General features: G+C 39.2%; 5 protein-coding genes and 2 pseudogenes across 5 annotated transcripts; 5 read left to right on the top strand and 2 right to left on the bottom strand.

Annotated features, from left to right (window-relative positions):
- The first annotated feature begins 5,376 nt into the window (after positions 1 to 5,376).
- LOC146469827 (uncharacterized) lies at positions 5,377 to 6,497 on the top strand (annotated as a pseudogene).
- Positions 6,498 to 6,515: 18 nt separating this feature from the next.
- LOC146469826 (uncharacterized) lies at positions 6,516 to 7,608 on the top strand. Its single transcript, XM_085122811.1, has one exon. It carries the CDS (start codon positions 6,516 to 6,518, stop codon positions 7,161 to 7,163), a length of 648 nt encoding a protein of 215 aa, XP_084978937.1. The 3' UTR covers positions 7,164 to 7,608.
- An 11,500-nt stretch (positions 7,609 to 19,108) lies between these two features.
- On the bottom strand, positions 19,109 to 44,025 carry LOC146469825 (uncharacterized). The gene is made up of 11 exons (XM_085122806.1): positions 43,882 to 44,025; positions 34,643 to 34,874; positions 34,332 to 34,514; positions 30,652 to 30,814; positions 29,900 to 30,105; positions 28,591 to 28,810; positions 27,604 to 27,857; positions 25,447 to 25,600; positions 21,711 to 23,983; positions 20,095 to 21,331; positions 19,109 to 19,679 (listed from the first exon to the last, which is right to left on the bottom strand). Exons 2-11 carry the CDS (start codon positions 34,835 to 34,837, stop codon positions 19,663 to 19,665), a joined length of 4,902 nt encoding a protein of 1,633 aa, XP_084978932.1. The 5' UTR covers positions 34,838 to 34,874; positions 43,882 to 44,025; the 3' UTR covers positions 19,109 to 19,662.
- LOC146469823 (uncharacterized) lies at positions 42,782 to 55,877 on the top strand. The gene is made up of 5 exons (XM_085122808.1): positions 42,782 to 42,904; positions 44,945 to 45,032; positions 45,175 to 45,635; positions 47,376 to 47,717; positions 54,449 to 55,877. Coding segments are annotated over exons 2-5 (984 nt in total). The 5' UTR covers positions 42,782 to 42,904; positions 44,945 to 45,030; the 3' UTR covers positions 54,628 to 55,877.
- On the bottom strand, positions 52,816 to 54,282 carry LOC146469824 (uncharacterized protein KIAA1958-like; annotated as a pseudogene).
- A 15,952-nt stretch (positions 55,878 to 71,829) lies between the features above and the next one.
- Positions 71,830 to 84,777, top strand: LOC146469822 (uncharacterized). The gene is made up of 8 exons (XM_085122791.1): positions 71,830 to 71,946; positions 74,422 to 74,479; positions 74,934 to 75,554; positions 76,307 to 76,538; positions 76,863 to 77,251; positions 79,584 to 79,817; positions 82,336 to 82,569; positions 84,440 to 84,777. Exons 1-8 carry the CDS (start codon positions 71,920 to 71,922, stop codon positions 84,775 to 84,777), a joined length of 2,133 nt encoding a protein of 710 aa, XP_084978917.1. The 5' UTR covers positions 71,830 to 71,919.
- A 3,865-nt stretch (positions 84,778 to 88,642) lies between these two features.
- On the top strand, positions 88,643 to 143,780 carry LOC146469821 (uncharacterized). Its single transcript, XM_085122796.1, has 39 exons — positions 88,643 to 88,870; positions 90,932 to 91,064; positions 91,880 to 92,178; positions 94,190 to 94,331; positions 95,591 to 96,022; positions 97,878 to 97,985; positions 99,993 to 100,261; positions 100,710 to 100,827; positions 101,700 to 101,933; positions 107,338 to 107,637; positions 108,556 to 108,660; positions 109,322 to 109,668; positions 111,233 to 111,371; positions 112,598 to 112,929; positions 113,328 to 113,469; positions 114,902 to 115,269; positions 116,927 to 117,251; positions 118,149 to 118,267; positions 118,398 to 118,447; positions 119,891 to 120,024; positions 120,392 to 120,691; positions 120,937 to 121,245; positions 122,503 to 122,796; positions 123,406 to 123,726; positions 124,231 to 124,524; positions 124,979 to 125,317; positions 126,491 to 126,793; positions 128,000 to 128,299; positions 129,487 to 129,789; positions 130,463 to 130,759; positions 131,402 to 131,701; positions 133,541 to 133,772; positions 135,294 to 135,534; positions 136,294 to 136,388; positions 137,992 to 138,148; positions 139,849 to 139,915; positions 140,399 to 140,670; positions 141,150 to 141,324; positions 142,271 to 143,780. Exons 1-39 carry the CDS (start codon positions 88,658 to 88,660, stop codon positions 142,600 to 142,602), a joined length of 9,240 nt encoding a protein of 3,079 aa, XP_084978922.1. The 5' UTR covers positions 88,643 to 88,657; the 3' UTR covers positions 142,603 to 143,780.
- Positions 143,781 to 144,179: the final 399 nt, after the last annotated feature.

Here is a 144,179-nt window from a genome sequence, read left to right as displayed (position 1 = left end):
AGAATGATCACTTGCCGGCATGAACATTTCCCCGAAGACTGGAGGGCAGAACTTGGCACGCGCAAGGTCATCGGAGCGGTAGCAATTAATCTCATCAAGGCTTTTGACTGCCTTCCACATGAGCTGCTTCTCGAGAAGTTAAAGTCCTATGGTGTTAATGACATGCAATTCAGTGGCACCCTTACGAAGTTACTTATCATGCCGATATCAACGAGTTAAGTTGGGCCATACTTTCTCCATCTGGATGGGTGTGTCGGCAGGAGTGCCACAGGGATCCTCACTTGGACCATTATTGTTTAATATTTTCATGAACGATCTTGCATTTGCTATTAGAGATTGTAGGCTGATAAGCTACGCAGATGACACTAAACTCCATCTATCGCACCAAGATCCCCAAGCTGTTGAAGACGGTATAAATCTAGACCTGACTAACACTATACAGTGGTTTCAACAAAATGGCATGATAGCAAATCCGGATAAATATCAGGCTCTGGTGCTGGGAAACACGGCTTACGATTTCAATTTAAAATGCGAAGAAAATCCCTTACCGGTTTCCAATGAGATACAGCTACTATGCGTAACATTAGATGATAAGTTGAAATTCGATTCTCATATCGCATCTATCTGCCGAAAGGTCGGAGGACAAGTTAATGCCTTAAATAGGCTTAAGAATGCTCTACCTTGCATAACCAAGGAGGCACTATATCGTGCCTTTATTTTACCGCATTTCGATTATATATATTGTAGCCAGATTTGGCACCATTGTGGAGTCAGGAACACCAAAAAATTGGAGAGAGTAAACGAACGCGCACTTAGACTTGTATATAAGGATAAGAGTAACTCTTACGATAGATTGCTAAATTGGATTGGTTTGCAAAGCACACTAGAGGGACGTCGTATCCATGACAGTGTTGACCACAATAAATAGTTGCTTCCAGGAGAGGGCACCGACCCCAATTGCAAACCTACTCAAAGTTAAGGATGCAAAATATAACTTCAGGGGCACAAACATGCTCCTTTTGCCCAAAGTAAGAAGCACCAAGCATGGTCTTAGGTCTTTTCGGTACTTCGCTGCAAAGACATGGAATGCGCTGCCGGACTCGATTCGGGCCATGGCCGGCACAAGGAAATTTTTAAGAAGTATTCGTCATGCAGCATTTTAAAATTGTTATTATGGTAGTTAACTTTTAAAATTATAAATTTTAATTTGTAATTACACGTGTATTATTATTATTATTATTATTATTATTATTATTATTATTATTATTGTTATTATTATTATTATTATAATTATTATAATTATTATTATTATTATTATTATTATTATTATTATTATTATTATTATTATTATTATTATTATTATTATTATTATGAGAGAGAAGGGGAAGTGGTGAAGGAAGGAATTCGATGTGAAGTGAAGTGAAGTGAAGTGAACTTTATTTAGACAGGGTGGCCCAATCAGCTACGGGGCTGTTATCCTGAGGGGCCCTGTATACACCTAAAATAATTATTATTATGGTATGAGAAAAAAATTACAATATGTATGACTGAAACACTTTTGGGTTAAAATATCACAGGATAGAAAAAATAAATAAAAACATTTGCACACTAAGAAAAAAAAAATCTATGCAAAATCGTGTTTCATCATTAGTCGCTTAAAAGACTCCAAGGACGCTGCCCGTTTGTATGTTTCAGGTAACGAATTAAATAAAATCGCTCCGGAGTATCTGAAAAGTTCTCTTCCCGAGGCTAAGTTTGGGTCTTGAAGGATGAATGTCTTCACGCCGACGTGTATTGCAACTATGGAAACTGTGGTTTCTATTAAAATAATCAGAAAGATACAGGGGCACTAAATCATTAAGAAATTTGAAGACTAAGATAGATTTGTTCCCTTTCCTGATAATTTCTAAGTTACGCCATCCTAGTGTCTTGAGAGCTTCGCTGGTGCTATCTCGTCTGACAATTATACGTGCAGCTCGATTTTGTAGGCGCTGTAATCTACTCTTGCACTCAACAGACAATTCACCCCAGGCCGTGTCGGTGTAGCACAGGACTGGTAACAGGAGACATTTGTATACGCATTTCGCTGCCTTAAGAGCCATTGTCAGTAACTTTCAAGAATCCGGCGACAGAAGCGAAAATTCGAATTTTTTTTATTTGCCTCAAAAGACCCTTTTGGTGAACTATTTTCAAAAATAATATTCAAAAGTTCCAGCGAATTTTTATTTTGGCAAAAGTTGGGAAAGTTCGAAATCGGCCAAAACGTGCCCGATGGCCCGATTGAAATTATGCAAATTAGTACATTTTCAAAACTCTCGTTCAAGACAAGGCAACGTTTTCTCGAGTTGATACTTTCACAATCCTTTTTACATCCCTTGTGCTTGCTTCCAAACTATATTTTATCTCGACCTGAACATTCTTTCATTTGAAGTTGCCCACGTAAAGAATACAATGTTTGCTATTCCTTAGATAGAGTGATTTTTGCCATATTTCAGATGACCATATCATCGGGGGTATACCAATATACTGGTAATGAAATCACTTTTTTGAACGGGCAATTGTTCTTATTTATCATGTTAAAATATTTAGTTTGGCCCGTGAAAAGTGAGCGCGCTAGGTCGAGATGTGTGGAATGCACTTTAACACAATTCGCCATTTCAGTACCTCATGTTCCTCCTGTTACTTTGCACGTGTCAATACAGTTCACGAAAGCTTTTAGATAAAAGCCAAGGTCTCTGGTTTCATTTCATGCTTTTATACACGTAAATAACTAGCTTTAAACTTGAGTGCTCCCCATATTAGCATCAAGTTATCAAATGATTCTTTTTCAGGTGAAATTTTCGAGTTTATATTGAGCCGTTCAAGCGAGATGAAAGAGCCTTTCCCAGGAAATAACTTGAAATCAGTGAAATTAATACCCTGTCTCTCATACCATGCTACACTTCCAAACTACCGTTATTTTTAAGCTAGAAAGTGTAAATGCTTCTTTTTTACGTGGCCTAAAACAGAATTTGCCTAAAATATTACGAATGAAGTCCACCGCAAGAAAAACCTGAAAAAATAGCGCACCTACGTAAATGTAAACATCAGCCGTTTCTCGACTTGCCACATGGATGAAACGCGTCCGTTGTTTTGCCTTTGTATACATTTATGACCAGAAAGTAAAAACAAAAAATCTTCTCTATGCCCATTTATATATAAATACACTTGCCAACCAAGCTTTGCATTTCTGTGTGTTTGTCTAAAATACTGAAGAATCGTGCAACATTGTTACTTACTACTTGACTCATTCCATCACAACCGGTTAACACGACTAAAAACTAGATATAAAGAAATGCTCTTACTTGATTGCAAGCGTTACTCACACTATATCTGGCGATATCACATGCCTGAGGCAAGGCTGAAAATCATTGTCTCAAATTCCGCATATTAGAGATTCTGAAGTTTTGAACAACGCGAATAACTTTCATTGCGTGACAAGTGAAATGCGATAAACAAGCGCGCGAAAAGCACAGGAATAAACAATGTCAATATTCGCGCTTGCGATGACAGTACAAAAATAATTTTTGAAATTACAAGAAGAAATTGAGGCAAGTGAAGGTCTGCAAGGTATATTTGATTGCCGGATTAAAACGAAAATCATGTCCACCCCCCCCCCCCCCCCCTTCCCTCTTCCGGGAACTGTACCGGATTCTCATCAACAACAACAACAACACCCTTTATTTTCCCTCAAAGTAAAACTGAAATTAACTGAAATGAAAAGTAAACAAATCAAGAGCTTTGAAAACCTCAATGCGGTATTTCAATACTATCCTCAAAAAAAAATCCTGCAAAAAGCTAATCTATTTAGGAGAGTGAAGTTTTTCTTTCGCCATGGCACCTCTCCGTGCGGATGAAGCTCAAAAACTGCGCAAGATCTGCAATGTGTTACATATATCAATGCAAAAAGGACGTCCGCTCGCACCCAAGGGACCGAACGTTTATTACGTCCTGGGCCGGGGGGGGGGGGGAGGGGGCGGTGGTTTTCTAAAAAATCGAATGTAAGAAAATTTTACCCCCCAAAAAAATTTTCAAACAAAAGTTTTACCCCCCACTGCAATTGTAGTTTGAAAATTTCTCCCCCCCCCCCCCCCTCGCCCCCCGCGCCCCCCATGGTGGCGTGGTGGTTGAATTGTTGGGAAGTTCCTGGGCACAACGCTTGGTTACTTGCGGAAATCGCTAGCTCAGTCTGAATCTGAACTGGCAAGAAAAACAATCAGAAGTTAGGCGAAATTCAAGTAAGGGAACGTACCTTAGATCATCTTTTCAGTGTCTTGATAATAACGATGTTTTGTCATTGCTGGAGTCTATTCTTCAGTCGTTAAAAGAAGGTACACAGAAGTTCGAACAGCTTGGGATTTGGGAGCAGTACAGGAGCATTTGATGTATGGATGTGAATATATAGATTTTGAAGAACCCTACCATCTCTATTTGTCTTTTAGTCAATTTTTTTGCCCAGATAAACAAGCCTTCAGAGATACACTGCTTGATGGAATACACGGTTTGCCGTCTATGTCATTATTCAACCTATTGCGTGCAAGATCTTTGTCGCTCTGAAGAATAGTAGCGATGTGGAGAAGCTTCTAGTCGATTTTACCAACTCTATGATTGATGACAAGAATAATTGCTAAATACATTTAGTTGGTACCTTTTGTATGTCTTAAAATTTTACCCCCCTCATTTTTCGTATTTTCGTACAAGATAAAAAATTACCACCTTCCCCCCTTCCCTCTAAAAGAGCTCGTTTAAAAAAATTACTTAAGTTTAAACAAGACAAAGGAAATATCTCAGTTACGGTGGTTTTGTTCAGGATTTTTATCCTTCTAATTTTGGAATTTTATTCCTACTTCATTTTTTTCTTTTCATGGGCAAATGTTGGGACTTGTCCAACTGGTGTAACGCCGATAATACTTGTCACACGACCTGAGTCGAGTGACAACTGGCTTAGACTAGTTGACAACGATTGAGGAAGGAGAGGACAAAAATTTTTGCTTGATTAACAAAGAATCTAACGCCTTCGCATGTGATCTATTGCAAATATCTGGACCGCATTGAGGTTTCGAAAGTTCTTAATTTGTTGACTTGATTTAAATTTAATAATTTCGGTTTTACTTTTCCTGTAACGTTATTGATGAGAATCCGTCACAGACAACACAGAGTGAATCTCCGAGGAGGAAAACTACATGATTATCGTTTCAGTCCACTAAATATACCTTGCAGACCTTCACTTGCCTCAATTTCTTCTTGTTGTAATTTAAAAAATTATTTTCGCACTGTCATCACAAGCTCAAATGTTGACATGGTTATTCCTGTGCTTTTCCTGTGCTTTTCGACCAGAATTTTTCCAGGATGTGGCTTTCGGGACGAAAACTTTGAAGCTTGCCTCGGGAGAGAAGATCATCATACCAGCTATAATTAGGACTGTCATCCCCTCACGCATAATCAAGCATTATTTAGACTATTGTGAAGAACAAGAGTTCGAGCCAGCGAGCGAGCGTTCTCTCTACCGGATGATTGAAGTGTGTTCGGCCTCCATGCAGAAATCTCTTCAGAGTCTTGAAAACACCACAGCGGAGGGTATGGAGGCGTTTGATCAAGCCTTTTCTATGTTAGAGGGCTTAGCAGATCAGCGTATCAACGTAACAGCCACTCAGAAGCTACTTAAAGATGGGAAAAGGTAGCTGAAGAATCATTTCAAGACACACATCGGACGAGATGAACAATGCAGTGATCACTCCACATTTTATGCATTAAGTGATACAAATGCCGGGGAGTTCCGAGGGGAATGTGATCACCAACACAGCTACGGATGTGAGCGCTGGGAAAGTCTAAAGGGAGTACTGGAAGAGATGGCGGAGATGCTAAATAACGTAAACATGGCAGAAGAGGAGAGGGTTAGGCTGAGGTTCGAGTACATTGAGAGTTTGCGCAACATAAAGGCGTGGAAAGCGCACTTGCTAAGATCTAAGCCACACAACATGCCCTCCAGAAACTAGACGAAAACTCGTGTCTTGTTATAATTAACTGGGCAATGAAGTTTCTGCCTGTGCAATACAGAGAGCAGATGAGTGATTTTTTTTGGAAAGATGGGAAGAAGCTGGCACATCAGCGCTGTAATCAGTAGAGCAAATGTAGAGAGCAACCATGAAGTAGAGTGCTTTGTGCACATTTTCAACAACTGCACCCAAAATAGCTTCGCCGTTCTGTCAATCTCAAACTTACTGCACAAGGTTAAAGAAGAGCATCCAGTTGTGACAATAGTTTACCTCCGATCGGATAATGCTGGATGCTACCACAATGGGCCTCTGTTGCCAAGTCTTAAAGATGTGGGCGAGAGAACTGGTGTCAGGCCAGTGCGATATGATTTCTCAGAGCCCCAGGCCGGGAAGGATATCTGCGATAGGAAGACTGCTCCGATGAAGGCACACATGAAGCGCTGTGTCAACGAGAGGCATTAAGTCGTCGCAGCTGAGGACATGAAGGCGGCACTAGAATCGCATGGTGGTATCAAGGGATGCAGAGCTGCAGTAGTTGAGGTGGACACGACAAGGGAGACAAACAAAGATAGCAAGATACCAGGCATTAGTGTGTTGAACAACTTCCAGTTTGAGGAGTTTGGCATACGAGTATCGAACGCGTACAACATCGGCTCTGGGCGCTTTATCCCCTACAGTGTTCTCACAGTTGCATCACAAGGAGATACTGGGCTAAGCGTGATTCAGCCTTTTGGCCCAGCTACACAGAAGGGAAGCGTGGGTGAGAGCAGCAGGCACAAGTCCGATATCTACTCTTGCCAGGAGACTGGTTGCGTCCTGACATTCAAGACTCAGGCAGGTGCAGAGAACCATATGGACGCGGGAAAGCACCGTCTTGAGGTGGAATGCGAGTCCACGTATGACCGAGTTAGAAGAAAATGGGCGGCAATGGTGACAGGGGTGATGTTCGCTCCGAATGTGCCGTCTACCTTTTTGCATGGTGAGGATAGTAGCCGCGCTGCCAGAGCACCTGCTCTTAGACCATTGGGATGGGCTCTGAAGGTAGCAAAACGACCCACTAGGATGACAGATAAAGTCAAGACATTCTTTGTTGGTGTCTTGTCTGAAAAGCAGAAAACAGGCAATTAAGATAGGATCTACTTTATTTATCAGGATTGGTTAATCACCAAAAATAGAAAATAAAATCAGAAATGATGGAGTGATATTAAAATCCAAAAATGGCCATAGCCTTAGAGAAAGTAAAATGAGGGAAAATTTTAATTTTGACTGACATGAAAATGGAATTATCAAAAGCTACAAATTCAGCATGAACTAGAGTTTTTTAGGACCAAAGAGATTTTTTCTTAGTGCAAATACATAACAACCTTTAAAACCTTTAATGGCCTTTTAAACTACTTGTGTCTGGTTTATTAAAAACAATGGACTAGAACTACAGCTTATTATTATTATGAGCTTTGTCATAGGGACACTGTTATAGATATTTACACAACTGAAATCAAGGCTTCAAAAAGCAAATAAAAGACATGAACTTGGAAAGAAAGAAAGACTATGTCAGTGAATAGCAAATTTTGGTGGCCACTAGCTAATTGGCCAAAAGGTAGAGGTGGCCCACATACAACACTCTGTTCTTACAACTCGATTGCTTACATCACGGTTCTTGCTTCTCATATCCAAACATATACATACACCGTAATTTTAACCTGATCTTTAAGAGAGTACAAAGGTAGGCAATGGATTATTTTTCGACAGTCCCATGGCCATAAGTACACTTTTCTTGGAAAAATCAGGTGATTATTCAGTAACTCATTCTTTGTTTTTTTTGTTTTTCGTCCAATCTGAGGAATATTTACCAAAATAATTCATAAAGTTTGACGAATAATGACACTGAAAAACAGAGAGGCGTTTCGATTCTTAAAGTTAATTTTCTTTTATATCGTCATCATATTATATCAAAATAGTGGACCAAGACACAAAACCCAATTACATTAATTGCAATGATAACATAAACCTACTTGTTCACTTAGGATTTTATGATGTGAATTGCATTACGTTAATTACAGTCAAGGTTGCGTGCATTTTGACGTCCATCTTTCGACATGTCATGTAACTAGGCCTAAGTCTTAAATGTAAACACAACTGATTTATTTACGGTTGAACTCGACTTTGGGCAATGAAGATGGGTTTATTTGTCTTTAGACTGACGACAGAGAATATCAAAGAGTCAATCCGAGATCGATAAATCGACAGCTTCGAAACAGAGCCGATCGAAAACCTCCAAATTGTTTGAATTTTCCTAGGAGCCGTGCAAAATTAACAGGTTAACATGTTATCAACCATTTTATGTCAGTCAATCTTAATAGGTTTGTCGTTTCTTTTGCCAATAAGTGAAAAATGTCTTTCTAGCATGTCAAGGGATAGTTGCTATTGAGTCTGCTATGCACGTAACACTGAAAGTTAAATTAAGTGGCTATATTAACTGGCATTTTTTTCCTCCTTTGTGCGTTACGTGACTTTCGTGATCAAATAGCGTGACTTTAGACTGGTTGCTCGTTGGCATAAGTTTTTGTGTACTTACAACTGAAATTATTACAGCTTACGGTAACATTTCAAGTAAAATTTATCTGCTTTTTAAAAAATGAAAACGGCATTTAAAATCAGTATGACTAGTTCTAGCTCGTTTCGTTGCTGAACAGTATTTTGTAGTGTGAACAGACATATGCCAAACAAACAGTAAGCTCTTAAATTGAAAGCGAACCCCTGCAGACGGGAAATTTGCAAGCGGTTTTTAATTAACTATAAACAAAGCCATTTGGAATACATTTGCACACATGTATCAAGTCCGCGGTGTATAAACAACTTGATTCGAACACGGTCGAACAAAAAAAACTTAGTTCAAGTTTATCTTATCTAATCTAGAGTTTCCTTGCTTAAAAAGATATCGTGAAATCAAATGACGTTTACGTTTATCCGCCAGTGTTGTCTTCCATTGAATGCGGAGGTCGATGAAAGTTTCCGGTTATTTAAAGTTATTTTGGGCAATGATGCATTGTCATAATCTGGAGACTCTTGATTATATTGGTAAGAATGGGTTACCTGACTGGTGGATGTCTTAATCAAATTATTTCTAGCAATAGATATTAAATGAAGAGAACGATCACGGCTGACAAGATCTCAATATGAGGGTTTGTTTCCGGATCAAAGAAAATAAAATAAAACTTACCGCTTTTGCGGTGAGGGTAAAAGGAGGAATGAGTTTGCGGAATGGAATGTGGAATGACGTGCGGAATGGCATAATTGTGCAAAATACGAATTGCGGAATGTCATAATTATGCGAGATACGATTTATGCATAATGACTCACAGGAATACATTAAACTGAAAAAGCGCGCCTTTTTGTAACCATTCAACCGAAGAATGCATCACAAAAACCCAAACGATGGTATCTTCGAATTCAAACTTTTTTCCTTTGATTCTCATCGCATGGCCGTTGATGCAACATAGCAGCTCGTGGACTTTTATCGTCCGCGAGTGAACACAAGATTTGTAATACCTTTGCATTAAAGAGGCTTGTTTATTTACGTAACCTGGTTTCCATTCCACACGAGTCGTCCGCCATTACGGGAGATGTATACAACTCAATCGAAGGCTGGTTAAACTTGACATGTTTCAAGCTTTCACAGCGCCTCGCAGGAAAAAGACGCGAGCAAAGAACCGCCTCTGTTTATTTTTGAAACGATTTATGTCACTTGTCAAGGATTTATCTGGTTATGACGAATGTGTTGTGGTTCGGTCATGCTCACAGCCAAACACACACACACGCAAAAAAGAAATAAATAAATGAAAACGAAAATTAAAATTTAACCGCAATCTATACCGCAAAACTCTTTCCCCGTATTTTGACGTGTAGATTTCGGTTTTTTATTTTCGAAGGAAGGATCTTGATGTAACAAATTTTCAACTCCAACATTTTATAAGAAACTATATCTAAGCAATTCGGGAAACATTTCCGCACAGCCCCATACATTATTTATCCATGCACAACTGTCACACTAACCCACTTCCAAAAACGACGAGCGTGAAAACAGAGTGTGAGTCGCAAAATGTATGGGGCTGTGCAGATATCTTGACGCAACTCGTACTAAAAATACTGTACGAGACTAATGTCACTGGAAGTTATGGTAACTAATACCATATACCGTAATTCTTATCTACTTTCTTTTCTTTTTCTTTTTTTTTTATTTTATTTTAAAGAATCGATATAAGCTTGTATTGTACTGGTTATCCCATACCATGAAATCCCGGTTTTAAGTCCCCCTCCCCTGCTAATAAATCGCCTCGATTTTTGGGCCATCTATTTGTAAACGAAAATTTTATTCCGTGACAAACCCCTACCACTCTTCCACTTATAGGCCCATCTTTGTTCTTTATATGAACACGTAACACCCCTTGCCCCCTTGCCCCTAAAAAAGCCGGTGACATTTCCTTTTTACGTATCCCCACCCGTAACCGGAATTTTACGGTATTATGGTCTGTGCCTCATTACAAGAGCCTGTGAAGTTTTCCTAGACTCAACCTATTTTTGACTTTTTTGGTTTTCCTTGTTTTATCTGATTGGTGAGTAACACAGGTCTCGCAGAGGTAAACCCATAAATGGTTGGATTGCTCAGTAGCTCAACAACAGTAACTCAAGTAGCTCTACAAACATGTAATGTAACCACCCTTACACCCCAGGGGAAGGGGGACTCTTACATAAAACTGAAGGGACAAGCCGTCAAAAATGTTGAACAGAATGTTCCAAATTGTAGCCAGACTCTCTTGAAATAGGTGTGGCCCCAATGTAGTTTCCTTAAGGGTTACCAAAACAAAATATTGAAATAATCAAGCAGTTTCCTCATTGCACACAAAAAAGCTTTCCTTTGAGGTTTGGAAAACAGAGATTTAGATTTCCACCGCAATGGTACAAAACTGCACATTTTCAACCCCTGTCAGGGAAAAGCATTTTTACATCGCCCTAAAATTGACCTTCCATTTCCCCTTGGGATGTAGAGCAATAATAACTAACTGTTCACATGGAGTTAACGTTTGGCAACAACAACAACAAGCAAGACAGGATCAAAAGTATGAATTCTCCATACATGTTCTCATACATACCCAGCTGTTCACTATTTATGACTTTTTTTTAGGTCAACCATACAACCAGCGTTTTTTGTTTTTGTTTACGTACACAGAATTTTTTAAAAATTAATTTTTATGATTCTTGATGACTGACCTAAAAATAAACCAAGGGGAATCGTCATCATTCCAAAAAGTCATGTATGACCATTAGAGGATTAACCCCACACAAATACTTGATCTTCTCTTATGACAACCAAAACTATATCCACCATAACTTTAGCTGGTAATTCTAGTTGTCATAGCAGTTTCCATGTCCACATATATAACGCTTGTAATATGAAAACTCTACAAACAGTATCTTCATTTAACATAAAGTTTGAAGATACTTAAGCATAATAAAAACAAGGCTGTTTTCACGCCAAAAAATGAGTTGTTCATTACATAATTAGTTATGTAATGTAATTTGAAAACAACTCAACAAACTTATCGTTTTCAAAGTGATGTTGTAATGTTCTTGCTTACAGTTTGTAAAATGTCAAAAGAAAAAAAAGGATTTAATGTGGAACCTAGCCACTTGTGCATGGATAAATAATGTACGGGGCTGTGCGGAAATCTTTCCCGAATTGCTTAGATATAGTTTCTTATAAAATGTTGGAGTTGAAAATTTGTTACATCAAGATCCTTCCTTCGAAAATAAAAAACCGAAATCTACACGTCAAAATACGGCGAAAGAGTTTTGCGGTATAGATTGCGGTTAAATTTTAATTTTCGTTTTCATTTATTTATTTCTTTTTTGCGTGTGTGTGTGTTTGGCTGTGTATGATTAATTGATTAATTGATTAATATAAAACGTAAAACAACGGAAATGAGCATGACCGAACCACAACACATTCGTCATAACCAGATAAATCCTCGACAAGTGACATAAATCGTTTCAAAAAAAAACAGAGGCGGTTCTTTACTCACGTCTTTTTCCTGCGAGGCGCTGTGAAAGCTTGAAACATGTCAAGTTTAACCAGCCTTCGATTGAGTTGTATACATCTCCCGTAATGGCGGACGACTCGTGAGGAATGGACACCAGGTCACGTAAATAAACGAGCCTCTTTAATGCAAATGTATTACAAATCTTGTGTTCACTCGCGAACGATAAAAGTCCACGAGCTGCTATGTTGCATCAACGGCCATGCGATGAGAATCGAAGGAAAAAAGTTTGAATTCGAAGATACCATCGTTTGGGTTTTTGTGATGCATTCTTCGGTTGAATGGTTGCAAAAAGGCTGTATTTGCAAATTGGTGCCCAAAAAAAGGCGCGCTTTTTCAGTTTAATGTATTTCTGTGAGTCGTTATGCATAAATCGTATCTCGCATAATTATGTCATTCCGCAATTCGTATTTTGCATAACTATGCCATTCCGCACGTCATTCCACATTCCATTCCGCAAACTCATTCCTCCTTTTACCCTCACCGCACCGAATGTCCAAGGTGTTGCCGGTAAGATCTTGAAAATTCAAGATCTTGCCGGCGAGATTTGGAAAATTCAAGATCCTGCCGGCAAGATCTTGCCGGCAAGATCTTGAATTTTCCAAATCTTGCCGACAAGATCTTGAAAATTCAAGATCTTGCTGTCTATGTTCTGGTCGCTTCGACATGTTTTTTCTGCTTGTACACAGTTTAAAATAATAGTAACGATAGATGATAACCAACGCGACATGCAAACGGAGACAACTCGCTCGTGATGTAGTAGCCATGCAGTGACATGTTGCTGTAACAAGACAATGTAAGATATCGCTATAGAGTAGAAACCAAGGCAAACGGATACCACTTAGTTGTATTCTTGGGTAAGCCCGTAAAAGAAATGGTAGAGACGGTCATATAAGAAAGTATAACTCCGGTCCGGCTAGCTAACAACCGAATGTCCAAGGTGTTGCCGGTAAGATCTTGAAAATTCAAGATCTTGCCGGCAAGATCTTGAAAATTCAAGATCTTGTCGACAAGATTTGGAAAATTCAAGATCTTGCCAGCAAGATCTTAAAAAATACAAGATCTTGCCGGCAAGATCTTGAATTTTCAAGATCTTGCCGGCAGGATCTTGAATTTTTAAGATCTTGCCGGCAGGATCTTGAATTTTCAAGATCTTGCAACTCACAGGCCTTAACTCACCACTGCTAACTCACCGTTTCTAACTTACTGCCTTGTCTATTAAACCCATTAATAATGTTTAGCGGGACAGACTAATTTGCATAAAAATTCCCCGCAAAGTATCTAAAAATCGGGACCGAACAAGTCTTAGGCATTTTAAAACTATTAAGACCGTTTATGCGTATTATTGTGTGATTTTCGGTGTAGTTAATTTAGAATGTTGAAGTTTAGCGATTAAGAATGTTTTGATTCGTAACTGAATGGAATCATTTAGAGAAAATTAGGAAGTAAACTGAGAAGTTTAAAAGACCTTGACCTACGACCTACTTCAGTGCGGGAGTTATGTAGTTAAAATGCCATATCCGGCAAAACAAAACTTTCTTCATCAAATCATTCTGTACGTTGGTCGTAGATCAGGGAAAAATAAGATGGTCTTGTTAGTATTGTCGTTTTAGTAGCCATTTACCAAATAAAAAAACAATCAAGAAATAACCAAGAGTATAACACAACATTGATTAAAAAAAAAAGTCAAGTGTTGTAGATTTCAATGTCACAGTGTGTGCTCATCCATTTAAAGCTGAATTATTTCTTCAAGTTTTTGATACTAAAAACTTGTACAAATTTTCAATAGAACTTTTCAAAAACATGAAAATCGACAGTAGAAAACAGCGAGAAGAAAGATTTCTTCATATAGGACTAAGTGCCCACACAACGCAATTAGCATATTCAATGTTTACAATTTTCTTACATAACATTCAGAGATCAGGACTAAATAATTCATCAGGTTTTAGGCATTTTTAAACGGGTAAAACCGTTTTTTGCTTTTATATTTGTGTGCTTTTTGGTGTAGTGAATTTAGAATGGTGAAATTTAGCGATTAAGAATGTTTTGATTTACAACAATTTGAATTGATCGACAACCTCATTTGCATAATGAGGGTTTCACATTTGAAAAAGCACCAAAAGTGCGAAGTCGCTGTGGTCAAGGAAGATAAAAAGCGCAACGTATTTTTATATTTCTATGCTTCCTAACATCTGTTTAGCAAAGTTCAGTTGGAATTTAGAATGGGTCGGTCTGGACTTGTGAAATAAATGCCGGCAAAGACAGGGTACTTTCACCGGTTTTCAGAAAGCGTTCTAAGGAGTGTTAATAATATTAGTTTTTGTGACCCTAAAGATTAAAACAAATCAAAATAAACATGCATTTCATACCTTTGAAGGAACACTTGACTTAAGAATTATAATGAATTTTTGTGGCGTTTCCTGGTTTTCGAGCAGCGAGCTCTTCAATTTTATGCAACTTCCTACTTTCGCCACGCTCAAATTTAGGTCCTCGAACGCTCTGACTGTTGTGGCCTGTAAAAAATATATTTTAACGTATTTCCGAAAACTAAAGTCAGTTCATTTACTTATGACCCAAGATGATTTAGTGGGCAAAGTTTGAGGCCAAACTTTTTTTCGACCCGAAACGCAGTGGACCGTTCTTAGGGAAAGTGCCACTTAAGCGGCCACCTATTAAGGGGCCACTCTCCATTAAGCGGCCACTTTCTAAAGTCCCGAATAATTATTTTGTCAGTAAAGTGCTGTATTCGATACCTCTATTCAACGGCCAACCTCTATTAAGCGGCCAGTTTTCAAAGTCCGAGGGTGGCCGCTTAATAGAGGTCCGACTGTATTATTAGTCTGCTGTGAGTCCCCTTATCCTTAGCTAATTTAGGCCAGACTAAGTTTTGTTTCCCTGTATAGCGCTTGTGACCAATGACTGTCTGGGTCCACAACCTCATTTTTGTCCTCCATAGTTTTAGTGAACACAAACGTGTCGTGTTTACCGATGCATTTATCATCAGTGAAAGGAAGAGACAACGCTGAAAGGTGAAAATTACGGTGCTGTCAAATGCCAACGGGGAAGACTAATGCCCGATCCCGCGAAAGACAATCTGAGAAATGTCTAAACAATGGACTGGGAAATGGGCACTGTTGGAATTGACTCATAGTCTTACGTTGATAGACAGAAAAAGTGTTTTGGTAATAAGATATTTTGGGGAAGTATTACCGTCCGAGTGAGATTTGCGTCATAAGCTTTTTTTATTCTGCCGAGAGTCCCCTTATCCTTAGTTGGATCCTCTTACAAGCCACGTGGAAGTATCATCATGTACGTATTCATATCAATACAACAGCTTAGACAAGAGCTTAAGAAAACCCTTGCGAAAGTCACCAAACTCCTTATCAGGGTGCTGTACCTCGGGAATTAGGATTTTAATTTATTAAAAAAAGCCAGCAAATGCACCAGGGCGGGGACAAAAAAGCTGTTCAAATTCTCCGCGGTGAAGAGAACAAAGCAAAACGATTGGATTTGTTCGTTCCTGGGCTTTAATTTCATTCTGAACAAAGCTTATTCAGGCCAGGCTAAGTCTTGCTTCTCTGTATTGCGCTTGTGACCAATGACTGTCTGGATCCACCATCTCATTTTTGTCCTTCATAGTTTTAGTGAACTCAAACGTGTCGTGTTTACCGATGCACTTATCATCAATGAAAGGAAGAGAGAGCGACAGCGCTGAAAGGTTAAAATTACGAGGCTGTCAAATGCTCCGGGGAAGAATGGTGCGCGATCCAACGACAGACAGACAATCTAGAAAACTGTCCCAGCAATGAACGGGGGGGGGGGGGGGGGGGTGGGGGTGGGTACTGTTGGAATTGATTCATGCATAAGACTTCTTCCCACTTGAAAACAGAAAACAGAAGTATTTAGTAACAAGCCTCGGTTTTAATTTGAATTAGAAGGGAAAATACGTTTTTGTCTTAAGACTGCAAGTAACTGACTTCCAAAACTAAACTGGTTAGCAATTCAACGACAATTAGGCTAGAAAATATAGGTACCCGTTCAGTGACAGCTCGGAAATACATACTAGTAAGGAAGAGAAACCATAGGCCCCGTCTCACGGGACAGCCAATTCTGTGAGTTGTCTTTCGTGAGTTACAGCAGTGAGTTATCATATGGTGAGTTGCAAGATCTTGAAAATTCAAGATCTTGCCGGCAAGATCTTGAAAATTCAAGATCGTGCCGGCAAGATCTTGAAAATTCAAGATCTGGCAACTCACAGTCCTTAACTCACCACAGCTAACTCACCTTTGCTAACTTACTGCCTTGTCTAACCCCCGTCTCACAGTGCTTTCACTTAATCTGACTCTGTGGGACGTAAACGAACCACTAGGGACGCAACAAACCTCTGGTAGTGACCACCCGCAACGTCTATCTCATTCACGTGATCGTGAATGCTTACCTTGGCTTCGTTGTTGGCTGAACCAGTCTGCTAAAATTTGATCCAGCTCGGGATCCTTCGGGCGGTAGCGTCCCATTGACGCTCGTTTCGCTGTCATCTTCAGCTCGCCGGAGAACAAAACATCCTGCTGTTTACGCCATTTCCTGACCATGGATTCAGAGATGCCGTATTCACGTGCAATTTCCCGGTTGTTATTGACGGCTACGGCCTCCGCGACGATTTCAACTTCAGAAGTTGAGATCGTAAGGAAAACGTCGAGTGCTAGGCATGTTGACTAGGTACGTAATCTTAGTTTTACAACTGTTTCTCAAAAGTTTTTTAACTGAGATACATTCGATCAGCTGAGCGTCACTTTTAAACAAAACATCGGATCATTGAATATTTATGAACATTAAAAAAAGCGTGTTTCCCGTGAGGTCAGGTTGACACAATGTGCATTTTCAAGTAGATATTGTTTAGTTTGTTCTCTTCATTATTTGTTCTCTTCATTATTGAGTGACTTTTCGCTTTACTTTATGTGCGTTAACATAATTTCCTCCCTTGTTGAACAAGCGTGAATCATTAAAATATATAACGCGTCTTATAACCGAGTAATTTCCTGAAACTTTTCATCTGAGAACTTGACATAGTCATTTTCTTAAGTTCTGGGTGCGTCTTATAACCAAGTGCGCCTTGTAACCGAAAAACTACGGTACATCATGTGGCATTCACAACTTATTACTTCGTTGGTTATGAAATGCGCCAAACGAAGGCTTGGAAAAGTCGATCCCCCATACAGTGTTGTAAATTATTTCTGACAAGCGTCGAGGGGAGGTGATAATAAGATGTTTGATATTTGAAATTGACAATAGGACCGAATAGCCCTTGACAAAACAAGGGCTTATTTAGTACTCTCCGTACAGAGGAAGTTTTCGTCTTGAGTGTGCCTTAAATTTGCTTCTCAGATTGTAGACTGCAGAGTAAAACTAGTAATAGAGCGGGATAGTTTCTTGGGCCTGCATTAACATTGTAGTTGGTTAAACTTAATTGGATGTCGATTAATCTTTATTTAGGCACGTCTGCCCTAAATTGGACTTAATCCTATAACTAGGTAAGGTAGTTTGCTCTCTGCGTTTTAAACCGATTGATGGACATCTGAAAAACCATGAGTGAAAAAGAATAACTCAGATTCTTGCCAGTAAGAGTAAATCAATAAATAATGGGAGAATAATTGTTCAAGAAGGTTGGGCTTGTATGCATTAGAGCAAGAAGGTTGGGCTTGTATGCATTAGAGCGAACTGTCTCCAAGACGGACAGCATTGGCACCGGTCCTAATTGTCCGTCTTAAAAAGGTCCTTATGGCACTCTGCACGTATAGCTAAAGACAGACAACTGCGGAAACTAGCTAACCAAACGGTGCCCACCTCAAAGAGGAGTGGGGCTTAAAGTGTTGTCCGTTTTGAGAAAATCTACTGCATGAATGTAAGACACTGTTACTGTATGACCACTGTATCCAATGTATGAAAAGAAAAAACACATTGCTCAGAACTAACAATTTTATTCCTAATACAAATCTTCATATGTTCTCGTATGAAAAAAAAATCCTTTTTCAATTTTTGGTCCCCGTGTTCGAGGCTATTATAGTGTCATATTTCACTTCCGTTTGGATACAATATCAGACATGTCGATCAAAAGTGGAATCCTTCTGGACCGGCCCTATTTTGGAATTATCTCTCTCAAACACTTTTATAATTATCAAGAGAAAACAAAGAAATCACTACTATGACAGTGGTTTAGGTCTGTGTTTCTAATTACCATACAATATTGCCAAGTTTAGCTTAGAATTTCTGCAAGAATAATTGATCATTTGAGAAGCCATATCAAACACTTGAAAGTGTTTCATCAGATATCCAAACACCTCGAAGTCGTTTAAAAAACAACATGGGACAAAAATGTGGTCCCTGCGACCTGAGACATTTTTTTTAATGTTTTTACGCAAATGGGTAGCTCACAAAATTTCAGAAACTAGTCCTCTCGTCTTTACCGACCTTATAAAGCATAGAAGCTTCCCAATGAACAGAAGCGAACCTGAACCGTTTTTGTACTATGGCACACTGCACTTCAATTTCATGTTATATACGCTATCTGAAACCTTAGCCCAGCGTTGTAGCAAGGCTGTAGGATTCTTTTTTGGTAATAATTCTACGCTTATACCAAATTTGTATCGTAAAATAGAAAATAATCAAACGTGCGGTAGCCGTTACTGAGTTAACTTGTGGGATACAATAAACTATCAATCGAGGATTTGCCTTGGGACTGAGGTTCTAGGTATTTAAAAAGAAAAATAGCTACATTATTAGTATACATCGGTCGCACTCATTCTCTACAAAAAAGAGCAACATAAGAAAAAGGGGCTAGTTAAGATCTATCCTGTGTATTGTTTCTAAGCAATAGGTTGTTGTTGGACTGAAGGATAAGCTATATATTGTTTACAAAAGATACATAAGATACATCTTAACCTAGGAAGCCTTTGTGAATCCGGCCGCTAGGAGAAGAAATGAAAAAGAACAAAAAATATGTTCAAAATTTGTTATATACACGAAGCTCCCGCACGGTGTCCGCTATGACGAAAATGTAAACAGTAGTTTTCCCGGCGTGGGTCCGTAATAGCGGGATATTTTAGTCGTTGCAACTTTTCCCCAGGCTTTAGCTCCCGTCTGTGTAGTAGTAACAAGGCATCCGTAACACTGGGATGTCCTCAACAAAACGATAGTTGACTGTATCTGCAGACAGCCGATCACACGCACAGGTAAGGTTATGGGTAATAACAGTTATTTCGCATGATAGCGAAAATTATGAAGGCCACGGGTTTTTTTTTTTATCCACTTCAGACTTCGGTTTTCAGGCGATAACACAAACTCCGACCTTACCGATTCTCTCTATCCAGAGAACACCGTATCCGACAATTGTATTTAACTGAACGATGACTCTTACTGGTCTGCAGTGTTTTGTGGTTTGTAGTCTATCAAACACGATTTGTGGCTGGCAATTCTCTGTCTGTGGACTTGAAGGAACCATGCCCGTCATTTATGTTCCACGGGAAACAACTATGCTCTCAGTTGCTTGAGTCCTCTAAAGGAAAAAATCAAGTATTTCAAAGACCACCAAGTGACATTTAAAAGGGTCGTCACAAACAACTTTCAGTTCAATACGAAAATAAAGCAAAAGCAGACCTCGAATAGACGAAATTGGATATCCTACGAAGGTATTAAGAAATCTGTTATAAAGCTTAAAACCTAGTTTAATAGGCTTATCTTCCACGAGTCTCCTGTAGCTCAGTGGCTGAGCATCAGCTAGTAATCGGAAGGCCTCAGGATCGACTCCTGATAGGAGCACTTTGGTTTCCTTTTTTTCTGAGGATGCCTGTGTCACTCGCTGAAAAAATACATCATTATCAACGACTGAAAGGTACGGAACTTCACCAGGCAAATTCAGCGTGCCTTCTATAGTTCCATACCTTATGTGTTCATACTTTACCATTTCTTACCATAAACTATTCTTAACATCATCTCAGCAAGAGCTTCACACTGATCTTCCCAGCTGTACTTCTTCCCATAGTTTGCTCGCAGAGTTTCCATTTCTTGAAGGCGCTTTGGTCTGCCTTTCGCACGGACAAATGCAATTGCCTCAGCCCATTCCTTGGGGTCTTCGGATTCCACAACAACTGACTTACCCAATGGCAGATCTCGAAGTACCTCCCCGAATCCTGAATTACTGCTGACAAGGATGGGAAGGCCTGCAGATAACGCTTCAAGGGCAGTTAACCCAAACCCTTCTGTTCTGGAAGGCATGATTGCAAGATCAACCTCACAAAGCAGCTTTTTCAATCTTTCTTCACCTTGGGCAAATCCTCTTACATTCAGCTGAGCTTTGGAAATCCCACACCGGTTGACAAAGTGTGCCTCAACCTCTTCCTGTTTACCATCAGGGGCTCCCACAAAAACCAGACGACAAGAGCTGTCTTTAAGTTCTGCTACTGCTTTTGCAGCAATGTCATAACCCTTGAGATAAAAGTCCTCAGAATCACTGCGGCCAAAGACTAAAACTTTAAATTTCGCACAGTCTTCTGTTGCTTGTTTTGTAGTTGAAAGTTCATGGAATATACCAGGAGTCAGCTGAATGATATTTTCATGCTTCTTGCACGAACGCAGGTAAGATGAAAACTCCCCCTTTAACTTTGGGCCAACTGTCACAACACAATCTGCTAATTCGCATAAGGCTACTTCAGTTTCCGTCTTCTCTTCACCTTTAGCAATAGCTTTAGAATATTCCTTGTACTTTCCGAGTTCTTCAGGTGCAGTGTGCACTACCTGCACCCACTTGCAATTGTGGGATTCTTTAATGATTTGGGCTTGTTTACCTAGTTTCGCACCATGTCCCAATACGATGTCAATGGCAAGGTCTTTCGGTGGGAAGGTCAACCAGAAAAGAGGATCATCAAAGCCTGGACGCCTCTCTGCTTCCCGAATAGCAATGTTGTGTCTTTCTGCGTCTCTGATGTCTTTTTCAGAACAAAAAGATTGTGGAACTAGGAAAGTGACGTTGAGTCGTTTGTTTTTTGCCAGAAAAATGGCAAGTGTTCTGTTTATGGTTGATAAGCCACCCATTGATGAGCCCCACTCACTTGCCAGAAGCGTAACTTTCAGTGTTTTGTCAGAAGGTCTCGCATCCGTTTGAGCAGCTGCGGCTTGTGATGTACTAGGATAGGTGGAAGGACGCGATTGCTGTAGAAATAACCATTGTGACAGGATTTTATTTAAATGAACTAGTAATTATAGCAACTATTCATGTACATCAAACATATTTATCCAGTGCATTCACCTCTTCCGTGATTAGTTGTTATAATTAAAATTGAATGTTAAGAAAGTATGAGTACAGTCCGTGCCACTTTTTGCAGCATACTTGTGGTTAATCCACTATTTCTTTCTATAAATTTCTAACAGAAATGTTTTGCGATAAAGACGACCGTATTTGAAGGTTTGTTATTATGCCTCTGTTTTTTACCTCACTTCCTGAAATTCCTCTTGGCATGAACAGTGGTGGCAAGCCCGGAAAGTTGACGCAAAAGCAAGTGGATTTTATGATAAGTTTAATAATAATTACCTGATGTCCTCGAGGGGAAATCCAAGACGCAAACTTGTCAATGTGAACCCTACTTTCTGGAATGCAGGCAGCCCAGGTGCAAATGACGGGTCGTTCAACACTGCGTAACTCAGACAAGGACCAGAAGTGAAGGCATTGCTCTTCTTGGCATTTTTTTCCACCATGTGAAACGCAGCAATCAATTACACCTGAAGGACAGCAAACTGGGCAGAGAACACTCATTTCATATTTCATGTTTCTCAGCCACGAAAAACCTTTGCGCATGCCCTCAAGGATTTCCTCCACTTGTGCAAGAACAACACGAGGATAGGTAAACCCAGCGGTGTCAAGGTCATCTTCCAAACGGACAGCAACTTCAACAGTCGAAGTGTGGCAATTAAAGACTACAGAACAGACTCTTCCTTCAGAAGAGGTTACGAAGAACCTGGAAAAATTGTGAAACAGTTGTGGTGCTCTAGCTTTCACTGGTGTCAAAAATGTATCTTTGCCCCACTGAAAGAACTGCAAGACAAACCGGGGAAACAAACCAGGCGGAACGTGACCGCTTTCGAATTTGACAAACAAAGATGGAATCTGTGCAGACGCAACAAGTTTCCTAATTCTGTCTGATGGCTGTGACTTCAACATGGACGGCACTAGGTAGCTCTTGCTTTCATCGTCTGATGGCCATGGGCACAGCAAGGTGAATTTCTCCATAATTGCAATCAGAACATCAAACGTTGCCCCGTCCTCAAACAAAGGCTCCCACATATGCACTAACAGTCTCTCATCCAGGATTCCTTCGTTTTCAAGCTTTTCCCATAGTTTAAGAATTTTTTTGTTTTTGCATTGATCGGCCGGCTGCACGGTTATGACTTTCTTAAACACGTCAATCAGCCACTGAGGATCTAAGACCACCATTTCATTCAATTCTGGTGAGTCATCGAAATGAATCAAAATTCGCAAGTCATGCAAATAGTCCATTAGTGTCTTAAAAATTTCGAGGTCCTCATTAATGCCGCAATGTGACGCAATATCCTTTGCCCGCTTTAAGGAAATGTATTTGTTGCCATTTTCCCTGTATGTTTGAAGAGCCTTAACAAAAGCTAACCACTTGATAGGAATGACGTTTTTTGTATGAGGTAGCTCATGAGCAATATCAAGCACTTCCTGTCGCAATCGGATAACCTCAGAACACTCAGACTCAGAACCCGATTTTGTGTTATCCACAAAGAACACATCTACCAAATGGGCTTTATATGGCTTGTTCTTTAGACGGCCAAGGAGTTTGTATGCTAGCCTTTTGGGATTGATACCGTTGCACGGTTTATCAGCATGAGTACACACCAAGAAAACCGGAGGAAGCTTATCCGGGAGAAACTCGGATGTTGGAAAAACATCAATGCGTTCATCTTGACACCTAGCTAAAGTAGCCACAGACCGCATCCAGAAATCAAGATAATCGAAGTACGTTTTCAGGTTAAGACTTTCTTCGTTGTCGTCGTACACACCTTGTTTTACAACTTGGGGGATGGCTTGGTCATCTGGATTTAGGCTGAGATCATAAACCAAACAGTAGATTGCTCTTGCCGTGAGAAAGAGAGGATGTGTTTCATAGTAAACTGACTGTCCAGCGAAATCCCATATGGTTGAATAAATGCCTTCTGTGTTGTCTTCCAACTCAGTCTGAAGAAGTGTTTCAGTTACAGCTGCTACCTCATCTGGCACAACCGAAATGGGACGATTCACGTGTTTTTGTTTCCGTTCTCTTGAATCAGGTGATTCAAGGTGCACATCATTACTTGAGGTAGAGGTGGATGGGGAATCCTCGCCTTCAGATGTGGGCATACCTTCTTCATTTCCGATTGGAATGCTGGTACTTAGTGCTTGAGGCCTTTCAGGGACTACAGATTCGGGGATAACTTCTTTTCCATCACTACTCATCAAAGCCTTTGTGTTTTTGCCTTCTTTGTTCAAACTATCCGCGACACATTTGGCAGCGTGGTAATCAAAGGAAATGGCTTCATCTGAATTCTCATCGCTCTCCTTTGTTCCTGTTCTCCAAGTCTCAGTCGTCACCTTGCAAAGAGAAAGATCAACATCTATTCCCACAGTGCTATCTTCCTCTGGGTCAAAAGAGATCCCTTTCAGCGACTTCTTTAAACTTGTCTTTCCGGCCTGGTCTTGCCCAATAAGCATCAATGGAAATGCCCTGAATAACGTTTCTCCATCAGCAAGCGCATTTCTATAGGCTTTCAAGGCTGAATGTCCCCTCGCAAGAATCTCTGGAGGAACTACAGAAAATAATCAGAGAAAAACACATTAAAATTCGTGTTTATGCTGCCACGCAGAGGAGTAGGGGGCTTGTACAAAACTTGAAAACAACGTTTGTCGTTTGTATGGTAAGGATTTTGGTTGTTAATGTGCCCACCGGATTGTACACGCTTAAATAATGAGGAATACACATGGTGCTTATCGTGACTTTGTTCCGTTCTTGTATGTTTGTTGTTTGTGCCTTGAGAGCGGTTTATGACATTATCTGGCGGTGTTTTCATTCTGTGTTTGGTAGATAATCTTGACTCTCATTGCAGACACTCAAAGAATAATGAAAATATGCATGTATAGCTTGCTTGGTTTGGTAGTGTTGTTGGCTGTAGTTAATTGTATTTGCTGAAATTCTTGCTGTTTGGAAGGTTTATTTCTCCTCTTGAGAACTGGTGCCTTTGTTTGTGCCTATTCTGTTCAGACCGTACGGATAGTAAACGTATGACTGGCCCTGATGATTAAAGAGATGCATGTCATTAACGAGCCGTATACGGACCGACTACTCCTTTCCCTGTCTCTACAGACCGTAAAGTTCTTTTATCAGACTGTACTAGTTTGTGTATATTGGACATGCCTAAATCATGGGTCTTATAAAAGTGCAGTGGAAACAGAGAAGCTGTGTCTACTGATATGTATGATAAGCGAGATAATGCTATCGATAATGATGATCATGGCCTGCTGCTTTTATCATCGAACGACGATCTGTTGAGACGACAGAGTTGCGTACCGCTTTCAGCTGGTCTAATCTACAGGTACTTCTAGATCACCTTAAATTAGTACCTACTAGTTTCCTCCTCTTAATGCATTTCACTGTATTATTGCGTTATTGTTATTAGAATTTGCCATACGTACATACATACATACATACATACATACATACATACATACATACATACATACATACATACATACATACATACATACATACATACATATACTTTACTTTAGTTTATACTTCAAACTAGCTTAGCTAACTGTAACTGAATTAACATCCTTTTACTAATAATGACCACGAAGAGGATGATGATGATGACGATGATGATGATGATAATAATTATGATGATGAAAAAAGAAAGAAAGAAAGAAAGAAAGACAAAATGGGAGAAAGGAAGAGGGAGAGAAAGGAAGAGGGAGGGGGAGAGAGAGAGGGACGGAAGCAAAGATGAACAAAATGAAACTGACGAACAAAAGAATGTTTAGAAACACAAGTTCAATCTGAAACCAAAGGATGGGTTTTCCAAAGTAAGATAACAAGATTAAGGAATTAAGCCTTGCATGTAAAAAGAAGTCGGTTGAAAGAAAGACCTTAGTCAAATTTCCTACGCTTCAAGGAGGGGCTAACCGTTTTACCCCTCTTTATGCACTATTAAGGTGAACATGATGATCAAGCCCAGATCACAATAATATATCATTTTTGAGAGCTTTTTCTTACCTGTTTCGGTATCTTTCATTTCACGAGCAACAATACTTTGCACTTTCCTAACAAACCGGAAGAACTCAGGAAGCTTCTCCACTATCACTTCCGGTTCCCATTCTTGACTATTCAGTAAATCATCCCACTCTTTGCAGTGTAGGTGAAAATCTGTCTGTCAGAAATAAAAAAATTAAACAAAATTAAATTTTTCTCGTTAAAACGGAAGCAAGCATTGTAGAAATAACACTCCTTACTCACATATTCATACTCTTTTGAGTCAACCATTACGCCGTATTCTGGTTTGGTGGATGAGTGAGGAAACCCCACGAAAACTGCGTGGAAAGCCACACGTGCTTGTCAGTATATTAGCAAGCGGTTTAAAACTGCATGTGCATAAACCACCACAACAAATACTAGCATTTTTTCCATTCTTGTTCTTAATACTTGGTAGTGTTGAACCTGTCACAAGGACAATTACTGCGTAGTGTTTAAAAGGAATTCAATCTCTTAGAAAATTGTTAACCTTTACATGTGAATTACTCGTCAAAGTGACTGTTACTTTATTCAGCCGTGCTCGTAAGGTGTTTTGGAACATTAGATCGAGGACAACCCGTTGGAGTAGAGCAAAAGTACACTGGTCGTTGTTAATTATGACCGAAAGCTGTTTAAATTCAGGTTCTTAGATTTTCCCGTTCTTATCGACTTTCGGTGAATATCCAGGAAACAGTAATAATTGCACCGTTCCAGCGCAATATTTCTATAAGCAACTCTAAGTGTTATCAGCTGTCTCATTTCCAGTTTCAATATCCTTTCTAAGGCTAAATTTTTAATAAGGACGCGTTTAGCTATTTGCTCTACTATAAAACTAATTTTAGTTGAAAGGCTCACCGAACTCAATTAATATTCTCTAAACATATAAAAGCAGCTCGTACGTTGTACAACTTTGAATTACCAGAGGGAGTTATCATAAGACGCAGAAGTGTACTGGTGCGATAGTTTACGAACAGTTCTGTTGAAGATTTATTTCTACTTCGACTCCGCGGACGAGTTACAACGACCCTGTACCGTGGCGTCCGTAACAAGTGCCAGGCTGCATAGTTTAGTGCTCTCCGAAGCTTTATTCCCACCGTTTCTCCGTTCAACAACGCCCGAGTTGTATCATTTTCCCCCGCGCATCGTCCGCGCATAAGAACCGTTTAGTCAACCGAAAACTTCTTGTTACAAACCTTTTCCAGGAGTTCTGAACTGTAGCTTGATTTAAATACTAAATTGACCAATTAGCATTTGCCTCTTCAGATCAATTTTACCTAGTTCTCTGTAACTTTGCAACAACCAGCACCCATAGCTTACAATGGATAAATGAATGCACACAACAAGTTGTAAAAGCAGTGTGGAATTCATTGTGTTTTCCTAATAAGTTGAACAAATAACACCAATGGTGCACTATTAAGTAAGAAAAAAGAAAAGAGACCTTGATGAGAAAAGCAGGTAACATAACTACATTCTACAGGCTGAATGAAGCAGTGAAGCTTCTGAATGAAGCAGTGAAAGGCTATTTCCAGTTACATTTGTTAGAGAAATAATTTCTACCACTCATCCTTCGTTGTTCATCGGGTTTCCAAACACTCGAAAACAACGAAAGCGCTTGGCCCGATAGCTGGCTTATTAAATGCGACTTACGGCAGAAGGGACAGCGTTCTCCATTCTGACCTGCACCCAGTGGTACTGCCAGTAGAAACTCATGTCCATTAGGATATATCAAGATGGTCGTGTAAGGCGCCGCTTTGGACAACACTTGTTTCCAGTGCTTTTCGGATGAACTCACATTTTCTCGTAGCAAGTTTCTCGTTTTGCTCAGTTGTTATCCGTGGTACACAACTTACATAATACATAATTATCGTCCAAACGTTTACTCGCAGTCGATTACAGCATCTAGTGAAAACGCCTGCTGATAATCTTTGTCATATCTGGTTGTTTGGCTGGAAAATGCGTGACTGACCGGCTACACTACTTCCCACCCCCTCCCACCCCCACTCCCTCGCTGCCCTGATAGAAGCCTTCCAGTCGTTAAGCCCACCGCAAACCCCCTTAAGAATTTGTGTAAGATTTAGACTTAGAACTGGGATTTTTAAGATAATACAAAAGTGTAAAGTGATTCTGATATAAGGTCCATACCGATGTCCTAGACTCGTTCGTTGTGACGTCACTTTGGGACGAGCTCTCCTTTGAAAGAATAATAGTAAACCCTTCCTTGATTACATACACCGCTCTTTTAGAACATCGCATATAGGACAGCTGAAAGCCATCAGGTACATTCCCCACTGGAAGACGAAGTCCAAAGTCATCTTCAAAAGTCACCTCTGATAGGTATCTTGACAAGGTATTAACTGTGTCTTCTTTTGGCGCAAAGTCGGTGTCAAAAGCATTGTCTATAAAACATCAATAAATTAAAATAACACATTTGTATTATTTAATCACATTCAAATTAAATTACTTTGCAGAAGACATTCCAATGAATCTGAGGTAAGCTTAACACACAGAATACGAAATTTCTTTGAATAAACCCGGCCTAATATATTATAAATAGTCTCATTAATAACTGGTTACATATACACAAAAATAAATCCTAATAAATTGCATAAATGTATGATGAAAGAAGACAATCAAGTTCGCACGAAACACTAACAAGGTGTTCAACTCCTTAATATTATTAGGTAATCCATTCCATTGGCTGCAAACCCGAACAAAAAAGAAATTCTTAAAAGCTCCTGTCCTAATGAAAGGAATCGACATTAAGCGTTGGATAATCAACACTTCTCAGCGGCGTTTAGCAAGGGCGAAATGATACATGATCCAATTAGTTAGCCTCTAAGTTGCATCTCTGACTATAACAGAGACGGAAGTCTTTTTTTTTTATTTTTAGTGTTGTTGTCATTTACCATTCTTGTCATAAACAGATCCTTGCCTAATGTCTATCTGCATTATTATTTTTATTCATTGTACTACTGTAGTAGAATAAAATGTATACTCACAATTCAAGCGCAAAAATTAAACGATAACAGTTAAAGGGTCATAAATATTGTCAATTGCATTGTTGGGACAAAAAGGTTTCATGGTTTACACCATGATATAAATAGCACGGGTGCTCATGCCTTAAAATACCTGATCGTTCACGAATAGTGAGTCTGCAATCAAACTCGCAACCAGGAAACAAAATGTCCGCCTGAAGATATCTTCGAGATGGCATAACCAGCCATCCACGGCATCGGGAACGCGTCCATTCATTTTCAAAGTGTACCTCATCCAATAAGTTCATTACGTCACTGAAAGGGATTGGTATATCCTCCAACTTTTTGCCAAGGTCCTTCTTTGTTACCCACACCTGCGTAAAAAGAAGAAGAGCCCCGCGTTGCTGTCCCTGTTTATTACATAAATGCTCACTACAATATACCTGTTTCTATGAATTTAAAAAAAAAGGTATCAGTTACATTTCTAAAAGTTTGCGATGTGCAATGACTCAAAAAGTCGAATTGTAAGAAGACTAGCCCTTCGAAAAAGCAAAATTGTACAAAGAGCCAGAGGTGAAAACTTGGTCAGGTGGAAATGTGGATGTTTTTGTTGTTGTTGTTGTTGTTTTGGTTTTGTTTTCTTTCTTTTCGCCCTCGGACGCCCGAGTGAATTCACCAACATTGTCGTGGAGGTTTTGGGTTTGAACGACGGTAGCCGGGAGAGACTACTTCCCCCGCCCTACCCCTGCCCCGTTAAGGATTTCCCTATGTTGCGATATGTTAACCTCGTTCTCGTATCAAGTGATAGCTCATTGTCCCGTCTTCACAAGGTAAGGTGGTCACGTGTCAATGATTACGTCCAATGACGTCATATATTTGTATACCCGCCGCCCGCCACCACCTGAGGCAAAATTTATTGAAATCGACCAGAAAAGTAAAGACGCCAAGGAAAACCAACAAAACTGAGAATTTGATGAGAGAAATGTCAAATGTTTGATTGAAAGGGCAGTTTGATTTAGAAATTCGTCAGCATTTATGTAAATGTTGCCAAAATTACAGGCTAGATTTAGAACAATATATAAACGTGATTTCAAACCGCTTTTGAGTATTCTAGATAATCATAGGACATAGGAAACCATTCCAAGAAAGACGAGTTTCCATATACAGTCGAACCTCCCGTAAGCGACCACCCATAATGTCAAGGATATGTGGTCGCTTACGGGAGGCGGTCGCTTACCAGAGGTCAGACCACAGGGGGTCTAAATTTCGGGTAATTTACATATCGTAATTGCGGAGACCTAACCCTTTTGCCAGTGCTTATCGAAACCCATAGTAATAACTTTTTTTAGCTACAAGTATATTAAGACTGGTCCAAAATCATTCTAGGCAAATCTCTAAAAGTGGTCGCTTACAAGAGGTGGTCGCAAAGGGAAGTTCGACTGTATATCATATGCGAACCTTACCTTGAATCTTATTTGACGACCACATGGCGCCATGAACGCTAAATCGTATCTTGATGAATATTCTTCATATTCTTCAGGGGTCCTGTGGCCAATATTTTCTTCGAAGTTTTTCTCGTCTAGGTTGACCCCTCCATTAAATGTACCTCTCCAGCGATTTTCCAGAAACTTTTTTGCGGCCTCTTCAAAAGTCCATTCTACTTTAGCATCTACATGTACACCCCAACGTAAGATATGATAATGATAATTAGTATAATGATTAAGTTAAATTTTAAGAAAGGTTCTGGACAGGGGCACATGGAAAGCAGATAGTCGTTGGAGATCTTAGGCCACTGGAAGCACTTTGCGTGACAGGTAAAAGGAATAGAGTTTGATAGCCTAATTTTATTGATGCGATTCAGACTATTTTATCTTTTTAGTAACGAAATGATAATAGTAGTGTCTGCTTCCTTCTACTACAAGCTCTTAGCCCTAAATTTAGGCATACAATAATCAATCGCAAAAGGCTTCTTCTAACAGTTCACTACAGGTATACTGTGCAAAACCAAGAACAGACTAATCATAAGCTCTTGGCAAAATTAATAAAATGGTTGGTTGTTTCAAGACAGTACAGCGCGAAAGTTTACTGGACCATACGGATTCATCGATCTGAATAAAATTTTAACGGTAGATCGACAAATGAGGCAATTTTTTTTTTCAGTGTCTGAAAGCCTTTGGCAAAGCATTTTAACAGTAAGGAAAACTTGCAGTGATACCTTCGTCAGGTCGGCGGATGAGTACCGTCCCAAAGTGGCACCACATGTCAGCCTTCAGGTACTTTTTGGTTGTCATTTCAGTTTTAATTTTATGGAGAGATTCCAAAGCGTCACCTGTCAGTTTTGTAAGATAGCTTGAGTCATCAATTGGAGGGCAGAGTTTCTACAACAAAACACGCATTCTCGGTCATAATGTATACAACTTGGACATCGTCGAACATAGGATTAGCTAGACAATGATGCCTAAACATCATGAACATAACAACGGACCAACTCAGGGAACCATTAAGTACCACCCGTAATGGGAACACCCCGCAACAACGGAAGCGTCGTCAACAACTGAACGCAATCATTGAGAAAAGTAGAAATTTAAGGACAGAGGTATTTTGCCCAGTTTATAAGTACGCGCGAAAAGCAGAACTTAGAAAAGGCTGATGAAAAGGACGAAGAAAATTGAGAGATTAATTAAGCCTGGTTTACACGTACGACGCAAGTATAAGCATAAGCACAAGCATAGGCACAAGGATGTTCACACGTGCGATGAGCATAAGCATAAGGTGACATACGCAAGCACAGAAGCCTGAAAATGTGGCAGAATCGCGCGGCTGGACTACCTTTTGGCGCAAGATTTGATTTCAACATGGCGGACTAGAATGTACGCTGACAACTTGTCATTGTTTTTCAGTTTCCTTTCATTGTGCTTGTGCTTATGCTTGTGTCAGTCCCGGTTTACACGCAACGACGCTAGCACAAGCACAAGAGAATGGAAATCGTTCCATTCTCTTGTGCTTGTGCTTGTGCTTGCGTCGTTGTGTCGTACGTGTAAACTGGGACGACGCAAGCATAAGCACAAGCGCTAACACAAGGCGCTTATGCTTCCGTCGCACCGGTTTACAAGTAGGTTTCTTGTGTTTCTGCTTGTGCTTATGCTTATGCTTGCGTCTTACGTGTAAACCAGACTTTATGCAACAATAGTTCGAGTGTTAAAAGACATAAGAATGACAAAACGCTGGTCTGGAATAGGACATAAGCATAAGTAAAAACTAAGGTAAGCAAGTAAGAACACTAGTTACATAAGCATAGGGAGGGACACATGCACAGAAAAGCATTTCTTCATGGAATTCTCGATACCAGTTCCCTCTCGTTGTTAAGAAAACTGGTGGACAAAAAGGTGGACTTCCTTTTGCTACTGCTTCTGCTTGTCGTCCCCGTTCTCATCAGTGAAAACTATGACATAAGCATAAGCACAAGAAGAACTAACGTTATAACAAAGGTAGTAAACTCGTATAATCAAATCCAGTAGCGCGCGCGTGCTTCATATTCCCATTGTGCACGCTGATGTCGTCAGCAAACAAATGCCTCGAGAAGAAAAATTTCTCCGTGAGTGACTTCGGTATTTTGCATTTAAAAAACGGGGGAAAACCTCAGCAAAAAGTTTAACAGATGGCGACAACCGAACCAGCTAATGAAGGAGATCTTCCTACTTTTTGTTTGGGATTAAAGTTTTTAACTCCCGAGAAAAAAAACCAAAGAAAAGGAAAAAAAAGAGAACAAGTAAGGTCCATGTCATCCTACGCGTGCCGCACTAAACCGGCTATTAATTTTCAAACGCCAATTTCGCCTTCTGAGAGGAACACACACCTTTTCAAAAAGATAAACTGAAAGAAAAACTTCTAAGGAATACTCGGCAGTTTCAACAGCAGAAATCCGATAATAAACGTCGAAGAAATTGTGTTTCAAGAACAAATTGTCGTTTTATCCAGCTGACGAACAAGCGGACATCTCAGATCATTACTTAATCCACGGATTTTCTCGGTAATGTTCGAGTACTTGTGGGAATTCAATTCACACGAAATTACAGCTTTGATTGGGAATTTGAACTTAAATAATTTTCTAATTGACTGATTCTTCGTATTAATACCAGTTTTTTGCGAAAGTTTTGAAAACCGTGCTCCGCACAGTTCGATAAATTTACTTCAAAATGGACTTGCAGTTCCTTCAAATCGCTTGCGCGTTTATCGTCTCGGATTAAAAATTGTACGCCTTTGCTTCTTCGAACAAAGACTTATCTGAATAAATTTTAAATTTAGGAAAGCTTCAGTTGTATATTTCCTCCTATTTCCATTGATGAAACATGACAACTGCGTAAATCTTGCGTAAACAAGCACATGTCCTTGCGAGCGGAAAGAACTCTCCCATGTAACGCGAAATTGTTTTTTGGCAACCAGTTAACAACTGGTTCATGCGTCAGCGTGCGTTCATCGCGATATGAACCACGCGGGAAGTTTGGAGTGCACGAAAGATGCGTACAAGGGTGCTCTCCAAACTTCCCAAGTGCTTCATATCTCAATGAACGTACAGCTGACTCATGAACCAATTGTTTTATAACATTTTCAACACGGTAGTGAAACCCTTTGATTCTAGGTTGCCCATAGGTTTTCCAAGCATTCACCCAATGTACAAAGTGGTAATAAACAACCCCATTTTCATGAAAAAAAATCCACAACTTTCAGGGTAATAGATAAAGTTTCTAACTATCGAATAAAATATTTTGGTTGCCAATTAAAAATTTTCCAAAAAAACAAGCTTGAAAATTTGACTCTCGCGTTACATGGGAGAATTCTATCCGTGAGGACAAGTGTTTGTTTATGCAAGATTTACGCAGTTGTCACGTTTCATCAATGAAAACAGAAAGAAAATAGAGTAATAAAGCTTTCCTAAATGAAAAATTTATTCAGATAAGTCTTTCTTCTAAAAAGCAAACGCGTACAAATTTTAATCCGAGACGATAAACGCGCAAGCAATCTAAAGGAACTGCAAGTCCTTTTTTCAAGTGAATTTATCTAACCGTGCAGAGCTCGGTTTTCAAAAATTTCGCAAAACAAACTGTTCGGGAATATGACGAATCGGTCAATTAGAAAAGTATTTAAGTATAAATCCACAATATCACCTGTAATTTCTTGTGAACTGGATTCCCACAAATACTCGAACATAACCAAGAAAATCCGTGACTTAAATAATGACCTGAGATGGATAAAACGACAATTTAGTGTCCTTGAAACACAATTTCTCCGCCGTTAGTTATCGGATTTCTGCTGTTCAAACTGTCGAGTATTCCTTAAAAGTTTTTTCTTACAGTTTATTGTTTCGAAAAGGTGTGTTTTCCCCCTGAGAAAGTGAAATTGGGGTCTGAAAATTAATAGTTTTGCGAGACACGATGACACGGACCTTGCTTGTTGGCTTTTTTCCTTTTCTTTAGGTTTTTTTTTTTCGGGAGTTAAAAACTCCGATCCCAAAGAAAAAGTAAGCAAATCTTCTTCATCAGCTGGTTTGCTGGTTGCCATCTGTAGTTAGACGTTTTGCTGAATAAAGTTTTCCCCTGGTTTTGAATGCAAAATACCGAAGTCACTCACGGAGAAATTTTTCTCCTCGAGGCATTTATTTGCTGACGTCATCAGCGTGCACCATGGAAATATGAAGCACGCGCGCGCAATTGAATTTGATTACACGAATTTACTAGCTATGTTTTGACGTTGGCATTCGTCATCAAAGATTACCTTCACGATTCTTGATGTTTCAGGGTTTTTTTTGATTTCGCAGGTCACTTTCGTAGTCATCGCGTACAAACCTCTACTACAGGACCCTTCAGTAAAACAGAAAAAATAAATATGATTGTATACCTGCGGTTCATAACCTTCGGCTGGTTTCAGTCGATACTGCGCTTGTGATCCTTGAGAAACCATATCGGTATTTAGTACCACTTGGCCCAGTTCAAGTTTGCAGTCGGCAGGCAGATTCCACCCATCAATGTAATAACAGACTTTGTTGAATTTGTTTTCCATGCGCTTTATTCTTCCTCCAGCCTGTAAACGAAGTCAAACGATATTTTCTGTCAAGCAAGGGGGACATCATTTCTACCTTTATTGGCTGAAAGCTTCGTGATCTACCCCTGTATTATCACGTAGATATTATTTTAGCTAAATTAACTTACCACTTTTTCTAATATGAGCCTCTTCGCGCTTGCTCTTTGCTCCTCATCACCACTGACTCTGAACCCTTCCAATTCCCTTGGCGTAGAATAAACTTTTGCTCCAGATTTCTGTTCAATTGTTTTTATCACACTGCCACCCTTACCGATAACATAACCTTTCAGCTCTTTTGGCACAGGTACAAACTCAAGCTCCATTTTCTCTCTGATTCTTCATTAACTGCTGTAAATTAATCTGGAAAGCATTAAGATAAAAAAAGATATGATTGGCAATAATTCCTTTAAGTCTAATTTGAAAAACAAAATTCATATATATTTAAAAAAGCAGGAAGATGCCACAAGTCGTCTGCCATCAACTCTAACTGTGAAACTCCAGATTTAGCAGGAATATAGGTATCAATATAAGTAGTTCGTACACAGGTTTTTAATACTGGCCTATTTATCCCACAGAACACATACCGTCACAATTATAGAAGTTTATTAACTCGGAAGAAGCTCTTGTACAGGGATGGATTGATATTGAATTTGAAGGGAAAAGAGTTTTGCAACAAGTAAGGTGGCCGCTCTTGATAAGGGATGGAAATATGAAACAAGGCAAATTTCTTTATAATTTGGTGAGGTGTTAATAGTTCGTTCATGTGAAATATGCCGATGCAAAATCAAGTTTCGACAATTCCATTCAAGAAGGCCTGCAGCTTAAAAAATGAGAATTATTCCTAATGCTGTTCAATAATATTTCCCTATGGTTTCCTCTCTTAGAGAGTTTCATAAACAACCTTGAAAATAATGGTGGAAATTAGACTACATGTAGGCTCGATTTCCAGTTGCGCTCAGGGAATTTGAGCCTGGGTTCATACCTATTCCCCCCTCCTCTCCCTCTGGATCCAGGAGAAGACGATGGAAACGGCCAGAAATAAGACCTCATTGCTTTATCTTATAAGTTGCAAACGAAGCAGCTACATAAACTTTTTCTGAAGAGCCTATTGAGGCGTACCTGCCGCCCTGATTGAAATACCTTCCCAACATCAGGGTTTGGAACGTTACCCACCATGGCATGAACCACCGTGGCATGAACCACCATGGCATGAACCACCATGGCATGAACCACCATGGCATGAACCACCATGACGTGAACCACCATGGCATGAACCACCATGGGATGAACCACCGTGGCATGAACCACCATGGCATGAACCACCGTGGCATGAACCACCATGGCATGAACCACCGTGGTATGAACCACCATGGCATGAACCACCGTGGGGCGAGCCACCATGGCATGAACCACCATGACGTGAACCACCATGGCATGAACCACCGTGGCATGAACCACCATGGCATGAACCACCATGGGATGAACCACCGTGGCATGAACCACCATGGCATGAACCACCGTGGGATGAACCACCGTGGCATGAACCACCATGGCATGAACCACCGTGGGATGAGCCACCGTGGCATGAACCACCGTGGCATGAACCACCATGGCATGAACCACCGTGGGATGAACCACCATGGCATGAACCACCATGGCATGAACCAGCGTGACACGAACAACAATGAGCTCATGTCACGCTGGTTCATCTTATATGAGAGGAACCAGCGTGACATGAACCACCGTGGGATTAAATACCGTGACATAAATTACTGTGGGATTAAATACCGTGACATGAACTAGCGTGGTATTAAATACCATTACGTGAACTAGCGTGGGATTAAGAACTACCGTGGTATACCCTACTGTGACATGAACCGTGGGACGCAAACTACTCAAACTTTGATTTCAACTTTTATTTCTCTTAGTTAACCGCTTCGCTAAGAACCCTTACTATAGATAAATACTTCCCCATATTTTCATTAAGCCATCAAAATAGCCGAGTCTTAACTCTACATGAAATGAACTCAACCATTTATTTACTAGCCTGCGAGAGCAGATGCCTTTCTGGTTTTTGTTTCACCCTACGCGAAATCCGGAAATGCCGTAGCAAGCTATTAATTCAGTTCCAATCTCAGTAAACGTTTAATTAATCATTTTAGTCATTTTATTTTAATCATTTTCTCTCATTTTAATGTATTAATCTAATACTTACCGGAATCTTTCCTCGGCCGAAAAAGTGCGACTTGTCGTTACTCTCTTCTCAGTTTATTCAGGGAAAAGGTTCAAATTAGTACGGCATGATCACTAGACGTAAAGTTAGATTCGTTCTCGTTTACTATGCTTTTCAAGGATAATAACCTCCCAGTTTATCTAAATGACCATGAAACTGCATGAGAAAAATGCATACAGAATTAAGAATTACATACAAGTTATATGCTAATCTTTAGTCTAAAATATAGTCCTTGCTTTTCAAGCAAGGAAATTGTGGGGAGACAATTGTCAGTGTAAAAAGGAAAGAAGATAGGCCTGCGCGACTCCCACTCGCGTGTTTTTAACCATGTTCAGTTACAGTTTTGCTATAACGAGTATGTCTTTCAGGGAAAGCCCTCTCTTGTATGAGCGGTGCCGCTCCCTGTAAATTTAAGTTTAATTTTAAATTTAATGTAAGTCTAAGGCGTAATCAAAACACAGGAGGAAAATACTAACCTCCCGCAACATAAACACAAACCTCACAGTTACAGAGCGGAGCGGAGCAATAACAGAAAACACAGCCGTAACTAAAGCGGCATTTAGCCCTCAAATTAACGCATTGTACAGCTTTTTTAAAAAGAAGCTCCAATGCTAAAGAAAGGTTTAGCGACAAATAACCGTGACAAGTAACTCAACATCTTGCCACAAAAGCCGGGCCCGGCAATACAAAAGCTGCAAGATAATGATTATTACACGGTTCAAATCCTATCCTTACAATTACAAAGATAAAAAGAGAGGCTATACTGTCGCAAGACACACTGAAATGAGCCATACGAAGCCTGAACCAATTGCCACAAACGGCATGAGAACGACAGTCGCTAAACTGAAACAACAAGAGGTCAAATAGATAGAACGCAACACCCAGACATGACCTTTGAGATCAAAATACAAAACATGCGACATTTAAGCAAATGGCTTTGTTCAGTGACTATCACGCAAATCCTCCAAACCATAAACGGCATTTAATAAGAAGAAAATGAAGCGCTAAAAGAAAATTTGCAGGGAGCACCGCTCATACAAGAGAGGGCTTTCCCTGAAAGACATACTCGTTATAGCAAAACTATAACTGAACATGGCTAAAAACACGCGAGTGGGAGTCGCGCAGGCCTATCTTCTTTCCCAGTTTTACACTGAGCCCGCAAAACGTAGCTAAACTTTAATCTGAGCCCTCGTTTTAGTTTCGGCCTTCCATGCCAACTCACAAAACAGTCTGAATATACCACTGTCGTCCGATTTACCCAATAAAATTGTCATCGTATCAAATTTTTAAAATTTCTATTAGTTACATGAACCATTTTGTAAGAGTAATAAAAAAGAATGGTGTAGCATTGCGCTATTTTCGATTGAGTGATACAGTCATTCCACTACTATAGCTAAACGACCCGTGTGCAGCTACATAATAGTTGTTTTACTTTTTCAGTACTAGTTGCGAAAGTGACTGTTTACTGTGTGGTGAAGCATGCACCAAAGCACATGCATGACAAGTTACATTTGTCACTCAATTGAAATTGAAAACCGCCCCGATTAAAAGAAATACAGTCAAACCTCCCTTTGCGACCACCTCTCGTAAGCGTCCACCTCTCATTAGCGACCACTTTTCCAAAATACCAAAAGTTTTCGAGTCAAATCACTATAGATGGAACCCTTTGTAGGCGACCACCTCTCGTAAGCGACCACCTCTCGTAAACGACCACTTTTAGTGATGATTGTTCATAATTTTCAATTGATTTTAACCTCCCGTAGGCGACCACTTTACGCACAATCTGGTGTTTCTCTCACGGGCGGAAATCGAAAAATCTGTCGTTGTAACATGTTGGCTGCATCATTACAGCAGACGCCGGAAACGATAAATCTCATAGTCGGTGCTATCGGAAGTGTTTCCCGATATAGCTTAGCATTGAAACAATTGATAAAATACACATGCACTATACTTCACACTGAAATAACATTTAATCCATACATTTCCCTGTATTTTTTCCCGCGAACCATTTTTAGTATCACTTCACGCCTGGCTCGCTATACAGACAAATGTATGGAAATTTCAAAACGCGGCTGGACGCTTTCTGGCACAGCTACATCCCTCCAATTTTTTCTTAAAATCCTTTTCCTAGTGCCAAAAGTTTCCAATTCATGAATTTTTCAGAAGCGATGTTTTATGAAAATTATTTGACATCGGATTTCCATACAAACACTGTTATTTCAAGCCTGTTTGCCTACTCGTCAAAATGGCGTCGAAAACCGTGATAAGGCCTATTACCATATGTAAATTACCCGAGATTTAGACCCCCTGTGGTCTGACCTCTGGTAAGCGACCACCTCCCGTAAGCGACCACATATACTTGACATTATGGGTAGTCGCTTATGGGAGGTTCGACTGTAGTACTCAATAGCAGATGATTTCATTCTTCCTCCTCCTCATCGGAGCGACGCAAGCTTTCGCCAGTGACAAATGGTCCTTGAGGATGCATGCCTTTGTGCCCTTTTTTGCGGATTTGACGCAAAGAAAACAATGGTACAGAGTCCCTTCACACGAGCAGTCTGCGTCTTCACATCTTTGAAACGTTTCTGGGCACTCTGCATCACCTGGCACAATGGACAAGTACGCTATGTCCTGAACAATAAAACAGTGCGCTTTGTAAAATGGAATGAACACTTTGATAAAGTGCGCTCTAAGGTTAGTTGTTATAAAAGTTGTCTCAGGTAGGATCGACATAACGGTTAACTTGTATGCAATGAAACAACATCTAGTGCTTTCAGTACAACCTGTGTACGTGTACTGTGATGCTGTTTGTGGTAATCTGAACAATAGGGCAGCCCGTATAATTACCTAGCAAGGCTACTCGGTAGGAGATCTGTTGATCTCCTTTACTTTTTCAACTGGGATAATGATCCAGTGAGAAGGGATAAACGGCTTCCCCTTATTAGACTTATTATATTAGACGCATTTCACAAAAATGTGCATAAATATGTTATCGGTCTGTTCCCGATCAGCAGTAACAGAAACTCCTAAGATTTCGTCTTAGAGAAAATATTTCAGTTTAATATATACAAAGGTTCATACAATTCTCTCCCTCTGTATTTAAAGACCGCAGAATCAAAACTATTACATGAAAAGAACCGATCAAACGCCGTCAGACCGTCCCTTGATACCTAAAAAGCTGTGGATGTCATTTGTGTCCTTTGACGCAGGAGTGTATTTTGTACGTACACGTATAATAGGATGTTTTGTATTTGAGACGTAAATATTGTATCGCCTATTTATCTACATACAAAAAGTTGACCTCATTTATTCACTCACTCAATAATTTTATACCAATTGTATTAGGAGTTATTGTATGATCTTTTAGTTGATTAGTTGTTATGATTAGTTATTCTAGTAGATATCACTAAACCTTTATTGTAATTAACAAGACCAATACCTCCCTTTAGAGAGTAAGGCGTAATAAAGATGTACTGTTAGCCGTTACTGTTACTCACTCACTCGCTCGCTCGCTCACTCACTCACTCACTCACTCACTCACTCACTCACTCACTCACTCACTCACTCACTCACTCACTCACTCACTCACTCACTCACTCACTCACTCACTCACTCACTCACTCACTCACTCACTCACTCACTCACTCACTCACTCACTCACTCACTCACTCACTCACTCACTCACTCACTCACTCACTCACTCACTCACTCACTCACTCACTCACTCACTCACTCACTCACTCACTCACTCACTCACTCACTCACTCACTCACTCACTCACTCACTCACTCACTCACTCACTCACTCACTCACTCACTCACTCACTCACTCACTCACTCACTCACTCACTCACTCACTCACTCACTCACTCACTCACTCACACTCTACGGCCTCGAATTTATTTGCAACGTCCAGTTTGATAGGGTACTGATTAGCAGGTACGTTTAACTTCCCGGCGGGGAAACTCCCATATAAAAGTGACAGGGGTGATCGTCGCACATTTTGTAGGGTAGGTAAAGGTAACAGAATTCTGTTTTGTTGGTGTGGTCGAAACAAATTTTTTGGCCCCTAAGAGATAACAAATCAGTTGACTTCCTCTCATATGTTTCGGCTCAATACCCGGCTAAAAGGGTAACACTATACCTCTGACGAAAGTAATTTCAGATTTTACCACCCTAACGGGCACCAAACCGCCAGTTTTTAACCTTTAAAAGCTATGACGATCATCCCCGTTACTTTTATACAGGAGTCCCCCAACACGGAGGCTAAACTGTCTCTTTAAACAGTATGTGATCCTGACCAGCTAATCCTGTTCTGTAAAGTAAATCGTAGTGTTCACTTTTAAATTTGTGTCTGGGGATAAGATAGAATATGTGCAACATTCATAGAGTAATTAAAACCAAAAAATGTGATTTTAATCTTATCACTTGTCAGATGATGGCACTAAGCTAATTAGGGTGTCTGGCCTTGGCGATGACCCCCAAGGTTTCTTTTACTTGAGAAGAGGGTTGAAATCCATGGAACGCAAAAATATGTTGAAATATTATTTATGTGAAGATTCTAATCCAAAACAGAACATGTTAATGCTAACGAGAAATTTAACGGAACCGTTTTAGTCAAAGCATGTTGTTAAACCTCAGAGTGAGGCCCTCTTGAAATGGAAGACTTTTTTTAATTTTGAACAATCAGTGATTATCTTTCGCGCAAGGCTTGTGAAACACACAGGAGTCACCTTGAACCGTTCAAGGTAGAACGGCATTGTTTAAATGCGGTAAAGCACTTACCGTCATCTCATGAGGCTCTGTTTAAAACAAGAGAGGATCTTTCCCTTCCGAAATCTTAGCTGAGTTCACCGCGAATTCAAGATTTGCAACGTTTGTACAAACAGACTATCAGATAAAATTCCCCACTAAACCTCACGTGAGATATGTATTTCGTAATTTTTATGTGTTATTCCCCGTGTTTAAGAACCGTAAACTTAAAGATTTATTGATAGCTTAATCCGTAAAATTAATAGGAAATTGTGGTGCCCAGTCCTCTGGTTCATGTGGCGGTGGTTTTGTGGTTCATCCTACGGTGGTTCATCCCATGGTGGTTCATGTCACGGTGGTTCATGCTATGGTGGGTGAACGTTACAACCTTATATGCCTTCCCAAAGAAGGCATGTCAAAAGGACCTGGGTCCAACCTGTGCCCTTTTGGTTTGTTTCTATTAAGTGATTTCTCACTCTACGTATACTGCAAACATTCAACTACGAAACCGAGTTGTTTTACCTCTTTTCGTGTTATAAGGAATAGTGAAGACCGTTCGTTGATCGACAGAATTGTTCAGACTGTCAGACATGCATTGGGGGCCAAAAAGTAAGCAATGAGTTTCGGTTTGTCTTCAGTCAAAGGATGAATAGTGCAGGAAGTTAAAGTCGTTACACCACGATTATAAACTTGCCACATTTTTGCCCTTTCACTGTCTCTTTTATTTTCCTCGAGACATATTGTAAAATACTCATTGTCGAAAATTTGCTCTCAAACTCTTTCTGTTTTCCCTCTTAGACGTATAATTCTTTGTTAAGCTCGAATAATGACCGCCCAGGATAAAACTATTCATTATCGCCTGAGGTTAAAATTATAGGAGGGATCAAATTGTATGCCTTGTAGTCTGGATATAAATACACTGTTATGCACGAAGCGGATTCTGTTCCAAATATGTTGAGCGCTCGCTTAGCAGTTAAGCGTAGAGGCACCAAGGCTCTGAATTATATTTCCAAATTTCGAATTTTGATATATTGCTAGTTATAACTCAGTGCTCTTCTACTATTGCATCACTCAACAAACATCACCTATATTCAAATAGCAACTCAAGTTACATGGACGTCTATCAACTCGTCTGACAAAAGTCCCTGACTACACTGAAGCTCGAATGTTCGCAATTAAATACTCGAATTGTAGACATGTTTGGGTTAACCGACTGTGGGAACTTACAGAATCCTGTTAACTACTCAACTAAGAAAACCCGGGCAAACCCACACAAATGCAAATAACAGGTATCCAATGAAAAACTTGGAAAGAACGGCAGCTTAAGGACATTAACAAACCAAATTTACACGTCGCTCCAAGCCAACGTGGTCAGCAAGAATTGCCAAGCATATCTATCTCGAGAGGTATGGTTAAAAGTCCAAAGTAAACAATCAACTAGACGACGACACTTAATTATAAACTTACAAAGCACTTGTGTACGATAACCTAGACCGTGAATTATAACATCAACATGACGGTCACGAGTTCTTAAGATGCGGAAATGCGGTTAAGCTTCAGTGGCAAACTCAGCTCTTTAAATCTGGCGGTTATTACTGATGCATGGTAAAAATATTCGCTCGAACATTAGGTGAACTCTAAAAGACTTCTTGTTGATCATTTAATCAACAAAATAAAATCAGGAAGAAGAACATCGTGTAAATAAGGTGCTTTAAAATATCATCAGTTGAATGTTCCGTTTCATTGTTTACACTATTGAATAGCATTAAATCAATCTTTTGAATCGCTATTTTAGTAGCCTACATGTATTCAGTCTTGTTGATGTTTTCCGAGACTTCTAGTTTAGGCTGGTTCTGAACGTTCTTCAGTGATTCTTGGGTTTCCATGTTTGAGTGCAGCGTGTTTCGTTTTCGACTTAAGGGCGCTTCTTGGGCTTCGCACCGCTACGGACTGTAGTATTTAAAAATACTACAGTCACACGAGAATACCGTAATTGACGCTACAAAATGAAAACCGCAGGTTTGGAAACGTAATTTCGAATAAGGTCACGTATATATTATGCGAAATAATATAGTTCTGGGTGAAACACACTTTGAAATGCAAGGATATAATGTCAAAATGTAGATGTGATTCAATTCGTGTCTGCACGTAATCGAATTATTTTCACGACATGTACATTTGCATATGTTTTAGTATTTGTGCTTGGATGGGGTAATATCGGCTTCTTTCTTATTTTCAGTTTCATTCCTAGAAATAGAAATGCCACAATGGAAGTTTAAACCGAAAACGATGATTTGTCTGGAAAGATCTAAATCGATCGACGGTACTATCAAAATGAAATCTTGTTGTACTTTGTAATGTACATAACTGAAATATGGCTTACCGCTCTGGTTGTCGATCATTGCCCCCATTAACCATGATTTTTCGACGTTCAAGGCTTCGGACGTGAAGTACTTAGCTTGTATGACGCAGTATTTTGGATAGAAAACTGTTTTTACGAGAATCAAACCAGCACACAAGCCGGAAATACTTCCGTTTGAGTCACAATCGGTAGGAATGCCGGGTAGTTCAACCGATATAGCCTGGAACGAGACATAATTTTTGTGTGGCAACTGCGCATGCCGTTAAGGAACTTTATTAGTGAATTTTGCTAAGTTAGTTACGGAGCAGTTGTTTCACAAGGCAAGTTAAGCTCAAATGACATCAAATGTCCTACACTTAAACCGGGGTCAAACGTAAAAAAAAAAAATTAGAAAATTCTGCTAAAGTTAAAGCTTTTCCTTGACCGCGGTTAAAAAAAGCGCAAATAACGTTACAACTCTTGCTCACGTTGCCAAATCTTTCCTAGTGTTAGCGTCTCGTTGAAGTTGAACTTGCCTCGCTCTGACCAGTGTGGGAATCTAATTCGAAGATTCTACACCGTTCCCTGCTAGTTAGTACTTCTAGACTTTTCTCGTTTATTTTTATTTTTTTTTTATTTAATTTTTTTTGAGGAAACTGTACTGTCGTAAACTCGAGTTTTCAAGGCTTTAATAATTGCTGCTCAAGTTATTCAAAACAACTATTAAATAATTCAAGTATTAAAGTAGGAGACTTTCACGGTTTAATGATTTAAGTCCAGAATTTTGAAAAGATGACTGTAAGTGCTACTTCAATGCCAACCTTCTGTTTTGATCGCACTCCAGTATTTTGCATACTGACTCTCAATTTGATCGCCTGCACTATCCACGAATAGCAAGTGGCCAGGTTGCAACAAACTATTTTATCGATGGTTGATTTTGTCCAACTTTTATGTATTTTTCAACAAACTGCATTCAATGCTTTCCACCAGAGAACTCACCCGTCACCAATTAAATTAAAGAAATTTGCATTTCGACGTTACTCACCCAGAAAACGGAACAATCAGAACAAGGCGAGCCTATTCACTTCTATCGATTGCTTTTAAGGGCTGAAACAGAGACAGATCAGGAGAGATCAAAACGGAGAAAATAATCGACCGTGTAAAAGATCAGCTGTTTTTTTAATTAAAAAGATGTAAGTACCAATTGTTATGTCGCTGTTTTGATTCATGTTGTAGAACCTCGTGTAAATATAGTTTCTTAACTATTACATAATGATTATTAAGCGAAACCGCGCAATTTTTCAATTTACCCTTTGATCTTCTCTCTCTACTCAGGTTTCCGACAACATCGTCGATTTTCTTCGTGGTTGTTACTTTGTTAGTCGGACTTTCTCGTGCAGAGTCGCAATGCCACCAAATCAACGAAACAGTATCCAACCTTTCCATTCAATGTGGATACCACTACACTGCACGATTTAATTCCACACAAAATTTCGACAACGCATCGCAAGCTATTTCATCTTTGAAGTCTCTCCTTAAGAACTGTTCGGCATTTGTCGATACAATGATATGCTCTCTTTATCTACCGCGCTGCAGTGAAGAAATAAAAGGACCGTATTTACCCTGCAAAGGAGTCTGCCAAGATTATGCAAACGAATGCAGGGATGTTATTCAAGCAAATCGACTCGAGAGGACAGCAATGTGTGATGACTTGCCAGAGAAAGATAACCCACAGACAAGTAAGGGGTACAGAGAGAGATGCTTCACCCCTCCTGACTACAGAGATAGTGGAAGAAGTAAGTAATCCAACATTCGGGCTTATTAAGGGGAATGGTGCGGAACTTAATTAAGACATAACAAACTGACACATTTTCTTAAGATAACAAGTGATATAAAGCATTGTGTGCATATAACCAATATTTTGGTATTTGTAAAGTTGTTTTGATTACGAAAAGGTAACGAAAGATTTGTTTTCTTTTATTCGTTTGTTCTCTTGAAGTTAAAACCTTGTCATTATAAAATCACTGATTATACACCTTCAATATATTTTAAAGGGTTTCACGAAGTAAAATGGCAGACATATTTTGTGGCCTAAGAGTTATCTCGATACGCACCAGGAGACATTCCTTCCAGTCAATATATTGTCCATGGATAGACCAGTGATATAAATTGTGTCTTGTCTCAAACAAGCCAACAACGATCCCATTTAGATTGTAAATAAACAGATACTGTTGGCACGATTGGGACAGTTAAGTCAAACTTGTGGATAATTTTAATAGACCTATATAAACAATTCAGAATGACCACCAACAGATTAGACACAGAAGATCAAGATAGAGATAAATTATAATTGATCTTCTCTCGTACACTGTTTAATTAACACTGACATGACCCACTCTGCAAACTTTCAAAAGCTCATTTGATTGCCGCCAAACCTGGATGCAAACTGTTCAGTTCAAAATAGCGTCTTTTGTGGATTATTCTGACCCTTGCATTTTTCTGACTCTAGAATTGAGGGTTGAAATACATGCATACATGAATAAATTTCTTTTCGAAGTTTAGAGTAGCTCACAATAAACGTATTAGAATATCTCAGGGGAAAAAAGAAATAAATGAATCAACAAATGAAAAAATAACTGAAATAAATAAAAGATAGATTAAGATGAAACGTTGAAAACTCCAATTCTTTCCTACCATGAAGAAAAGAATGTGCAAGTTGTTATATTTATTGAAATAATTCTGTTTTATTCATGCTAGCACATACGCAGCACAATTTTGTAGTTATCGTGTTTTCAAGGTGACCTCTTTATAAAAGCCCGTTGGTTTCTTGAAGTTTTCCTTCTGTATGTTTATTGCAGTTATTTTCCTTACATTAATGTGCTTTATGGTCTTTATGGAAAGTAAATAAAATAAGTTCTCGAATGACGTTATTCTTACTGTAAAGTGGTAACTCTTCTACCTAGGGTTGAGTTTTTAAAACTCGAGGTCGGAAGATAAAAATAACAGTTCTTTTCACGTCTAATTTTCCTGCAACTGATCTGGTTCGCAAATTTTGCACGCGAAACTACATTTGAATGCAGGGGACCACACGATGTACTGTACTATAAACTATTCTGAATAATTTTCGTTGCTGAATCTCTTGAAGAGGAGATGCACGTGTCCGACATCACCTTAAGTGTCGATAAACCAAACTGATTACAGGGCTGACAAAGGAGGCTAGTGGTACTAGTTGGAATATTGGCCCAATTAAAATTGCATCTTCCGCAGTGTCCGTCTTGTAATAAGTTGGGTTTGTTTCCACACGATCGAACTCTTTGTAAAAAAATTCCCCACTAGGAGGCTTCATCGTATGTCCTGCGACACTGACTGTGCGTAGTGCACTTACTTTGAAATCAGGGCATTAAAAATGCAGATAAAAAATTGTTAATGAAGAGTGTTTGTTAAAGGGAAGTTTAACTGATATTTCGACCATTTACAACCCGTTTGTCTCGCAAATGTTTCCTTATGTGGCCTATCTTTTTGCTTCCTTTATCTAGCACAACAACAGAACGTAAGCGCTCACGCAACAACGACCAAATCGCCTGCGAATGTTAGCTCCCTGCTCACAACGAGAGAGGCAGTTGGAAATGTAAGCACCTTAGTGACAACGCCCAGAACATCTGAAAATGTCAGAACCCCTGTGACAACTGTGATGGCTGAGCCATCTGGAAAAGGTACTGTGTCTGTGACAACAGCGATGGGAATGGAAAATGTAATCACGTCTGTAGTGACGACTGAACAACCAGGAAAGTATTCAACTGATGGTGAGGTTTCCTCCACTGTTAGAACACGTGACCGGCAGCCTAGCAGCTCTAGTACTTCTGTACCAGGAATCAAAGGTACGAAAAACAGTGAATATCTGGGTTTTCTTTAAAAGAATAAGGTGCAAGATAGATTTGTAGTCGAAGAAATAATTGTTTCCAAAGTACAACCACTAAACGCCCTTCGGAGGTGGGTTGAATAAGGGAGACCCTATCCGGCAGCACGAAGAAAAGTGGGACCCATATCCTGAGGCCGCTGCAGTAGCTGTCAAGGCCTGATATAAACCTTCTCAAGCAGTTTAAGGCCTGGGTTTGAAGGGTGTTAAGAAATTATGAATGATCCCCTATAACTTCGGTTTGTCTGCCTAGAACAAGATGAAATTTTCCCTGAATATTAAACTTGATGTTTTCTTTTGCCTTAACGTATAATTTTGATCACGTGACACATCACGTGACCAAAAAATGAAAATTTCGTAAATCGGCGATATGGTGGCGAATTTTCTTTATATAGATAACTGAATTAGTGTTTCCGAAGCAGATTTTAAATATTAAACTTTCTACGTTTGGAATGATTGTCCTTAAGTTTTTAAATTGGAGAAATTAACAATCAAAGGTTGAATTGTGGACTAAAAAATGACCTTTGGCCTGATAAATTTTTTCTGGAGAACAATGGACGATCATTCCAAACGTGAAGCGATGGAGATACATAATCTTTATTAGAAACGCGTTTTTGTGTGATGTTTTCTCTTAAACCCGTCGCCTACCTGTCAAATCTTTGCTTTTTTCACAAAAACGATCACGTGACTTGTCACGTGATCTATAGTACCACTTATTACGCTTAGAAATTTTCAGAATGATGAGTTCTTTTTATCTTCCAAATTCTAGTTCAGTGCCATTGAATTTGTTAAAGTTATCTAGAATAAACCATTTTTCCTCTTAAAAGCCCTAAACCCATGCAGGCCTTAAACTGCTTGAGTTGATAAACATAGCAAATAGAAATTAGTGTTTAAATTCTAAGTTGGGATAGTTACCCACTTTGACTTATCAGTTGCAATTGGCTACAGAAAGTAATACAGCAAATTTATAGCACTTAGGGTATTGTGGGTCGCCGGAGACAGCAGCGTCACGGAAACGTACGGTAATAGGACGTATATTTACAGGCCAAAGCATTAGCTTAATATTATTGAAATTCGCCGTACATGTGTAACAATTTTTTTATAATCACAGGCAACTAAACATTAAGGACAACTAAGTACTTTAATCTGGACAGAAAGACTGACAGACTGGTTTTATGGAAGTTACTTTACAGACAAAAACACTGAATTGCTTAAACTTTTACAAGCATTTTCTGAATAATTACAACAGAGCAATAAATAGAGATTACTTCATGGTTGGTGAGTGCGTACGATTTTTATCCACGAGTTGTAAAGAGTCGCAAACGAACGAGTGAGTTTGCGATTCTTCACAACGAGTGAATAAAAATCGTACAAGCGAACCAACCATGAAGTAATTTGTTTATTATATATGTACTGAGATATTACAACATAATGTTAACAACTATCAATTGCACGGTGAAATCAACACAAAGATCACAACGAGTTGCGAATGATTTTATTCGAGCAAACTGAACGTACAAAAATTCCTATCAACATTAAAGTTATTCAATGACTCTGAAAAAAGTGGAACACAGTGTACCCTTAAACGTTAAGGGCTAAGATTTGCATATCATGGCGTTCGGACGCGGCTTCAAGCTCTCCGCAAATTTATGTGTGTTTCTCTGTATTTACATCACTTTGGAGTTCTTCAGATTCTCAGATGTATATGAGAACACTTTGCTTAACGATAGAGAGACGTATTTTGTTTCCCAGATGAATTGCAGGGCTGAAGTTGCTGGTGCTTCATTTCATCGAAACAAACCGACCCGGAGGCAAGAGTCTAATGGACGACTAAAAAGTGTTATGCTTTGTAAGCTTTTTCATCGTGCCTGTTTTGCTTTGACTCTTATTGCTCTTGCTGGTGACATTGAGATTAATCCCGGCTACCAGACATTTCCTGATATCAAGTCCACTAGAGGTCTCAAGATTGCTCACTTGAATATACGAAGTCTCGCAAACAAAACCGACTCTCTGCGTCTTGAGGGAATTAACAACAAAACTTTTGACGTGCTAACTCTGTCCGAGATTTGGCTGGATTCCTCAACAAGTGATGCTGAAATAAAACTCCCTGGATTTGTGTGCATAAGGTTAGATCGCACTGGCAATAAAGAGGGATATGGCGGAGTTGCTATGTATGTAAGAGAAGATTTGGCGTTTCGTTTGCGGAATGATATCAATACTGGTGGACAGGAATGTTTATGGATTGAGTTAATTCGATATAAATGTAAGCCAACGTTATTATGTTGCGCTTATAGAGCACCAGATGCCGATCTCCGCACTTTTAACTCGTCTCTGCGAGATAGTATGCCTGCTGTTGATCTTGAAAAATCGGATGTGGTCATTTTAGGAGATCTAAACGCAAACATGATGCCTAATTCAAAATTGCCCAAGAAAGACAAACAACTACTTCTCAACTTCTCGCGCGCTTTTGACTTCACACAGCTGATAAAAGAGCCTACTCGAATATCTGACACCTCACGGACCTTGATTGACCTGATTTTTGTCAATAATGAACATCGCATTGTTAAATCTGGTGTTGTTCCGTTTCCATTGATCGACCATTACCTGGTGTTTTGCATTCTAAAGACTGGTGTGCACACAAAAGCACATCCAAGAATGTTTGAGTATCGCTCTTACAAGAATTTCGATGCGAATTCATTTAAACGAAGATCTTAGGAATGTTCCTTGGCACGTCGTTGACAATGAAAACAATATCGACGACGCTTGACTTGGAACAAACTATTTTCAGAAGTTGCAGACGATCATGCACCTGTCAAACGACGACGTGTGAAGGGAACACCTCTTCCTTGGATGAATAGCAAAATTAGCGAATCAATGAGAGATCGAGACTGGTATCATCGTAAAGCACGTAAATCGAACTCAGAAAAGCACTGGAACACTTACAGGAAACTGAGGAACAAAGTAAACCGCTTAGTAAAATCTGCTAAGTCGAAATATTACTGCGAAATGATCGAGGAAGCCAGAGGAGATCACGGCAAAATGTGGAAAGCTGTAAACGAAGCATGCAATCGTAATTCATCCTCAGAAAAGGTTCAGTGCATCATTTCCGATGGCATTCAGCACACCACTTCCAAATCCATTGCTGCTGCTTTGAATAGCTTCTTTGCATCCATAGGCAAGCGCCTAGCTGACAAAATAACGACTACCTGGTCGAATTGCAACGTGGTTTTAGAACAACCGTTGTCTCAGTTCCAGTTAACTGAACTAGAGGAATCGTTTGTGCTTCAGCAGCTTACTTCCTTGAAGACAAATAAAGCAATTGGTTTGGACAAAATTAGTGCTAGACTACTCAAGAGCTCTGCTAATACAATCACTCCCTCCATCACTAAGCTGTTGAATCGATCGATTCTTACGGGTAAATTTCCTAAATTGTGGAAATGCTCAAAATTACAGCCTTATTTAAATCAGGCGACCGGCCAAATGCATCGAACTATCGACCTATCTCTATTTTACCGACACTCAGTAAACTTCTCGAGAAAGCCGTGCATTCCCACTTCTACCAGTACTTGGTTATTAACAACCTTCTCACAAGGAAACAGTTTGGATTCAGGCAGGGGCTCTCTACTGAATCTGCTTTGACATCTTTTGCTGATGAAGTCTTATTGAACATGGAACAAGGTAAACTGTGTGGGGCCGTGTTTTTGGATTTAACCAAGGCTTTCGACACTGTGGACCATCGGATTTTGTTACGCAAGCTTTCCAAAATTGGTTTATGTGAGAACTCGCTTCAGTGGTTCCGCTCTTACATTACTGACAGGAAACAGCGTACATGTTGTGGGAACGAGTTGTCTGATGAATTGCCAGTTACCCATGGGGTCCCTCAGGGAAGTATTCTGGGTCCTCTGCTATTTGTCATCTACATTAACGATTTGCCAAGCGTTCTAGATGCCTGTCAAGCATCACTTTATGCAGATGACACGGTGATCTACTGCTATGGGTCTTCCTCTCAGGAGCTGACTGAAAAGCTCAACCAAGACCTCCTGGCTGTGGCGAAATGGCTGAATGAACATAAGTTAACACTGAATCTGGACAAAACCAAATGCATGCTTATAGGCAGTAACAAGAAGTTACAGAGGAAAATAGCTCTAACTGTTTCAATCTTTGATCATTGTATAAAAAATGTTACTTGTTTTAAATATCTTGGAATCTTAATATCGTCTGATTTTTCGTGGACAAATCATGTCGAATACATGGCAGGGAAAGTTAATCAAAGGCTTGGCCTACTTAGACGCATTAAGCATTTGTTACCGTTTAAGGCGCGCATCCTTTTTTACAAAAGCCTTGTTATGCCCTTATTCGAGTATGCTGATTTAGTTTGGGGAGACAAACATAATGTAACTTTAATGTCTAGTTTGCAAGTGCTTCAAAATAAGGCGGCTAAAATAATATTAGATCGACCACTGTATTCCTCTGCGTCTGATGCGTTAACTACACTGAAGTGGTTAACACTAGAAAAAAGGCGCTTCCAGCGCCGATGCGTACATGTATATAAATGTCTTAATGGTCTCACGCATCACGAATTAACATAAGTCACTCAGCAAGAACAGCATAGTTACAACACAAGAAATAAAGCAAACCTCAAAATTCCATCCATTAAAAGAAACTGGGGTAAACAAAGAACTGGCTATCATGCTGTAAGTGATTTTAACTCGCTGGACAAAACTATTCGAGCCTCTGATAATGTAAATATTTTGAAGCGTCAGATTTTTAATTCATTGATTTAAGTTTTGTATTACACATAAGATACATTAGTTTTTAGTAGCATCTTTTAGCATTTTTATTCATTGTAAATTTTTAATTTTTAATTTTCGAGGTCCTTTTTGTAAACCACTTTTTAGTGAAAAAGTTTCCTCATTAAAGATTGTCATTATTTAACGATTCTTTAACTTTAAATGACAATGAAAATTTTCAGCTTTAAAGATCGTCGTTCAAAACCGTGACTATATAAAATTTGAAAAAGTTGACTGTTTTGTAAAACTAATTATAGTAATGCATGCATTCTAATCAGAGCCAAAATCCAGTACTTTTAGCCTTTTGTACCTCTTTGGAGAAGACTTCACCTCAACTTCTTGAATTGCCAACTTCGGGGATCGATTGAGGCTGTTAATAGAAATGCTGAATTGACCTCCATGAATAACAGCGCCCGTGAAAAGCGACATCGCTTGTTGGTGATGATCTGCCGCCGAGCGACCCGCCGAGCTAGCTCAAGGATCAGTGGAGCATTCTCCCACTTGAGATGAATTAGTTTCTTCTAAGCTATGCACATTCCCGGACATCAGTTCACTTAAAGTACGAGGCATTTTTACTTGCTGTTTTTCAGAAACTACAGAATAATTTGTCACGCTTTGAAGATTTTTATGTCCCGACAGTTGAATAATATCTGTCGCTGGGATGTCGTTGTTTGTTAAAGTTTGGATCATTGTTTTGCGACCGCTATGGTTCTTTACATTGGGCCCCAGCCCGGCTTTTTCTGCCATTTTTTTCATTAACGAATTCAGCTTGTTCACGCCAACGGCTGACTTTTTAAACCATGGTTTAGAAGAATCTTGTTTTTTACAGTTATTTACTGCTAGATAAAATGGCGCGTTGTTGTCGTTCATTTCCGACGGCCTTTTCTCCGCGTAGAATTTGTAAACAGTGACGGGATCTCTTTCGCTTCTATTTGCCTGACATCTCTGGGATTTTCTCCGGTTCGAGTCTTAGTTTGTCTCTCAGTGTACTCTAAAAATTCCTCGCCATTTGTAGTTTGGCGTAGTTGCATATCGCCCCAACACATGTCTCTGTGTTCCTTACAACCACGGAGACCGAAATAGACTGTGTTGTTGAACCAAACTGTATTCAGTAGAGCCTCAGGAGTTGACTTTCCTAACAATCCTTTGTCATACAGCAGTTTTATGTTGTCTTCTGTGAGGGGAACTGAAGCGTTTGGTTTATCGCCTTTGCCTTTCTTCTTGAGATCTCTTTGTTTTGATTTTAATGCCGTTCGTGCTTTTTCAAACTCGACGTCTCTCATAATGCTGTAGCCGTAATTCTTCTTCTTTAAATACCGTTCAAAACTGGCCATCATAGCACGCAAGGAAGTGGGTTCGTAATCTTCGTTGTTTTCTTTCTTTCTTACTGTTATGATAAATTCGCTGATGAATGAACTCAGTTCGTGTGGGGGAATTTCTTCTACAGGCCTTGACTCGTCTTTTAGCCTCAAAAATTCCTTAAGCAAAGCAACATTTTGTTCAGTTTTCTTCCTGGTGTTTTCGTTTTCTTGTCCTTCAATAAATTCCTTTACTGAAGTTATATCTGCAAACCTTGAATTGCTCGAAGAAGACGCCATGGTTTTCCTTTTGCCTAGTGACGCCGTCAGTGAAAGGCGGGAAAACCTATACGATTTTTGTCACTAGTGAAAACTTTCGTCTGCGGCTTGTGATTGGTCATACGGTATTTTTCACTAGTGAGAAAACTCGTACAACCAATCAGATTGCGTGTACTCTGCAACGCATCATTTTTATTTGACAATTCATTTTGCAATAAATCTCAGTACATATATAATAAAATAATAAAAGTAATATACCAAGTGTAAATCATCTAACGATAGTTTTATTATTAAACATTAATTAATCTATTTATCTTTATCTTTAGGTGCACCTGAAACCCAAGCAAGGAAAGGCAGGAAAATATCGGCTGCAGGTACCGTTGGTATATTACTGGGCTTTATAGGTGGACTGGCCGCCATTATTGCTGGTGTCGAATTATATAAGAGATACAGGAGGAAGAAAAGTGGATACAGGCAGAGTCCAATAAAAATGGATGAACTTTAACCAAAGTATGAGATAATGGAAAAGCCATAAGCATCTCGATTACGGACTGGTTAATCGTAATTTTTGCAGTTAAAAGGGAACAGATAACCACATGCACTCCTAGAGTATTAATTTTGCAGCTTTTTGAAAGACAGTAGGGACCTTCAGATCAGAGTAAGAGTACGAGATTGAATACGAGTACGACTTTCAAATTTCAAATCAGTTACATCCCCAGAACTCTCGCTCCCTCCCGTTGTTTACCAGCTGATAAGGAGACCCTAGAAACAAGAATGGTGTGACAAGCGGTTATCTAAACCACACAAACTAGATTTGAAAAGTCGTACTCGTACTAAATCTCGTACTCGTAGTCAAATTTGAAGGTCCCTATTTTCAAATAAACAGTTGCTGAATTGACCCTGAGACCTTGATTACCATTTAGAAAATCAGCTAGAGAGAACGTCAATAAATTAACCTAGAAACATTAGTTAATAAATACTACGCACCTTGCTGCGTTTCGCAGATTCAATTAGGTCAGCCCAGATGTCGTTTTCTACATCTGACAAATAGGTGAAATTATATTGCATTTAGGGACGGCATCTCCTTTGGTTACTGCGTATACGAAATCGCCCCAGCCATATGCATACTTGGGTTTCCTATGGCCGACACCTACTAATACAGGGATTGAGGGATACAGGGATTCTTACGTGGTTCATAACTATGCGGAGAAAGCAGATCCTAGCAAGGGTTATTGGTATCCAAAAAGAAAATTGCGAAAAACCATTCAATTTTTAGAGATAGCTGAAGTTCAACTTGGAAACGCAATAAATTGCTTTGTCTTTTGCAGCTAATTAAAATTATTGTTGGTTAATTATTATTCTATAAAACAAAAATGCACTGCTACCCCAATCACCCCCCCCCCCCCTATTTTCTTTTTGCATTCCGGTAGCACATGTTAAGATCTGCTTTTCTCGCATAGTCTTTAACTGCGCAAAAATACTTCTGTGTTACGAGGCATCGTCCTGTATAATATTATGTTAAAAATATGAATTCAGAATCATTGGATTTTTGTTACATTGTATTGGTTTATATTGGAAAACTGTTTCAGTTTCTTAAGCATCCAAGAGACTTGCTGAGAAGTTTATATTTTATTTACGCTTCCAATGTCAAGATGTCGTTTGGTCAAATTAGAAAACTATATCGTGTAGAATAGGGGACACCGAACGTATTGAAAATAAATATAAAATGAAATAAATCACTTTATTTAAGAGCCACCCTATTTTGCGTATATGCATAGCACTACAGTCAGCTCTCGCTATGACGGTTACACCGAAAATACGGACAGCAACTAGTCCCCGGGAAAAATATATTACAGACGTTAGACTAAAATAAATTCCTGCTGTTACGGACTCTCGCTATTAAGGACACTAACTCGCGGTCCTGAGGGTGTTCATAATAAAGGGAATTGACTGCAATTGGTGACACCCACCAGATCGAATTGGAATTTGGAAATGTTGGTTTTTGAGGAGAGGAACCTCTCGGAGCAAGGACGAGAATCAACAACAAACTTATCTACATATGACGCAGAGTCAGGAAATAGAACCCGGGCCACATTGGTGGGAGGCGAGTGCTCTCACCACTGCGCCATCTCTGCTTCCATGTCTGTTAAGAAGGTGAAAGACGCTCTAACTGATAAATTTGTAGCCTACGATCAGGCTAGGTGTTCTAGTCTGTTTCGTGCATAGTTAATAGAAGAAGACTAGCTATGTTTCGTGCGAGTTTTAGGCCGGCCTGCTCGGGGAGAACCGGCGGAGCCCAATCAAGACTGCCAGTTCGCAGGCTAAGTAATCTCTTAAGAGCAACTAAACGGTTCCCTTTTATGGACTGCCAATTCCAACTTTCGGAACATAAAAAAATAATGGCTTTGCTGTCGAAGAGATTCACATGTCGAAAGGGCGACAGCGTCTAGTAAAATCAGTAGCCTAAAATTTCTTAAATTTCTTTAAATTCTTAAATGTTCATCAAAATTCTGAACATAACTTACCTTAGCCCACACAAATTAAATATAGAGTCTTCAAACTGTTCTCAAATGATCTAGGAACAAAAGGAACAGTGAGAATGATGTATTCTTCAAGGTAACACAGGTAAATCCGGAAAAAGGAATCCGAGTGCTCCTTTCAGGAGTCGAACCTAAGCCCTTCCGATTACTCGGTTCGGATGCTCTACCACTGGGCTACAGGAGACTCGTGGGAGCTTAAAGGCCATTAAACAAGGTTCACGAGAAACCGTGTTTCAAGTATTTTGCTTTGATTTCCTTTTTTCCGGCGTGCCACCTTGTATAAATCTTCGCAATCTTTTAATTTCGTCGTCTTGCAAAGGCATCATTTAATGTAATTTATGTCTAATTTTACAGTTTTGCCAGGTCAAGCGTACCTCCCCCCTAGATTCTATTAATGAAACGATTATTTTAAAATTAAACCCTTTACTCATCTAAAGAATTCGTTCATCCATCCATCCATCCATCCATTCATCCATCCATCCATCCATCCATCCATCCATCCATCCATCCATCCATCCATCCATCCATCCATCTATCCATCCATTCATCCATCCATTCATTCATTCATTCATTCATTCATTCATTCATTCATTCATTCATTCATTCATTCATTCATTCATTCATTCATTCATTCATTCATTCATTCATTCATTTATTCATTTTGAAATTGGGCAGCCGTTAATGTTCAAATCAATATTCGATTTCTTATTGAATTGGAAAAGAGCAATAGCTTGTCAAATTCGAACTATGTTTGAAACAACTTAAATTTGTCGTAGAAATATTGTTTCATTGTTGCATGTTGTCGACACGTTCATTTAATTCAATATGCAAATGTGGTCATTTCAAGAGCACAAATTCAAGCGCTTGTAACTGAGTCGGGCTGAAAAAGTCCACTTTATCCTCCATGACTTTAATAACATTACCCAAATTGTGGCGGTAAAAAGCTTCGTTTACTTTAGAGGACATTGCATTATACAGCGAAGAATAGCGTTTCACATGCGCCAGCTGTTCCTGTCATTGCCGAAAGAAATGAACATCTCTCAGTTTACTATATTAAATTTGTATATGCATTAAAAAAATAAGAACAGCTTTTGATTATAAAATGCTTCTAATTCTTGTTTTGTTATTTTTTTAAATAACTAACAAACATAACGCAAGCATAAACGTACAGAATATACCATTAGTGAGCTTACGCAACAGGACTCACTTTCATCGTACCGGGTTGGAAATGGAGAATTTTTGGTTCACACAGTATGCGTTCAGGGGCACCCGACAGATCGTTTCGGTAAATTACCTAGCTGTTCGGAAGGCCCTTAATCACCTACAATTTTCTAAAGGAAATTTTCACCTCGAACGTTCGTGATATGGGAAATTGAAGGCCTTGTTTTATCAGAATGATAAAAAATGTGGTTTCAGGTACCGAAGAAAGGTTAGCTAAGATTTTCGGAAAGGAAATAAGACCTAAGGCTCGATAAGGTTTTCGGGAAATGGACAAAAAATGCCCTTGTCATTTCGAAAAGACTCAAGTTCCGCTAAAATGACCGAAAATATAAAAATATTATAGCGCGGCCTGAAATGAACCTAGAGAGCTTTAAAAGCACTCCACATAGCCTAGAATGGTGTTTCAAAGGATTTGAGCGAAAACTGTCGTTGGGTGCCCCTGTGCGTTGACTACTGCAAATCAGGAGAAATCTGCTTTGTGGAAAATCCACTATTGTACAAATCAAAAATGTCCGCTCTGAATGTTGCTGGTTACTAGCCGCCATTTGAAAGAACACTACATTTTCTACATAAGGAGGATTAATTGTTCGTATATAATCCAATCAGAAGTCAAATTTTGATTTGAATGAATAAATGCATTCTTAAAACGACTAACGGGTTCAATTTTCAAATAATCAATTCATCAATAAAATTCAGAAAATTAGCTTGACCTGGCTCGCCGTAAGAATATGTCCTGGTAATTTCTTTCTTTATTTCTCGTAAAAGTTTCGCAGTCCGAAGAAAAGACACTCCGGAATACACAAAAATTTGACGTTGAAGAAATCTGTCTTTACATGTGATGAAAGGCTTTTTGACAGTGCCAATCTGAAAGCGTCACAGTAAGAACTTTCATTAAAATTTGAAAGACAAAGATTGGGGAATAATAATATTTCCCAAGACGGCCAGGGTCTGTTCGTTTACTTTTTTTGCACTGTATATTGTACAAATTTGAAGTGCAGTTACGAACTCACAATATGACCAGCTCCCAGTTAGTTTGATAGCTCAGCTGGTACAGCGCTACCCCGACATCGCAGATGTTACGGGTTCAATTCCGGTCATGCCTTATTTTTTTTATTATTATTATTTTTTTTTTTTGAGGCTTTCTTTTCGCAACTGCTTAAGTTACGTAAATAACTGCGAAGGACTTTCTTCCATTGAATCTTTCACCCGCAGTTCAAACTCGGATGTGCTTGATATATTCATATTCACGTATACGAATTGATTTGCATGTAATCAAATAAATTAAAGCTCTTATGTCGTTTTTTCTTTAATTATTAGTTACCGTCTTGTAGTGTGTAGAGTAAGTGTTTGTTCATTGCGAGAAAAATGTTATGTTCCTCGTTTGAACTTTGAAATTTTTAATAATTAAGAGATTGCCAACGTCTGAGAATCTAAAAATAGCCCCTAATATAACCTTTCACGACAGTTATCTAACAGTTACAAACTCAAATGTTTCTTACGCGTATATAGTCTCGTTCTCGAGCTTTGGTAAAGTTTCTGTGAAAGAGGGTGTGGCTTCAGTCTGCAAGCTTCAGACTTCTGATTCTAAAACAACCAAACCGCCATCTTCTCTCCTCTCTGTTAATTTTGTACTTGCAATCGCACTAAGCGAGTCATGCTCTAAGCCAGAACTTGGCACCCTACTGTTATTTCATCGGTTGTCTCTCATTTCCAGAAGTTTTGAAAGTTTTAAAAAGCATCCAGGAGTGAAAATTTGGGTTATCTGGTTTCACACAACGAGTTCGTTTTAAGTCCCTTCACCACCCAAGAGAGGACCAAAAATGATAATAGACCATGCATGAATTTCGGAGTTGCCGTGTGATGTTTTTATTATGAAAATTAATTTTCATTCATATGCAAACAAAATTATTTTCATATGAAAAGAAATTCGAGTGCCATATTTACGACATGCTTCTAATAAGGAAAAAGAGACCGACTCAAAACACCCAAAAGACTCCATACCAGCAAAACTGTTCACTCCATCTCCTTTTATTCTAATGTAGTTTCACACCTTCCTTTCTTTATATAACGTTACTGAACTTATAATAATTTACATTTGATAATGGTGACATGTCGTCGTCGAAACGTCATGTTTTAATCTCGCTACTTTTTATTCTCGAATGAAAAGTTTTGCACTTATTCTCGCTTTCATAATGAGGCTCACAGCAACTCGAAAATGGCCTAAAATTTTATCAAATATTACGAAGAATTGATTCCGGGTATGATTCGTCTCACTTCTTCACGAATTTCTTTGATTCTCCAGCAGTATAGAAGAGGATTCAGTGATGAGGATATTAAGATAAGAGTCGCTGTTAAATGCCAGGTTATATGAAAAGCTTCTGCGGACATCTTGAATAAAACGTGGATGCAGATGCAAACTGCATGTGGTGAGTAGCAGAGCAAGAAAATCACCAAGATATAAAACACGGTGTACACAGACTTTTTGTACTTAGAAGTAATGGCTGTCTGTCGACCAACGTTTTGGCTAGACAGATTAGCTTGAATCTGCCGCTGTTGATTGCGAATTATTCCAAAAACCTTGCAGTAACAAAAGGTTGTTGTTGAAAAACAGACCAGGCTAAGTATTCCGTAGAGAAGAGGCTCTACAAAACGCAAATACGAATGCGATGATAAGAGGAACAAGCGAGCTGCGACGTGTGCTGCTGGGAGGAACACAAGCACTCCATAAATCGCATATGTACGCCTTTCAGTTATGAGAGATCGACGACTCATGTGTAACCATCTTTCCACGGACATGATTGTAATAGTTTCTGCTGTGACAGTGGAAAAATAGCGACTAGCCACATCTGCAGCGGCGATCACAATGCAGTTTGTTCGCGCAAAAAAATAAGCGACATATAACGGCTGGGTGATGAGCCCTGTCGAAAAATCCGTGGCCGCTAGTCCCGCTAAGAGAATGTAAGATGGTGTTCTGAGAGAGGCGTTTTTCCATATTGCTGTTAGTATAAGCGAGTTTCCCACCACAGCGACGAGTGAAAATGGAGCATTAATGACGCCAGTAAGAACTAGAACGGCTTGTGGAGAATTATCCCTTTCGCGAGTTCTAAGATAAAACTGACACAAGTTGAAAGAAGAACTATTTCGCGAGGAAAGTGATGTGTCATTAGACATAGCTGAGAATGAAGAAGTTCAAGGTGATTGGAATATAAGTAAAATGACCGGGCTCCCCTTAACAGCTTCGTGTACAAATATTATTCAAATAACAGCTTCGTTATTAGTTCAGCTGTTTTTCAAACCCTGATTACTATTTGACAAGGTGGATGATCCTTTCAGTTCCTTGACAGTAGGTCGCCTAATTGAATTTAAATTTTCTCTAAGGCTTGGATCTTGATTGGTTAATAAAATACAAAACATTCGCAATTAGCGGACTTGTATGGTGAACCCCCCATGTCGCTCTTGGTTGTTGAAGTGAATATTCTGCCGACTTTAATCAAAAACTTTAGAAACGCAGATGTTAAGCTGTGAGACACTCTCCTTATCACAGTTACAACAGCAACAGCAACAATATTTATTAACTCACACTTTAACTAGTTACAGAGAAACGTTATATACTGCTCTTAATAAGGATACTTATAGAAACGGCTTGTTTCTGGTTTAGCCGAGAATTTCGACCATATTAGAAACTTACAATGCGCATTTATTTTGTTAGTTTCGTTTCGCGGACAGCTTGCGTCAATTACTGTATTCGCCGTGTTGACTGTTCCCCCCTAATCTACCGTCACTCACCCCCTCCCTCGTAACCTCGCACAAACAATCAACCAATCAGCAATGTGTTCGAGTTTCACAGTGAATGAGATTTCGATGATTTCAGTTAAGACATTGATTTTCTTTGAAACACTTTCTTTTTTCATCTACATAAAAGCACCTACACGTATTTATACCAATAAATAACTACAAATAACTTCGACTGCGTTGAGACTATTGAAAGAGGGTAGCGGGAAATTTAGTTCGGTTTGAATGATTGAGTCCATTTTCTTCACAGATGTACATGCAAAATACTTACAACCTATAAAAATCAAACGAGGCTGTACAACAAGAGCACAAAACCTGTTCTATAATTTACTTCTGTCCGTGTAGATTAATCTTTAAAAAGCACATTCATCAGGGTCCATTGAAAAGAGAAAGGAGCTCTAATTTTCAGACCTTGTGACAATTATTTATTATTATTTAACATCCTCCGAGGTCTGTTTGTTTGCTTAGTTCCTCAGTCAGATTGTTCCGACTACCGAAAAACTTCAGTTCAGGCATTTCATTTCCGTTTCATTTACTTTTGATTTTCGAGAAATACAAATGCAAATTCAATGACGAAAGACTTTCCTCTATTAATCCATTGCTTTGGGTGTCAAAAGTTGTTCAAGTGGCACTTCAAAGAAAACTGGTAAAAACTGAATGGAAAGTCTGCAAAAACTTCGATTCCACAATACAAGGGCAAGGAACGAGGGAAAATGTGAAAGAATTATTCAGCTTTGGCTTATTCCAATAATTGCCTTATAGTACTGTCTCATGCCGCCAGCCGCTCAGATGAAAGACACAGCATCCTTGATTATAGGCATCATCAACGCATTGTTCTCACCCGTGGCAGTTGCAGGGAACGTTGTTATTTTAATAACAATAAAATACGAAGGAACTCTTCCCTTAGATTTTCTTCCTACTATTTTCTGGCTGTACTATCGGCTGCAAAAATGGTACATGTTCACGCAACCAATTCGAAAGCAATGTATTCCACCGGGAAACTGTTAACAACTAACGACACCAAGGTTATCAGAAGTGCATTGCGCTCACCACTTTTCACACTCGGTAGTAGTTTATTTGATGTTGTCACTGTAGAAATGATCACAGTCATGTTCATAGAAAGGATGGTTGCACATTGCCTTTCAATATATCTACCACTCTAGTGCAAAGCTGGTTTGTTTTCGTTTTTATATCTCTTACAGTTTAATACTAAAAGAGCCACAGTGATTCAGGTTATAATTTGTATTGATTATCTTATTTTACTTCTCCAAATTCCACTTGTATAGATTTCAGAGTAGGATTGCCAAGAATGGGTCATTCGTTTTAAAATAAAGTTTCCTTTCTGACGTTAAAATTTTGTGTCTTTAAAACAGGCGATCAATTCACCATGTTCGAAATGACTGGAATTGCACCCGAAATTTACCGGATTTTAAACTAGGGAAGCTTTAAACATCTAAAACTGAAAAAGGAAATAGTCTAGAAATAAAATTCATATTTCTCTAACACATGTCTCTTTGATCATGAGCTACTTTTTTAATTTATCACACTTTAATAAATTCAAACAGTTTTTTTGACGGAATGCTAACAGGCACTGTATTGAAGCTTAAGGAAACACGATAGTAAAAGTGATATCAAATTATTTGCTAAATTATCGCGAAGAAAGGCTGGAACATTCCACGTCCTAAGATGGAAAATTCTTGTAAAAAATCGTGTATAGACATCCCCCATTTAAAAAAAAAACCTTTAAGCTTCCATTTTCTACCCCTACCCCTGGCACCCCCGGCGGACGCACTTCTCCTGGGGAGTAATTTGGCAACGATTAGTACCCACGCCTTCTTGGGTCCTGATTTTTCAAGATGGCGTCGTTGTATTTTTCTTGCTTAAGCGTCAATGTTTCACTGCCTTTAGTGACTTGAAATGCACCCCGCTCGCGTGCTTTTCAACGCTCAAGTAGGACGTATCTTTAAACTATATTCTACAGCTGGATTAGGCTGAGAAAGCTTCAACAGCCGAATTGACACAAAGATAGCAGCGACTCGCGTTACTCGAAGGTCCTTGAACATCTTCGAGAAAGGTAAGCTAAGTTATCCAGGAACTTGTTGTTTCAGCGAACCAAAAAGATTATTACAAATTTTGAAAGACAAGAGGCCGGGCAAATTGGGAGTATAATACATTGCAATTGGTTTGTTTTTGTAGCTATGTAGATGTGTGTTCTAAATAAGCTCAAGAGTGGCATATTTCTTGGGTCGATGTTTTGTGGTTGACTCGAACCAAAAAGATTATTACAAATTTTGAAAGACCCGAACGAGGCCGGGGAAATTGGGAGTATAATACATTGCAATTGGTTTGTTTTTTGTAGCTATATATAGATGTGTGTTCTAGATAAGCTCAAGAGTGGCATATTTCTTAGGTGGATGTTTTGTGGTTGACTCATATTACACCCTGTAAAGTGACAAAGTGGTGCTCCGGTAATTGGGAGTTTTCAGCCAAATGGAAAATATTTGCATAAAGATAAAATTTATTTTCCCAAAGAAAAATCATTTTCTTGTTTACTACTTCCAATTTGGCCGCCGTGAAAACTAAGCTCTGTACTTAATGCTTTGATCTCCTAAACCTATCCGTTCATTCTGACAAAATAGCGAAATATGAAACTCCACCTTAATTACTTTAGACTACCAACCCTTGAGAGTTCGCCTCGTAACCCTCTTGGCCAGGGCGATAGTGGTTTAGAGGAAGACACTGTGGAATGGTCTGAACAAAACCTTGAAAAAAGTGTCAAGATTGCAACAACGTGTCACAAAATACCGACGCCACGTTCACAAATGCTACTTTAATATCGTACCGCAGTTAATATCGTACCGCAGCACTGAATTACCGCAATACCGTGAAAAAAAAAAAAAAAAAAAAAAAAAAAACAAACGAAAATACAAACAATGCAAATGCAGTCTACAGTAGACCTCCATTCCCCCTTCGGTTTAATCCGATATTCGCGACGTACGGAACGACCACACAAAAAATAAATAAATAAATAATAATAATAATAATAATAATAATAATAATAATAATAAAAAAACTACTAGATACAGTTTGATTCTATTAAAACCTGAGTGATTTCACAGTTTGCTGTCATAATATTGTAAAATATCATCATCTTATATATAAAAGCTAATTTATATGGGTTTGGTTCAGAGGATAAAAGAACAATTTCCATTGATGTATTAAAAATATGTATATACCCGCATAATAAGAATATTCAAAATAGATGCCCAGTCACAGTGTTTCCAATCATACACAAGTAATTTTAATTACTAGATATTACCTTCATCTGGGTCCATGATTGTGGAGATCGACGCGGCGGGATCAGGGATGGATGAACACGAGACGAGTCCGAGAAGAACTGGCACTTAGAATACAAAATGGCGGCTTGACTACACAGCACGACAAGGAGAAACGTTGCGAGTCTTTCTTAATTTGGCCCATTTTTGACCGGAATTTTAACCTTCAAATGGGTAAAAGTTTCAATTTCATTTAATTTTATGTTTTATTTTCATGATCCGAGGCGATCCGAGTCAATCCGAGTTGATCCGGTCCGACTTTTGTACCTGCATGCCTGTTTTGTATTGTTAGTAGTGTAAGTAATCTGTAGTGAAAACATTGTAATATAATGTAAGTACTGTGTTCTTGAAAATAAAGTCAAATTTTGTTAAGAAAAAATAAAAATAAAAATAATAAAATAACACGTTTTTTAAGTTCAGAAGCAGTCAATCGACCTATTTATTTATTTTCTTTAATTTATTTGAGCGTGCAATGTTATGAGACATCCCCCGAGAACCTCGCACACAATAAACATGCAATAAATATTACCTTACGAAAAAATATACAGTAAAAAACCGAACTCTTCCTAATCAATCTGTCAAAATGTTAAAAAAATTCAATCACTTCAAATTTCATTTAAAAATTGGTCCAAACGATGTTTTTTGTAGTCTCTTTTAAAAAGTGTGATGTTGGAATCACGGTCTTTGAGTGTTCTGGGTAGAGTCTTCGACAATGAAAGTGCCCGGCTTTCGAAAGTTGAGCTGACCAGAGGCAGATTTGTATACAGGGATGTTCATCAGAGCCCTGTGGAACACCATGGACAATCATGCGTAGACTTGAAGTCTCGGAGCCGATTCGGACGTACTGCTTATGTTCCAAAAGATAGCTTTTAAACTATTCCAAGACCGCGTCTGAGACGCCCGGTGTTTATAATCTAGCCAGAAGTTGAGAGTGGGTAAAACTGTCCGGAAATCCTTTGGGGGATCAAGGATAGCCAACAGTATTGTGCTGACTCAAACAGACTCCAGACAAGATCAAGAAAGGTTGTGTTCGTATTCTCTGAAGTGTGATAAATCGCATTTACCATTCCAAGTTTTGCGAATTTAGTTGGAAGGTGCTTCTTTGATTAGGAAGAGCTTAGTCTTCAATATTGTAATATCGAGCAAATCGGCCACAGGGCAAAATGCAATTTAAAGCCCAGTTAGGACTTGAATCTTTTAAGTAAGCGCAATTGTTGTTATGACAATGGTTTAATAAACTGGGCATTCGAGCTGTTAGCTGTTATAGAATTAACACGTCCGTCACACTTATTGTTTGAATACACACTGTAAAACTCAAAGGTGAAAAATTAAACTGCATTCAGACCAATCACAACAGTTGGTCATGTGTTCAAAAAGCCTTAAGATCGCCTAATCGAGAATCAAATCAAAGGAATTGTGTAAATCATGTTATTTTGTATACATTGGGGATAGTGGAGAGAGCGAAAGGTCATGCAACTCCCGAGAGGGGGGGTTGGGGGGGGGGAAGAGCACAAGCTTGGCAATAGAGGCAACAATGACTCGGCGATTAAAAAACACGCGGATGCGACGGCGCATGAAATTCATCCCAGCTATATGGATATTAGAAAGTGGAGTGAACAATCCACGAAATCGCTTTTTTGGAATCTTTCCATTTCATTCTTGCCTCCAATGCTGTGAATGAACGCCAACCTTTCCATAAGGCTTGCTTGTCTTTTGTTGCATCCCTAAGGAACATAGGCAAGTCTAATTATTCATAGTCGTCATTTTATTCTGACAAAGATGGCAGAAGGGCTGCCGAAGATTTATAGTATTTTAACCTTTTTACGTCAAATACAATTGCTCTTAAGAGTTTTATTTGAAAAATTAACATACATTGAAGTTAATGTTGAACTGAACCGGAAGATTATACACACTATTTGTTGTCAAGTAAGTAAGCTCAAGCGATATAAAGGGAGATATCAATCTTTTAGAGGTCCTTTCTTCACAAGCCTATGGGTAATGCTGTACATTAGTAATTTCAATCCTTTTTATTATTTATTTATCGAGGTAGCTATTCATTACCAAAAACGGTATAAAAACTGCAGATCTCAATACCAGTTTACTTTATTGCGGATGTTGCGGATTGTTCAATATCACTGAGTGACACTTAATTCAATGATCAAAACACCTTACCGCGCGTGTATTTGATTGATCTAAGTGTGAAATTGAAAAAGAGCGGCAGCTGCTTTTGAGGGTGCACTGAAAACCTAGTAAGGTTATCGAGTTTGGCTCTTCAGTCCCGAAGTTTGTTTTCAATGGTGGCAACTAGTTGATAGATACATATATTTTTTTTGCAATATATCACGAAAGATGCCGAATAATTCATCGTTGATGACGCGGAACAGCGACAGTCTCCACTTCAACTACTGCTTCTTCCTTCAAGTCCAGGAGACGAAAACTTCCGTGCATGGCATTCCTGCCTTGCTGATAGGGGTCATTAACGCTGTGTTCTCGCTTGTAGCGGTGGTTGGAAACGCTCTAATATTGGCAGTAATTCGAAGAAAGTCTTCGCTCAGAACCCCATTCTACATTCTTCTGGGCGGACTAGCAGCTACAGACCTCGCTACAGGATTGATCACTCAACCAATGTATGCGACTTACAGCTTAGTTGCATTTAGTCAGTCTGATCGGTTTCCTTGTGTAGCGGTCACAATTTACCATACCTTTGACCGCTATCTTTCCGCACTAACAATGGAAACAATAACAGTCATGGCAATAGAAAAATGGGTCCACTTGTACCACCCGCTGCTGATTACTACAAGACGTGTGTATATCATTTATGTGGGACTGCTTATTATCCCAGCGTTATTTACTGGTTCTCGTGTGTTGCTCATATCGGTGAGGGAGTTTCGAGAAGTTTGGATGCCTGTTTTGCGGGCAATTGTCGGTGGGCTCTGTTTTCTAGCATTGTTATTTTCTTCTCTTAAAGTCTTCAAAAAGATTCGCCGTCAGCAGCTACAAATTCAAGCAAACCAATCAACGCACAGTACTGATCAGACAGCTATCAAGCTAGCGAGGTACAAGAAATCGGCTTATACAATTTTCTTCATTGTGGCCCTCTTCTTGCTCTGTTACGTGCCGAGTATTATTTGCATGTCTGTCGTAGCTCTCTTAAATTGGTTCAATGAACCTTTTTCTGTGGTATACCATGCTTTATTCACACTATTTTATGTTTCATCATCATTAAATCCCTTTCTATACTACAGCAGAATCAAAGAAATTCGATTTGAGGTGAAATTGCTGCTAAAAAGGATCGTTTGCGAAGGGTGACATTCGATCAAAATTAAACTGCAATATTAAAAGTTGAAAGAATAAGTTTGTATAAGTATAATGTTGTTGTAAATGTTTATACTTAAAAATTAAAAATTTAAAAAAAAAAAGAAGTTTGAGCCAAGGAACAAACATTAGTCAATATATTGCACAGCTGCAAATGTGTTGGTCTCTGTACGTGACACTTAGTTTCTGAGTCATCATTTTTAAAAGAAATCCTATATGACATCAACATGGACATGCATATAATTAATATAAGCCATTCGACTCCGAATTTGGAGGTGCGTAGGCGATGTCACTACAAACTAATAAGGCTGTCTCGAGGAAACCTTGAAATATTTGAGTCTACCTAAATGGCTTGCGTTCTGTTCTCATGTTGACAAAATTTAAAATTCAATTTTTGGTGAATTTAAGCAACTGAATAAATATCACTTACACTTCTACCTTGCCTTTTTAATTAATTACTTTCTTTTTATGTCAGAGTACGTCCACCAATTTGAACATTTAATTTAAACTGTCATTCAACGGAAACCTGTCGATAAGGCTGTCAACCGACCAAAGGATTCAGAAGTGTGAAAATTTTAATTTCTGAGTGAGTGACGAAGAAAATTTAAGTTGGGAGGTAATATTGTAACCCCGTGATAGAGAAAAAAATATATCAAGGTTTATTTGGGAAATGATACAAGAGCTTGCGTAGCAGGACATCGGAAGTAAATAAGAGGTTGAAAAGTGGTCCTTGTGCCTACCCTAGTAACAGCTTATTGTTTGCATGTCATAAATGTTCATAGATGGAACATTGGATATTTGACTGAGTATGTTTGGAGTCTTGTCAAGTCATGGAAAACTCTTCTACTTATCGGTTCAGGTGATAAATCGCAAATACAAGTTATTGACAGAGAACTGAACTTGTGTTCCACTTGGACGACGTTAAGTATCACTCAAGTGTCTTTTTATAGTATGCGCTTCAAAAATAGAATGAATATGCCAAAAACGAGCATTGTAATTTCTGCGTGGTAAATTCGTTGGGTACAGCAAATATTTCATTTCCCGAGTTTTGCATTATACAATGCTCGGTTATAGATGGGAGCAGTAATTGCTTTTACCGTGAAGATTTAGTCCTGCTACTCTACTCTAACTCGAACAATGTGAGTGCCAATCAGTTACCATGACAAATGAAGAATAACAAGCAAACCGCAAAGTGCAAACCGCAAACCGCTGATTGTCACTTTGGAGGTTAATTTTTTGACGTTTTCAACGGCAGAAGATTTTTACGTAAGTCATTTACCTCAGCTTTGCATGGCCTGGGATTTGCGTTACCCGTATAATATTATGAATATAAAACAACTCTTTATCTGTCATTTCATGTCAACCTAACCATCAAATAGGCTATATTTTTGGAGTAGCGATTCTCTAATTTGTTTCATGTTGCTGGTTTTGTGATCGCAATGCTTGAACCTCAAGGCAAATATTTTCTTACCGGAGAACTATATACAGAACCCCGTTTACGGCGGCTAACTGCAAATTACTGAGTCAGTATCACGTTTGCGGTTAAGTATTTGATATTTCCAACGGCAGAAGATTTCTTTATCTTGGAATTTGCGTTTTCTGTCAAGTATGAAGGTCGAATATCGTATTTTCAAAACAACTCTTTATTTGTTATTTCATGTGAACTAAACCATGAAAAAGGCAATAAGCTTATATTTTTTTGGATCACCAATACTTCTGTTTGCTTCATGCTACCCGTATAGTTGTCTCAATGCTTGAACCGTAGGGGAAACACTTTTTTTACTGGAGAAGTAAAATAGAACCACGGTTACGGCTAACTGCAAATGACTGACTCGATGTCACTTTTAATATTCTTTTATTTCTTCAACGGCAAAAGATTTTCATGTCCTGGAATTTGCGTTATCCGTTGAATAAAGGTCGAATATCATGTTTACAAAACAACAACTCTTAATTTGTTATTTCATGTGAACTAAACCATTAAAAAAAAAACAACAAGTTTATATTTTTTGACTGGCTGGAACACCAGCACTGAACCAAAAAAAGACATCATCGCGACTCCCGTTCTTTGCTCTCGTTGACTTCAATCTAAATTCACCAGGGCCCAGTTGTTCAAAGCCCGATTAAGCTAATCCTGGATAAATAAGAACTTTGATTCAAGTTTAACTACCAATCCGATCCGTAAAGTGCTTCCAAAAGATTTTTGGCCTTCAGTTTTGACTTAGGCCTTTCTTTTCCTTTAGTTTGAAATTAGGCTTTAAAACCACTCTTGAAGAGCGAGATGAAAACCTCGATTAACTTTTAATCGTAGATTAGCGTTAACTGGCTTTCGAACAACCCTGCCCAGCTGTTACAAATTATAACGTCAAACTCCAAACCGCAACCTGCCATTTGTGGTTAGCCGCCAACTTAGCTCTAAAGATCTCTAATATATCGGGTATTACGCGCGGAATATTGTCTTGAATATTGCTCTCGGATATTTTTTCAAGAGTATTTTACATCGGTGCTCGGTACTTTTAGTTTCCACTTTTTGTCCTTTTTCCCACTCACTTTTACCCAAGTTTGGTGGAAATTGGTCGCCATGGTTACGAGACGTACTGCCTTAAGAAGATTGAAGACAAGCAATTTTCGAATGAAAACGTGTGTTCTTAACCTGCTTTCAGTGACAAAAATACGAGATGTTAATGAAAAGCATAACTGAATTTTATCACACCACATTCGGCTTGTTAGTTAGTGCTCTCCTTCTTTCTCGAAAGACAACGGACTGTGCCAGAAATGTCAGTTCGGCTTGTGTACGTACCATGGAAATATTGCATTACTTAATAGTTTGAGCAAAATGTAAAATGCCTGGTATCTTGACCGCCATTTTAAAAAGGGCACAGACTGGTCTCCAACTGCGCCATAGCGTACACTATTTACTTTTCTTTGTGAAGCGCACCACAGGCTATCTATTATATATCAACTCTACTTAAAACATTGTGATACAATATATTCTAAAGTAGAAGCGGGGAATTCAGTTACTCACTCTCCCTCCCACCCATGGTACCACAATGGGGAAGAGTCCAGAAGTTGATACCCACAACTACGCTAAAACTTTATTTGTGCCTGAAAGTGTATTATTGTGAGTGTTCTTAACGTTATCATCTACAATTTAAAGCGCCAATTCAGATGAAAATGACGGACCTTCGCTAATGTATAAATTGAGGGATATAACGACAAAATCATTCAAATTCCACCCGTTAATTCTTTCGAAGAGCTCAAAACAAGTTGGCCTTTTTTTTTCTTTTCCGTAACCAGCTGCCGAGTCTAAATTCAATAGTTTTTGTGATTTGTTTTCATTCGAGGGCGAGAACATTCGGGTGTCGTCACACGACATAAGCTTTCAACAAAACAATGCAAGATTTATGAAACCTCACGGAAAGCGAATAGATTAAAACAATTTGGCACACAGCATGTTTTATTTCATGTCTTACATAATTAGTGGTGCATTCTCAAGACATCTTTTAACAGCTAAAGATGTTTGTTATCACGAGTTACTTCTAACAGAACCAACAAGAAAACTGAGCGCCGCAACGTTTGTCCCAATGTGACTTCATAATGAATTTAATTAGTGTGGCCTGTTTGGTAAGACAATCTTCATTTTCTACAGGATTATGTATAAATATTATATTTTAAAGTTTGGGTTTATTTCATAATGGACGACAAAGCTACTGAATTCGCGCAATAACGCGAACTCCATTTTGCAAAAAAAAAAAATTGGAACGGCGCATTGGGGTTCAAGGAAACCATTCGCGTGAAAATGGAATTCACAACTATCGCATATTATTTGTTGGGTTTCATCAATTAAATTACAAGGCCTCGTAGGTAACTGAATTTCTAAATAAATGATAGCTCAGTCAGCTAAAGAGTTCCTCTAGCTTGTAGGAGAAATAGAAAAAGAAATTACCGTTAGCAGAGGACAGTGATATTATTGATTTTTTTTTTCAAATGATAAATTGCTTTCTAGAAATAAGAAATAAAACATTCTTCTGAAAACACTAATTTGTCAACACCAAATTTCCATTCAACACTGAATATCTTCTTTTTAGAAAACAACCTTAATTTGTCTCATCTCTTGAAAAGTTGAAAACTCGAAACTGCGCACTGAAAACAGTTTTAATACTTGAAAGAAATGCGATGTCATGTTTTAAGCCTGGTGAATAAATGAGAGATGTATACCTGTGTAACTGGCTGCAAAGAATTAAAAAATTGTACGGTTTAAGTTATGATAAACGATCTCTCTTGTTATCAGAAAGCGTTTATCTCTGACGCAAAAATTGTAAAATTGTAAATTTTCGTTAGGTTGTGGTTATAATTTCTGAAACTGTGCCAGGATGACATCATAAAATGTAGCCATGGAAATAAATGCCTCTTCAGAGTAAACTTCAAAGAACACGAATGGTAGTGCTGTCTGAATTCCAACATTTCTGGAAACGAAATTTTAGGAATCCTGACTAGTCTTGATCCTGCCACTTTTACAAGTGGAAAAGCTTTTATAAAGCGTCTCTTCGTCCTCGAGTTTATGTGGGTTTTAATGTGTTCTCAATATTCTTAACGCCGCCAAGGAAATTGGACATTTTCCCGCAACCTTTTGCCTGTCGTAACTTTAAAAAAAAAACACGGCCTTTAATCTTTTTTTTTTTCAAAGTTATGATGACGAGACTTTTGGCACATAAGCCATCTTTTCTGTGAGGAAGAACTGAGTTCCTTCTTGGATAGGAAGTTTAAACATTTAAATATCTGTAAATTTATTTTGCCGTTTTAATTAAGTTTAATACGACCCATTGTTTGAAACAGAGACAAAAAGAAAACAAAGCAAGCGGTGATAACATTCTAGAAGGACTTACATTAATTTATAAAATTTTCGAAATGATTTAAAGATTTGTAGCTTTTATTGCATTGACTTGATAGAAGAGAAAGACATTCAGAATTATTCTTGGTTTTATTGCGGGTGTTGTAGTGTTGCGTGTGTCCCGTGTGTGCCGTGCATGGATGTAATGTATTATTCATAATATTTATTTAATTTACTATTGCGACGTCCTAAATAGTGTAATGGATAACTGACTTTGCGGCAACAAAGTGTAAATTCTTCTGTCAAACGAGTTTCGAGACTTGGTTTGACACATTTTAGGCTACAAATAAACCATCGGCGAATTAAACTGAACTTTACAATTAGGTGTTGCGTTCTGTAAACTTTTGATGAGCGAACCAAAACAGACTTTCTCCGTATCAACGACCGTCGAAGTTTAGAATAAAAACAAAGTATTATTTCTTTAACAAAGAAAAACCAATAACCAATCATCGACATTCAAATCCTGGCAGTATGCCGGATGTTGATGGTATGCATGTATGCAGGATTCAGTTTCCGTTTTAGTTTTTTTTTTTTTTTTTTGGCCATTATTCTTGCACATCGTTAAAAGATAAATATATATTAAAAGATAAAAGATAAATAATAGCAAAGGAGAGAGGAACATATGGTGAGGATGCCCATAGAGAAACAATTATTTTGATGTTGAATAGCAAAAGAAAATGTGTGAATCATGAAATAAGATGGAGTATCGCGCCGGTAGACTTTGCACACCGGCAGCCTAAACGCCAGGTTTATGAACCATAAATTATCAATGAAGCCTGCAGTGCAGGTGTATTTTGGGGCGAGCAAACTTTCAGTATTCATTTTGTGAAATGCCTTGCTCCCATCTTGAAATTGAGGTGAGGAGAAGACTAGGCGGGCGTCAGGTCTCGTTCCGCCTCCCCACGTTTGGGAATCCAAGATGGCGGACCAATGCTCAAACGACTGTTTAAAATGCAGTACTCGGTCATAACAAAACACCTGCACTGCGGGCTAGTTATGCTGGTCTACTGCCTCGCTCGAACATTTTTATTGAAAACATTTCCCTCAGTGTTCGCCAATGCCCTTCACATTGCATTTTTCAACGTATCTGAACCGTGCACTTAAGAAGCAGAAAACATAATAAAAAGAATATCTGAATCTTCTTGCTTTCCGTTTTAAGGCCGAGGTGCATTAAAATAGCCTGTTTTGGTATTTGTTTTATTTGTTAGGTATTTCTTTATTTTTCTACTTCTGTGCATTTGGTGGAGGGAAACTCGAGCTTTGTAGGTGAGTGGTCTCGTTCTGTGTTCTTCAAATTTAGACCTACCTTGTTAATTTTATATGAAAAGGTCTACTACCTTTGTTTCACTAGCTACAGCCTCCCACGCAGTCGTTTTATTGCGGACTCGTATTAGGGAGGAGGTAATACGAGTCCCCTAAAAACGACTGCGTGGGAGGCTATTGTTTCCCTGCTTCTGAAGCAGACAAGCTTTACTACAGTTTCAAAACTGGCCATTAAAAAAAAGCCTTTGTTTTATAATGCCAGCCTTGTAATCAGTTTGGTCTTCGGCAGTGGTAGCATTCGTTGCATTTGTGGTGTTATTTGTAGTGGTTGTCTTACACTTGTCTATGGTATCACCAATCGCACCTAGAGAACCGATCCGATTCCATTAGTACTTTTCATTTGGCAAGGCTACATATAAAATATTAAAAAATCCTCCTTTTTTTTATCTTTTTGCAGGACGTGACTGTCTCGATCTTTTACACCATGGCTTCAACACCTCTGGTTTGTATGACATTGACCCTGATGGTAAAGGCGTCTTTCGAGTGCACTGCGATCAGGAAACAGCGGGAGGTGGCTGGGTAGTGTTTCAAAGGCGCGTCGATGGTGCTGTTGCTTTTCAAGGACAAAATTGGAACCAGTATAAAAATGGATTTGGCAGCCTGTCTCATGAATTCTGGCTTGGCAATGATAAATTACATAGAGTCACCTTGATGAGCCAGCAGCTTCTAGTGGAAATTGAAGGCTATGCACAGGACGTAGCGCATGCGTCGTACAAACGTTTCTCCGTTCAATCGGAGAACGAAAAGTACAAACTTACTGTGGGAGGATATTCGGGTACAGCAAATGACTCGCTTTACTTCCACAACGACATGATGTTTAGCACTATCGATCAAGACAATGATGCAAATAACAATGAACATTGTGCTAACATGTATCCTGGAGGATGGTGGCATAATATTTGTTTTATCGCGTTCTTGAACGGTAACTATACGTCTAATTACGGGATTACTTGGTTTACATGGAAAGATTCTTTTTCTCGGCTGAAACGAACATCAATGAAAATACGAACACTTAGGGGTAAGTGTACCATGATGTTGAACACAATGGTGATAACGATGTCGTTTATTATAATAGTGATGATGATGATGATGATGATGATGATGATGATGTTGATGATGATGATGATGATGATGATGATGATGATGATGATGATGATGATGATGATGATGACTGTTATAATGACGATGACAATGACGATTACTACTTGACGAAGATGGCGAGGTGACGGTTGACAATTGTTATGGTGTTGATAATCGGTACGAAGATAAACATTTATTCCACGAGCGCGCGCTGGATACAATGGTGATAACGATGTCGTTTATTATAATAGTGATGATGATGATGATGATGATGATGATGATGTTGATGATGATGATGATGATGATGATGATGATGATGATGATGATGATGATGATGATGATGATGACTGTTATAATGACGATGACAATGACGATTACTACTTGACGAAGATGGCGAGGTGACGGTTGACAATTGTTATGGTGTTGATAATCGGTACGAAGATAAACATTTATTCCACGAGCGCGCGCTGGATACGACACGAGGCGCGTAGCGCCGAGTTGGTTATAATCGTCTTATCGTCGCTAGGGAATGATTGTTTTATTATGTATGCTGTTTTGAAATGTAATTTACCATTATTCAGCGATGCTCCCAACGGCTCTTTTCTTCTTAATGCTGCATACTTCAGTATTCCATGAAATTTCCAATTTGATAAGTTTTTGAAATTGACATATGATTGTCATATTTTTCAGAGAGACCCTGGGACTTCTATCTTAGCTTTGCTGGAACCCATACCCAAGATTTTGCTTCAGTTCCGGTCGTGTTGGACTTTGAAGGATTTACAGCCTCATGGTGGATGAGAGGGCCCATTGCGCAAAACTGGTCAGCGGTGTTTTCACTGGTTAATGTGCCACAAGCCAAAATTTTGGAATTTTTGTTCTTGGGAGAAAAAAAATGCAAAATTAACTTAGACAGCAATGTTAGGTAAGTTATTCTGCAAGGAGTGTGTTTATAACCCAAAGATTAATTTCAACGGGCTTTAAAAGGACAAAATACGTGCATTAAGGTGTGTTTCAATATCTGCATTGAAAGTTGTTAAAAATTAAAATCTGATTGGATTCTCCAAATTGATCGAGTGAAAGCTCGCGTCATTGTAGGAGGTACGTTCTGGAAAAAGATGAAAAAACATATTTATTATAGTATTTTGCGGCAATAGGGTTATTATTCTTGACTTAATAGCCACGTTGTTGTTGTTGTTGTTGTTGTTTTATTTTTTTTATATTTTTTTACCTCCCTCCTTCATCTCAGGGAAAACACCTCAAATCACGCCTTTGCAGATTCCGAATGGCATCACTTGTTGTTAACGTGGAACGTGATCTCCGGTCACTGGTTTTTCCGTGTGGACAACAAAGTAGGATTCCACAGTTCCAGCTCCCCAAACCCGAATCCATTCCCAGGGGGCCATTTGATTCTTGGCCAATCACGCAACAGATCCGGGGACATAAACGAAGGACTAAGCTTGAGAGCAGATGTCTTGCACTTCAACATTTGGGAACACGTGTTCACTGAACAGGAAGCTCTTCAGATCTATTCAGATTGCAGAGTCCGGCTAGGCACACTGGTTCCTTGGCCGGAGATTCAAGTCAGACTACATGGTGATGTGAAAAGGACTGAATTCGTTAGATGCCAAGCTAAAGGTGCGCAGTTGTTTATTTATTTATTGAGCTTTGCCTTGAAATAGATACACGGAAGACACTCAGGCAGGGGAGCCACTAAAGCAAGAGCCAACTACAGTGGTCCCCTTACATTAAGAATAATACGTTAACCATGGGGAACACGTACATTAGTTGTCAAAAAAGACTGAAAACACCACGGCGACTGCTGCATCAAACTGCGAACGGCTATGCATTTAGGGCATAATGAAAGTACTCCACAATCTTATATCGTCCCGCTAAAATTTGAATCAAATGAATGCAATGCTCTGTTCAATGCTTTACTTGGGTGATTACTTACACCAATAAGTCATTACTTGCATCATTCCAAAGAACATTTAGGCCAGTAGTTTACCGGTCGTCTCACCGACGAAAATCTTTCAAAAAATCCGTTTAAAATGATTTCTGTGGTCAAGCTTCTATAAATACCTGAAAATGCGAGAAGAGTCGGTATTTTGCCTCCACTACACAAACGATAAAATAGTCACGCACGCAAGGCTTTGAGGCGTGGACGCGTTGCACAGCCAGGCCCAAGATTTTATCCACGCACTTAGTAATGCTGTGTGCAAAACAGCCGGACACGTAAATCCCAAATAATATAAAAAAGGGACTGTCTTTCCTCAACCAGCGCCATGGTGCTTACCTTTGGGGTTTAAAGGCACGCTTCATAAAAAATATCATTAAAGAAATGCACTTCTGACAAAACTTAAATTTTCGAAAATTTAAGATTGTTCTGAACCCCTCGGGTAGAATTTTTTTTAACTTTTCAAGAAATTGTTTTTTAAACATGCTGAGGGGGCCATGGAACTCGGTTTTGAGTTATAATCACTTAAAGGTAAAATTAAGGGTGGTTTTAACAGGTGTTATGGTAATCTATTATGCTGTCAATGTAAGCACCATAACTTGTTCTGTCACTAATGTTTAGGCATGTTATCGATATCATTATTATTGCGTTAAGTGATAAAGCATGGTTCTATTAATCTGTCAAAGTATAAGAGCTGCAAAGTGATGCAAACCAGTGCCAGCTGTCTTATGCTGGCGCGCGAAACAACGCCAGTTTTAGGTTTTAACGAGTTTTCCACTGTGAACTTTTCTGAAAATTAACTCAATGTATTTGCACTCCAAAAACTCTTAGGGAAAATTATACATAGACAACTGCAATAAATGGCAAAAACGAAAATTGCACAAATTGACTAAACGTATGTACAGAATTTGTTTTGACTTTAGTAAAAGATACTTTGGAGTTTCTTTCTTCTTTACACAAAGAATAGCGAAATTTTACCGCACGAATTTCGGAAAAACACATCATCCGCTGGTTGCCATGGAGTAACGGTGTTTTTAGCAAAGAATAAGGATTTAGGTCCTCGAAACTATTGTTTGAACCCAGTTATGTTCTCAGTGCTGAAAGAACCAGCGTCAAGAAAAATGTACACCACTACCAGCGAAAACTGAAGAAATGGTATACTAACTTGAGCAACTTTCTATGTGATTTATATTTGGATTCCTGGGCCAATTAACTAAACACAATGCGAACAACATTTTATACGTTTCACCTCAAACTTCATTTCAACATGGCCTTCACGAATCCTAAATAGCGTAGTTACGGCTACCACTATGTACTTGCACATTCAAAAAGTTGGCTCACAAGAGCCTTAGATTTTAGTCAAATAATCATCTTTAACAATTTCTAGGAGGATTCGATTTACACTTAACTCAATCTCGTACCCAGAGTCTTCAGGCTTTTTGGTCAACGGGGCCACGCCGGGAAGACTCTAGGGACATCGAAAAATTTACATTTTTTGGTTGGCTGTTCCGTAACGGTTTCCATTGTTTTACCGCAGAAATCCTTCGGTAATAAAATTCGATATCTCCAGAGTCTCTCCTGGCGACTAACCGCTGGCCAAAGAGCCTGAGGACTCTGAGTACGAGATTGCACTTTACTTGGAAGGGGTCGTCACAACCGACACAGTTTTGGGGAACCACAATCTCGTACCCAGAGTCTTCAGGCTTTTTGGTCAGCGGAGCAACGCCGGGAAGACTCTGGGGACATCAAATTTTATTACCGCAGGATTTCTGCGGTAAAACAACGAAAACCGTTACGGAACAGCCAATCAAAAAAATTGAATTTTTTCGATGTCCCCAGAGTATTCCCGGCGTTGCCCCGCTGACCAAAAAGCCTGAAGACTCTGGGTACGAGATTGGGAGAACCAAAGATCCAAAATAATGATCACGGGTGACGTTGACTGACATAATTTTATGTTCACATCTGTTTTATGCTTTGAATTATTACTAACAATCTTTCTATCCTCAAATTTAGCGACGTACGACTGGCCGCTTTCAAATATATACAAAACCAACAAGTTGCCAGAACTGATAACTGGTAGGGAGGCAACTGCTTATGGGGATCTGAATTTTATAAATTCGAAGCTTGGGGTCACCAGCAGAGAGCAGAAAACTTTCATTAACCTTCATAGTACAGCATCGGCGTGTCTGGGCAACCTGGACCTGTGTGAGAATGGACTATCTATAGCCTTTTGGATGAATTACAGAGGTTAGTGGGATGTGTTTGTTTATTTTTTTTTTTTAATTTATTGTTTCTACTTTAAAAGGCAGCATATCAAAAGAGTCATTTGCAACAGCGACTGTACTATTAATAATGGCAACTACAGTGAGACCTGTAGAACTGCGATGCTTGAAAGAGGGTGCTAATGGGGTTAACAGTTAACTGACAATTGGCCAAAAAAAGTAGTAGTTAACTGATATTGGGCAAAAAAATTAGTAGTTAACTGATAAATAATTTTATAATGAAAATTTTACAGTTAAGTGATATTCTATTAATTAAACTAAATACGATTGTTGTTGTTAATAAAAGCAACAACGTTTTTTCCTAACAACAAACCTATTTCGTGAGTTTTACTTGTCCCGTTGCGTGACCAGGTAACATATTAACTTATATTATATGCGAAAGGAGCCAGGGTGGAGGTCTTTTGGTGGAGGTTTTGTGAATTAAGGTAATATATCTTTATTTTAGTAAGGTCCAACCCCCAAAACTGATTGACGTTTTGAAGAAAAGAAAATTTGGGTTGTGAATCAATTATTATTGCTGTGAGATAATAAAAGTTAACAGATAACTAAAATTAGTAGTTAACTGACAATTGGCCAAAATAATAGTAGTTAACTGACAGTTGAGTACCCCCATTAGCACCCTCTTGAAAGAAAACCAATCACGGCGTTTCTCTAGAACAAACGATTCTCATGCTTTTTTTCGCAAATGGATCTTTCAGGAAGCCATCTCTTTTATTGATAAAAGTATCGTTTTCAGAGACATGTAAGGAATCAACGAAGAAATGAAAGGCATACAGAAATATCCGGATGAACAAGTATTTTGTTAAGAAAGCAAAGAAGCAAACATTTCTTTTTTTCTATTTTTTCTTTATAATGAAGTTTTCAACTTCTTACAGCACTCTTTTTATTGTTTGATAATTGTTATTTGTTTACTGGTTTTCATAGATTTTGGTCAGTTTTAGTGGTTTTAAGACGTTTTTCGAACATCTTGTAATCCAGGGTTGCAAATCTAATATGAACACCGTTTGGAGATCATGACCAAATTCCTCTTTATGTGAAGTTATTGGCTTATTTTACGGACCTCGAAAAAAAAAAAGTATTACTTATAATAGCCTTGATGTTACATTGTCATAGCATTAATACTGTTTGGTCTTCTGGAGAAAGGAATGGGAGAGGTAGGTCTCACTCAAAAACCAAAGGACCCTGGTTAAAATAGTTGTCGGATAAACTGTGAGGACTTTGGTTTGCAGCATTTCATTTCTGTGGACTTGTTGTGCTGATATATAAGTCCCATTTTTGTATTTAACATTCCCTCTTAAAATTGCACTAAACGCTTTTCCCCTCTGGGTCAGTAAATATTACTAGATATTTACCTCATCTTCGGCTCCACAAATATTCACCAATATTTACTTCGCCTCCACCGAATTATTGTTGATTATAATATACCCACCACAGTTTGTTGTTTTAATCAATCCAATTGCTTTTCTGCATATCATATACTGCGTAATATACAGTCCGTATTTCATTTCGAAAGCTCGCGTTTCCAAAATAAACAAGAACATTTATTCTATTTATTTTGCTTTTCTTTATTTCCTTTCGGATGAGTAGCATTTCCCTGTAGTTGAGTATGTTATGTATTGAACTATTTCACACAATCTCGTTACCTGAACTAATAGTTAACGCGTCCTCTAAATAATTCATAAATATAATGATAGAGAGAATGCAAAGAAGCTGGCCACAAGACGGCTTTGTAAAGCAGACTCATTTATGACAAAGCTATTAAAACACCTCAAGCAGTTTAAGGCATGGGTTTGAAGGGTGTTTATAAATTATGAATGATTCCCTATATATTCGGTTTGAAATTTTCCCTGAATAAAATTCGATGTTTTCTTTTGCTTTAACGTATAATTTTGATCACGTGACACATCACGTGACCAAAAACTTAAAAATTTCGTAAATCGGCGATACGGTGGCGAATTTTCTTTATATAGATAATTGAATTAGTGTTTCCGAAGCAGATTTAAAATATTGAACATTCTACGTTTGGAATGACTGTCCTCAAGTTGGAGAAATAAACAATCAAATGTTGAATTGTGGACTAAGAAATGACCTTTGTCCTGACATTTTTTTTCTGGAGAACAATGAAAGATCATTCCAAACGTGAAGGGATAGAGATATTTAATCTTTATTAGAAACGCGTTTTTGTTGTGACATGTCACGTGATCTATAACACTTCTTATTATGCTTAGAAATTTTAAGAATGATAAGACCTTTCTATCGGCCAAATTTCAGTACAGTGTCATTCAATTTGTTAAAGCTATCTCGAATAAATCATTTTTCCTCTTAAAAGCCCTTAACCCAGGCCTTAAACTGCTTGAGATCCTTTTTAATAATTCTAATTTACCAATCGGCTAAGAACTCACTGGGGCTGCGCGCCTCATTGGCTGAGTACAGTGACATAATGAGGAGTGATGGTAAAATCATCTCCACTTTTTCCTTTTTAGTCAATTTTGTTTCCGATATTCTGGGAGTGAACAGCAAATATCAGGATGTGTTACGTGAATGGCTTGTTCCATTGATACCTGCACATTCCCATTGGATTATCTGCTACAGAGCTTCCGATCACGGTTTTAGGGCGCAAACGTTTCATCAGAAATGTAAAGGCGTCAGTGCGACTGTCACTTTGGTGAAAGTAGGACGGTTTGTGTTCGGTGGATTTTCCGACAAACGATGGGGAGGTATGTAGCGTGGTTTACATCATAGTTCAAACATATATATTACGAAATTGCCCCCAGGATATTACCAAGAAAGCGCTGTGATTATGAGAAGGTAACTCATCACCTAGAAATCGTACCTGTTTTCACATTTTTTTGGCCAAAATGGCCCCCAGGCTTGACATCAGGAAAATGGCTAAGCCCTGTTCACACTAGGTACCCGGGTCGCGTTGTAGGGCACAGGCTGTAGTCTGAACACAAAACAAACCTGTCAAATGACAGGCTTTGAATGGCGCTCTCATTGGCGTATTTTAAAGTCTCATGTTGCATCTTGAAATTCCATTGTCTCATTTTAATGTTAAATCTCGTAGACCAAAGATAAAATGTGAACCGAGAGTTTTGGCGGGAATATAACGTCATAGAATGTAGTGTAAGTAATTCCTCGCAGCGTCAAAACGGTTTCTGGCTTCACATACGGCATGCAGCAAAGAAAAGATCTTTAATAGATAATGATCACTGACGATAATCCCTTGCTTTTCTTTAAAAATATGATTACGAACCAACCTTGTTCCCAACTGAAGGCTTATTTAGTTTGGCTATTCCTATCCCTAAAGAAATACAGTTTTTCCCTAGTCCTGCTATGCATGAATGTTTGTCCTCCGACAAATATGTTTTCGAGAAGTGAACAGGTTTTCGAGGACAAAGCTGAATGAAGACATTTTCGAGAAGCAACCTTTTAATAAAAATGTAAAAAGGACAAACATACTTCCCAATCTTAGGAAGATTCTAAATTTCTACCTCGATTTGAAAGTGAATCTTTGCATACGTGAGTAAAAACAGTGCCCAGGCCAGCAATAAAGACCTGCCTTCTGTTGCCAGGAGAAATTGTCGATGATTGTAGATATTTTATAAACGAGATAAAGGTTTGTGCGTTCTCATTTTGCAAAATGTTAATCCCACGTGCACCACAGTTTATACGATCTTCCATTATAATAATAAAAATTTCTCCTGACAATATTTAAAAGTAACATCAGTTAGGCAGCTATCTCTTGGCCTCTCAAAACAATAATCATTTTGACCGCAAGAGGCGATCTTGGTGCAAGGCTTCGCACAGCAAACAGGTTGTGGGAAGAACAAGGGCGCTCTCTTGTTGCACGTACCGTAAACCCTCTGTTAAGCTTTCCCCCGCCACTCAAATAAGCCGCTTCACTAATAAGCACCCCCTCCCCTTTCAGACGAAGAAAGCTATTAAGCCCCCCCCCCCCCATCACTCCCTCTTTTTTAAGCACCCCCTCCCCCCTTTTTCTTCCGGCCAAATAACATGGAGTACATTAACGGTATTCAGTTTTTAACATTTCGATTTCGCTTACCGTGTTATTTAGGTTATCATTTACCATTTGCAATATTTGTTCTTCATAAATTTCAAGTTTCCCACAAGTGAATAAAAATGCTCAAAATAAATTGTACAGCAACTATAATATCACTCAAATCTCCATATTAGACAGTCATTGCCCTAGTCCAAAACAGGAAATAGGGAAGCGTAACTCTAGCCTGTTTCTTCAACTTTTTTTTGCTGCCAGTAATGCGTTTCGCTAACTTAAATAACCTACCCCCCCCCCCCCTCTATAACCCCCTCCCCTCAAACGTGCTTGAAATAAATAAGCCCCCCCCCCCCCCCGGGAGCTTAATAGAGAAATACGGTGTATAAATGGCAGAAAATGGGGTTTTCTCCAGGACCTTACCCAGCATTGTGAGCTCGTCATAATCAACCTTTGGTGGGAGGTGGTATCAGAATAAAAATGTTGTTGGAAACTCAGCAGATTGTTTCTTGAATTGCACGATAAGAGCAAACTAAAAGTTGCAATAATTGTTTCTGTTTCCTTAAATACAACAGCACAGTCCGCCCAGTATCTTCGGAGTAAAAGAGCCTTTCTATTCAGTATTGTAAACCCTGCTGGCCTTGGTCCTGTTAAACTTCATGTCAAACCTCATAAATTAGACAAGGCGTTGAGACGCGACCCAACCGCTGGACCCATTTTTGGTGAGAACGACCTTTACATTGGAGACTACAGTCACGGCTCAGCGGTATCATTCAGCGACCTTGGTCATGCGTACGATTTGCCCAATAACACGTTTGAAGCTGGCTCGTTGGATGCCAGAACGTTTTTAGCCGGAAGTTACAAATTTATCCCCGACAACATTGAGGTGTTTGGTTACGCTGGTATGTATTGATGCTTAACGAATTGCTTGAAAGGAAATGTGATGTAATATTTTAAGCCTGGTTAACAAATGAGAATGATGTATTATTCAGTAATCCTATAGGCAAACTCGGAAAAAGAAAGTTAGAGTGCTCCTATCAGAAGTCGAGCCTAAGACCTTCCGATTACTAGTTCGGATGCTCTACCACTGAGCTAAAGGAGACTTGTGGGAGCTAGCTAAGTCCAGCAGTACTCAGGATGTCTGTCCCATGAATCTACTTTAAGGACGGTGCCTACTAATATCGAAGTATTTTTCTGTGGTTTATGACTATGCGGGAAAAGCAGATCTAAGCAAGGATTAATGAAATCCCAAAAGACAATTGGGGGTAACCACGCATTTTGTAGAGGTAATTAGGCAACAATTATTAACAGTTAAATACAAAGCAATGTATGGCGTTTTTTTTTTTTTTTTTCTTTTCAAATTGAAGCTTTATTATCTCTGAAGAATGCATGGCTACCTCAAATTTTCGTTTTAGATACCAAGTGTACTTTCTCAGTTCTGCTTTCTCTGCGTAGTTTTAGACCACGCAAAAATATCCCTATATTAATGGGCACCACCTATAGGAAACACGAGTATCTCAAGATGCGCAGAACGTATGCGCAGTAACGAAAGTAAGCACCGTCCTTAATGGCCTTAGCTCTTACGAGTCACTTGTAGCCCAGTGGTAGAGCATCCGAACTAGTAATCGAAAGGCCTTAGGTTCGACTCCTGATAGGAGTACTCGGAATTTCTTTTTCCGAGTCTGCTCGTGTCATTACTGTATAAGACATCATTCTTAAAAAATTGCTTGTGTCAAATGTTCTCATAAAACACTTTGTCTTAAGTTTCTTTCGGAAATGAAGAGTGTGGCAGATCGGTTGTTCAAACTCGGTATAAGCTTTCCCAACTGCTTTTGTGTGGGGTTGATTTGGAAAGACTGACATCGTCAGTGAACTCTGAGGTTATTAAAGCTTTGGTGGTTCTCCAAGAAACTTTTCCTAATTGTAGTCGATTACAGGAACTAATATGACGTCAAAAACTACGCCATGAATTCCATGGGGCGGTCATCTTGAATCCGTCAAATTTCCTTTTCTTTGTTTTGTTTTAATGTTGTTAGTTTCTTTTAAACTTGCTAAAATTAACAAACTTGGGCAACATGTAATCAGGACCAACAAAAACAGGCTAAAATGATCTTAAAAAGTAAAAATTCAGGGAAACGAGTGAGGCGAAATATGGTTTCCATGTTGGATCAGCAAAGTTATCGAAAGATGGGGCAATTGAATGAAAAAAAAAATAATAAGGATGGAGACTACTTCAGGTCACGATGGTCAAAACTTACGATGTTTCTCTCTCAAATGATTTATAAAATTATATAAAAAGCAAATTAGTTTATCATCGTAATGTTAGCTGTTATACCATCATAGCGTTTCTTTATTGGTCTTGTTTTATTTGGAGTCTGGGTGCCCTGGTTTTGGGAAATCAAGAAATCCAAGGTGGGGCGTCAACAGAATTAATGACGTAAATCCACGTCGTATGACTTCATTTGCGGACCCAACAAAAGAAATATATGAAAAGCGTTCATGTTTGTATAAAAAAGGGGAGATTACTAGACTCACCAAATCTCAGACGCAAAAATCGTCTCCAGTAGAGGCCTGAGGAATGTTACGCTTAGCTGAGTACAGTGCTGCCAAGGCGCTTTTGCTGTATTTTAGTCAAAAATGTTCAAATTAATATTTGACAAAGAACATGTTTTAAAACGTGAAGTTCCTCTTACGACATCGGGAAGAAAATATGAAGATTTCTCTCTTAGGAAGAATTACATTATCCACTTGTTTAGGCTTTTTAGGCACTTTTCTTTTTTGCAGGGCCCTTATTGATATCAGCATTTTATGCTAAAGAGGTTGCCCTTGTTAAATAACATTTATTATTATTATTATTATTATTATTATTATTATTATTATTATAATTATTATTATTATTATTATTATTATTATTATTATTATTATTATTTGGCTAGGTGAAGAGTTTTGCTTTTATCGAGTCACTTTGAATATTTAGACACGGTTTGTGCTCACGAATAAGGAACATTTCGCAGAGAAGACAATCAAATTTGCTGGAGCATTCCTTAAGAATGTGACACATACTAGATGTTATTGTTCTTGATGGATGTTGACTTTGGCTGTGATTGAATATTGATCCAGATCTTTTATGCTCATCGATTCGTTGGTAAAGATGCCGGCGCGTGTAACCAACATAGCTGGTATCACACCAGCCACATTCAAATTTGTAAACAACTGATTGTTCGAGAATGATGATTATTCTAGAAAGTGACGCAGGCATACTCGGAAAAAAGAAATCCGAGTGCTCCTATCAGGAGTCGAACCTAAGACCTTCCGATTAATATGAATGAATGAGAATGATGATTATATAATCATCATTCTCATTCATTCACCAGGCTGGAAATATACCATCACATTTCTTTCATATACCACACGTTCGACATTCAAATCCTAACAGTATGCAGGATGTTTGTCCCATGAACCTAGTTTAATGGCCTTAGCTCCCACGAGTCTCCTGTAGCTCAGTGGTAGAGCTTCCGAACTAGTAATCGGAAGGTCTTAGGTTCGACTCCTGATAGGAGCACTCGGATTTCTTTTTTCCGAGTATGCCTGCGTCACTTTCTAGAATAATCATCATTCTCATTCATTCACCAGGCTGGAAATATACCATCACATTTCTTTCAACTGATTGTTCGTTGATCAACGCGGGCTTGATTTCTTTATGTTTGAGATCTCCAACTTTCCGAGAGATGAAGACTGAGCATAAGTCGATGTTTAACAGCTTACAAAGATTCTTCAACTGTTTGTGCACAGAGTCAGCTGATTTTTGTTCCTTGAATGGTAGAACAATTCGTACTGATTGCTGGTCAGGTGTAGATTTGCACGAAGGTGCTGGTGTTTGTTTGAAATCATAGACTGAATAAGGTGTTCAGGATACGCCAACTTATTCCTACAGTTTTGTTTTGTTCAAGATCGTCATGCATTATTGAAAGTTCATTTACTTTCTCCTCTAAGGAGAGCTTTTGCGCCTTGCTAGCCTCTATAGCTTATTCTCCAAGTCTACGGCTTTCTGCTGTAGACTAGCGCAGTTGTTTGACACTGTTTTCATCTTGTTCTTTAGCTCCTCATTCTCTTTCACCACAGAGTCGACCCTTGCTTGTGTGAACTCTAGACTAACTCGTAGTTCTTCATAATTTCTTTTTAAAGTTTTCTGTTCTTCCAGCATTAAGTTGGTATTAGTTTCAATTCTTTTCACCGCCTCCCATATCGTTGCCAGTGTTAAGTTTTGGCCAGATTGACCGCCACGTGCAACGTCTCCCATAGTCGCTGAATTTTCTTCATTAAATCGCTTTGCGTTTGGAGATTTTATAGATTCTTCGCTGCTGCCACTACTAAGATCACTTTTTTTACGTACAGTCCGGCTAGTCTCCGTCATTCTCCTGCTGTTATCCCGTGTTTTACTTCATTGAGCCACAGAGCTCAAAGAAGCACGTCCGCCATGTGCAGCCTCTCGTCCCAGTCCCCAAAAAAACCCTTAATAGCACTTTGAATTCATTTACCACATTACGTATTTGATTTCTTCACAAGTCAGGCCAAACATGGACATCTATGTCGGTCATTTTTTACTGAGTTCAAGCGAAGGCAATTCCATTCTTTTGTTAGTTATTCCGGAAACAAAATCATCAAACTATCAATAACAAAATGAATTGATCGCGATATTCTTTTGTTTTTCCTTTTGTGTTAATTGTTCAGTCAACAAACAGGTAATGAATTCTTTGACTCCATCGGCAAGCGCAACATATGTGGATACCAGAATGGCCCCTTATGAGGCACGCCCTAGCAACCCTAATGGATGGTGTCCCTTCAATAATGTCGGTGGACGGTGGTTGGCGATTGACTTAGGAACCTCGCAACAGATCAACAAAATAGAATTGGTGAAACACGACAGTGACACGAATTATGTCACCAAGTTTAAAGTCAGTTACAGTGATGACGGGCAGTCGTGGACTTGTTATAACAACCAGCAGGTATTAGACCAGTGTATAAGTACTTTAACTCAAGACATTTTGGGTACCTTTTAAAGCTACCATACGAACCGCGTGTTTGAAATTTCAATCAACCAATCATCAGTCAATCCATTTGTCAGGACTGACAAGCCTGGCCAGTCAGTTTGAAAATGGAGTGTACCATTTTGAAGACATTGCTCTAAGCATGCTTCAAACCATCCTCGGAAACCCAGGGGCAGTTAGTCGGGTAGCAGGAATTTTCGTGGTCAAAAGTTTACTGTAAGAACGAGATGAGCTCGTCTCGTTCTTACAGTAAACTTTCGCCCACGAAAATCCCTGCTACCCGACTAACTGGGTCTCCAAGGATGGCTTCAAACTGGACCATTCTGAAAATGGTATATGTCAGATTTGAAGGAACCCGAAGGACCAGCATATAGCCAATTTTTGAATTGGTGCGTTTAGTTTCCAAAACAACCAACCTGGCCAGCCAGTTCTGGCAAATGAAAAGAAGCCTTAGTTTATATACATCATCCATGTCTGCCCTCTGTGATTGATTGTGCCGATAAAGAGGAAATTCATGAAGTCTACATTAAAGGCGAGGGAAAATGTTTAGCGTGTTCATTTAAGCCTAAGCGAAGCAAGCACTGACGCAAATACAAGCGCAAGCATAAGAATGCTTCTTCCACCGTGAAAACGGCCTCGACGCAAGCGAAAGCAAAAGAGCAACAACAAGCACAAAGATAAAAATTTTTCCTTTCCTTTTGGTAAAGGCACGGGATAACGTATGAAAACAAGTGCTGTCTGCAGCTCATACTACGGGCTCAAACTCCGTTGGGCAGGATAGTGAACCAAATACATCCTCAAGCACAAACACAAACACCATATCAACTGACCTGAAACAACTATAAACACAAGGATAAGGGATGTTGACCTGTTAGTGTGACCCATGAAAACGTGTGATTTTAAAGGAATTCCAAGCTTAATTAACCATGTGCCAAAAATTAAGTGCAAGCTATTACGCCTTAAAACTGTTGCTAAACAAGAGCAAAGTTTTATAAGCTTTTAACCCAGCGAAAAAGGGCTAGTACTAAAGAAGCATTCTCTTGAAAAAACTTAGCATTGGAGAGCCTTTAAGATGTACGTTGGACAATTATATTTTTTTTGATCGGCGAATGACATTTTAGACAAATAATAGATGACGTCATGTACAGCATTTTCTTGAATTATATTAAGCATAATTTTAAATAGAAGTCACTTTTCGAATCGACCAGATGAAACAATTTTTTGGTTTCATTAGCGTCCCAGTTTGGTTTGACTTCATTGCAGTTTGATAATGGTGAAGTTCAACGATCTGGCAATTAGCAACAACAAACGCTTAAAATTCTTTCGTGCATCAATGAAAACGCAAGGTGATTGATAAATTTTTATTTATCAAGTTGTTTTTCAAAAGTCTTATAGGCTATCGAGTAAGTACTGACATGGTGTTACAGTGGAACCTCGTTTTAACGAACCTCTATATAACAAAGTCGTCGGTATATATAACGAACGATATTCTCCACCCCGGTCTTTTATAAAGTGTGAAAAAGAACCTCAATTTGACGAAGTGCCAAGAGACCATGGTAATTGTTTCGTTTATATATCAAAGTTCTCTACCATAAACTTTAAAAGGCCGGGCTGGAGGGTTATACCGAGGAATAACCGTAATACCGAGAAATTCAATTCGTTATATACAGGCTCGTTGAATCGAAGTTCCACTGCATAACGAACCCTCTTTAAAGCGAGCCAATTTGCCTTGTCCCTTGAGGCACTTCGCCAAATCGAGATTCTACTATGATACTAAGGTTGTGTTCGATTGACTGTATTCCGGTATAAGTATGAGGGTAAAAGCTGTTAGATTTCTCTTTTAAAGTCATTTTGGGAAGAAATTTGTGCAAACGTTCGCTGACACATGATAACTTAAGAGCTATTTCGTACTTCAGTAACTCCAAAAGCCTCTCACGAGGGTCAATCGAACGCACCCTAAATGTACCCCTTGATTTTTCTTCAGTTGTTTTATTATATCTCTTTCTATTAACTTCTCAGATATTTGACTGGTATCCAGCGCCACTGGTGGACATTAATGCCAGGCACATCAAACTTCATCCACATGCCTGGAACAGCGGGATCTGCATGCGGGTTAAAATCTACAAGAACGAGTCGCTTTCTGGGTTCACAGGTAGGAATTTCGATACTACAATAACTGTCAAAATTCCTGCGCGTTGATAGACTCATGGCTATTGTCTATAAGAGTACAGACAATAACAATGACACCAGAAGTAACGCGCGCTCCTTCTCAGCGAAAAATAAAATCAATTCCGCCATTTTCCGGCCTTTTCCATGTTATTGTATAAAATAAATAGATGCCAGTTTCCCATAGTATATACTCTGATCGACCATAAGATGACGTCATATAATGTTCAAGTGGTTCCAGCTGAGTTGGGAACATTTGATGACGTCTTTTTGTGGTCTATAAGAGTTTATAAAATAGCCCGGGTCAAGCAAGCACTGTGATTGGTCAAACTGAGTTCTGTATAACTCCACAATGCGCGAAGCATACGTATGGTGCGTGCATTATATTTAACAATTATTCCACGAGCGCGCGTTGGATATGAGATGATAGATAGCCAACGAGGCGCGTAGCGTAGAAAAGCTAAAATAGACGATAATCGTATCTAATTTTTTAGCACACTTGAATGTTAATTCTTCTTTTCAACGTAAAATTTAGAATTCATGCGTTTCCAACAATGTAACGTCAAAGTTTTTTGTCAGAGTAGAGGTTCCCTTTAATAAAATAATTTATTCCCCTTATCTGAAATTTTGAAATAACTAAACGTTATAACAATTAGTTGTTTCCTAACTTTGTCCCAAGTGATGAAAAATACGTCCCTTAGGCTAACGGGAACCCACGTAACTCTAACTGTCGTGCTGTGTAGCGCTGATACAACTGAGTCACTGTGTGTGTGTGCGAGTTTTTTTTCTTTTACCCGGCAGATCTTGGGGTCGATAACTCCTCCGTGATTCCAAACAGCAGTTTTACAGCTTCAGGTCATGCCTGTTTGAGCCCTGCTTCCTTTGCAATATCTCCGCCTGACGGAAAATGCCATTCAGCTTGGTGTGGACAGGCTCCGAATGCTTTACATTGGCTTCAAATTCGACTCAATGCTTTGAACTATGTGATCCTGCTTTCTACGAAAGGGTCTAAACTTGGAGATATTGTGACCTCCTTTTACTTAACGTACAGCGTCGATGGCGTAGCTTGGGAGAACTACACTCAAGATGGAGAAAGACAGGTAGGCAATTTCATCCAAAAGTGTTACGAGATTCGTAAAGGAGTGGTTACTGGCTCGTTTCCTGGCGCAATACTGTGTTCATGTAATATATCAAACACGAGAAAGCGTGTTTTTTCATCCGATATCCAAACACTGATAAGTGGGTTGAAAACGACTTCAAGGTGTTTGGATAACTGATGAAACACACTTTCGAGTGTTTGATATGGCTTTTCAAATGATCAATAATTCTCTGAGAAATTAAAGGCTAAAGGAAAATTTTTTATGGTAATTTTATGGTAATTAGGAACACATATCCAATTACGGTCACGGTAGTGATTCTCTTCGTTTTATGTAAAATGCGAACCCGAAAACAAATAAACAAAAATGCATTTTTTTTCTTAATTGTTGCAAGCACACTGTCGCTATCGACAAATCTTCGTGGCAAGATTTTTATTCCATTCGGGTAGAAAGCGAAAAGTGAAATGACCAAGCAAAGTGAGTTTTAGACAAGAACAAACAGGAAAAGAAAAACGAATTTGCAAAATCTCGCTACGCCACAAAATATTTGCCCTTTTTTAAGAATTCAACTAGCGAGCTTCCGGAAATCAAAACCACAGTTCAAAATTTAAATTAGGGAAGAAAAAGGCCGTGCTTGAAGATAAGTACCTGGAAAAAGATCTCGACACAGACAGAGAAGGAGATGGGAAGATTGCATCAGCGAAAGGGGACTGGCATGGCCATTCTCACCTTCAGTTGTCAATCAACCATCTACAGCGCAAACAACTGGCGAACAACATTCATGACTATTTTTCTACGACCCTTACTGATAAACTGCCTCAGTTTTCGGAATATACCCTGTTAACCGAATAAAATACTACGTTATCTTATATTGCTGCAGTGATATAGTGAAATTTGACGCACACTTTTTCAGAGAACGCAAAAGTCAGCAACATGCCACGACCTATATTTGCATTTCACGCCCATGAAGGTGTGAAAGGAAGGAGGGGCTTATGCTTTTATAGCGGAACTTCTTGTTTAAAGCTTGGTTATAATTATGTTTAAGAGATCCCAGCAGAGATATTAAGGTCGTTCCATTCTCTGTTGATAAAATAACTTGCAGGATCAAAGTCTTATAAATGTCACTTGACATTCATTGGTTGAATTGATAACCTGATGTAATAAACAGGGACGTCTTTACCCAAAGATTTTGAGTGAGCATGCCGATGTTATTTAACCTTCAAAGGTTCCCACCCTCATTGCTCTTTTTAAATGTTTTGATCTTTACTTTTCCACATGACCTCACTTTTAATTGACGGTTACCGTTTTATCGTGTTAAAACACGTTAAGATTACTGTGTTGAAAAACGAAAATGTAAAGGGTTTACTAGGAAGCATAGAACAAGGATGCGAATGAGTACACTTCTTCTTCTTCTTCTTCTTCTTCTTCTTATTATTATTATTATTATTATTATTATTATTATTATTATTATTATTATTATTGTTTTTTAAGAGAACTTTTTTTATAAGAACGTTGAGACTGAGATTAACTACAATTTAAGAGCATACTAAGAACGTTACCCAGGCTGAGAGTCAATTAAGAACATTCTTTTTCTAACCAAATATTTTTAGAATAAACAGTATAAATACAAATAAAAAAATGCGTGAAAAAATCCAGTCTATATTGTCTAATTTAACCAAATAATAAGTGTCTTCGTCACGCCAGCATAGATTTATTGACATAATATGAAAGATAACTTATCAACATCTTGAGAAATTAATGCCTGAACTTTTCAGGCTCAAAATAAGACGTTCTTATAAAAAAAAAAAAAAAAAAGAGTGAAAAGAAAACAACATAGAGCTTGAGAACAAGTGCTAAGGTTGGTTTTTAATACAATACAGTGCAACTATGTAATACAATGTCAAGCAATATGATTGTGTAATGGAAAGCAATACAACTTAGTAGGCATAAATACGCATTGGCATCTTCCCTAGACCTATGAGTTAATACTTTTATTTTGTTATTTATGTTTCAGTTGTTTGTCAGTGACTGGGATGCCACGGAATGGGTTACGCATGCTATATTTCAACCATTTAGAGCCAAGTATTTGAGATTTATACCGCACGAGTGTAGAGGCATTTGCTGTCTGGCGGTCAAAGTTTTCAAATACATATATGGTAGGCGACTATTAAAATGAAATCTGAAGTGACTTATAATTACTTATAATGATGTTTATATGCTGCATAAGGTTCTAACTTTGGCTTTTAACTATTTACTCTACGGATGAAATCATAAATTGTCGCCCATTCAAAGGAAAGCCGCTAGGCAGTACGTTCCTGTGGCGCTATATCTTATTATGATGTAAAAGGTGTTTCTAGCCTGAGTTAAGAAAAGGCAACGGTTATCGAGCCTGACAAACTTCTTTTTTATATGTTTTCGTTACCATCTTTGCCCTTGTCCATGCGCGCATCACAATAGATTTTGAGATGTGTTGGAGTGGAGCAAATGACGAATAGAAACGTTCCCGAATAGAAACGTTCCTTTGGATATAGTCAACTGTACTGTGAACGTTAACACAAAGGATTGTGCACGGTAGCAGTCCTTTGAATGTAAACTGCAGCACCTTTGTTGTCATGGCAATTTTTTTAACCAGTCCCTCAATTAACTATGTTCTAACTTGATTCTGTGGATTAAATCGCAACGCGTGGTCACTGAAATGGATTAAATGTTTTTTGTTTGTTCACTTGATGTTGTTGTTGTTCTTTTGGTTTGGTGTACATGTGGCCATCCGCATTTTGCATCCGCATCATGTATGTTTTTTTGTTTTTTTTTTTTGATATTTTCATATTTTTCTCGGCATATTAGCATGACTGTATTGCTAAGGGGCCTAATCAGTCTCACCAACCCGAGTTAAAATGACGTTACTTACTTACTTACTGACTCCAGTGGAGTCAATAGTCGTAAATTTGTCAATGGTTTTGTCTTCATTTATTTATTTATTTATTTATTTCATTTATTTATTTACAAATTTTGACAAAACAGTTATACGTTGACGCTAAGGATATTTTGCGTACTAAAAATTTTCATTTGTGGCAATTTACTAAACCCTTTTTATGGAGATTTTTAATTTTAATTGTAACAGCGTTTGTAGAAGCCCCAAGTAGCAAATTTCTCCTGGGACCCGTTAGAAAAATCGAGCCTTCACCAGTCGTTGCTTAAGTTTGCTCTGTGGTCCCTGGTATCGATACATATGCTACCAAACATGTTCTTGATGATAAAATCTTATTGATAGAGATCGATCAGTAGAATGCACCTTCAAAACTTTAAGGAAACGTGAAGTGGAAATCGAGGCATTTTGATGGCTAGGCTTGAGTGACAACTAGGGTATTACATGATGTTAATATTAGTTGTTTTTTTTTCTCCTACTTGTCTTAAGCTCACGAAAACAATCAGGCAAACTACATCATAACATCTGGAGCAAAATGGAAAAACGCAGAAGGTCTCACTCTGTATCATAATTTTAACTCGGTGGAGAACAGAACATCTTATCACCTTATGTTTAAAACAACAACAAAACTGTGGTCAGCGGTGATGAATCGAAATCCCGTCGTTCCCTTTGGCTGGGTTCACGTGTGTATCACATGGAGTGAGGTCTGGGGTCTGAGGTACTACGAGAATGGGCTACTTATCACACAGCAATTGAACTTTGAGCGTGAAGCAGGTGTCCATCGATACAAAAATGTATTGATTGGTAGACATATCACTGTAGGCAACAGTTATAACAAAAATTCCCTGCAAGTGTCTGAGCTCATGTTTTGGTATGATGTGCTGTCAGAGGCAACGGTAAAGAACTTGCTCACCCTAACAGGTAAGGCAATACCGTTAACAAGAAATTAGGAAAAGTAAGGAAGCAATTAATAGTTGCCTTAACCCCTAAGAATATACCCCCCCCCCCCCCCCAATTTACCCCAAACGTAAGAAAGAATCCTATAATAGGTCCCTCCTAATATAAGCCCTCGGATTCTTATAAACGGGAACTGCCTCAAATACAAAGTAAATCAAAGCAACTGTACAGATTCCATTATGACCAAGCCTTTTCTATTTATAAACGAACGATTTCATACACTAAACTTTGAGCAACCGTTTAATTTACTACCATGTTTACTATAGACTGGTATGACGTTTACCGGTGTGAACGGTACTACATTTTTTTTTTATAAAGTTCAATGTTGTCGTGTTTGAAGTTAGCATGTTCAGAGGGATTACCTTGTCATGAAATTGAAACCTGTATTGAGCGGACACTCTCGGGACCCTTGCTAGTGTCCCATAAGGACGGTGCCTACTTTTGTTACTGCGCATACGTCCTGCGCATCTTGAGATATTCGAGTTTCCCATGGGTAGTGCCTACTAATACAGGGATATTTTTTGCATTGCTCGGTTTAAAACTATGCGAAACTTAGAACTTAGTAGGTTGTCTGGGAAATACCAGATAAATTTCAATAAAAGATCCGAATCCATAATGCCTTGATGCTACAGCAAAGGCTTGAGATGGCGGGAAATATGGATTCTGACCTTTTACTGAAATTTATTGGATATTTCCCAGATAACCTACTTATAGAGGTAGTTTTACACCGTTTATTGCTATGCGGAAAATCAGATCTGGGTATTGGGTATTTCCCAGACTACCTTTCGGCATTGTCGCGTATGCTTTTACGCTTTTTTTGGACAACCTTTGTCGAAACAGCCGTATACGACCCTACAAATAAAGGTCCCTAAAAAAAATCCTTTGAAAAGTATAAACCCCGGGGCTTATTTTCCGAATTTTACGGTATATGATTTCAAGCAAACGTCGAGAACCATGCAATCTTTCTGAAATCAAGATCTAGAACAATTAAGCAATCACATATCATATATGATGGCGTTCACATATTGACAGTAATTGAGGTGCTTGGATCAAATCCTGTTTTTTTTGTAATATATTTTTTTGGTAACTTTTACATGGTATTGTTTATGGAACGTTTATTCATTCACCCTGAGTCCGTTTCACACTCCCATCTCACCCCTAACCTTCCCGCTCATCGAACGCCAAAGGCAAACAAGGAAAGTACGATGTGGATTGGGTTAAAATGTTATCTATACAGCCAATCATATCGTGGCGCAAACTTTTTCGTCAATTATCCTTGAAAATGTGGAACAAAATAAGTAAAGAAATTACCCTAATTTTGAGTATTATGGGACGGGGTCCATAAGATAGCGGGATTGCATGTACTTTCCTTTGTCCCATGGAAGCTCTTAAGGGGAAGATTGATTGCAGTTATGTGCTAATTCCGTTGTCATACGAACGTAAATTTATTGAAACCTCTTTAACTCATAAGACGAAAATGCTACCGTATTGCTCGTGGTAAATTATCCCCCTTGCGTCCATTGCGTCCTTGCGTTCCATCTGTTCAGAACTGGATTAAGGTCGGTCCTATTAAACAAGTTGAACGAATTGAAATAATCCCGAAGTAGTAGGAAAAAGAGCTTAGATTTTCAATTGACGTTTTTGTTGTCGTTGCACCGGACAGCGGTCCACTGCTCTACCGACTGAGCTAACAGAGCAGCGGTTAGTTAAATATCAATAATGATCGTATTTTTCATAAGGGGTGTGTTATGATAAAAAAATGTGTGAATCATAAAATAGTAAAATATTAAAACACTTTAACTATATTTTTCCATTGTAGATGTTAACAGAATCTGGTTACCTGAGAATGAGCAGCCAGCTATGGATTTCAAATGGCAGTCACGTGCAAACTGTACTCCAACCAATTATACAGGGCCATGTCGTGGAAGTAAGTTAAAAATATGTCAGTCAAAAAAAAATGTTGCCAACGTTTTTGTTTGTGTCCCATGCATATATGTAGTTTGCGTTCGCTTCGGTCAGTTGCTCTACTACCCTTTTTAATCGATTACGAAGCCGCACGTCACCCTTGACTCTAAACGAATAACAAGTAAAAAAAACTAGTTTAATGTGACTTGTTTGAATGCTTTTTCCCCCAGCAAGGCACGGATCGGGTAGTGTTCCCAGAGTGGAGTTTGATTAATCTGAACCTGATCGTATGACTTGTGTGCGAACATATTCCTTACATGTGTTTGCTTCGTGTTCTGAATGCTCAAATTCGGCAGGATTGCTGTTTGAAGCGGTCTTAGTTGGTATGAAGTGACCGTCTAAACTGTTGTAATTTAATCACAGTTTCCTAAAATCGATTAAAATAGTCAGCTTGCATTCATTTCCTGGCGATCATGCCGTGACTATGACTGGCTGCTTTTTTTCACATTAACCCATCTGACGTCGCTATAACGTCATGATTACCAAATGGCAGCCATCTTGGATTTCTGGTGTTTTGCCGAATCTTCGGGAAAGTGCGAAAATTGCACGAAAAGTAGCCAAAACCAATAAAGGAAAACTACTGAGCTAAAAACATTAAAATTACAATAAGAAAAGATTTTTCTTGATTTTAAAATGGAACTTTCCATTTTCCATTTTCTTATGCCGTCCATGAACATTGAGGAGAGTTTGTCACCATTTCTTGGGCTTCTAAAGTGCATCCCATCCATACGCAATCCGTCTCAGAAATAACTCAAAATTCAAATTTAACGCCGCCATTTTGATTAGTACTTGGTAGCCTGGCCGCCTTTTTGTTTTGTCATTCCGTTCAAGAGGTTGTTAAGCTAAGCACGTCGAAATTCCTTCCCTCGAACCGTCCCGTTCCTAGTCAGAGCGCTTCCGTCATGCCGAAGAAATAGATTTTAATGAAAACAAAGAGTGAGTACAAGGTACATTTTGGTGTACCTGTGAGCGCAGTGAGGTCATGCCAACCGTAAGAGAATACCTTTGTTGTCTTGATCAGGGATTCAGAGTCAAACATCAAAATTGAAGGTACGATTCGTTATCCCTATTGTGTGTGTGTTTTTTTTTTATTGTACATCGGTTCAAGCATTAAACAGTTTTTTTTATTTATGTCTTACATTAATTTTGTGTGTTTGATTTACATTTAAATTTGAATAATATTTCAAAGTAGTCTTCAGTCAAATGTTCGCTGCACACATGCACATTTTGAAGTCTCTTCGGAAGCCCGAATTTCTCGTCGTGGTGTAGTTTGGCCAAGCCATTTCTTTGTTACGCTGTCGCTTTTACCTCCCGATCTGTTATTATAGTCTGAAGCCAATGACGACGGCAATTTCAGTTCATAACGAAAAAGGTAATTTACCGCGGAAAAGAAAGACGTCAATGTGGCCAGCTGTATTGTAGATTTACGAACATTTCGTTCGCATTTTTTTTTGTCATGAAAATGCGACCAGACTACCAAGCTTTAGTGCTATTTAAGATGGAGGCGTTCGATTTAGATTAAGGCGAACAATTTCTTATGGACTGGATGCACTTCAGAAGCTGAAACAACGGTAATAATAATAATAATTATTAATATTATTATTATTATTAATATTATTATTAGTATTATTGTTATTATTATTATTATTATTATTATTATTATTATTATTATTATTATTATTATTATTATTATTATTATTATTATTATTGTCTTTAAACAGGAGTGGTTTTCTGAACTTCCTTGTAACGACCTTGTCATTTATATTAAGAAAAACGTTTTTGGAGGAACTCTTCAAACTTTTTTCTATTAATAGATTTGTGGTAAAAAATGCCCAAAAATTCACCGGTTCTTTTTTTTGTCCGTCGGCATTTTGCTCTTTTTTTAGCGTTATTAAACGATTTTACATTCTTTGGACTGGAGTGTTCTTTAGACTGAAAACGTAAACATTTAATGTAACCATTCTTTCAGAGACAGGTACCTTTATGTATATCGAGTCTTCATACCTGAGAGTGAAAGGCCACAAAGCTTGCCTGAAAAGCCGTGTCACTGTCCCTGCAAGAAATTGCTTTACCTTCTGGTACTACATGCACGGAGAAACGACAGGAAGACTTAATGTGTACCTACGCATACAAAGTTTCCGCCATCATGGCGATAAGCTCATTTGGCGGCTTGCTGGATCACAGGGTAACGAATGGAAGAAAGGAAAGATTCCCATTAAGGAAGATTTTGCATACAAGGTACTTTGCATTTAATTATTGCGCAGCCTTTGGCTATAACGCTGTCATTCCCTTGATTTAACTCATTGCTTTTTCTTTTCTCGAGAAAAATGTCAAATGTAAGGCAAAACATGTATTAATTTCCTGGGACAGCATGGTCAAAGATGCTGGGTTTCATTTCAGACTTAAATTTCCCAGGCCAGGAAACCCAAGAAAGCCCGGCCTAGAACGTCATTGCCATGGAGGCCAGGTTTTCTGGCCAAGGTTGCCGGGAAAGGCGGGCCTTAGAACTAAGATGGCCAGGAAAGCCAGCCTTTTGTGGCCTGGGTTACCGAGAAAGCTTGGCGGTGGCCATATTTGCCAAGCTTTACCAGACTACATTTTGCCGGCAAGCTCGGTCAAAAGCCGGGAAAGCCTGGCACACTGAACTGGTACACTTATCCTTAAAACAAATATTTCTCTCCTTTAGGTTAAAATGGAGGCAGTGGTTGGTGGTTACCGTGGTGATATTGCCATCAGTAATGCTACCTTAAGCATAAATGACAATTGTTCCTTTACTCCACGCGCGGCTCAATTAAACTCCTTTGGTAATTATCTTTGCTCGCGTTTTTATTATGTTTATATGTTTAAACAACTTTCTGTAACTTAACTGATTATGTGCTGTACGCTCTGGTAGAAAATACAACGAAACACAAACCCGGTAGTTACAACGTCTTATAGGGATTTCTAGCCTCCGCGCGGGAGTGGTAGGTGGGGGCATTCCTCGATTCTCTAAAACCTGATGCTATTTCAGAAAAAAAATATTTTTTTGGTAGCCTTTATCAGATCTGGCGTGGATTTCTCAAACTCCGGCAAAAATTTCAGACCCGAGAAACAATTTTACCTACTCAAAATTCAATTTATGATAACGTTGAAAGCATACACATTTTCTAAGTTAAGAAACACATTGATTTAGTTGGTGCAAAAAATAACTGGTAATCTGTTGAAAAGAGATAAGAAAAATACCTTTAGGGCCTGAAAGCTCCTCGGGAGCTTTGGCAAATTCACACCTGGCCTCTTAAAACTACACCCGTTTTCAGATCTACAGAACAAAACGGCTCAAAAACCATTCCTTTTGGCGCTCTACACACCTTCATAGCCTATTAAGCGGGAGTATCCCTTCTCCACGGGATCTGACCGGACGAGAGTGGTTTTAAGGGTAACAGGTACCTTGCCTCGCCAACCGATCTGGCTTGAAATTGATGTTCAACCTGAGTCTTTCCTGATGTGTATGACCTTAAAATTCTAAGACACAACTTGGAATCTGAACAGAACAAACAATGCTTCAGGTTTATTAAAATTTACTTTACTTAATTTTTTGAGACTTAACCATCGCCAACGCGTCAAATTCAAAATATTGCCTGCTTTCGCTGTTCATTTGCTTTTGAGCTAATTAGATGCCTAATTTATTTCATTCAAGTTATCCAATCGAGAATGATTGGTCACATTGACAGCTACCCCAAGCTTCTTCAATTCTGGCTAGCACAAGCAGGGTTCTCCACCAATCGCTGGGTTCCCTGTTATCGTGCTACAGAACACGGCTGGAACAGTAAGACATTCCACGAGAGATGTACTCAAGAGGGACCATCAGTCGTATTGGTTCGGAAGAGCTCGTATGTTTTCGGAGGATTTTCGGACATTGGTTGGAATCTAGGTAAGTCTGGGGGAATGTTCTTAGTGTCTGTTCTTAGTGTTATGACATTGTATAATTATATTCGTTATGGTTGTTCGTTAAATTCTATGATGCATTTGCTTGTCAACATGCCGGCCGCTAATTGTCTTAAAAGGTATATCGGTATTAAGGGAAAGCAAAATGCAACGGTTCAGTTTCAAAGTAAAACTGCTTAACCTATTTTAAAAAGTATCTAAAGGTATCTTTGGGTAAGGATTGGAAATAGCCTACAATTTGGAAAAAAAAATGTTGCCAATTCTCTTCACATTCTCCGCTTGTGGTTGATTCTCCCTCTGATAAAATCAGGCTACTATCTTCCCCATGGTATTCAAGGAACATGTCGCTAACGAGATGAGATCACGGTTTTGTTTGTTGCAATAATGTGAATTATCATATAAAGTACACTGAAAGCGCACTACCTCTTCCATGACCCTGCACTGATTATTTAAAGAAAATTTTCTTATACTGTGGAGCTCAGTTGAAAAATAGTTAGCCCTTAGAATTACGGCAAGCGGCTTCCTTGAATGATTTTAAGGCAAAATTGAGTCACCACAGTTTTAAGTAAATTTCAAAGTGCTACTGTGATCAAAATTTTACCTTTCGTTTTATCTTCATCATTCAAAAGTAAAGGGGTGAGTACCACCCATGCCAAATTTTAAGTTGTAATTCCAACGAGAAGCTCGATTTCTTCAAGCGTCATTTCCACATTCGGTTTGTCATCATTACTCAATACAAGTGTCCGCGAACCACAAGGACAGTTGGGCCGAGTAGATCGTGACTAACTAACAATAGTGTGCACGCCGCCATGTCGGTTGGTAGCGGCGTACTATGACATCATGTTATTCCTTCACTTTACTGAAAATCATCACTATTGTCTTCAAAAAACTACCACTCGTTTCTTATTTTTCGCAAAACTTAATGTTACCATGGAAAAACGCGTAACTCACTAAATATCTCGGACTAAATTTGCAAAGCTCTCCAGAGTAAAGATTTATCCCAACTATTGTTTCTTGACAAAAGCCCAATTTTATTCAATCAATATGCCCCTAGTAGATTCCTATTAAATTCGCCAATAAAATTAACTACTTTTTTCGTATAGAGCGTTTTCATTCAAATGACTACTGGCCATATTGGTTTACTGAAACAAAAGAAATTATTTACATAAAAATAGAGTTCAATTCCCAGAGGTTTAGTTTGGGACACCAACATGGCCGCCATTTCTTTGTTTTGGGACACTAACATGGCCGTTGTGGCGGCATGTGAAAACACTCTATTGTAATAACTCTTTTTCCTAACGATGAGATCAAACCTCTAGGCTGTGAAACTGATCGAGCTATGGGCATGCAAAATGGTATCATCTCTGACGGGCAGATTTCAGCATCGTCGCAGGTTAATCATCACGCCGCAGCGCAGTCAAGACTACATTTGCAAGGCAAAAATTGGGTACCTGGCTTAAATGATCAACATCCGTGGCTCCAGATTGATCTTGGTACACCAATTAATGTAGTAACAGCAGTAGCAACACAAGGAGGGCAAGATCATCCGCGGTGGGTAAAGACATACAGAGTAGCGTACAGTGACGATGCAGTGAACTTCCAGCTCTACACAGAACAAGGACAAAATCAAAGCAAGGTAAAATTAAAATACGTCACTACATAGAGTTCTAAAGTGTGACGTCACAAATATTTTAATTTTTGGGATTTGTTACTATAATCGGAAAGAGCATGATGAGAAATCAGTAAAAACCATTGATAAACTGTGTTTGTAAGGACCACCGTGACAAAATAAAAGCACCGGATCCTGTGGTGAAGGATCTAATCAGCAAAAAAATTGTAAAGCAAATAATCTAAAAAAAGAGCAAGCTCAAACATACCCTAAAGAAGAAAGGCCGTGCCTTTCGAAATATTGGAAAATATACTTCCCTGACCGTGACCGACCGTTTAGTAACAACAACACTGAGCGTCCTTCCGAGATGCTGGAATGCATTTGAGAAAACTCTGCCATGGTGGCAAATCAAAACTGCGTTTGCCATTCGCAATGACCATAATTTTATAGATAAATGAATACCTTAAAATAGATTTTGTAGTTTGCCGCAAATCTTTTGGATTTTTTTTTCTACTGCCCGCTATTCGAGCCCGCTAATAGACGACTACAACTAACTCGCACATTTGATCTCATATTTATTCGCTTCGCGTCTCAGTGTTGTACAATTTTTTCCATCCAAAGCAAAACACTGATGTTTGATGCTGTTTGTCCGTCGAATTCTCCGTTTTTGACAGTTGATTTCCATATGAACAAACAGTACGATTGAAATCTAGAAAATCCTCGCGAGTTCATCCAAAACCAGTTGGTGACCTTTGCCATTTCCGGCGAAAGCAGATATGCCGCGAAATCGTTGTCTCTTTTAAACAGACTTATCTCTTTACCAATTTTCCACGTTTGGTGGACGTATCTTATTAACCACACAGGATTTCTACATCCACTCTACTCTGTCCGCTTTAACTTCTGCGCTTCCAGAGAGTCCACAGAACGTCCCGTCGCCGGTCGGCCGCGACCTCTCCTTTCCGATCCATCGACAAAAATGTCGTTTTCGGATGCTAAAACACTTTTAACCTTACAAAAATCGAACTTATATTTACAACAGGAAACAAAGATTATAAAAAGTGAAGAACGAAGAGCGGATGATCCAAATTCGGGCGCGATTTCAACAGATTGTTCCACCACAAGCTCGCATAGAATTTAGTGTCGACCCGTGCAATTTATTTTTGAGCCAGTCTGCTCGCGCATGCACTTGACCGTGAATATCGGCCTTTAATGTTTGAAACTGAGACAAAATAAGAAGGATTTGTACGGAGTCACAAGGGCATGACAGATCTGAATATGCCGCCCCCAATTTGCAATAAGATGCTGATTTTTGGAAAGTAGGCATTTTCATCATGCTCTTTCCGAGTATTCTAACAAATCCCATAATTTCATAAAATTCGTTTTTGTGACGTCATCGCTTTAGAACTCTATGGTTATTGTTTGTATCTAGCCTTCGTAGAAAGCGTTTCCGTTGGGGTTTTGCGCGTTTTTCGCTTTTTGACCGCGCGGGTATTGGGACGAGAGCGAAAGAAACGGAGGTCAATAAGCGAACAATGTGCCAAACCCCAACAGAAATGCTTGCTTCTCAGGCTAGTTTCTATCCGATGTAATATGCCCTCTGATTGGCTAATTTGAGGGCAGGATTTTCCTTAGGGGGGGAAAATTTCCTTCACATTTCGAGTCTCAAAACCGGCAAGATACGACTAAACAAGGGGTGTTTATGGAGCTGATGGAAGAATGCTCTATTGTGTCAGTGTTGTGTTGGCTAACGCTCGAAACGTCAACTCTCGAATATCTGTACGGTGGCCAAATTAACTTATCACCTGAGATGAAAAAACCACGCCTGAACTTAAGAGTTTCTTTGCATTTATTATTCGCTAAACGTTTACCTTTACAGACGGTTTAACATAGTTATTTTTTAACAATTTATATATTTTTCTCTCTTTCTTTAGATATTTACTGGAAATACGGACCAGAATACTGTTGTTTGTAACAAACTCTATCCCCCAATCAAAGCACGATACATCCGCTTTCAGCCAGTGACTTGGAATGGACGCGTTTCAATGAGAGTAGAGCTCTATGGTTTTCAAGGTATGTGATATTCCCTTAGCGAACCCTCACTCTTGGTGTAGATTAAAGATAATTTGATGGAAACACAGTCCAGATTCGTAAATAACGAAGAAATATTTCAGTTTGACTTAAAACAGGGTATAGTTATTTCTATTTATGGCTCGTGAGGGCGGCCACTATTGATTTTAACACATAATGCGGTCGTCCCTTTATGTCGCGGAATCTTTTGCGGACTCCGCACCCGCCGGCTCACAAACTGAAGAGGACTGTATGTTTCCTTTTCCGCAGTTTTATTCTAACATTCCAACAATCTGACAATATTTGCTATCCAATCTACAAGTCCCTATTCTCTATTCGCTATTCACAATTCCGTTCTCAATTCGATCTGACTCTATCTAACTTTACATAACTGCGATTTACTAACTTCTATTTGCGCAACAAGTACTTTCCCTACAATCACGAGCACAGTAAAATCTCAAGCCTACACTATTCTAATGCTCTTAAATTTAATTCTTGTTACACGATTACACGCGTTTCTTTTCCTAATTTAGCTAAATACACTGTATGTCCGTGCAGTTACATCATGGTCATGCAGAACATTAACTTCGGACTTTTCCAGTTTACAATTGTGCAATCTGTTGTGTCCGGCTAACGTAATCTTATTCGCATTACATGTGATGTATTTAAGATGCGCAGGTCGAAGAAGAACTTGAAAAAACCTGGCCAATATTTTCGGGTTGCAATCCATTTCCATCCTAGCCATCCACAATGAAAGATGATTGATACTAATTCCTGTGCACTATCAGGGTTATTAACTGAACCATTATTTTAATGTTGCTATAGATAAAAAGGTGGCATTACCCCTTCAAAAGCTAGGAGATATGAAATATATATAACCAATTTATTTTACAATAATGCATTAATTCCACATGTTAAGAAGAAAACAGAATTTATACTTAAGTTCGAACTGATCAGTAATCTTTTTTCTCCGCTTTGCTTGCTCAACAACGGAGCATGGCATGGCAGACCCTTTCAAAATTGTATGTTCTTTCATAATGTCGATTTTTCTAATTGGGTGCCAGCTGTTGCCGGACTTTGTCTTTGCAGCGAAAGTACGTGATAATAATAACTTTGCTTTAGCCAATTTGTATTGAAAATTTAGAAGAAGCACAATTCGCAGGAGCCAATCAAGGGGAGCCTCCATCTCTCATACTCAGTCTTGGAGTCAACCCCTTTTCGAGTAGATTTATTTTTAGAACGGCTCTCGGGGGAGGTTTTGGACGCCCACAGTTCACAGACCCAATCAAAACAGAGCTAGTTAGTAGTATTGTTTTATGTCAGACATCAGCCAGTCAGGCTGTGAAATCAGAAGGCCAGAAAATCGCGCATGGCGTGGAAGGTCCTTTTCTAATGTTTAGATGGGTTCCTGCAATTCGTTATTCTGTAAGGAGAGCCTCAAAACTATACAACTTCAAGAAACTATTTATTTTCTCTCCTAAAACCCGCTTATAGATAACGGGACGTCAAATAGCCGAATGGTCAGGTTAAAAATATTATTTCCTCTTCCTAGCTCCTCAGGTCACAGAAGTCAGTTTTGACCTTTCAGTAAGGGTTGTGATGTGCATGAGGGCATTAAATTACAAGGGGCGTTTATTAGGATGATAGGAATGATAAAAGAGCTCTTTAGTAAATGTTTGTATGAAACGCTCATAAAGTAATGTTTTCTTTGCAGGAACTAGCGTTATTACCAAGCCCAGCTTAAAAGCATTTCTATTCAGTATAAACAGCTTCTATGCAAGCTTAAACAACACCCGATTGGATATGAAACCCCTTCATAGACATCTTGCAGTCACACTAGCTTCTGACAAGCTCAAATTCGGAAATGATGATTTAACTGTCCACCTCAACAACCAAAGTGTTGTAGCTGACGTTGGAAATGTTTACCAAGCTCCTAATGTATCAGAAACAAGCAAATTCTTCGCGGGCGAAAAAGAGTTTCCAGCCGATGATTTAGAAGTCCTTTTTCCCACAGGTGAGTTCATTTCTTGAAAAAAAAAAAAAAAAAAGAAAGAAAACCTGCAATAGGGCCTTCCCTCTCTCTCCCGCCTGAAGCTGGAGAGGACGGTTTACTACTGTCATTTTTCAGACGGTAACGAAGAAATGAAACCTCCAAGTCTTTTTTATTTTTTATCTTTTTCAGTTATTCATAATCAGTAGACAACGGTCGTGCCTTTTGTGTGTATTAATATTTCTCTAGATTACCAATGGCGATGCCATGAATTCTGATTGGTTCACACTTTGATATCAATTGGTGTTGGTGGATTGATTGACAGTTGGTTTTTATAATTCAGGGTACTTGCGCGGCATTATTGAAAATAAACATAGTGGGTGTTTCTTCGTCTCCAGTTCGCGAAAAACAAATCCCGTCTAATTGCTGGGTGCCTTCGACACGATGGAAATATCAGAATATCTTCAGAAACCGAATTTCAGAAATTTACAAAAGCCTTTAAAATTTCCTGGGATGTGGTTTTTGCCCCAGAAATATCTGTTTGTTTTGAGTACAGTAGGTACACTGGCAACAACTCGTGGGTAGGGGGTAGGTGAATAGGTCGTGGTCGCTGCCTCGATTATTGACTTTAAAATGAAAACAACCAGCGTTTCTCAATCCATACCCTGCTAACAGAGGCTTTTATGTTTGTTTTTCTCGGCGGGGTAAACAAGGCAACTACGCAAAATATCAGAGATCAGACGCAAACAACTAGGTACATGCTAAATAATGTGCCTGAAAGAAACGCTCGTTTAGCAGACTACTCAGTCTAAAATTTGAACAGAGCAAAGTTGGATAGGTTTATGAGCTTTGGCGGGTGCAAAATGAAGGGGATAAAAATGCAATTTGAGAAGGGAGATTTGAAAGAATGATTTCAATCTTTATTGTAACGCTTCTCCTTAGATTCCGTATGTGAGCCTTCTTGCTTTAAAGGACAATATTGTGATGAGGTCACTGGACAGTGCGTTTGCGACTCAAGCCTTCGCGACGAAGAGTGGTGTAAACAAGGTACGCCTTCATTTTTTTTGTTTGTTCGTTCGTTTGTTTTGAATCCAATAAAGCTTTTATGGAGATACAAACAGTTTTAAACCAGGTAAGTAGTGTTTCGTTGCCGCATTGGTTAGCGCGTTCGACTTTCTTTTGAAAGGTCGAAAGTTCTGGGCTTCGAGACTGGATGGCCTGCATTGCAATTATCTTATTTTCAAAGCGTTTGTTGATACTGAGAAACGAGTTTTCAAATGTTTCTGTTGCACCTAATTGTATCTACTAGTGAACAACTAAAACACTGAGCCTGGGTGCGATGTACTGGCGAACATCTTCAACAACGAAACTGGGCTACGTGACGTATCGCGCAGGATTCGTGGACTTCATTGATTATTCTTGACCAAAAAAGCAGCAAATATGAATGTTAGCGTCCTTTGAATAGTCCAGAAAAAAAGGACAAAGGGCCATTTGCGGCCAATTCAAGTAGTGTTCATGTGACTCGCTTTTCCTAATTTTCAAAGTTTTGTAACTTACGCACATCAAGCGAAATTTTTCGACTTTTTCAAGAGGAATGGTATATTTTTGTTCTAAGGCTTAGAAGAGATTTGAGTGTGTACAATGTTTAAAAGGCTGAGTTTACGGAAGCCCAGTTGTATTCACATTGGTTTGCTATTCACTTCATCAGTAAACATATTCGAATGTCAAACGCCTCTACCTTTGGGTATGGAAAGCGGTGCAATCGCTGACCATCAAATCAGCGCCTCTTCGCAGTTTGATGCCAATCATGCCTCAAGTCAAGGAAGATTGCGCTTTAAGAAAACTAACATTAAACGAGGAGGCTGGTCATCTCGTACAGTCGATACCAATCAGTGGCTCCAGATTGACCTGGGTAATCACCAAACCAGAGTGACCCGTGTAGCAACACAAGGAAGAAATTCAAATCTATACTACCAGTGGGTCACCAAGTACAAACTGCAGTACGGCGATGACGGAAACACATTCCACTACTACAGTGAGCAAGGGAAACCCAAGGTACTTTTATTTATACTAAAACAATAAGCTTTTCTTTGTTTGATAGCCAGAGTCGCGTTGCGAGCCTGAGTGACCAATACGAAGGGGGCTTATCGCCAGGATTATCGAGACTTTTCGTAGTATGGGATGCTTGTCCATGGCAGAGTTTTTACTCCAGCATATACGTCGCCGGAAAGCACTTGAATACCTGGGTGAACGAGCGAATGTGGTGGTCTCTCCTTTCGCTTCGAAAGATGAGTGTTCAGCAGTCAGTGGTGGTGGTGTGTTGGTTGTTTGCTGAACTAACTGCACATTGAGAGTATTAAAGTGGGTGGGGTTTTGTGCAGAGTCGCTCCCTCTCTCTCGGTCAATAACAGTCATTGCTACACTGGTGCAGCGGGTGACACGAGCGTAGCGTCTGCAGGGGATGCAGGCTCTGTTTAGAGTTGTCGTTCTCCTAGATGTATGGCTGAAAAGCTAGAGAGACAGTCTCATTTACCCTTGCTGTAGCCCTAATGGGAGTAACTGTGGGGTTGCTAGCACTTACAAAAAGGTGCTACCCTAGACTTAGGAGGGCGGCATCGTCCAACTTCCCGTGGTAGGCTGAAACCCGTGGTTATCCTACCCCCTGCCCAAAAGAGAGAATGTGCAGTGACCTGCCAGGCCTCAAACCACCGACCCTCATTAATGACGGCGTTATCCACTGAAGAAATAGCATTTGTGGACATTATACGTAAATCGCAAGTACCATATTTATTTGATTATCCGCCCACCTTCGAATAAACGCCCATCTCGTATAAGTGCCCACTTTGAAAGCACAAAAAGTTAGAAAGTGCCCATCCCACCCCTCCCAACGGAAAAAAAATTCCTGTACTAGCCCGGCATGAATGAAGAGGAGCGTCAGTTCTGTTCTAAACTTGTTTTTAGATAAGTAATGAACTTTTATATTGTTTATGTTAGATTGTGCACATCGATTTGTCTTGTTGAAGCGAAATAAACTTGTTATATTTTGTTTTGTTATTCTTTAAATATGTCTTCGCTTGCTGAAAAATAATAAGCGCCCACTCTCTTGGGCCCAAAATTAACTAAGCGCCCAGGGCGGTTAATCGTATAAATACGCTAATCTTTAGTTTTCCTTGACGCAACGGAATTAAAAGGCAAAGCCCTACCGCTATCTTAAATGAAACGATTCTTTCTCTGTTTTCTCCCTTTTTCACGTAATACTTTATATTGTACGTCTCTTCTAATTTGTCGTTTTCTTTTAATTTTTATGCAATGTTTAAAACACGAGCAGCAGTGTTTTATCGGAATTTAAAACCGCGAGGCGCAGCCGATAAAACACGTGCTGCGAGTTTTTTGAACGGCTTCAAAAACATTCCTGGAAAAGAGTGTGTCAAGAGAGTTCATAACAATGATGCTTTTGTGAACGTTGGAAATTACCATACGAGAAAAACATTGAACACCGCATACCAGTAAAGAGGAAGTTTTATCGGGTTTTAAAACAACTGCACGTGATGCTTTATCGACCATTTGATAGGTCAATGGGCTTATGAATTATTAACGAGTTTTTGAATTCATTTGTTAGGAATTCCTTGGAAATACAGACCGGGACACAGTTGTTTATAGTGAACTAAACACACCAATCAAAGCGCGTTTCATGCGTTTTCGGCCGACAGATTGGCATGGCCACATATCAATGAGAGTTGAGATTTATGGATGTCCAGGTAATAAAGGGTGTTTACTTGACTTCTATCTTGGACCCTGGCCCATTGTTATTCGACCAACACATATTAATGCAACGGGCACTTCCAGATGGGTCACGTGACCTTATTTTCATGTAATAATTCAAAGAACATCTGCACTTTTTTTCAAGTGTAAATCACTCGTTAAGTCAAGAGCCTCAAACGTGATCATTTTCCTAAACACGATACGACCTCTATGTTTCTCATATTTGTTAAGTAGACAACCTACCTGTACTGAGACTGCAAGTATAAACTCATAATCAATTGCCTGGAAAATGATCCCCACGAACTAGACGATTCAAGTAATAGATCAAACACGAGGAAGAGTGTTTCCTCCGATTTCCAAACACCGAGAAGTAGGTTGGAAAAACGAGGCGCAGCTGAGTTTTTTTTAACCAACTTCGAGGTGTTTGGAAATAGGAGGAAACACTCTTTCGAGTGTTTGATATAGCTTCTCAAACTATTGCTAATTCTTGGAGAAATTCGAAGCAAAAGTTCACAAAATTTTATGATAATTAAGATCACATTTCCAAACCTCTTTCACGGTAGTGATTTACTTTGTTTTTTCTTCATGAATTATTTTAAAATGAGTTTGAGAAGTATATATATCAAACAAGAGTCAGAGGGTTTCATCCAATTTCCAAGCATGCATAGACATATTTATAATTAACTTCGAGGTGTTTGGAAAAAAAAGATGAAATATATACTATTACGAATAGCTTCTCAAACCATTAATAAATCTTGAAGAAATTCAAAAGTAAAAGTACTCGACCTTTTCAATTTGTATTATAGTTACATTTAATAAATGGGAACCATGACTGAGATTTTGCTTCATGTTGGTCAAAACTGCTCAAATATTTGACAAAAAACCCTTCTTTAACGAGGAGTCACTCTAAGGGCACCGGGAGGAAAATATGAAATGATTTCTCAGAGGAAGAATAAACTATGATTAGTTTTTAGCGATTTCTTCAAAACTCACAAGAGGAACTTGAAAAAATTGGCCAATTTTTTTTAAGTTTCAATCTATTTCCATCCTAGCCATCTGCAATCAAAAATGGTTGATACTAGTTTCTGTAGCGTTACTTTTAACAAAATTAAACCATTAGTTTTACGTTTCCATTGATACAAATATGTTCTTTTTTCGCTTTTCAAAGTTACACTAAAAATTAGTGACACAGCCCCTTTAAATCTATTCCATAAATATGTAGAATGTCAATACGCCGTTGGAATGGAGAACCATACCATTGCTGATGGACAAATCAGCGCGTCGTCACAGTGGAGGGACCGCAATGCTGCCTTTTTTGCCAGACTAAACTTCAAAGAAAATCTCTCTCAAGGTAAAGCTGGAGCGTGGTCTTCTGCGACAAATGATCTCAATCAATGGCTTCAGATTGATCTTCAAAGTTATAAGAAACTAACTCGCGTAGCAACGCAAGGTAGAAATACTAGACCCCAGTGGGTAACCAAGTACAAATTGCAGTACGGACGCGATGGAGTAAAGTTCTTGTACTACAGGGAACACGCACAAACCACAGAGAAGGTGATTAGATTATTCTTCTTCTTCTCCTCCTCCTCCTCCTCCTCCTCTCCTCCTCCTCCTCTCCCCCTCCTTTCCTCCTCCTCCCGCTTCTTCTTCTTCCTCCTCTAACGAGATCTGCAAGTGAGTCTGAAAGAGTCTCCTTCCACCTTTCTTTTCCACTATCAATGATTACTAGTTTTGTTGAAAACCAAGCTGCATCCTTAGTTTGTGGCACTTTTATACTCAGCAATGCCTACCAAAACTCTTATTAACGTCATCATAACTTGTGTTTAAACGTTTAAAAGCAATTTTTTTATGATGATTGGTGGAAAAAGGGAATATTTTGTCCTTTATTTGCGTTCTAACTCCCTATATTCACAATAGCTGTAAAAAAGGTTTATTTTTCATCTTATCGATAGATTTTTGATGGAAACTCGAACTCGGACAGTATTGTCTCTCATGAGTTATATCCACCAATCAGGGCACGCTACATCCGCTTCCGACCACTCGCTTGGAATTTGCACATATCAATGAGGGTAGAGCTGTATGGTTGTAACCAAGGTAACTTTCTTAACTACTACAAGAGAAAAGGGGGTACCGTTATTTTTTTGTTGTTGTTGCTGTTGTTGTTTGTTGTTGTTGTTGTTTTTTTTTTTTTTTCAATGATTACAATATGGCTTCTAATGTTCAGAATACCTGCTTTACTTACAGCGCTAACGATAGTTACTGTACTTACAATACTATACAATGCTCACAGTACTTACAATACTTACATTAATTACTATGCTAACAATATTTACAATACTCAAAGTACAGTAAGCTTATACTAAACTAAAGCAGCTTGGCCCACGAGTTAGTATATTGAACTACACGACTTGTCTTTGTTGCAATAGTAGTTCAAATGGCGATCTTGTTGTTGAGGCATAAAAGGAAACATTCAAAGTCCCAAGCAAAGATGAGATATTTAGCAACAATGAGAGAAACTATGGTGTTGCGTCGGTGGGGAGTATAAACGAATGTTTGGTTTATCAACAGAGTTAATAACTTAGAGGTGAACTGGCCACCGTAAAGAGATTCGAGTGCTGATGTTTCGAGCGTTATCCTTTCGTCAGAGTGATTCCTGACGGAACACACTAACGCCAACTGTGTTGATAAACTAAACATTCGGCGCTATACGTGAAGCTAGACGTTGTAATCGGTTCATGATTAGCAAGAGCCTCCCGCTAATCATGACGAAGCTTCAAGGCAGCCTGACACAAGTCATAAGAAACGAGAGCTGGTATTTTAGTTGTTTTAGCATAGCTCAGTAACTGATCTCTTTCACGGGGTATTTTTGGGATACTGTTCATCTCTAGTTTTGGTTTTCCACATGTTACCCAGCAACGTTTTGTTAATTCAATAAATTGGACCAATCACATTGCCGGACTCGAATTCGAATAGACCGAGATGTTGAATATCTAAAAGTGGACGTAACTTTAGGAAGAATTCCTAGCACAACCAAAAAGATTGCGAGTTTGCCTGAAAATTCAGCCACTAGGAAGGAAATGGTAACACTTTTTACATTGAGAAGAAATAATATCAATATCGATGTGTCTTCCCCTTTTGTATTAGGATATTCGAAGGAATTATGTGTAGACGTGTAACACCAACTACTCGAACCCCTAAAGCGAAAACATGTAATTTGTTTTTGGTCAAAATCAACTAATATCCCAAGAGTGCTGGAATCTCTAACCCTTTCTCAAAGTCAAGAGACAAACCTTATCCTACCTATGATCTCACACCAAAAAACAAAAAACTCATAATTATCCTGTACCGATATCTCAACCCAAAATGCTTAAAATCTTCTCCTTATTTTGGGGATTATTAAAACCATGCCGCCCTTGGTATTGACAAAGAATTAACCTTTCATCAATCTTTCAATGGGTTATTTTTTCTCCGATGTTCTTTCCTTTAGTTTGACATATTAATGGGATGTCTTGTCATTCAATCCTAGATCCTTTGGCTTTGGACAATTTCATCAAATCATCCGCCGCTTTCTACTGGACAATGGACAGCCACAAGGATATTAAAAACCTTCTGGCTACCGACTGGGGCCACGCTTCAAACGACTCATTTACCATAAAAGGGATTAGAGACACAGCCGTTTACATTGGAAAGGGATCAAGTGGAGTATTCACACTAAGCGAACGACTCCCCAAAAGCTGCGTCTTTGACCCTTCTCTGTGCAGCAGTGGATTCACAATGATGTTCTGGCTCTGGTATAAACACAAAGATGAAGGTGCAAAACAAGTCTTCTTTTCGTCGGGCGGAGACAATCATAGAGGGCACAAAATGTACCTGGTCGCCAGTAAAACTCCCCAGGTATGATCTTTATAAACCACGAATCAGTGAAGGAAGGTAAATCTATTTCAGTAGGGTGGGTTTTAGTTGAGCGTGTAAAGGAACTTTGTGGCTTTTGTTTTCCTAAACTACGCCATGCGATTGGTAAAAATAAAACCTCGCGCCGTTTTCTCAACAAGTTCGAAGTCAAATCACAACCTTTCTTAATCGTGATTTCCTCGTAGTTTGCATGAACTACCCTTGTGTCTAATGCCTTATTCACACCGAGGCTTAAATACGTTTAAAAGCTGTTTAGTTAAAAGAGTTGTCCATAAACGCTGCTTTCGGATTTTTGTCGACTACAGATTTAGGAGAAATTAAAGCATAAGTTAAAGTTTACTTGAATCCTATGTCAAAGCCAATGGTTTAGTTTTCTGTTACCAATTTTCATTTTTTTTTTTTTAACTTGGTTTAATTAAACATGTTTTGTTGGTGTGCATGGGGCTTGAGACTAATTCAGTAAATAACCTGTAAGGAAGAAAGGGTGAGGGTGAGATACTTTCTGGAGCAAAATGTTACCAAAAAGTGATGTGTTATATCTCCCCAGTATTTTCCTTGAATATTAGCCAGCGTTTACACGAACACGCGGTTTCATTTGTAACGAAAAGGTTACACCTTCTGTTTACACGGCACCGATCGACGCTGCTACTGCAACCGGGTCGTTTTGAACACTCTGCCGAAAGTGGAGCGTAATTTGTTACATCGACACCGTGTAAACACTTCAAGCTGCAGGCCCGTAGCGGGGGAGGGGCAGGGGGGCTTGAGCCCCCCCAGAAATTTTGGAAGTTAAAAAGCAATGTGCCCAAAAATATATAATTAAAACAAATTAATGTTGAATTCTGACGCTGCAAGTACCTTTTCACTACCTGTCAGTTTCCTTCGCTAACAGGCACTCCTATCTTGTGAATCGGAAATAAGAATCAAAATGGATTGAAATCAACCAACCTGAAGCCGTGAAAACTGTCGAAATAAACTACTTGTTTGCTAAGACATCCGCTCGTTTCAAGCAATTCAAATGTTCTTTAGTTTATAACAATTTAGTGTTCCCGCGTTGTCACACAAAAAAGCCACACAAATATGTCCCCAAGACCAGAGAAAAAAATTCTCCTGCAGTCGGATTCTTACTGCCCTATTCCAAATTTAAAAAGAGAAAGAAAAATTTGTCGTCGTTTCTCTACGTCCTCCTTCAAACGTGAAATTAGGAAACTTCACGTAGTAGTCCACGTTAAAGAAAAGGCAAACACGTGTACCTAAGAGTGTGATGCAGGTGCAAAGTTATTGTTTTACTTACTAAATCTACCGGTTTTTTTATGTTCTCGTTGCATCTTTAACTCCCAAATCAGTCTGGTTTTGAGTGACGGGGGAGGGGGGGGGGGGGAGGAGTAGTTTTGTTTCACAATTTTGCTAAGCCCCCTCAGTTGTTTTAGCCTTGCTACGGGCCTGAGCTGTATCTTTTTCGATGCGGTTTCGAGGTCATGAAACGGTGTCCATTTGAAATCACGTTCGTGTAAGCGTAGCCTTAGAAACTAACATCTAATTAATTTTGGGGTTGTATGTGCCGGCCCACGTCAATTAGAAAATCACTGTCTCTCTTGGGATACGAACTAAAAACCTCAAACGCTTTTCCTTTTCTCCACAGGTAGTTTTTGAAATCACTGGCCCCAACAAGAACTGCACTTTTGGATTTCCTACGCCAAAGGACGTGTGGACACACTATGCACTGACGCACAGAACTCTTGATGATCCAAATAGTATAGGCGTTTTTGTCAACGGAGAGGAGGTCTCGAACTTTGCTTTCAAGGAGTGTAGTGCTGGTAATTTTGTCGAAGAGAATTTCGCGAAAATTTCCATCGGAGGGCAAGCAGTGGGAGGAAATCTTCCAGAAGCAGCATTTGATGAGATGATCATCTGGTACAAACATCTATCGAGAGAGGACATCTATACATTTTACAATTACTATAAAGGTAAAATCTTGGCATAGTGCATCTCATTTAGCTTCCGGGTGGGATTTGGGTAGGCTTCTAGGTGCGCTTAGAATGAGCTTCATGGTGTTTTGGGTAATTTGAGTTGTTTGAGGTGCTTTGCGTAGGCAAATTGTGTAAAGAGTCGGCTTGATTAGCTTATATGCTAAGGATTCGTCAGGACCAGAGATTCGTCAGGTATACTTCAAGGTAGAGTATCTATATAAGGTTCCTGTAGGTTCCCCGAGGTTTCAAACTGGCGACTTATCAAACTTCTCTTATAGCATCAAATAAATAAAAAAAACCTTTATTTACCCTCGACAGTATTTATAGCACAAGTGCTAGTGGGGCCGAGTATTGAACTTCGCAAACCAATAATTTAAATTGAAATTAACTTGGTCAAAATCCTAGCTGGCAGGAGGCAGACCAGCTGGCTATTTACAAGCCCGGCCGAGGAGTTGAACTTTGGGCTACCGAGGAACAAGTCCAGCTCGCCGTCAGAGCAAGACTTGAACCCGGGACCACAGGATTTCAAGTCCAGCGCCCTAACCACTTGACCACGCTGTCTCCCAGTCAATAATGTATTTTCGAGTAGCCCTTTTTGAGGATAAATTACCATGAATATATTAAATTTAAATTTAAATTAGCGACTCAAGGAATACAATGAACTGTATTCCTAGAGGACGTCCTCGTGAGCAGCTCTGTGTGTCTGCACTCCCTAGAGAATAAATCCCCTTTTTGACTGAGGAAGTTAACTGTGCAGAAACCAAATACTCTTTGTGCCTCGATACTGAAGTTACCTTAATGTTTCTTTCTTTAGTGAATGTGATTGGCTTACTCCTAACCTTTATTGGCCATCCATTTCATTGCCTGATTTTATTTAATTTACTGTTTTCATAGGAGGTCCTAATTTACAGCTTCACACGAGTGTGACTTTTACGGGCACGACCTGGACTGTAGGCTTGTTGGATCCTGAGTCACATGACTTTAATGCCAAGACAGACAGCTTAAAAAAACAGGTAAGAAAAATTCAGTCGTTCTTTAAGACTAATAATCCTCTCGGTTTCAGTAGTACTCGTAGCCATTAAGTTTATATACAGAGAGAATGCTGAAGGAGTAAACTGTTTATTTTTCTTAATCTTGATGCAGGTCAACAATGTTACCAGTGGAAATGTTGACATTATTGTTCACAGATGCCGGTAGGTGCATGTGGTTGCGTGTGATCATAATATACTTTACAATCTTTGAGTCGTAAATACGTCCACCGGAAAATGATAGATGAATGTTTTAATCAGCGACAAAGGCATACTCGGAAAAAATATGAGTGCTCCTATCAGCTCAGAAGTCGAACCTAAGACCTTCCGATTACTAGTTCGAATGCTCTACCACTGACCTACAGGAGTCTCGTGGGAGCTATGGCTATTAAACTAGGCTTATGGAACAAAGATCCTGCATGCTGTTAGGATTTGAATGTTGCTGTGTGTCCAGGGTGTTTGTCACACAAACCTAGTCTTACGGCCTTAGCTCCCACGAGTCTCTTGGAACTCAGTGGCAGAACATTTGAACTAGAATTTTTTTTTTTTTTTCAGTATTGCTGTCACTGACTGAAAAGTTACATCTATTAATACAGTCAACTCTCCCGTAAGCGACCACCCTTGGTGCACGACAAAGTGGTCGCTTACGGGAGGTGGTCGCTTACGGGAAAGATCAATAAAATAAGCCTAATGCTGGACTGATAAATTAATTACCTAAAACTATTACCCTAGCAGCTAAAATTAGGCAAATTGAAACTAATTTATTTGATTTTTTCACATCTATTCATTCTTCTGACGAAACTTTGTGTAACATTTTGGAACAGATCACTGTAACAATTCCCATTTACCTACAGATCTAATTATAGTAATCTTCTCTGTCTGTAAACTGTCAGTTTTCCGAGTAGCGTCATTAAAAATTGAACTTTTGTTGCTTCTGAGTAATTATTTACTCAGATCATACGCGAATATGTTGGGTGGTCGCTTACCGGAAACAGAAAACAAAAGAATATGTCAAATTTCTGGCCTAAAAAGTGGTCGCGGTCCCTTAGAAATTTGTGTGGTGGTCGCTTACGAGAGAGCTCTTGAAACAGTATTTAACTGAGATACAAAACGGTTGTTTACGAAGTGGTCGCTTACGGGAGGTGGTCGCTTACGAGAAGTGGTCGTTTTGAGAGAGTTGACTGTACATTGTATTTGCAAGGCGTGTGCTGTCATTTTATATTGTTACTGCAAAACCTTTTACTGCTTACCTTTGCTGTTTATGAACTGGCAAAATACAGTTCAGCAAAAATATTTTTTCGCTAGACTTTTATATTGCCCCGTATTCTAGCAAAGGCTCAGAAACTACAAACAGTGTTTTTTAGATTGGTTCTTGCAACAGAGTTCTCGACTCGTCTTGAAAAGATGGAGAAAAAGGAGTCGCAAAGTCCGAGAAATTTCATCTTTCTGGCGGGCTAAAAGATGGAGGGAGTACAAAGTAGGTACTCTCAATATCATGATTTGTTTCACTTTGTGAGCTTTTCAAAGTGATACTAAAAATACATGGTTTAGTCTTCAACCTTTGACTTCAGAATGACGTTTTTGGTACTTCATGGATCTTTTTTCCAGGGAAGCACAGGGTAGTGCCGTGGGATGCGAGTTTACCATGAAATTTGCCGAAACTGGATACAAAGCAGTTGAACCTGTTATAAACTGGCTAGAAGCAAGCCCATACCAGATTTTGCACATTGAAGCAAATGACAGTGAGTGTTTTTCTGGATAGCTTTATCCGAATAACTTAAGCTCAAAATACAAGAGTTCGCTTCTTTCTTACTTTTTTTTAAATGAGGTAAGAATGCAGTGTGGCAGGTCTTTATTTTATATTATTTTATTTATATATACTTTTTTTGAAAATTTGATTTGCTGAGGGCCTCCACTTTCGCAAGTTATTAAGATGTACGAAAACTAATCATCCTAGAGATTGTGTTAGGAAGTGGAAATTTCTGAATTTAGTTTTTCATATTTCTATGTAAATTTTCTCTGTTGACTTTAACAGTGCTTACAAACAAATCTGAATGAACGTAAAGCTAAATCTCTGTACGCATTACGTCCCTATGTTGTTTTTTTTAGTATATGTAACAGCAGTTAGTCTTCAAGCTCAGAACCATTCCAAAGAAAGGTCGATCGACCTCACCATCAATTGGCATGGACCTACTCAACTCTCACAAGGAGTATTTCAAGGTTACCAGATATTCTACCGAGATACCAAACGTGGCCAAGACTTTAATGTAACCTTGCGGACGAACGATTCGTTTTACGAGATACAGAATCTGACGCCTTACACAGAGTACAAGATCACCGCCAGGAGTTTTGCATTGGAGGGGGAAGGAAGAATGAGCAGTCCGATCTTCATATGGACAGCTGCTTTAGGTGATTCATTATCAATGAATTAAGCGTAATTTGTGTTGCAAGAGGCAATGGGGTACAGTCAGCCTTCCCTATCACGAAGAGCATTTCTATAGTAGGGGCACCTCCTTACGAAAGGCGACTCAATAAGTGCTCAGTAAGAATGGTCGCAAAAACAATTAGCGCGAACTTCCTAAGGCAGAATGCTCCATTTTTCTCTTTTATTCCCGTTGTTCATCAAATTTCAATATCTCTTCCCCTTCATTTAGCTCCCAGTGTTTCTCCTGCGTCCATCACTGCATTTAACACAAGCTCCACAAGTCTTCGAGTTAAATGGAGTAAAATACCTGCTGAACAGGTTGTGGGAGAGATAAAGGGATACTCAGTAGTATTCTTTGCCGTCAAAGATGGCAACAGCACGGCAACAAATGTCACGCTTGGGAATGGAAACGTAAATGAAACCAGCCTTGTCAATCTACGAAAGTTTACAAAGTACAGCATTCAAGTGCTGGGTTTTACTGAGAGAGACAAGACGGGCCCTCTCAGCAGTCCCATCTTTGCTATGACGGACCAGGATGGTAAGAGTAAGTGTTTTCTCTTGTTCAGGTTTTCAATTCAGGGATTAAATCCTGCTGTCGTGTACTTTTAGTTTTGGCCGCGGAGTCTTTGGACGAAATCCATGGCCCGAGAAAGCATTCATGATAAATCAATTAATCAGTCTTTCAATCAATCAGTTAAGCAAACCATCAAATCAATCAGACAATAGAGATGAAGTTAAAAGAGGACAAGTTTGGACAACAATTCTAAACGCAAGACAGCGCGCAGACAATTTTTAACACAACCTTTTCTGGACAACTCGTTGCAAGTTTTTCGAGTCAGATAAAGAAAACTTTCAATGTTTTACCGCAACAAATTACTCCTTTCAAAGTTGTCCGTGCACCATGTAACACGCTCACAACGTTTAACGACAATGTTACGTTAAAAATTGTTCCTTGTACATGTAACATCACATTAATGAGACCCTTTCATTCACTGCAAATAATTATTACCTTTTTGTGAAGTAGTTGACTTGGCCAAACTGCACCTAACATTTTTGGTGAATATGCTTGTCTCTGTCTTGGATGGACTTGGACTTGGACGCTCATTGTTCAACTAAAGGGAGACGTCAACATGGTGCAAACGCCTAGAACTCCCTATGCTATAGCCTCCCACGCAGTAGTTTTTAGGGGACTCGTATTACCTAAAAACGACTGCTTGGGAGGCTTATACCTATGCTAGGGCAAACAAGAAGACTAAAAACAACAGCAACGTTACGTTAAAAACCATTCCTTGAATTTATTTGCTGGCGTTTCAGAAATTACTTTACTGGCCTAAAGACGTTAAAACATCATCTAACAAAAGTGAAATATTATTTTTCTAGAGGAATACGGATATTGAATAAAGGAAATTGTTTCCCTGGTGGAAGTTGAACCCATGAGCATATTGCTGCCAGTGAGCTCCAACGAGAAACGTGGAAAACAGCAATCTGGAGAAAAGTCTTGTGGCAGTTACATGTTTTCCACGTTTCTGAATTTACAAAGTTAAGAGGGGGGACAACAACTGTAGATACTAATTAGGTTTACAGTGATGATGATGATAATGATGATGATGATAATGATGATGATGATGATTACCATGATGATGATGATTACCATGATGATGATGATGACCATGATGATGATGATGATGGTGGATTCGCTTGACCTTAACTCTTTACCACGGTTTTTCCCTTGAATTTTGGAGGGGACAACGTTGGGTATCACCCTCTAAGTAACATCTTGCATTTGTTTTGTCAGTTCCAACTCTCCCTCCAACAAATATTACCGCGCATGGCACTGGTGCGAGCGGCATCTTTGTCCGCTGGGGTCCAGTACCACAGGAGGGAATCTTTGGAATAATTATTGGCTACAGAGTGTCCTACACAAAGCATAGTGAGCCCAATGGTTGGACAAATGCGTCGTGTTCCAACTCATCCTGGTGTAAAATAAATGGCCTTGATTTTGGTACTCACTACCATGTCAGTGTCGCGGCATTGACTATCAAAGGAGTCGGACCCAGTGCCCACGCGGAGGCAGATACTGATAAAGCTGGTAAGATCCTTAAAAACAATAAGCATGATTTTTCTTTGACTGAGAGACAATAGATAATTTTTGAAGCCAGCGTGCATAGTAACAAGGGTATTCTTCAAGAACAGTCCTTAGGCGGAGTTCATGTGCTGTGCATTAGCTTTAAAGGTGCCGTATCAAATTCGCCGGCGCGCAGTGCATTTCTGGGTACTTGGTAAACTACTGAGTGAACAAAGTTTTAAATTTATAAAATATATTTGAAGATGTAGATTCGGAAGCAATGTAGAGTTTGAAGTTTATTATTAGTTTAAAGATGAGATACAGGTCTTCAAGAAAGAGGAGTTTTGGATTTTATTCAGACACAATACGCATGCAAATTGGATATGCAAATCACCCAAACTTCGGAATATGATTCGATTTGACATTCATTTTGGACCGATTCAGAGAAAAACAAAAATTTATATCCTTGACCTAATTCTTATGCTCTGCATGTTCCTAAAAATGTGACAACGTAGCGCACACAAACACATCATTCCTAACTCGTACCCCTCCAGCTTCATCCTCCTTTCCCTTCCTCCACCTGTAGGTTATTTTTATCACTTCTTCACATAATAACGAAAACAACTTGTTCAGTTCCAGGGCCACCAACAAACGTTCAAGCTTACAACACGAGCTCCACCAGTATAAACATCACGTGGGACCTTGTGCCACATGATTCAAGATATGAAAATGTCAGTGCTTATGAAGTGACTATCAGTGTAGCTAAAGATAACTCTACCAAGGCGCAATTGGTATATGAGGTGATGGTATCACCCTGTTCTAACATCAACAGCATGTCATGGCACCAAACTGGTTTGAACGAATACACGCCTTATACAATTAGCGTGGCGGGTGTGACCCATAAAGCTTTTACCAACGCTAGCGACGGGATAACTGTTCTCACCGGAGAGGACGGTGAGTATTTCTTCTTCTTCTTCTTCTTCTTCTTCTTCTTCTTCTTCTTCTTCTTCTTCTTCTTCTTCTTCTTCTTCTTCTTCTTCTTCTTCTTCTTCTTCTTCTTCTTCTTCTTTTTTTTCTTCTTCTTCTTCTTCTAGAATATCCAATGGAATATTTAACCAGGAAGTATAACAAATTTTATTCATTGTACCTTACAGCAGAAGGAATAATAGAAGACAGAACTTCAGATTCAAATATATAGTGGCAAGAGAACCTTTCGAAACTATGAGGCTTGATAAGAGAAGGTCTCCTTGGCATTTCAGAACAATCAGTTTTTTAAACCGTCAGCATAAAGGCCTCATGAACAATTCAGTATTATATCTTTTTTTTTTAGAAGAACTCATGTATTCTTTTGCAAATGTAAGACTGAGACTAGTTTAAACCTCGATAAAAGAAGTAGCTCGTATTTTTTTTCTTGTGGTAAAATGTTTCATTAAACAATTTCTGTTTGTTGTATCGTAGTTCCTGAAGGAAGCCCACAAAACATCACACCAGCGGCTACATCCGCTACAAGCGTAACTCTTGCCTGGAAACCGCTGACCAATGACTTCGCAAATGGAGCTATTTTAGGATATCGTATTTTTCTGTTTGACAAACTTAGAAACATCACCCGGAACCTCACTGTGCAGTCTTTAGATCAGGCGGTCATTGAAGATCTCTTTCCTTATACCGAGTATGACGCACGCATCGTGCCGTTTAACAGTAAAGGGGAAGGAAACTCCAGTGACGTCATCTCCGTTCGGACCAAAGAGGCTGGTAAGTGCTTACCCACCCCTCCCTTCTCCCTTGACCAGATCTATGAAATTTTAAATATATTCAGGCAATTCGTGTTGAAAAGAAAACAGTTCTCACAAGCAGTCACTTGACTTGAGTGTCATTTGGTAGCGATATTACAGATACTGAGTATCGATGTTATTCAAGAAGAACTGAGTATCGATGGTATCGAGTACTGAGTCCGAGTATCGAGTCCGCAGCCACGGTTCTCAGTATTCGTCGTTGTTATAATATTCAGATACAATATTAATTGACAAAACGTTGTGTGTGTGGAGTTTGGGACACCCAAATAGTGTAAAAATTGAACTAATCGAGTGGGTGAATCAAAAAAAGCTAAAATTGAGCAAAACAACAGTGAACAATCCATTCCTTTGTGGACTACTAAAGACTAAATTCTTTGTTTGTGTTCAATTCCTAAGAGTCGCTTTCCTTTCAGCCCCCAGCCGTCCACCCTCAAATCTAACAGGCGCGGTTCCTGGTTCATCAGCATTAACCCTGTCATGGAAGCCAGTGGACAAACAGCACATAAACGGCATATTACGCGCCTACGTCATCGTTTACTTTGTCACGCAATCACCTGAAGACACACGTCAAAACATCTCTATTCCTGTACCTGTACCTAGTCGAAGACGGCGTGCCATTAGTGATCCTTCCTCGCCAAGCTTTCAGTTGAGTGGATTAAAGAAGTACACGAGCTATACGATCCAGGTGCTGGCTTACACTGTCGATTATGGAGTACCAAGCCACGAAATTAATTTGACCACGGCGCAAGATGGTAATTATTTTGCCGATCCAAGTTTTAGAGTTTGATTTGGAAAGCTAATTAGTACTTTTGTAAAACAAATTCTTGGAGTGCATTGTATCCTAAAATTTGAAACAGCTGGCCACAAACAGCGCCAAAGAATTGGTACTTAAGGTGATTATATCGAGACCAGGATACTTTTGCGGATAGTCAAATGTCTATCGTCGGACCTGTACGTTCTTTTTGTCATGTAAAGCACCCACGGAAATCGAGGACGTTATCTTAAAAGTGCTTGGGCATTGCCCGTTCCGAAGTTCATAAAGGGACTTGGCCCTAGTTTACACATTGTTCAAATTGCGTCATATGAAGAAATGAACCCCATCGCCAGAAAGATCACATAAAAATTAGTAAGTTTCCTAGGTCTGGTTTTGCTTCATTTGCGTAGTAACCTGTCAAAGGTCACCCAAATGCCACACATATGTTTCATTCTGAGATGGCGTCCCCCAAATCCATAAAGTCTCTAATTTGTCCGATTTTTGAAAGCCTTCTACATGGTTGTAATCTAACGACAGAACCTCAAACTTGGTAAACTGAGTAATTTTAGTGTGATCTTTTTCGTGATGGACTACAATTTCTGATTGAATGAAAGTTTTAACCCCGTCGCCAGTCTTCATTTCAACTCCGGAACGGGCAAATAGGACAGGTGCAACCTAGTTTAGTTGGTGGTCTCTTTTACGTCATTTTACCATTAAGTGTTGTCCTGCTGTTGATACAAGCTTCAGACAACTGAGCATTAGTATATAAATGCCACAACTGAAACTTTCATGCCTGTGCAACTACAGCTTCAACATTTGTTGCTCAACAAATTTTGAGCGATGGTTGAGCGATGTCTGGATGATAAATTGCTTAATGTTTTCTCTTGCGTTCGACATGTACATGTTGCACGTTGTTGAACTGAATGTAGTCCGGCTCTATTCCTTTCAACATGTTGAACTGCTTGTTCAGATTCATTTTGAGAATCACATGATACAGTTCTCAGCATTGATTTGCTGAACAACAAGTACAACTTTTGTTACTTAACAAATGTTGAACTTCGTGTCACTGGCTTTACGTTTTGTTTATGACCGTTTTCAGATATGAGTTTTCTCGCATAACCACTACTAACGAAAAGGCTTATAGTTAATTTCTCTTTTTTATTTCGTCCAGTTCCAAGCCATCCGCCAACGAATATCATCGCTTGTAACACAAGCTCCACCAGCATTAATGTCACATGGCAAACTATTCCGGTGGATCACGTAAATGGGATTCTACTAGGCTATCGCATATTCTACAGAAGGAAAGATAGACCAATGGACAGCTTCCGCAATGTGACTGTACATCCAAGTTTCCTTCATGTAGAGATTGCTGATCTAGAATTCTTTACAATGTACGAGATACGTGTGCTGGGATTTACAATTGCTGGAGATGGAAACATTTCAGAGGCTGTATTCTCCATGACGGATGAGAGTGGTAACGTGTCTATTTAATGCCGTACATCATTCTAAATGAAGTAAAAATATGAATTTTATTTTCGAGTGGTAAAGACAATATTTTACGAACGAGCCCAGCGAGTAAGATATTGTTTATAACACGAGAAAATAAAAGTTATATCTTCAAGCCGCCGTGTAATTTTCTTTTTATTATATAGACGAATCTATATCCGCACTAGTGAGGATATGGAAAATACGCCACTCGGGTACGGGATGTAGTTTCGTATGACTTTTTGGAGTGTTATGTTTTCCACTAAAACACTCACTCATAAAACACTCTTTGAAACACTATTTAGCCAGCTGCAAAAACTATATAGAGTCGCTTGCCTGACTTTCTAAGAGAGTCGAGGAAGAGGTTTCATACTGATAGGCCTTAAAAAAATATTCTGTAGCACCCTGCCTACAATAAAGATTTATGAAAGAAATGTGATGGAATATTTCCAGCCTGGTGAATGAATGAGAATGATGATTATTCTAGAAAGTGACGCAAGCCGAGTATGCCTGCGTCACTTTCTAGAATAATCATCATTCTCAATAAAGATTTACCTTAAAAAATAATAGATTTACACCTCGGCAGTATTTCTTGGGTTGTCGAGCTAAAAAGTATATATGAGTTCAGTGAGTCCAATATTTAAAGGGAGAGGGATATATAAAATAACAATATAATCGAGCTTACAGGTCTCTTTTTGTTAAAAGAAAAACTGTTTATAACATCATGGTTGTCAACCACTGGCGAATTGCTTTGAGCGAGGTTTCGTGCACAGTTTTAGTTATGAAAGTTAGAAATTATATATGCTAATAAAACTAGCCTTCACATGAAAAGCTTTGCACTTAGCCTCGCTTTCATAACGAGGTTCAAAGCAACTCGGAAATAGCCTGTTCCAGGCTCCGCGAGAGACGCGAAGGAGCGGGCGAGAGGAACGAAAACGAGGTGGGACTCGTTTTCGTTCCGCTCGCCCGCTCCTTACCGTCTCTCGCGGAGCCTGGTACAGGCCACTCGGAAATGGCCTATTGTAAAGCAGACAAGTTTTTACATTATCTCTGTTATGTTCCTTTAGTTTTACTTATGGTCAGAACACATGCACTTAAATTTTGCTGTACGTGGCTTTTCTTGTAACAACCAAAATGTTAATTACGTCTTCAGGAATTCTGTTACTTGTTAACTCAGTTCACTTTTCATAAACAGCTCCAGAGAGTGCTCCAGTCAATGTATCAGCTCTTCCTGCCAACACGACCGCCTTGAAAGTTAGCTGGTTTCCAGTCATTGAAGAAGACAGAAATGGCATTATCTTGGGTTACAGGGTCATTCTCAGCAACAACACGGGTGATTTTATGAGAAATGTTAGTGTTCTTGGAGCTGCAAAATTGAGCATCACCTTCGGAGGTTTGGAAATTTGGACAAACTATAGCGTACAAGTTTGTGCGTTTAATAGCAAGGGAAATGGGCCTTGGAGTGCACCTTTGATGGGAACCACCGATGAAGAAGGTACGTGATTGATATCCGTTGAGAGTGGGATGTCTACTGCTATCCCTTCCAGAGTCAGTTCCGTAAGGTTGTTCGGCAAACCTGAGATTCGCGTTTGTGTTTTCTTGAAATAAAGGGTACAAAGATGAGAATAGTGCAAACTAATTCTGGCCTTTGATGCTAACGCAAAACTACTCGATTTGACAGAGAAACTGAAAACAGCAAGCGGCAAATATAGGATAAACATGGTCGTGTGGTCCTAAGTTTACCAATTGCCGTAAACGTCATTCTTAACCTTTCTATTGTTATTGTAATTTTACTGGTTAAGAACTTATTAAGATACTTTTCAATCTGGGTGTAATTCCGAGTTGCTATAAACCTCTTATGCAAGCGAGGCTAAGTGCAAATTTTTGTTTGCATATGAAAAAAAAATAATTTGCATAATGAAAACTTTGTACTTAACCTCGCTTTCATAATAAGATTCAAATCAACTCGGAAATAACCTATTCAAATAATAGCTACTGACCTGACTGATCAGTACTTTGACTTTCTTGTCATATCACATGTTGTTTTTTTTTTTAATATTCTAATGTTACCTTTCCGAAAATGCTAGCTGACCTTATTTCGCTCTCTTAACCGATCATGATTCCTTCGAAAACAAAAGGAATTAATTTTTCCGCGTTACTGCATTTAGTGGAGGCGCGGTGGTGTAGTGGTTAGCGCGTCGGACTTTCGATCGGACGGTCGGAGGATCTGAGGGCGTTGGTTCGAAGCCAGGTTGGTCTCTTCGTTACTGTGTTGTTTCCTTAGACAAAAACTTTGCTCCACATTGTCTCTCTTCACCCAGGTGTATAAATGGGTACCGGCGACATACTGCTGGGGGTAACCTTGCAATGGACTAGCATCCCATCCAGGGGGGAGTAGCAATACTCCTAGTTGCTTCATGCTACAGAAACCTGGCTAAGCTCCGGCCGTGTGGGCCACTTAGGCTCTTGTGCGACTTTACTTTACCTTACTGCATTTAGGTGAACGGTAACCAAGTGCGGTCAAAAAGTTGTACCAAAAAATCATACTGCTTGCTGTAAATGTATTTTTTAACTTTTTTAATTGATCATGGCTAACCACGTGTTGATCGCGATGAGAGTTTCCTTAGAATCCTTTCACCCTCTTAGTCTAACGTCTTTTCCATGTTTGCTCCTTCACTTCAGCTCCGCGCGTTGCGCCTACAAACATCACCGCTTTTAATACAAGCTCGACTAGCATTCGTGTCACGTGGCAACCCATAAGCACTGTGGGTCTTAGAGGGATTTTACGGGAGTACCGCGTATACTATATTGAACAGGAGACATACTTCACTCGCTCCTTAAGGAATGTCACCGTTGATTCTGCGACTTTAGAAGTTGAGTTGGTGGGACTGTACAAATTCACCAATTACTCTTTGTATGTTGTGGCGAGGACAAACAAGGATGGCGTGAGCGGCAAGAAAGTTAACGTTTCCACAGATGAGGACAGTACGTAGATACTTAGAATTTAATTGAGAGCATTTTTTAGATTAATAATTTTTAATTTTAAAGAACATGGGTTGTCAAAACTTTTGAATGTAGAGGACAACCCAACGCACAAATAAACTGTTCTGAATACTTTTCGTTGTTGGATCCCATGTAGTGGAGATGGACGTGCATGACGTTAATTCACCTGTGAATAAACCAGTCCTGCAATCAGTATTAATATATTGTTTACAGGTTATTTGTTTTTTGTTTCTAGTAAGTTTTTTGTCTTTCGTTTTCTTTTCTTTGTTGTTTTGTTTGAAACTTGATTAAACAATTCCGTTTCCGTTTTAATGTTTAACTTCTCAACGTCACGGATCGAGAAATAGTAGTGACGTTTCATGTAACAACTGAAATAACATCGATAGACCAATGGATGACTTCGTAGTTCATTTACTGAGATTTTGAAAACGATTTATAGCCCGTAACTGTTGAAAGATACTAAAAGCCATAACTTTTACCACGATGATCAGGGCTATTTCAGCTTTTTCTTTCGTCAGCTACTTAACTTCAAATTTGACCGTCATATTAACTACAGTAAACGACTTGTTAACACGCGCTTTCGGAAAAAAAATATTGAAGACCTCAGGGTAAATAATAAACTTTAATTTCACTTTTTTTTTCTCTCCCCCAAAAGCACCCGATCGTAGTCCACCTAACCTGCAAGTTTCGACACCACATTCAACTGCCCTTCATTTAAGATGGATTGATGTGCCTGACGCTTACAAGAATGGCATCATTCTAGGTTACAAAGTTTACTACACGGAGATCAACGGAAACGGTTCGTCTATGACCGAGAACCTCCCTCCAAGCCAACGATCGCTCAGCATCAAGGGATTGAAGAAATTCACGCTTTATAATGTTACCGTGTTAGCATACACGAGTAAAGGAGACGGAGTTGTGTCAGGAAAAGTTTTTAAGACAGATCAAGATGGTAAGTCGGCTGATTTGTGAGCCTGCAAAAATGTACCCAAACCCTAGAGGATCCCTGTCTCCGGGAAATATGCTTCTACATTTATTCATTTCTTGCCTCGAAACTTGTGAGTGGCCTGTATTTGGGAAGCAGGGATGGGTGACCCTGAAAGCATTCGCCTCCCACCAGTGCGGCCCGGGTTCGATTCCTGGACTCGGCGTGATATGTGAATTGAGTTTGTTGTTGGTTCTCGTCCTCGCTCCGCGAGGTTTTTCTCCTGTTTCTCCGGTTTTCCCTTCTCCTCAAAAACCATCATTTCTTAATTCCAATTCGATTAGGAAAGTGTCCTCAACTAGTGCCCTGCACTAAATACATTGACACTTAAATAAAGTATATTTATTCCATCTTGTAATATGTAACGATACCACTCCTGCGTGATAAATATGATACGAAGAGAGAAGGATCATTTAAAGAAGTGTTTTGGATTAAGCCAACACAGGCTTGGGAAAACTTACTAAGTCATCTGATCCAACACAAAGCCCCCTTGGACTCCAAGGGGTTATATTTAGCGTCTACACAATGTCTACCAAGTTTGTTTCTTTCTATATGTCTTGTCGCGCTCTCCTTCCCTCTAATTTCACAGTGTTCTTATTAATCTTACAGTCCCTGACGTTTCACCGCTACACGTGCAGGCCGAAAGTAGATGGACACCTCATACAATTCCTCTGCGATGGAACCACATCCCCCCTTATCTTCTCAACGGACTACTGGCCGGTTACAGAATACGATATCAAGCCGTTGAAATCGGGCAATGTCCCTATCAAGAAAACCCCAGGGAAGTGATTATCCCCGCGGAAAATACATCTACCGTTCTCACAGGACTAGAAAGTTTTGCCGTGTACCGAATCGAGATTACAGGACTGACAATAAAAGGAGACGGTCCCGGTGAGGTGATTTTCGCAGGTAAGCAATATTACATTAAATTGTGTTCTTCGTGGGAACCTTCTAATTGTTAAGCGTTAAGTTCGAAAGGGAGTGGATTTGCCACTAATCTCCTTAAGTTAGTACGCTAAGCAAACCAGATTTAGGCACAGTTAAGTCTGATGTACAACCAAGCTCCGCTTTTGTAAACTGCATTGACAGGCATTTACCGTGGACTTTTGCGAATACTCAGATCTGATTGTGTCAGTTGTCGTGTCGCCTGCTCGCTGACAGAGAATGATCGTGTGCTATTTCCCAGGAAAGTTCTTTATTGTGCTTGTAGAAAGAAACATAAAAATCGTCTTCTCCGATCGAAACACATTCGCTACTACTCACTGGGACGTTCTCTATGAGTTATTATCGTCTTGGCTGTGCCTTGTTGGCTGTACTTTGATAGAGCCGTAGTCAAACTTTTCCGCATTGGAAACATTATTAAGTTTATGGCATTCAATGAACAAAGAAGAAGATTCTTTCGTAAACCAACACTGATTACGTTTCTCACGGCTTTGTTTAACTTGCTTTTCCTTGCCAACAATTCAATCAGATTATTCGGGAGCGTGTTATGTTATAATTGTAAGTATTCTCTCTGAAATTACGCGCATCAAACGGAGCCCCGTCAGGGTGAAGTCTAATCATCCTCATCATCATCATCATCATCATCATCATTATCATGTCATCAAAATGATCGTCATCGCTATCAATATCGTTGACACTATCCTTTAAGGTCCGCAACGCAAATTAATAAGGAGGTTAAGCACAGATGTTCGTGAGCCACAGACGAAAAACGCTCCAAAAGGAAAAAATTCAACTTCCGGTTGCCGTCCGTAACTCACGAACGTCTGTGCTTAAGCTCCCTGATGGCATCAAATGACGTGCTGATCACGTCATGATTGTCACATGGCGGCCATCTTGGATCCGCCATCTTGGATTTCTGGATAAAAATAAATAAATAAATCAACTTTGTTTAACGAGGGTGACACTTAACAGTCTGACGACTGACAAACCTGGGTCCCTTGGATTCCAGATCGAATTGGAATTTGGAAATGTTTTTTGTGGAGGGAGGTAAACCGGAGAACCCGGAGAAAAACCCTTGGCGCAGGGACGAGAACCAACAACAAACTCAACCCACATATGACGCCGAGACCGGGAATCGAACCCGGGCCACATTGATGGGAGGCGAGTGCTCTCACCACTGTGCCATCCCTGCTCCCCATCTTCCCAGAACTTCAGAAAAGCGTCGAAATTGAACGACAAGTTATCATAACCACTAAAAAGCACTAATATAAGCTTAAAACATAAACGTTACGGTAAGAAAAAAAGTTTTCTTTATTTTAGGAAGGGATTTTTCATTTTCTGAAAAAAAACTACCTGTCAACAATTTTTGACATGTTATCATCAAAGTCAATAAACACAAGATAGGGTTAACATCATGATCATCATTACTGTCAGTATGTATTACATACGTGAAGTCTAATTAACATCCACACTTTATATCGTCATCATCGCCATCATCATTATCACCATAAGTGTCTACGACAAAGAATGAAGTCGTCCAAAAAGCATTATCAAGTGATATCTCGTAACAGCTCACCTGTTCAGAGAATTTCAACTTTTGGTTTAGAGTAGCATTGAGTGCTTGAGGTCTTACGTCTCACTAGCATAGGCCGTGCGGCTTCTTCAGGCCTTGCGGCGGACCTGTTACAGGAATATTCTCAAAAGCCGTATACCGTGAAACCGCACGGGCGCCGTTGAGGCCGTATTGCTAACGAGTTTTGTTTTCTTTGAACGGTTTTTTTTAATCGATTCATTGCCCATTTTCAGATACATGCCGATGTGAAAAGCGTTTAACAACCAACTGGATGCTACTGGATCCATACGTCACCAAGGGAAACGGAACAGACCACGCCCCGGGTGGCCTGGTGTCACCCTTCGTAAACGATATGGCTGTGACCTGCTGCCAGTCTTGTCGAGCGCACGGGAAGTCATACGTCGACTTTAAATTTAACGGCGAGGGTGGACCTTCCACTCAATCCACAGAAGAGGCCTTCCGCAGGTAGAATTTGATTTAATTATTAGCGTCACTACAGAATAAGAAAATTTAAAATGCAAATATTGTCCAACAATGCAGAGCGTGCACACAGAGGGAAACGAAAATTTGAAAGCTGGTTGTCATAGCAGCAAGAGTCAATTACTTGGGTACAACTGAGCCTAATTTTTTTCATGCTTTCTTTTAAGTTGCGTAAATAACTGGGAGGATCTTTCTTCTATTAAATAGCTGGTTTTTTAAGTTATCAAACCAAGAGGTCGTAGTAGTTCTAGTAGTTTTCAGAAGGCTTCTCCAGATTACGCTAGAATTTTTGATCATTTTAGTGAAGCAATAACATTAGACATTATTCATCATTTTTGTGGCGTTTTCCTGGAAAATAAATTTGTTAAGAGAAAGTAAAGGTACCCCTAAGAGAAAATAACAAGTGGAATTTTACAATAACTGTCAAAATTCCGGCCCGCTGATGGGTTCGTAGCTTATCTATAAGAGTACAGGCGATACAAATGATGTCAACTTGAACCTAAAACCTAAAGATTTAACTTGGCAGTGAAAGCACTCGAGATTTGCCGGAACATTTTATGATGTCATTTTATGGTCTATAATAGTATAGACCATAGAAAACTGCCGTCGATTTGTTAAATCGATGAGGATTGCCAAACAGTCGAGCCCCATTAGGCGGTGAAGAATGGGGAGAGATAAAGTAGTTGATGTATTAACTTGTATCATGGGTTCCTTGGGGCAGGTCTTATTTATCTTGTTGTTACTCCACTTACAAGTTGTTGTTAGAGATAACACCCTTATTAAAACGGCACGAGCCAATGAATGTGGCTCTGTAATTCAGTTATAAAACCATAATAGTTCTAAGACTATAGTAGTTGTAACTTTTCAGTATTGCTTCCTAGCGTTGCTTTAACTTTTGGGAATTTTGGTTTACTTTTATTTTCTTTTTGGCACTTTACCGATGATCTTTCTTCTTCACGACACATGTAGACACATCGCCATCATCACTGCAATCATTATCATCATCATGATTATCGTGGTCATCATCATCATCATCTACCATTAGTCCATGGCTTGTACGTGTCTCTTCACTAAAAACATCAAAATATAGTAATAACTAATAATAATTATTATATTCGTTGAGCGAATTCTCTATATTCGAATGCGGTTTACGTCCCTGAAAGCAAACTTGGTGAGAAGTATCAAAAAATGCTTCAGTAACTAAAGATTGAGTAAAAGTGTTTGAAAGATAAATAAAATTAGAAAACTGCTTGAATGACACTCGATAGGACTCATTTCTACATGAAAACGTTTTCAGTTTCGATTCAAAAATTTCAAGCTAACCTGCAGTTCTAGAGGAAGAGTATTCCAGAGCTTTGGAGCAGCAGGTGAGATGCTCTCTCAACAACTAAATTTTTAAATGAACCGCTAGGTTGACTAAGCAGGATGCCAGGACTCCTTTAGCTTCCTGAAAAACTTAAATCAACTGGTAAATTAGTCTAATGTATAAAATTTTCACATTCACAGGAACATCCATCACTTCACCGACTTCAGCTTCCCAGTGTATGGTTATAAACTACAGGACAAGTTTAGACACGAGTTTGGTTACATAGGAATCGTTGAATCACCAGGAATTGCATATGTCATCAACACAAAGTACGGCACACCGTTGTCCACGTCCCTCGTGAAATCTGTCTTTGAGAGTTGGCCTCTGTTTGTCTTCAGTGCCGTGCTTGCTTACTTAGCTGGATTTGTCATCTGGGCTGTGGTAAGAGATATGTGATCACTTTTACAAGTTGTGAATTTAAGCTAAGGTTAACGGAAGGGGCCGGGTGGGGTGGGGGGTTGTTGTGGAGACGCGATGGTGTAGTGGAATTGGCGCGCCGGACTTTCAACTGGACTTCTAATCGCAAGATCGGAGGGTCAGTGGTTCAAAGCCAGGTTGGTCCCTATGTTACTGCGTTGTTTCCTTCATTAGACAAGAGACTTTGCACCATATTGTCTCTCTTCACCCAGGTTTAAATGGGTACCACCGAAATACTGCTGGGGTTAACCACGCGATGGACTAGCATCCCATCCAGGATGGAGTAGCAAGCTGCAATACTCCTTGTTGCTGCATGCTACATAATCCTAGTCACAAGTGCGACTTTACCTTTACCTTGAGGGAGGAGGGGGGGGTGGGGGCATTCATTTTTGGGGTATTCTCAGTGTATTACTGTACCGGTTTTAGGCGTTGCACAATTGCAATCAGACATTCTTCTTGTAACACAATAACAGTTTCACAAAAACGCAGTTATGCTTCGTTCTGTAAAAACCAAACTGCCAAACATTTCTTAAACTAACCTACCACTTCTTTATCCGAATCTGAATAGGGATTTTGTTTGTTTCCAAAATCAGAAGGAGAATTTTCAGAACCGAAATAAGTCCCGGAAAACACGATTAACGCGCTTCCCTAAACATTTTTTTACCATTCTAAAGCTACCAACACTGGAAGCTACAACAACGACAACACGTTATTTTTTTTTAGGATCAAACCGGAAACACCGAACATTTTCCTCGCTCGTTCTTCCCTGGTATGTGGGAAGGATTCTGGTGGGCTTTTGTTTCCATGACAACTGTAGGGTGAGTAGGAGTAAATGCTGGAGTAAATGACTGGATCATGGTATAATGCATTTCCATATTTCTGTTTACCTTAGCGGCCATGCAATTCAGCCATTATATCATCCCTAAGAAAAAGCGGCTATTAATTCGCTTCTGGTACGAGTTGCATAAAACCAGTAACGGCGGGCGTAAATGCTATCGTCAGACGTTAAAATACTGAATGCGACTGGGCTGAAGGTCTGGCGTTAGCAGTTACGCCAGACGTTAAATTTTATGCAACTAACTTCTGGTCCTTACTTGTAAAATAAAATCATTAGGACTCAAGCAATATTCTTGATTGTTTTTTTAAAATATAACTCGTATTCCACTCGCCGGCTTGTTGAATAACCTAACCCTAACTCACAGGTGGCGTGGGATTCTGTGCGATTTGGGCACGGTTTGTGGCTGCGAGTCACAGTGTACCGTGACCGCGTACAACGTGCGGAGATTTGGGGGAAATGCAGAAAATCGTGACAGAAATCTCACCCGAATCGCGCCAAAATTGCACTGAAATTGCCTGTAATTTAACTTAGTTTACAATTGCGTTTTTCACTACAAGCGCGCTCACATTTCCATAGTTGGAAAGTCCCGGTTTTCAAAATAAGTGGGACGATTGTATTCTCCTCCTTTTTTCCTTCCTTCTCTGCCCCGACATTCTGGATATTTTCCTGTGCTTGAGTGCGTGAAAGAACACTTATTAGGGAGTTTAAGAAGTTACCACGGCGACGGCAATGAAAACGTCACAAAACAATAATATTTAATGAGAAAAACAATAGCACTGTAAGTGCGTGTTGAATTAAATTTTGGTACATTTCTTCACTGTAGTTTGCTAAACAGTAACGTGAAATGACCAAATTTAGGGTTTTTTGGAGAACGTGAGCACATGATGGATTTTTCATTTTCAGTCTCAACTTGGACGCCGTTCCCACCTGTTCCGTTACAGGATAGTTCGGCCACATTGTGAAAGTAAACGAATTGGAATAGTCGCGAAGTAACACGAGTAAAGCGGCACTTTTACTTTCAAGTGATATTTTCGTTTGCGTCGCTGTCGTGGTTTCTTTAAAGAAAATATCGACTTTAAAAAGCCTTTATTTTTTCAATGTCGTCGAACTTGAACTCTAAGCCAATCAAACGTTACAGGCTTTGAGCAATTAGGGAGCTTAAGCAAAGACGACGGCGACGGCAACGAAATTGTCACCCGAATATAGTATCTTTATTTCATTTGTGCTACTTCGTGATTGTTTCAACTCGTTCAACTTTTACAAAAAATGGCGAACTATCCAGGAACCAAATTGGTAGGAGTGGCGTGCAAGTTAAAAAAGAAAATGAAAAATTCACCGTCGTGCGTTCACGTTCTCCACAAAACCTTAAATGTGGTCATTTCACGTTGTTGTTTTGCAGAGGACGGCAAAGAAATGTACCAAAATATAAAACGCAAGTGCAGGGCGAATTTTTTTTTGCTCATTAAACCTATTGTTGCCGTTGCCGTCGCCGTCGTCGTTGCTCAAGCTCCCAATGGCATAGGCGTGGCAACCGCACAGTACGCGCAGCACGACACTAATTTCTGCTTGTGTTTTCGTTGTAGGTACGGCGATCGATTACCTCTGTCGTACGTTGCTAGACTGGTGGCCATTGTCTGGACATTGATAGGCGTTATTCTCACTGGCTTGTTAGTCGGCGCAATCGCAGTCTCTCTCACCAATGAAACGGTTGGAGCAGATTACAAACTTTATGGCGCTAAGGTAATTATTCCCCTCTTGTCAAAGGCCTGGTGTTTACTTGCCATTATAATACAAAAGCATAATCACAAGTCGTCCATACAAATACCGCAAAACGCAGCCCAAGTCGAAGGACTTTTTTTTTTCATCCCGGCGCTCCTACATTTAAAGGAGCTGCCTCAAATAACGAAGATATTTTCGCGTGGTTTGTGACTGTGCGTGAAATGCAGATGTTAGCAAGAGCTGTAGGAATCGAAAAATAGAGTTAGAAGTAGCCACAAATTTTTTCAGAAATGGCAAAGCAACAACAATTCTGACAATCTTTTAAAATTGATTACTATAATGGAATTTTTTCCAGACTGAAAGGAATGATCTGAAAAATGTGCCAAGCCCAACATTTTCTCGCTCTGTGAAACTTCTAGTCATATTTCCTTAGTTCTGTGAAAAGACAGTCTCGATGTTTTCCGTGCAATCAATCAGAGCGCACGCTCTTGCTAAGGTTAATATATAATCCACTGTACGGGGAAAGATGGCGGCTGTACATTATATATGCTAGGTTTGAAATTTTAAGAACTTTTATGAGCGTTTTTAGGGTTTTCGTACGTCAAGAATTATGGGTCAAGGTACTAGTCTCCATCGTTTTCGGTACGGTTAATTCAGGGGTTCACATTTCAGCGCACGTGCATGAATCTAAATGCTTTTTTCTCTTTCTTATAAACTTTATGGCCTTACAAATCCCACTCACGTGTACTTCAGTCATCACATTCTATAATTAGTCCAAGCAAAATGACTGATGACCAAAATTCACTAAAAATGCTAGTGGATTGTGCTCATCTTGTCGATATTGAATTTAGCGTTGGCCCTTAGGATTTATTCCAAGGTTGATGAGTTTAGATTTATTTGCATGCGAAATAACGCAATCATATGACAAAAATACCACCTGAGTTACCTATTCCCTTCAGAATGGTTCATAAACAACGAATTAAATTAATCAAGCTTGGGTCATTGCGAGCAAAGGCGAAAAAGTATTTTGATTCATGGACATGCGCAGAACCGTGAACCCCTCCCTTTAGTGACGGTTATAGAGATGATAAAAGCCGTGAAATGCTTGCTCTGATGTACATGGGACAGATTCACAAAGCCCTCCTAAGATGTATGTCAGTGAATTTTTTTCTTGGGACGGTACCTACTAATACAGAAGTATTTTTGCGCGGGTTATGACTATGCGGGAAAAGCAGATCTAAGCAAGATTGTAGCAAGGTCTATTGGAATCCAAAGAGATAATTGGGGGTAACCACGCAGTTTTTCAGAGATAATTAAGCAACGATACTTCTAAAAAGTGCTAAAATACAAAGCAATGTGTGACATTTTTTTTCTCAAATTGAAGTTCAGTATTATCTCTGAAAAACTCATGGTTACCCCCATTTTTCTTTTTTAATACCAAGAGCACTTGCTGCGTTCTGCTTTCTCCGCACACCTGTATTACAAGGCACCAATAGGAAACCCTAGTACGTATCTCAAGATGCGCCGAACGCATGCGCATGAACAAAAGTAGGCACCGTCCTGAACAATAGCCCATTGTAAAATAAACAGTGGGAAAAATACATGCCTCATCTCTTTCTCGAGTCATTCCTACTAAAAGACGTCTAGCTTCCGCTTTGCTACAAGCATGAATATCTTTACTATCAAACACGCTGCTAATAATACTGATTTCGTTGTTTCAGGTTGCCGCTATTCACGGTTCAGCAGAGTACAATTTAGCTTTGAGAAAGAACGCCAAATTAGACAAAGGTACTTGTAGTGTAGCCAACGGCACGAATTTTTTTTTCTGATTTAGACGACATAGAAAACGTTAACCACCATTATTCAGTGGAGATAAGCACTTTACAGGGCGTATTACACAGAGGGCGCTAGTAAAATATCTCCGTAATTGCTATAAATTTCAGTCGTTTGAGTAGCTTCCCTCGTAGACGCTCTTTTGGCTCGTCACGCAATCTTTCCTCCCCAACAAGGAAAGATTGCGTGACGAACCAAAAGAACATCTGCGAGGGAGGCTATGATTAGAGTGAAAGTATCCGTTGTCTTTACCAGTTTAAGCTTTCACTACCACGGTTCGAGTATTTTGATTGCCTAGCTTGCTTTTTAGCTTAGAGAACGTTGTCGAAGCATTGAAACCGCTACCACCATCATCATCATCATCATCATCATCATCATCGTCATCATCGTTATTGTACTTTTTATATTAATATTTATTCATTAATTATTATTTCTTAGACCAGATTTATCGCAATTTCGAAGACATCTACGAGCTGCTCTCATCCAATAAAATTACCGGTGTCCTCATTGATGGCTACATGGTAGGAAGCAAAAAACACTTGTTCGAGAAGCCGTTCCTTCGGATATACAGAATCTATGACTACTCATCAGTTTTTGGATTGGTGACTGGTGGAGATTCAAGAAAACTTGCGAAATGTTTCCACAATTACATGCAAGAAAACACCGCGAGGATTTTCCAGCACGTGGCAGAAAATGTAGAGGCGATAGAGGTAAACATTCTCAGGTTCAATGTAAACTAAACTATTCTCGTTTAGCACTTTACTATGTTACTTCAAATGGAGAGTGGGCACAAGCTTTTAATTAAATTTTCATTTAATCAGAAATTGAGGTCCATTACAAGAAAGATCACATTAAAATTAGTCACTTACCATGTTTAAGCCGTTCTTTCGTTGGATTGCAACCATGTAGAAGGAATTTTTCAAAAATCGGAAAAATTAGACTTAGACGCCATCTCAGAATTAGAGACTTATGGAATTTGGGCGACCTTTGACAGGTCACAGCCCGGTTTATACTATGCAATAAAGTGAAGTTAATGAAGCAGTTTACTGATAAAAACCCACGAAAAGTGCTTTTTATGGTTTACTTTGGGTTTTATGACAGAAAGTTGCGGCTTAAAGCGTTAAGATTACGACTTTTGGTAAGTTCTCGCAAAACTCTACCAACTGAGACATACTTTACCCGTTTGCAGGAGTCCTCCGAGCCTTTAGAAGTGGAAAAATCCACTGGCTTGTTTGATACCGGCAGTGAATTGTTCAAGAAAAACCTGATGGTGTTAGTAGCTATGCTATGTTCTGGAATCCTGGCAGGCATTTTGTGGGAAGTTCTGTATCGCATCCGGCTAAAACGGAAAGTCCAGCCCCACGGTAACTCAATCCGTTTTTGAAAATAAAGTTTACTTTTTAGTATAAACCTGCTTGACCTGCTTATGTTCTAACCTGATTGGCTACGCTACTATATATTTAAACAATGGAGTGTTTCTGTCGAGGAACCATATCGGCTGCCCCGCGGAAATTTGAGTTAGCCCGAGAGGCAAAGCTTCCAGGGCTTATATGCTAGTATTAAAACCAGCAAATTTTCAAGGGGCAATTTCCATCTGTCAGACCGATAATTCCGAGACAGAAACACTGTTGTTTTGATTGTTTATCACTAAAGTTTTCTTTCGAACGAATCACGACTAATCAAGACTAGCATTTTATACTGAAACAATCATTTTAGAGGGAGTTGCATTTTGACCTCGTTAAACCAACACAAAATTAATTACTCTGGCCAATCACAACAGAGGCAAACAGCACAATGAACCACTCAGCATTCGAAGCAAGTATTTGTAGCCGGTGCCAAGCGCGGGAAAACTTGTGCAAGCGAGGCACGATTAATTTTGGTTTTGCTTCTCATTGGTTGAGAAAGTCACGAGAGTTTCAAAAGTCACTCACAGAGCGTAGCAAAGAAAACGTGAATTATTTTCAATTGAAAACTGATCTGCTCGATTTCGATTTCGATTTGATTCTGGCTGCGCCAATATCAGCTATCACGCAATAAAAATCACGAGACTTGAGCAATCGTGTAGATTTAGGTGTTACGCTGGTCACACAAGAACACTTTTGCTTTGTGTGACATGCCGAACGTTAGATCTCTCTAAGCCTTCGCGCAAGCGTTGTTTATATGTCATTTCAATTGAGACGTGCCAAAGATGAAAATAGCCTGCCCTTGTCTATATCCCAGCCGCTTTCTTCTTAGTCTCAGTTGTCTGAGTTAAAAGCTAGTAAAGACCTTTACCGGCAAAATTAATTACTATTTTTATTTTTCCTTTAGAAAACAAGACTTTCCCAATTTCTGAGTTTAAAGAGATCGTAGACGGCTTCAAGACTCGGATGTGTAATTTAGTCCTGCAATTGAAAGAAAAGCATAATCTTCAAAAGCAGCATCTGCTGACCATAAAAAAGAACGGTCGCAGGCGTCATTATGAACACCGTGGAACAGCATTGGAGAGTTGCGAAGAGCCTGAGGCGAGTTCCCAAGACAGCAACGAGTTAGCTACTGGAATCGTAATGAAGCGGTCAATATTCAAAGAAGAAAATATTGATATTAACAAGGACGTAAGACGCCGGGTTTCTTTTGGTATTTCTAACGAAGAAAACTGTTAGTAAGAGAACATAAATACAAAGCAAGAGTTCAGCTGGGGATTAACGAGAAGCCTTTGTAGAACGATCACGGTTTTTGGACTTGTGTCCGCTTACAAAGGGCCGAACTTTCTATGGGTACTTTAATAGTTGTCCGCCGCTGTCTTCATAAAACTTTAGAAAGATTAAGTATCGCGTTCACGGAAACAACGGCAGGCGAACAGTGGAAATAGCTGCGTGACTATGAGCTTCTTGCATTTGTCGTTTGCCATTTTTACGTGAGGTGCGTAGTTTTGTGTGAGCCACAAACAAGATATTATAATTCACGGTTCAATTTACTAATTAATTCTTTTGGGAATCTGACGTTTGTCTTCTGTCGTTTGCCGTAAGCGTGATACTTGCTTTAACCCTCTTCAGACTCTTCTGGGACTCAGGCATGGGGCACAAGATGTGTCCTTTGATGTCTGCATACCAAGGTGATGACGTCATATCACATGGCAATAAGGTCATGATTGCCAAATAGCGGCCGTCTTGAGATTGCTGGATTTTCGTAAAAATTCAGGAAAGCGCCGAAACTGAATGAAAAGTAATTAAGGTTACCCGGGACCTTCAGAGGTGTCTCGCGTTTAAGCAATGTAGCGCGTCCAGTTTAAACTGTAGATACCTAAACCCCTATATCAGATTAAAGCTTATAGAGCTGACTATCAAACCATACCAAGAATTTTATAATAAAATAAATTGTCGAATTTTTCACGACCTCTAATTGCGAGCGTCCGAATCACCTTTTTAAAGCTACAAGTTGTTTTTTGCTAATTTAATTTGCTCCTCAGTTTCCTGACCCAAAGCGCTAAAAAAACGTGTCTGCGTTTTGCCATATTCAATCGCAGTGAAAAGTTATAGAGCATTTTCGAAATAGGATGAAAAAAATGTGGAGTAATCGTACAAAAATCACTCTCGGAGAAAAAAGATTTCGAAATAAAAAATTCGCAGACACGATTTTGTTGTTTATATGTTAAACTAGCTACTGTCCAAATTTGAAGGCAAACGAACAAATTCCTTTTGAGTTTTAGCTCTTTGAAGTGGCTCCTCCAAGTGAAAAAAATTTATTCGAGAAAACAGCGCTAAAAATTCGGCAATTCATTTTATTTCAAAATTCTTGGTTTAGTTGGATAGCGAGCTCTATTCTTGGTTTTCACATGACATCATAAAAAATTGAAATTCATAACCAAACACAATTTTGGATTTTTATCTTCATCACATACAAGAAAATCTAAATTTCCATCGGCTTGCCAATCTCGTACCCAGAGTCCTCAGGCTTTTTGGTCAGCGGGGCGGCGCCAGGAGAGACTCTGGGATAATGGAAAAATATAATTTTTTTGATTGGTCGTCTGCATAACAATGGAAGACCGACAGGAAGTCCGTTGGTCATTTGCGGAAGTTAACCAAACCGGAAACCCCGCGAACCAACTTCCCTGTTTTGGAGGGAGATTTGAAATGTCAAACTCGGAGCTTTGTAATTTTTATGTGTGTGTCACGTTTTTTTTTTTCCTATCGCCTCCATTTACACCAAAAATTAGAAACACTCCAATTCAAAGACGGGT

Source organism: Pavona decussata, unplaced genomic scaffold, assembly GCF_977016875.1.
Source record: "Pavona decussata unplaced genomic scaffold, jaPavDecu1.1 SCAFFOLD_116, whole genome shotgun sequence".
Classification (NCBI taxonomy): domain Eukaryota; kingdom Metazoa; phylum Cnidaria; class Anthozoa; order Scleractinia; family Agariciidae; genus Pavona; species Pavona decussata.
This window is presented reverse-complemented; position numbering and strand designations above follow the sequence as displayed.

Bases quoted from the DNA above. Each gene is read 5' to 3' on its own strand.
- LOC146469826 (XM_085122811.1), top strand. From the start codon at position 6,516: ATGAAGGCGGCACTAGAATCGCATGGTGGTATCAAGGGATGCAGAGCT.
- LOC146469825 (XM_085122806.1), bottom strand. From the start codon at position 34,837: ATGGAGCTTGAGTTTGTACCTGTGCCAAAAGAGCTGAAAGGTTATGTT. The intron at 34,515-34,642 runs GTAAGTTAATTT...CTTCGTTTACAG, and splicing joins GGCTCATATTAGAAAAAGTG to GCTGGAGGAAGAATAAAGCG. The intron at 30,106-30,651 runs GTATCACTGCAA...GTGTACATGTAG, and splicing joins CATCCGCCGACCTGACGAAG to ATGCTAAAGTAGAATGGACT.
- LOC146469823 (XM_085122808.1), top strand. The intron at 45,636-47,375 runs GTAAGTAATCCA...TCCTTTATCTAG, and splicing joins CTACAGAGATAGTGGAAGAA to CACAACAACAGAACGTAAGC. The intron at 47,718-54,448 runs GTACGAAAAACA...CTTTATCTTTAG, and splicing joins TTCTGTACCAGGAATCAAAG to GTGCACCTGAAACCCAAGCA.
- LOC146469822 (XM_085122791.1), top strand. From the start codon at position 71,920: ATGAATTTAATTAGTGTGGCCTGTTTG. The intron at 75,555-76,306 runs GTAAGTGTACCA...CATATTTTTCAG, and splicing joins GAAAATACGAACACTTAGGG to AGAGACCCTGGGACTTCTAT. The intron at 76,539-76,862 runs GTAAGTTATTCT...CCTTCATCTCAG, and splicing joins AACTTAGACAGCAATGTTAG to GGAAAACACCTCAAATCACG.
- LOC146469821 (XM_085122796.1), top strand. From the start codon at position 88,658: ATGGCCCCTTATGAGGCACGCCCTAGCAACCCTAATGGATGGTGTCCC. The intron at 121,246-122,502 runs GTAAGAGTAAGT...TTGTTTTGTCAG, and splicing joins TGCTATGACGGACCAGGATG to TTCCAACTCTCCCTCCAACA. The intron at 135,535-136,293 runs GTAAGAGATATG...ATTTTTTTTTAG, and splicing joins GATTTGTCATCTGGGCTGTG to GATCAAACCGGAAACACCGA.